The sequence below is a fragment of the Balearica regulorum genome, chromosome 16 (assembly GCF_011004875.1).
Source record: "Balearica regulorum gibbericeps isolate bBalReg1 chromosome 16, bBalReg1.pri, whole genome shotgun sequence".
NCBI classification, from domain to species: Eukaryota; Metazoa; Chordata; class Aves; order Gruiformes; family Gruidae; genus Balearica; species Balearica regulorum.
The window spans coordinates 10056684-10178579 of record NC_046199.1 but is presented as its reverse complement, the minus strand read 5'-3'; the positions used below and the strand labels follow the sequence as shown (position 1 = coordinate 10178579).

Sequence of the window (121896 nt, the reverse complement as noted above, 5' to 3'; positions counted from 1 at the left end):
CGGACAAGTGGGATTTTAGGCACCCGCTTCACCGGATGGTGACAGCTCCTTATTCTTCAAAGCCTTCAGAGATACCACAAACCTAAATTCCCCCTAAATCCCCCAATTCAGTAGGCGGGGAGAGCCAGGTTTGGGGCGGGCAGTCTGGAGCTCCGCCGGGGGGGGGGGGGGACACACGCCAACCCTCCGTGCCACGGTGCGTGAGCGGGGACAAAGCCCATCGGGGACACGCCGGGGACGTTGGCAGCAGCTCGAAGAAAGACCATAGGAACTAAAGTCACAAACAGAACTGGGTTTTATTACGAAATAACCCTGCCAGTACATAAAGAAGTTCTGTCTGCAAAATACATTTCCTGAGGAAAGTAGATCACAGTATTCGTTTTCACAGAATAACATGTAGCCTGCTATAACTTTCAATGTGACTCTTTATTATTTAAATATTAACAGTATTCCTTCACATAAACAAGTACTCAGTCATCACGTAACCGACACACAAACGACAAAATAAATATACAAGAGCACAGTTCTTTTTTTTTCCCGACTTAAATATTAAATAAATAATAAATACAGAATTTTCATTTCCTGTTATCAGTGCCTGAAACAATATGAATGAAAAAGAAAAGAAAAACTGAAAAAATCTCTCTTCCCCCCGTGCCCCTGTCCCCACAAAAAAACAAACCAAAAAATTATCAAAATGTCTCAGTTATAAAATATCTTTAAAAAAATTCCCATCGGTAAAAGAATAAATAACAAAATATATAAAAAATAACTTGGTTGCATCAAAATTACAAGTAGGAGTTGTAGATAGGGGTTTTTTTTCTTTTTTTTTTGGAATATCATTTTTTTATGATCAAAAGTTTTCATTTTTAACTTTTTTTTGCTTCTTTTATCTTTTCTATGGTGCGGTGTCCAGTTTAAAATAAGTATAAAATTAATAAATAAAAAAGTTAAATAAATAGCAAAAAGTTAACATAAGGTGTTGTAAATATAAATTACATACATCTTGCCAAAATTAAATAATTTACAGGATAATTAAACTAACTACTTTTTTTTTTTCCCTCTCTTTCTTCCAGGAAGTGCAATTTCTCTACTTTTAAATACTAACTGAATTGCAGTCACAATCAATTTGGACTCTATTTACATGTTAAGAACATTGTGTTTTTAACACCTCAAATTATTATTTTTTTTCCCCTTTCTTTTGTATTTTTGCACTTGGAATGGGTTCTAAAGTAAGTGAACTCATGGAGTCTGATCCTGCAAACACTTAAGTGTGTGAGTAAACCCACGGACGCCAGGTGCCCTATTGAACTCAACAGGGGAACCGGCAAATCAAGTCGCTCATGAGCTTCGAGGCCGGATCCAGTGGCCGCTGCAGTCACTGGGAACCTTTCCGCTGACTTGTCTGAAATCGTGGATTACACCCTAAATATCTGCAGGATTGGGCTCAAAACGACACCACAGTCTTGTCTTTAGTATGGGTCAGCAAAATCCTCCCTAGCTCTGCCCACCCCGCCGCCGGGAGGGATGCGGGATGTGGATGCTTCCCGTGCTGGGACCCCTTTGGGGGGGAAATTTGCCCCCCCTCTGCTTCCGAAGTGTTTGCAGCAGGGAGACAGCGAGCTCCGGATGGGAGCGGATGTGGGGGAGAGCAAACCCGTGGGGGACAGCCGGCTCCACGCGCGATGGAGCAGGTGCTGGGGAGCAGCGTCGCAAAGACATTCATGGAGTTGTTCTTTAAGTGCACAGTGGGCTGCGTGTACCGAGCTGCTTATAAAATGCTTCTTTGGAAGAATACCCAATACCTGAATACTCTTTTTTTCTTTTCCTTTTTTTTCTTTTTTTTTTTTTTTTTTTTTTTGCAGAATGGCGCTTGTGCTGCTATTTTGCGCAAAACGTAGAACACCAAACCAAAAAATACCCATTGCCCTGTGGATACCTGTAAGAAATCAACTACTGATTCACAGTAGGTAAGCACTTTGCTGGCCATCAATTAGCATCTCTCTTTTTGTTGGTTTTTGTTTCTTTTTTTTTTTTTTTTTTTTTGTTCATCACAATCTCAAATGTTCTCTGGCATTGATGTATGATCTCTGGACTGGCAGTACTGCGCCACTGTAAGGATGATCACAATAATGAAAAGAACCAGAACTGTCATCAGACTTCCAAAAAATCATATACACCGGACCATGACACATTAAAGAATTCTTCTGTATGAAATATCTGGTATTGGCCTATTCATAATAGCTATTCTCATATTTAAGACAGACAAAGGAATACTGTAGTTGCAAACTCCAAAAGCTTCCCTGAGAACCTTTTTTCCATTGCGCTTTCCACTGGAGATCCAGAACTGCTCTTCAGATTTCTTTCAGAAAATAAAAATAAGCTACTTTATAATACTTCAGAGTTCCCATACCCAGTGGATATCTGAACACCTCGGGGTTGGGAGGCCCAGCACAGGTTCAGATTTACAGGTAGCTTGCAGCTCCAGCACTTGTAGCAACACAGAACATAATTCATGTGTGAGTAGGTGATCTGGACATACGACCATAGACAACATGAGGGTTTAAGCCAGTCATACGCTAGTCTTGGATCAGACAAGACCCTGTTCTTGTAACGTTTTAACCGTTGGATCAACTCTGCAAGAGCATGGCAACTCATGAAAGATGCCTGCTCTTCACCAGCTACCAAGCCCCATAGCCTACTGGAGAATTTAACCTTCCATCCTGATCTACCTCATGGTCCAGGTAGAAAAATCCCACTTCTCTCAAGAAGGTCCCAAGTTAAGTAAACGAGAACATTGAGTTCAATCGGTTCCACGTCTCAGAAATGGCCTCTTGGTTACGTTTTGGTCCTTTTTTTTTCTTTTTTTTTTTTTTTTTCATTCATTAAACAAGTTTTCTAACTTGTAAACCTGAATACTTGGAGGGAAAGTTCCATCTTACAGTCCGTTTGCTTGCTCGTCTCCATCCCGCGGCACTAAACCTGGATGCCCTTGACGGCTTGCTTGATGCTCTCCAGCAGGTCCTTGTTCTCCGGGTTCTGGTAGCACTCCTGGTTGGTGTACATGTCGGTCAGCGTGTTCACATACGCATCGAAGTTCTGCTCACTAATTGGCTCCTGCAGCCAAAAAAAGCCAAATAAAAGCATTAGTGGTAGAGCAGGAAGAGGCTGAGATGTTGCTTTGCAGTTAATCATCTGTGTATGCACCAACAGCGAAAGGTCTCAACGTCGGAGCTTTTAGTGCGCGGTACTGTACGTATGGGAAACTCATCCTGCAGCCCCCGATCCTGCCAGTTCTTAACCAGGTCCTTAATTTTATGCTTTGGCCTCGTGGAACTGTTAACAGCATCAGGTTAAGAGTGTGCAGGCAGTTTGACAGGCTTGAGGCAGAATTAAGCCATGGAAATGAAAGGCTGGAGGACGAGAGGAGGCAGGGACTGCTGAAGCATCACAGAGGGAATCAAAGGCAAAGTTAGGGCAGGAGCCCGGTCACCTTGGGCTCACATCTGCCCACACCAGCACACTGCTACTGTGGTACAGCTTTTGCTTTTGAGGGGCATCGTGAAAACCTTGCAAATATCTCACTTGGAGTTAATAGGGAAAAAAGAAAGGGAGAAGGAAGAAAAAGAACAGGAATAAAATGAGCATACGAGTCTCGTGGGCATTATTTAATTGGAGTTGCCTGAAACCTTGAAAAAATATTTGCTGAACAGTTTATTTGACCTTTATGTGTCAAACACTTTACAGAAAAGCACTCAGCGAGTGGTTTTCTGCCAGTTAGGCAGCTGGGTGAATACTATCCAAAACTGCTCTGCTGGAGGATGGCTTCCCTCCAACCAGCCTGAATTTAAATACAAACCCCAATGAAAAGGATTCCCAAAAAAAAAAAAAAAAAAAAAAAGATGGCAGAAAAAATAAATCAAAAGCTCATTCCTCTGATCAGTGCGATGGTCTTTATGAGTTGTAAGAGGACAACTTCCCCAACAACACAAGCCCCCCCCTCCACACACCTGGTTTTGACAACAGTAATTACATTCCTGGGAATAGAGAGAAGGTAATTAATAGCCTTTTGTGGTTTTACTATTTTAATGCAGTCTTTTCATTTTGCAGTAACTCTATGGTAACATGCTGTGGGCTGTTAGACCTTGTTAAATTAAACAAAATACACTCTCTTTAAGAATGCTATTCTTTGGCTGCCAGCTATTCAAAACTGAATTGAAACTACCTGCATTATAATAGGAGCTGTAAGATCTTTCTGACGTTGAAATCCAATCCCTCCTGATCTCTGCTTGTGCTGTCTTAGCCTAAAAGGCGCTGGGTGCCCTTGATAAAGTTTCCTATTTTGTGATAATGCTCCCAGATGTAATGAGACAGAACAATAGATACAAAGGGAGATCAGCAGAAAATGACAACAAAAGGGAGATACAATGCAAGCTTCACAGATAAGGGAAAAGTACTGATCTTATAAAGGACACGTAGGTGTATGTAGAGAAATTCTCCCACTCTTTAATTGTACATAAGCCTTATCTTGAATTGGGTTTGGAAGACCTCCCTCAATCACGCCGGCTGGGGCGAGCGCTGCCAAAAGTTTCTTACCATGTGCGGAAGGCGGATATTTGCAAGACTTTGGATTAGAGCCTGGCTCAACCCTGAGAGCTCCAGGAACAGGGCTTCGTTTTGCTCCTCTATGATTTTGTTTTCCTCCTCAATGTTTTTCAGGTTCTTCTCCATGGTGGAGATCTGCAGAGCAAGGAGCACGGCAGGGTTACCAGCCCTCACACAACGGCATCCACCACCACCCACGCAAGGGGCTTGGCCACGTGTCCCCCGTCTTGGGCGCACATCTGAGGACACAAACCTGCGACTGCAGTTTCACCATGGCCGCTTCCATCTCCGAGTTGGACTCGTTCAGCTCACTGATCTCCTTGTTCAGCTGCTTGATCTCTTCATCGTTCTCCAGAACTGCAGGAGAGAAGTCGCGGGCAGTCAACAAATGCTCGCACGAAAAGCAAAAATGTTGGGTTTCCTGCTGAGCCCATCCTGTTGCTTAGACATCACCACTCAAAGTCCTCACCTTTGCTTTTACATCCTCTAAACAGGATGCACATCTCACGCGTGCTTTTATTTTTTTAGTAATGTTTTTAGCATCAGAGTTCAATGATACTTTATAGGTCAATATGTAAATGCAGAAGCCAACGACAGCATAGCGGTTGGAGTCCAGCACCTCCACGCACCCTGCAAGGCTGATTGCCCTGAAAACTCAGGTCATTCTCTCCAGTCCTGCATTTGGGAAGATGCCATCTGATATTTCTAGCAGAGTGCAGGTATTTATAGGTTCCAAACTATATTAGGTATTCAAGTAAAATGCCTGAACTTTGTCAAATACCACAGAAACCTCAGTAATAGTACTGGAAATGCAAAGTGCCATCGCTAACAAAATTCCAGATCCAGAAATATCTGCAGGATTAAAAGCCCTGAATAGGTGAAAATCGCTGAATGACTGCAAGGGATTTGTGAAAATGTCAGTGAATATTTCAAAAGACATCTTAATTTCAGCATTAATTCTTTTTGCCTGGAATTTCACTATGGAAACTCCTGTATCGTTTCACTTGCTCCCTCCCAGCGTGCCATTCAGCGAGCAGTGCGAGTACAGTGCCATGCCAAATACCCAAGCAACCTGAGAAATGGGTGTTCATAGCATGTGATAAGCTTGCAAATCTGAGGCCAGATTTCAGTTGTTGAAACCTCCCCAGTCTGCAAAGAAAAAGATATACAGGCTCAGTACCTTGACACACCTGGAAGGCAAAAGGAGAGAAAATCCTTACCATCGCTGGTCTTGAACTTTGTGTTGAGAATTTCATCCCCTGAGAGTTTTCCTTTCTTCCCAGCAAAAGTAGCTCTTGGACACCCTGACAAACTGAAAAGCAAGTAAAAATGGGTTTCATAAACTCTCCGTATTTATAGGTGCTTATGTTCCCAACAGCAGCACGTACCATTTGGTGGAGTTCATGCTGCGAGACAGTTCTTCTAAAAGCTTTTTATGGTACAGAGGAAATTGCTTTATGAATAATGCCACAAAACTCCCCATTTATGAAGCAAGAGCAATTTTCTCTGAACACAGATTAAAAAACACATTGATTCCTAGAAGAGAGGGCGTGACAGGTGAGGAAGGTGAGACAAGTCTGGCTGGTTTGGGCGTGAAAACCCCCTGCTTGGGGTGCCCAAGTCGTGTTCTGGCTTGCTCATGGAAGGGCGTTATATTATCAATTTTCATGATTTTGCCCAACCCACATCATCTCATCATTGCAATATTAAAACGCCTATGCATTTTCTTCCGGGCAGAAAGCTCCAACCTTGGAGCAACCTGACTGAGGTCAGCATCAAAAGCACCAGCTATTGAGCCTTGCATGAAGAGCTGAACGGTGCTCAAGCAGCATCTACAGGCAGGTAGGTTAGTCCATGGCAGTGTTGTCACACTCCCAGTGATTTCAACCCTGTGATTTACCTTCTGTGAGTGAGGAAGCTCCCATTGGCATGGCCGGAGCCATCGCAGCCTGGGGTAGGACAGGTGGGGCCTTCGTTCTTCAACGACTTCCAGGAAAATGAGGAGCCGTTGAGCGATCCTTCCTTCTGCCTGCGGGCTGCGAGAGGGCACCCTGATGCGCTCCGGTGAGAGGCGTATTTGCCGCTGATGTGTCCAAGCCCAACGCAGCCAGGAACCGGACACCTGGGCACAGGGAATTACCAATAATTACAGCACAGGAACAAAGAGGGACATAAGGAAATTAAGGATGAGCAGGAATGAGGAAGCCTGGGAAGAGAGTGTTCACATTTGGGGATCTCATCTGGACTTTACGGGGTAGATGTTTGGTTGATGGAAATGGTAGATGGGAAATTCAAAGCTACAGCTGCCCTTTCAAAAGGGCCAGAGAGAACCAAGGTAAATCCTGCAAGAGGGAAAGACTGTGGAGGTCACATCACACTCACACTCGCAGCAAAAGCAGGTCTCAGTGGTGTCCCAAACCCTGTGTTTGGTGCCTCATTGGGGTAAAGGCAGCAGGCTGGGCTGCCTGACTTTGGATCCCAACGTCACCCGCGGCTGACATGCTCACACCAAACCATCACACATTTACAGCCAGCTCTGCCCGGTGTTACTGCTGAGGAGCCCATGGTCATCAACTTTATTACCCTGCACTAGCACGATCAACGCAATCTAGGAGCACTGCCTGTGCCCATGGGGACACAACCCTTCCCCGGGAACCAGTCCCTGGCCTGGGAGCTGGTCAGGCTGCAACCTGCGTACCGAAAAGCTGCAAACCTGCTCCTGCAAGGAGGGTATCCGGGGGGGTTTCTGAGCCCGTACCCCATCAGACAGGACAAATAAACCCTGGGGCACCACTCAGCCTGCAGCCACGGCATGGCCTTGCTTGCCTCCTTCTCCTGGTTCACATCCCATGGCTACCGAGAGACCAGCCTGCGCTCCCAAGGGGATAAAAGTGGGAATTACCGTCCAGCCCGCACACGAGCCCTCCCGCCCCCACGCTTCTGCTGCCGTTTATGGCCCGTTAAAGCATACAGGAGCTGTGAGGGCCGTCACGGAGGCACTGCCACAACTCGTGCTAGTTGCCAAGAGGATGAGTGCCTCTCTCAAAGGCACCTCTTCCCTCCCTGCTCGCAAACTCCCCGCCTAATGGCGTACTCACTAAATTCAGCCGTTCGACAAAGCCCGGTGTATCTATTAAGTTTTCTGCTGTGGTTTGCATTTGTTTAAAGATGCTAGTCAATTATAAATACAGTTAAAACTTTATTACTCAAGGGAGGTTACTCTAAAAAGGGGGAGGTGGAAGTAGGTGAGAAATGGCAAAAATAACCCCCGTGTCCTCGGTTTGAAAGCAATTAGGGACATCGAGTTTCCCCGGCAAAATATCCACTGAGCTGCTCCTGAAAAATCGCAAGCTGCATTTCACCGCAGAAATTATTACCCTGATTGTTTATATTTCGTACAAAAGGGAGATGACAGCAGACGGGGGGAGCTGTACACCCAGCCTTTTCCCAAGATAATTTGAAAAATGCTGATCTTGATTTTAATCAGCTGCAAATGCAGCACAATTCACTTATAATATCCCTGCCAGCAGGATCCTCAGTAAATTCATAACATCATTGCTTTTATATGATCACGAGCAAATTACTGAATCCTCAGGAGGAAAAGGAGAGGGGGAAAAAAAAGAAGAGTGAGAGAGAAAGAGACAAACCCCAGCATTTAGTATGCAGCCATTACGGCCCAACCGTTACATATTTTACGCTGTTAATTTAACTTTCATTACACTTTCATTGTTAAAAATAAACCAGAGCCTTATTGTGCAAAACAGCTAGCTTGGACATTTTTTTAATATATTTTTTTAAATTATTATTATTTAACAGAAGCACCAGTAGTGTTTGATCAATTAGGCAGCCGTGGATGCTTCCGTTTTATGCCTGGGCTGGGATGAAGGTTGAGGTGATCTGTTCAATCATGTCTGTAGCAAATTACTTGAAGGATGAACAGCAAAACCAACAGGGACTAAATGACTTTCTCCTCAGTGACGATGTGCAAAACTCGGCCGGGTTCCAAGTGGTCCTCGGTGCAGACAGAGGATGGATTTAGATCCAAAGCTGCTTTACGCAAACCCGCGCCAGGCGCACCTTGCCGCGGGAGGCAGAACACGAGCTTTCCAAGGGCTGGGGGAAGGCGGCAACGAAGGGATCATTGTACCGTGTTGTTTCGCACATCTCGGAGGAGCTTCTGCTCCTCCTGGCTGTACTGGAGGAGCAGGGATTGCTGCCTGTGCCGTGGGACGTTGGGGGATACCTTCACGTCCTCACAGCCCACCTGGCACTGCCTGCACCCGCGCCCACGGTCCCGCTGCAGAAGGAGCAGCAGAGCCACAACGAGCCTCCAAGGCCAGCCTGGGGGTGGACAGCATCAGCTTTCTAGGAGTCAGAAAATCCCAGCTCTGGTGATGCTCCAACCCCATTTGTTGTCACTTTAGCTTCCCAGCATTTGCATCTGTAGGGTGGACTAGGAAAGACCCAACCCTTGGTGAGGATGCTGGGAGGGACCATCGTCCTGCTGGGGTTGCTCTGACAGCTGGTCCCATGTTCCTATGCAAGCACCAGCGGCACCGTAACAAAACAGCCGTAGAAAACCCCCTTTCTTCTTGCACTGGGAAGCAGTCTCTTTGCAGAGAAACCACACCGGAGGAGGTGCTTGGCACATCCCCGACCGGTCCCAGCCCCAAATGGGGCAGGCAAGGATGAGCAAAGCCATGGCTTCCCCAGCCCCGAGGGCACATCTCCCTGGGGAAAACATGGAGAGGAGCGACCTCCCAACTGAGGGCCTCCAACTGCAGTAAAAGAAGCAAACATGCAACAGTCGGCAGTTGTACGACAGCATTTGCTGCTTGTCCTTTCCTTCGCTGTATCACTGGTTAATGGCAGTACAATACCACCAGTAATTTAGTGTATTTGAGCCAAAAAAAGATTTTTTTCCCACAGATTCTCAAGTAGGTTGCTTAATTTTTAATAAACTCCACTAACTCCTGCCAATTATCACACAGCTCATTTAACTGGGAGGCTTTCCTTCCTGTAGACTGAGGAGTAAGAACAGAGCAGATGGCTCAAATATCATCTTTTTCTTAAAGGTCCTTCCCCCGGCTGGCGCATCCCAGTTTCCCACAGCCCCTGCGGGGCTCTTCCGCACCCACTGGTTCCCACTCTGGCAAAATCCAGGTCTGCGGAGGTATTCACCTCCACTCTTCTGCAAGGGCAGGACCGGCCCTAGGGCTCAAATGGGGGAAAAAAAGATGTATTTGGGGACAGTCTGCTGAGCCAAAGGGGTTTGGCTAGAAATGCCAGCACTCCTGGGCATCCAAAAACTCGTGGAGAGAGTTGGTAAGTTTTTCCATGTTTCTTTTTACCTCCCTCCATCTGCAGTTGCTGGGTTAGTGGATGGGCTCCAGAAAGGCTGGGGATGCTCTGGATTAACAAAAAATAGGATGCAGGAGTCAGTGCTGACCCCAGCCCTGCTCTAAAGGCTTTGATGTCCTGTAGCTGTGCAAGGGATTGAGATACAGAACCCAAAACCCACATCAGAACACTGAGCCTGTGATGCTCGTGCTTGCTAAAAGTCGGGACAAATGGATTTCACAGCAAATGAAAGTTCCTGAGGTGGACTAAGGGATTTAAAATCTCTGTTCCCAGTAGGAATAAACCCCCTGGAATGTTTTGAAAAATTCAGCCCGAGGCAGCAGAGAAAGGCTTTTTGAGTTGCCTTTGAATATTCAACCATGGCACAGACTCTACAAAACGCATCTTATTCAGGGTTACCAGATGCTGACCCAACTTGGTGCTGCATAGTTTCTACTTCTACTGTGTTCCTGGGAGTTAAACAAGCCCACCAGCCCCCATTGCTGCCCAAAAACCTACAACATTTCACTTGACTGTGGGTTTTTACCCTCATTTACAACACTGATGGTTTTTCTAGGAATTATATAAAGCACAGGTAGGAGAGGAACTGCTCATGCCCTACCAGCCTACCTTTCACATCCACAAAAACAAATAAAAAATACACCATTACTTCCTCCACCTCCTGATTTTTCAATCAAGTTTCAAAATTACACCACCATTTTTGGGACAAAGGATGGATAATGCTCCCATGAGTAAATCTGTGCGAGGCAAAGGGGATCGAGCGAAAGGGTCTGCTCAGGAGTTTTCTCCAGACTTACTTCATCAGCTCTGGGTCTTCTTTATCATCCTTTGTCGGGGTGATCTTGATCCCACTTTTCTTGGCACGAGGGCAGCCTGACAGACTGTGGTTAAAAAGAGAAGAAAGGCCTGTCTCACTGGCAGAATCACTGCATTTGCTATTCCCTCGCTTCAGTCATCTTTCCCTTGAATTTCACACAGTGTTTTTGATCTCTCTCGTTTTGCAGTTTCACATCACGAGGAGAAGTCAGGAGAAAAAAAAAAATAAAAAATTGAGGGAGATGGACAGTAATTAATGGTGTCTAGATAAGAAGATATCTGCTAACAGCCTGCGATGTTTAATGGAATTGTTGAAACAGAAGGCTCAGATCTCTGCTATTAATGCTCTAAAGTGATAACAGAAGTCATAAATAGGTAGCATTATTAACAGGAACATTGCATCAGCTAAAATCTGACCCTTTGTCTTTTATTCTGTTGAAGGGAGCTTCTAATCAGATGCTGGAAACATCAAAAAAAAAAAAAAGAGAAGTCAGATTAAAGAGATGAAAATAGGCTTCAGTTGTCAGTAACATTAATGTTTTATTCAGAACTTTACAACTCTGCCCACTGCAGGGGGAAAAAAAAAAAAAAAACAACAGAAAGAGGCTACAGAGAAAATAATTTAAGGGAGATCTTACCTTCTATGTGATGCATAATTTCCTGTTATGTGACCAGAGCCATCACAACCAGGAGTAGGGCACCTGCGGAGGAAAGGGATGCTCAGATTAGCCTGGGGAACCGAGCAGGGGATCGATGCTTTGCAACAGCTCATTTCAAAGAGAAACGTAGGGACCATCAACAGAGAAGCAGGTTTTTTCTTCCTGCCCCTTCTCCTTCCATAAGAACAAGGTCTGGGCCGTAACATCTGCAGCACCAAAGTCGATGCATCGCTGCACAGTGTCGGCGCTGGAGAGGAATGTCGGTGGGAAGAGATGAGGATGTTGGGAGCACGGTGGGTGGCTGTTCTCTGGCAGAGGGATGCGGGTCCCAGCCTCTGTCCCCACCCTCACAAAGGGGACAGCTCAGGAGAAGATAATGAGTCAAAAAAAGACCTCCAGGACAGTGTCCATCTTCCTGAGGAAGATGTAAGGAGGCAGCAGATACGATCCAGAAAAGAAACCAGAAAAACAGCCTACAACTCTGGACAACTTGGCCACCGAGCTTTCTCCTCCAAGGCCACCTTGGCCACCACGAAGTGGAAGCACAACAAAGATCTCGGCTCAAGTCTGGGTGACTTGGTGAGCGACTAATCTCACTGAGGGAAAACAAACACCTCACCACAGGAGGGTCCTCAGGGTCAAAAACTGTAATGGGAAGTAGCAAAGAAATAGGAGGAAAAAGGTTAGGTTAATCTCAGGTCTTCTCCTTCTGTAACACCATGGGCAGAGGATGGGGGTTCTACAGGGGAGCAGCTTCCTGTGGGGCCTTGGGCTGAGGATCACCAGGTCACCAAGCATGGTGCACCAGCAGCTTTTGGTGCTTCGGTGCAAAATCTGCCCCTCAGTCCTCAGCCGCTGCCGTTACAAAGGGGTCTTTGAAGATGCAGCCATGATCATGGGTTTGAAGGTAAGCATCCAGCGCACTGGGACATGATTGAAAGCAAAGCCTCAGAATACTTCTGTGATCACACAAACCTGCACAAAGGCTCGCAGGGGCTGCGAGCCCTACCGAGTGGCAGCAAAGATAATGGCATGAGTTAAGCACCGCATCATTAAGGGCGCAGAAGCGAGAAAGGTGAGAGGATATGAAGTACCACGAGCACAAAGATCTGCTCCAAATGCTATAGGTGACATGGCAGACATAAAAGTTGTCATGGGGACAAAGAAGAGAGGCAAGGAGTCCTTGCCGAGGATGCGTGCGCCAGCCTGCCAATTAGCCAGGGCCGTGTGAGTCAAGTGATTAGCACAGGGGGAGGAAATCCATGGTGCTGCTGTGGGACAAGCGGGAGATGCTCAGCCGCTCGCTTCTGAGCCGGAGCCAGCAAAGCTCACAGCATGGTTGCAAGCTTGCAGAGTGCCCTTTCTCATTGTGAGGAGGATTTTGCTATGTCCCTGCTTTCTCAATCCCCATTTTTAGAGCCACCGGTGCCTGGTTTGGTACCACTGGTTGGTGGTACCCCGCAGCAGAGCAGGGATTGATGTGTCAATGCTCAGTGTCTCCAGGACATCCTGGTGAACTGATGGGCCACACGTGGTGGTGCACGGGCAGCCTCCGAGGCCAAAGCCTTTGGGAAGGCTCATTCCTGACCTGGGCAGTGGTATAGCTGGGGTGCTTTGGCACCTGAGAGTGAGTGGAGCAATGATTCCCACAGATGGCTTAGTTTTGGGGCTTGGAAAATAGCCTTTTAAAAAGTCATCTTTTTTTTTTTTTTGGTCAGAAAATATCACAATTCTCCCCTTTGCACCAGCTCTGAGGGAGGGTTTAGCATTTGCAGGTCATTGAATAGTCTCCGTTGGCAAAGAAAATTGGCACCTCACCCAGGGTGGGAGAGCAGGAATACGTCCTGGTCCCAGAAGGGTGGCAGGGAGACTAAGTCAGGACCAAGGCTCAGCCTGCTCAGACCCAGGAAAACATAAATGCACATAGGTCCAGTGCAGTAAGAGAAGGGACACATCCAGCAGGACCTCGATGAGAGTGCAAATTCTCTAACTCATTCAGAAATTACAGGTTTAGGAGATGACTGTGACATTTCCCTGTTATATGCTGTTAAAACAGAAAACAAAACTATTTCTTTGTTGTTCTAGCTTCAGGGTGGGATGAAATTATGAAAACCCTAACACCAAACTCCTTTTGCCTTTCAGGACTTCTAAAGAGGGGAGAGAAGTGATTTGATTTTTATTTTTAATTACCTGGAGACAAATCATACCGACAGAGACCTTTTATTGCATGTTCCAGCCTGGAGCTATTTTTTTTTTTTTAATATCAGGGATATTAACCCCTGAAATAGAATTTATAATAGAAACACTGACATGGCCTTATCTGAAGTTGTGAAAAGCTACGACTGCGGTATCTGTAATATCTCCAAATCCTCTTCCCTTCCTCCCTCCTCTGCTCCCATCCTCACCAGGACAGACGGGAACAAAAAGCAGTACTTGGGAAATAGCATTAAAAAGCTTTGTTTTAGGCAGAAGTCTCCTGTTTTACATAGTATTTTGAAAAAAGCGCTGACATGGGACTCCCAAGGGGAGCAGGGGATGCTGTATAGCAATGCTCGGCGCGATGCTCGGTCTCAGGAGCGACCCTGTTCACTTTTTCTCCGGGCCCTTACTGGAAACGGGCACTGTTCCTGAGAGCTTTTAATATCTTTAACGCTAATTGCCTGATCTCTGGTCTATTCTTTAAGGCTGTCGGAGAAACACCAGTTCAGCAAAGCTCTCTTAAGAGGTTCTTTCAAAATGTATATCGTCTATAATGCATGATTAAGTGTACTTAGCGCTAATCATGTGAGTCCTTTCCATCCACTAGCATATTCTATTAATATCAACTAATCCAGCTACTTTTTTCACCTCTGTGATAAGGAGCAGACAGTTAAAAAACAGTTTTTCCTGGCACCAGCACCCACATCAGTAGTGGGGTGGGGAGCAATTCCGGACCCACATTGACCTCCAGGCCACCAAAATGGGATTTGGGGTTTTACTGACCACCTTCATGACCAAAGGGGGTCCCTCCCACCCAACTCTCTTTCTATGGCTCCAAGTGTCACTGATTGGACTTTTTTTTTTTTTTTTTATGATGACCCTATGCAATGTGAAGTCCTCCATGAGGTTTTGTTCTCAGTAGGGGCTCTTCAGTTATAGTTATGAATATCTCAGTATCTAAATAATCCTGAAACTAGATTCAGCAAAGCAGGGAGCTCAGAGGAGAATCAGCCTCCAAAAATAGGCTGGCTCCATGGAAGTGATGGGGGAAAAAAAAAAAAAATCACAATTAGCTTTTCCCCAAAGATATAGGTTGGGTGGGGGAGGGTTCAGATCCCCCCAGTGTCTCCATCTATTTTTAAGTACAATTTCTATTACACCTTTCTTTAGGGGAGGCAACCTAAGGGAGAATTTTGGAAACCTTGTGAAAAATAAGCTAGTGAAAATGAGGAGCTTTAGGAAGACAGCAGCAAAGCTGAAAACAGGTTTCAGATGAAGACACTTGAAGGAAAATGTGAAGACCGGGCTGCTCCCATCAGGAGCAGAAATGGCAACAAAGAAATCTGGGTGTCCGTGAGCCCTTTGCCACTGGCTCAGGATCCAGCCTCACCAAGCGTTTGCTTGCTCCCTCTTTCACTCCCTCACAAATCAAACTCCCATTGAAATTAATAGGAACCTCTGTTGCTGCATCCCGAACGACCCCTAAAATTTAGCATAAAAGTAACATCCCGGGTTCTCCAAAAGAGTTAGCTCCAATGTGTCCTGGTGGTATTTTCCCAGCTGTGTTTCTACCAGATACTAAAGCATGTGCCTGTATCGAGGCTTTGGATTATTTGGGAGCCATACAAAAACATGGAATGAAAAGGGTTATGGCACAAACTAGGGAACAACAGCTTGGGAAAAGGTGCCAGATAAAAAAGAAAATAGCATATTTCTGCAGTTCCCAAAGGAAACCTGCCAGGGGTCCGGGTTATTTCTGATTGCTGTCGTGATTCCCCCTTCCCCAAAATAAGCCTTGCTCCATGACGTTGACTCTTCCCAACGTGGCAGCTGGAGGCTGGACTCCACCAGAGCTCCTCGCAGGCAGATTTTGATCGGCTCTTTGAAAGGAGAAGGGAGGGGATGGGAAAGAAAAAGCAGAGCAAGAGGAGGGGGGGCAGGGAGGGGAAAGAGAGAAAAAAGGGTGGAAAAAAAAGAAAAAAAAGGTTCCAAGTTGAGCGCAAACATACTTGAGGTCAGCAGAGTGGGCAGCCATGAGGTTTCTGAGGCTCTTGTCAGCAAGAGGACAACCAGAAAGGCTGAAAGAGAAGAGATGGAATATCTGGATAAGCAAAAAAAAAAAAAAAAAAAAAAAAGGAAAAAAGGAAAAAGAAAAAGGGCTGGGTGGGGGGAGGGAGAGGGGCAACAGAAGGTGGGGAGGAAACAGAACCAAACTATCCACATGGTCAAAAAATATACTAAAAGAAAAAAAAAGTTGTCTTTAGAATCTAAACCATGAAAAAAGGTCAACCCACCTGCGGTGAGAGGCATAGTTTCCCGTTATGTGTCCGCTGCCATCACAGCCTGGGGTTGGGCAACTGCGCAACAACAACAACAACGAGTGTAAGTGCCGGAAAGGAATGGAGTCACCGGGAGCCACGGATCTGCCAAGCCAGCTGAGCCCCCCTCAGGGTCTCTCTGCACTGGGGGGGGCTTAGCCCAGCCCCAGTGCCAGATCCCTTACACCGGCTCCTTCCATCGGACCTCAGCATGTGTTTGTATGTTTGCATGCAAATAAACCAGCTGTATCCCTTTCAGCTCCCTTTCCTCCCTTTATTGTTCCCAAAAGATAGCAAGGATCCTGAAAAAAATTTGAAAAAATTGAAAAAATTTGTGTCAGATGTGAAGAAAGCATTCAGAATATTTAGTTGCTTGGTTTGCTCAGTGGCAGTGGAAGACTTAAAGCCTGTCTTGGTGCTACCAGTTTGGATGATTTTTGCAATACTGAAGCTCTGGCTGCAGGAATCAGCTTATTCCCTGAAAGTGTCAGATTTCAGCTTTCTGAATTTATTTTTTTTTAATTTTTTTAATAGCTGCAATGAAAAGCTTGAAAACACTGTTCACTCCAGAAAAGGAATAAAAGTAACCTTTGACTCATGTGCCTGGGGGCTCCTAAATTGAGGACAGGCTGAAGCTGCCACATCCCACCTGCTGCCTTCGCCGGGCTGCGTTTCCCACCCGTCCCTCTCCATGGCCTCCCCCGTGAATTGCACGTGCACAGGCGATGGGAAAAGGTGCCGTCCCTTCTCGGTGTCCAGGGAATAAAATCCAGTTTGTGCATGAGCAGTGAGGCTCTGGCACAGTCGTGCCCTGCCTGCCCGAGGCCGGGGGGTATGCAGGAGAGCAGGGATGTCCTGGGACAGTTTGGCCTGGCAGGTTGAGTCTTGGGGACGCAGCTATTCCCTGTTCATCCTTGAGTCCTCTTCACATCCACAACACCCACACAAACGCTGTGAGCTCTAGAGCCAGCACTGATGTGAAGATGTTCAAGCAGCAGTGATGTATCGCTACATGCTACCCACTTGTGTGTCAACAGGAGGGCGACGAGAAGATAGAGGTGAGGAACACCTTCACAGCGACTGCCATCGGTGCCTGGAAATGGCCCAAGAACTACACCCAGACACGGAGCATCAAACAGACACAGCAGGCAGGTCTGCTCCTGAGTTAACTACAGCTAATTCATTACAGCCCTTGGGCCACAAAGGAACAAGGATGCTAAATGGGGAGAGAGAAGGCTCCGGGCTGCCCACGACACCATTTATTTGTTCCAGGGCTGTTTCCATTTAGGAAATTTCTCTACCCTCCTAATACAATTAGAGCACAGGAGGACTTCAGGGCTCTACCTCAGAAATTGCTATTCACGTCGCTGCTGGGTTTTAAAAAAGCCTTTAGAGCTTGCACAGGGCAGCTGGTCTGTGCTTTGCTCATTTAGGGAAGATGCTGCTTCTGCTGTGCCCCCACGGACCTCCTCCCTGCCTGTCTGCTTGCGTAGCCAAATAACGAGCTGCGTTGTATAAGGTCAGCAAAACGATCCCCACCGACACTTCCCTGTTTAACATACGGGAAAATCAGATGCACAGGCCCACACAGAGCAGATCTGCCGGGACACCTGGGAGGGGAGGATTCCCCATCACAACCTCCAAACTGATCCGACCTGCCATTAGATCAGAGCCAGGACCAAACTGTGGCATTTGGGTCAGACTCTAAACATTAACCATTAGTTTGGGGGATCGGTGTGGATGCAGAGCAATACTCCACCTCATAGAATAGACCTGGGTCTATATTTTCACCCACCCAATGCCATGAATATGCAGATGTGAGTTTGGTTAAGATCTCTCTCCAATGTAAGATGCAATCTTGCTGCAACTCTAGTTCACTCTACATTAAGCAGCCAACAAGTCCTGCCTTCCCAACGAGGCACCTTGAGGTTTGACACCCCCAGATCTCAGAAGGTACTGAGATCTCTTGGTTGCTCTTGGTTCCACAGCATCACCCAGTGTCCCAAAACAAGGGGGCAGGAGATTGGGCAGGCTCCGTCACTGTGCCAGAAACATTCTTGCAGGAAAATACCAGGGAAAAGAGGCCCTGCAAAGATGTTTCCACAGTCCTGTCCATGAATCCTTAGAGCACCAAGCTCCCCAGAAAGTTCCCCTCATCACTGCAGAGTTTCTAGGCCATACAGGAATGTATTTTGTCTCGATCTGAAGTTGTATGAGAATAGAGTTTCTCTAAGTTTTTATTTGAACCGCTTAGATAAGACCAATCACAGTAAGGGAACTATGCTTCTGATTTCAAAATGTATTTGCTAATAAATGTTTTCTCCTACTAGCCTGGCTGTCCTGGGTACATATTTTGTACATTTTGAAGGAAAAGACAAGAAAGCAGGACTTACGTGAGCAGTTCTTTCTTGATATCCTTGGAGAGAAATTTAAGCTTGAAGTTGGTTAAAGTAACTTCCCCTGGGTATTTTCGTTCTTCAAAGTTTTCCTCTGACACTTCTTGCTCATCAGCTTCCGAGGAGGCAAAAGAGTGAGCGGCAGGCTCTGACTGCAAGAAAAGGTGGTTGTAGCGGTGGTCATTGCTGCTGAGCCGTGGTGGGAAAGGATCCCAGGTTCATCCCAGTTAGTGCAGCATTGCCAACACTCCTGAGCCCTTTGCAAGCACCTCGCAGTACCCAAACCAGAGATCCGATAGTCTGTAATTTCCCCTTTTTACAGGAGAAATGTGTAAAACATGTCTGTACAGGGATTTACACCTGGGTCTCCCAAGGTCTTGAAGGAATGAAGATCAGTGCAATTCCCCCATACTCATTCTCAGCAGCACCTGCCTCCCATAGGCAGAGAGGCAGTGCGTTGCTTCCTGTGCCAGGACACTCACCCCAGCCAGGAGGTAATGGCTGGGTTCCCCCTCCTGCAAGGATTAATGTTAGTGACATCTGCTAATGGCAGATATAAATCATCCCGGGGGACATCACCAGAAGCATCACTGGTGCAAATGAGCTGAAAGGATTTACAACAAAGAAAGCACTGCAGACCCAGGACAATGCAAGTGGTGGGTTCTTCCTTAGCAAGAGCACCCCAACAGATCTAAGAGCATCTGCCTCCTGCCTGACTGTCCACAGCTAATGCCTGGTAGCACTGATCGAGCTCCTAGGCTCAAAGGGCAAACTAGGGGTTCTGGGAGAAAATAGGACAACTGTGCGAGCGAACATGGCATTCAATCCCCCACGAGGTGTTATTTAAACAAGAGTCATGGCTCACCTCTTCTGGCTCCTCTTCCCGCTGACGGTTTGGTTTAGTATAGTCAATGGGCCCATCCCATTCATCCTGGCGGGAGGTCTGGCTGGACTGGGGGGAGGTCATGGTGCTGCTCGTGGCACTGGTGCTGTTTTGGCGCTGGGACACATCTGGGGACTTCATGCTGGGACTACTGCTGCAGCTGCTGCTGCTGGGAAAGGTGCTCTCCCGTTTGCGGTGCTTGTTCATACTCAAGTCCAGAGTCCCATTTTCATCCACCTCAATGTCCAAGGACTGGAAGGTTGGAAACATGCCCAACGTTAGCAGCTGCCAGCAATTCCCTATGGGGACCTTGTCCCCATTTGTCTTTTGCAGTGCGGGGGGCAGGTTATTTATGTCCCATCCTCTCCACAGTCAGTTTGAAGGAACTGAATGGAAAGGGATGCTCTTTCATAAACATTTTCAGAAACATGCCATGCAAATGCACTCCCCCGCTGCCAGCAATGTGGCATTTTGACTCAGTTCCTTGAACAAAGGCATCTAGTGCCATTTAAGATGCCCCATGGCATCTATGACATCTGCTCAAGGCTGGGGATGTAACGTGGGACTTCTGGAAAACCTGTGTTCCTCTGAAAAATATAGCTGGAGGTTAGCCTAGACGCAACTGGGGAATTTCAAATGGCGTCAGATACAGACCAGTGAGCAACTGAAACCAGCCCTGAGACTCTGCTTAGGAACGATTCTCGTCTCAGATGGGTAATTTGAAGCATGATGCATTTCCCTAACACCAAGAGCCAAGATTACCTCTTCCAAACTGCATCACCCAAAGCGGGGAGCAAAAGGATGATATGTGATGAGTCTCTGCATTCCCTCTATATTTAAAGATTAAAATGAAAGGAAGGGTAAAAAAAAGGTATTTCTCCCGTCCTAAACTTGAAGTCTTAACCCACTCCCCTGTGTGCTGGAACGGTGGGCCTGGGCACGCTTGGCTCACCTTGCTGGGGGCCTCTTGCTGCTTCGTGCTGAGATTCTCCGGCATTTCCCAGCAGCGGGTGGAGAGGTTGAGGATGGCAGTGGCAGCCATGTGCGCAGCCTCGGCGTCGTGGGAGTAGTCGAAGCCTGTGGAGGAAGATGAAGTGCTCTTCACGTAACTGCTGGAGGGGCTGTGGCTGGGGGAAGAGGCCTTTGGAAAAGGTTTGGCTGGAATAAAAAGAGAAGGAACAACACAAGGCTAATGTATAACCGGCACGGGCAGCAGTGAGAGGTTAAGTCACTATGACACAGCTAACGTATTAGCGGTTCCAGTGGCAACCTGTGGTTATTACCAAGCCACGGGCTGTTTCATTGCTGGGGACGTGCAATAGGAGAAGTGCTGGCTGCGACTTGTGTGATGGTTTCTCGGTGTGAAAACTTAATTCATTAACTGACTCTGCCATCAAGTCCCCAAAACACGAGTGCTTTTCTTCATTAAAGTTACTCCTCGGTGGAAGCAGTTAAAAGAGAAAGCTTAGAAAAGCTTCCTGGCTCTTTTTTTATTGTTCTCCTTATGTTCATAATTTATCTGCAGAGCTGACTTACAGGGAGATTTTTTGTAGCATGTTTGAAAACTTACAATTTAAAAAATTACATTAATAGCAAAACCATGGCCATGAAATACGAGCTTCCGATGATGACGCCAGTGAAATATGGATTTTCTGACAGCTGACATATGATTTAAATATCCCTGAATAACAGGATTTATTACACAGCCGCACATGGCCACGACACTACGCTGTTACTGTATGCCACAGCATGCAGCAGTACGATCCTGGAGATGCAATTTCTCTTTACACCCTATGAAACAGGAAAGAGTATTTCCCAGGGTTAACCCACAATAAAACTTGCCCTAATCTTGAACCTGATCCCACTTAGGAGACCCCTGACCCACACAGAGTCCCTCTGAAGTCAGTAGTTTCAGTGGGTGCAAACAGGGGATCATCTGGCTTTGAACGGTCACAGGATTGTATTCTGGATCAATTAGCAAAATCTTCAAATTCTTAATTCATTTCACTATGCCCTTTTTTGGGGAAAACATCCCCCCTTCAGTGGGAGTCTCACCCGGGGAAGATTCATAAGCTTTGGCCTGATGATGGCAAAGCAGCAAGACAACCTTGGTTGATGCGGCTACAGAGCAAAGCGATTTCATTATTTCCATTACAAACTCGTAATATAAGACACTATAAAATGCTAATCTTCCTGAGGACTGCTTTCTTCCTCGTTGTGTGCGTATATAATGCATATTGACATTAATGGGAGTTATGCACACACATGCAGGGGAATATAAATCCCTCTGGATGAAGATCTCTTTAAAATAAGTTCTCAGTGAAAGGAACAGATTTCCCTGCTATGATTGGCAATCATATTCATCTTGTCGCTTTGATTAACTCATTGGAGGTTTGCCCAAATGGTTATTCTTGTGTATGGCTGCTTGTTTTCAAGTCCGGTTTAATCCATGTCTTTGCGGCAGGGTGCGGGTGTTTGCCAGCCCAACCTGACAATATCCAGGATCGTGAGATGCCAATTTCAATTTCACACCGTAGGCTCAGCGATGCTTTTCCATTTCATAAGTATTTCTACCACTAATAGACTCGCAATCAGCAAATTAGTAAAATAAGTGATGAGAAAAAATAGAAAGGATTATCCTAGTGGGTCTGCTGGAATTATTTTTGTCAGTACAATTACCCTGAAAATTCTTTGCTAATATTGCAAATAACACAATCTATTCAGCAAGAGAATCACTTGTGCTGGGAAACAAATTACTTTTCCATCAGCCCTAACCCAGGATGACAGTGGCAGTTGTGCTCTCTGGCCTCCATCCAATTTCATTGTCTGATCCTTTACAGATTTAGTACTGTAATAAAGGGCGCTTCCATTGTAGTGCAACAACCGGGATGCTTTCAAGTACGAGCACTTTTTAGAGAGCAGCTGCATCAGGATTAAACAGGATTGTGGAAGTGGGATTAGCCAGACAGAAAGCCCTCTTGAGGCTGCTGACTTCTGCAAACTGGGCTCCTAAATCTTTCTTTTTTTTTTTTTTTTTCCCCCTCAAAAAGATGTCTTCAGGTACACATTTGGTGTCAAAGGGAAGGGAGAGGTTTAACATCAGTCTGTGGCTGGCTGTCTCCCCATGCAGCTTCCCTCCTGCTCCTGACAGCCCAGCCCCTGAGGGTTTATTTAGCCATTTCATTTTCACCCACGCTTTCATTGCACAGTGTTGTAACCAGTGCAAGGTCCTCAGTACAGAGCAGAGGTGGGTGGCTACGATAGGAAAGAGCTGGGAAATAGGAGGTGGGTGATCGATAGGTAGCAGACATGGAGAGCAGAGCACAGCAGAGAAGACAAATGGATGGAGTGGGTCATATATAAGATGGAAGAGAAGAAAACTGTAATCCATTTAGCTAGATGAGGAAAGACAGATCAATAGATATGAACTGTAAAGCAATGGGGACCGACTGAGGACAACTGTGTAACTTATCCCACCTAGAGACATCGCTCAGATTAATGTTCCCACCACTCAATGCATTTTTCCCAAAGCCAAAGCAACTCTCCCCCAAGCAAAGCTTTACCAGCAGCCACAGACTCCTCTCCCCACGACGTACATGCCACAGGACGCACCTCAACCTCCCTCATCCCCATTTCTCCCCCGCTTCACAGCAGTAGGAGGGGTCTAGCAACCCATCACCCCAAAGTCACGATCCCAAGAGCCTCGCAATACGCTGAGAAAGGCAGAAAATGCAAAACCCAGCCCATCCCTGCTCCCAACTTACATTTAAAGGCTTTAGGTGAGGTTTCGCTAGTCTGAATCTTTGGGGCAAGCATGCGTTTGCCAAAAACCTGAGCATCAAAACTTGCATAATCGAAGGTGACCTTGGAGTACTTCTCCAGCTCCTTGGCCAGGTTGGCCCGGGGGGTTGCTGGGACCATGTTGGGCCGGTAGCTTCCGTACTGAGGGATCTCCAGTTGCTTCACAAAGCACATAGGCCTGAGGATGAAACAACAAGCAACAGTGATTTCTCTTTTCCTTGACAAGATGCTTGTTGGGAGAGGACTGGACACGATGGGGATGCATAGCTGCATCTTGTCCCCAAGGGGTTACTGGGGAAGAGAAGGCAGCAACAGCCCTTTTGTTCTCCCTTAGCAAGTCTGCATCTGGTTTGGGTCTCTCAGATTCCTTCACACACACACACCTTTTTTTTTTTCCCCTTTTTTTTTTTTTTTACTTTTTCTCTTTTTAGGTAAAACACCGAGGTGTCAATCTCATGCAAAACCATATTCTTGCAGGCAGCATTTTTCAACATTAGTAGAAACTTTGGCATCACTCGTTTATGGGACCCATGACACAGGATGGTACACGAAGGCACGAGGACCCCAGTTTAGCTCCAGTCCCCCCTGCGGATTCATTGCAAAATCACCAGGGCCTCTCCCCTGCTTTCAGAGTCCCTCTTAAAGACTCGCTCCTGCTGGGCTGCCTATCATGAATCAATTTGTCTTGCATATAAATTGTATATAAATGGCCTATTGTTATTCTCCTTCCCGTGACCTCTTTCCACCAGCGAGTCCTCGGAGCGGGAGCTCCTTGGAGCATGGACCGTTCTCGTGATGTGCTCAGAGCGCTCTGCGCCCGGCTCGGGCTCCGCTGCAAATAAATAAGTAATCGCCCTAAATGGCCTTTCCAAAGCACCGAGTGCTGGTGCACCAGGGTGCTCAGCAGTCCTGGGGAGCAAATAAATAAATTAATCAGATCTCGATGCCTTTGTGGGAGTGCTGCTCAGGGCTTGTACTGCGGTTCTTATCCTGCTCTCGTTGCAAAATAACTAACCATATTACAATCCATCTGTAGCCTCATGAATCACATCAGCTACGGAAGCCAGCATCTATCAGGGACATCCTTAATGTGAGACAGCCCTTTCTCCCGGGAAGACAGAGATGGGCAAAATAACAAAATAAATGCGACTGGTTTGGAAATGAGTGGCAGGTTGCTCTGCTCTGAACTGTGCAGGTTAAGGAAGCAAAGCGGGTGGACTTAACACGAAACTGCCGTCGAGTGATTTATATGTAGCCTAAATCTCCTCCTCCCCCTTCCTGAGCCCACCCTACTTATAATGCTAATATAATAGCCATCATTCTCTGGCAGTTTGCATTGCAGAGCAATCGGCACAAATGCCTTCTGCTGCACTGGTAAAACCCTTTGGCCTGTAGCCTCAGCATTAATTGATGCTACAGAAGCAATTCATTGTCCTCAATGCCCTCCCTGGGATCATCAATTAAATATCTCCCCACCTTGGCGAGACCTATGATCATAATAACAGGACTCAGCAGTATCAGCCGGAGGGAGCCACGACGGCTGCTCTTGCGAGCATGGTATCGCAGGGAGGGCTGGGGCAGCGCGGTTATGTGGTGCTGGGCTTTGCGGTCCCATTTACCTGAGTATCCGGTCAGAATTGGAGCTGGTCTTCGAAGGATCACCAGACTGGGTTTGTTGCTTTTCATGCGATTTGGCTAATTTTTCAGCAGCAGCAATGGGGCACCCAGATAAACTGTGTGAGGTGGTGGGGTTGTTTTAAAGAAGGAGAAAAAAAAAAAAGAGAGAAGGAAACAAAGTGTGAGGGATGAGCAAGAACATCTTCACTCATTTCAGGGACCCAGAGCTGCACTGAGTCCATGGGAAAAGTGTTTGAATTTAATGGGGTTTTTATTATCATTATCCTAGTTTAGTTTTAGTCTTGGCAAGCAGCAAAGCAGCCAAACATCAAGTGCCGAATCTCTCCAGGATGAGCCCTGGAGCATCCCCAGGGCCTGGAGGTGGATCAAGGACGCAGCTCCCCCGGGCTGAGCACAGCAGGGGCAGGAGGGGACAGGCTGGTTTCTTTGAGTGGTTTTAGCAGTTAAATGGCATTTTTGATTTGTATTTATTTGGATCTTTTTGTTTGAAGGGAGCCTTCTGAGGGGCACTTGTGGGGAAACATTTGCACTTCTGCTGTGCACGGCTGCCAGCGCACCGGTGCCTGGGGGAGGTCGGGGGCTGTAATGGCTTTTGCTCACACACACCCCTGACGCGTGAGCCTGGCTCTGCCTCTTTGGGACAGCTTGGCTCTTACGGTGATTGCTCAGGGAAGGTAAAAACCCCCTCACAAGCAGAGCCCGCATGCTCCCAGCCAGCCCCAAGCCATCACGGGCACCTTCATCACCGAAGCAGCCAGCACCGACAGAACCCCAGCCCAGCCCCGCGTGAAATTCAGGGCTCTGACCCCACCGGGTCTCAGCCCAAATTGCTGTACCCAAAGCTCACTCTGTAACCGCCTAACATCAGTGGATCACCTCAATCGCTTGCTGCCTGCACCAAACTGAGCTTCTCAATTTCCTCTAGCAGCTACGGCTACAACAAAGCATCCACCAGCTTCTTCCACAGCTGAACGAGTAACAACACAAACTCACCTCGCGCCTGCAAACGCATCGACATTTGCAGAGCCGTCACTCTCTGCCAACTAAGCTCAAGTGCAATGAATGGTAAATCATAAATTCATGAGCGCATCCCTGTAGCAAAGCTAGTCTGGCTTTTTGGAAGGTTTCTAGCTTTTAACTGCACCATCTTCTCTGCTTGCAGCCTTCTCGTTTGTAGAAGTGCTGGAGTTTAACTGAAGCCAGAGCATGGGGTATAATTACAGGTCCCAAAGTGCAACCTGGTCCCCTCTTGATCACATCTGGGCTGAGGTCCTATAACAAGAGGACCTAAATTCCCAGCTCATCAATAATTTCAGCCTAAATATTGTGGAAATTCCTAGAAATCCTGCTAAGTGCCACACTACCAAACGCATTCATCAACCTCCAGTCAGCTTCACCGGGCACCCTCTGCTTCCCTAGTACCAAAACCTCTTCCCTGAACGCCCCCCCCCCACTTGCATCTACTCCTCCATAGTCCCACCTGCGAGCCTGGAAGCATTGCTCTGCTCTATTGCCCAGCCAGAAATCACTGCCCCGTCTTGCTTTCTCGTGTTATTCTTTGTTTTAGAGTCACCCCTACTTTGTCCATCTTAGTTGTGCTGTCTCTCAGCACAAGAGTGAAGCCAAGGCTTTTGAGGATGGTTGCCCTGCTGCCATCCTTGCCCGGGCTGTTATGGAGAAGTCAAAGCTGGTACCTCCTGTGCGTGTTGCGGTTGCTGTTGACGTGACCCTGTCCTGTGCAGCCTGGCGTGGGGCATTTCAACACGTTCTCGTGCATCGCCAAGACTTCAGAGCGAGAAGGGGAAGGGGAGAGGGGAAGGGAAGCAAAAACAACTTGATAAAAATCAGAAAAAGAAAAAAAAAAGAAGACAAAATCATCAAGTCTTGTACGCTGGTTTCTTAGAAATCAGGAAACGTGAAACGCTGTAATTAGAATTCATCTGCGTAGAGAAAAAAAGACTTACAAGGCAGCAGTGCTCAGGTCAGCACTAGATTAGCATCTCTGCACACAGTTTGGGCTTTCTCCTCGCTTGCTGATTGCAATCCAGTTTCTCCCATCCAGCCCCTCCCGCCCACCACCGTTTTGGAGCCAGGTCTCCCAATTTCAGGTAGTTTTAAGTGATTGAAGTTATATCTCTGCTTTTATCCTTAGGACTAGTCTTTGTTTGATTTTTTTTTATTTTTATTTTAATCTTCAGGATTATTGCTTCCTGCAGCGCTGACCTTAAAAGTAAAGAAAATAATTTGATTTGCAAGCTTTTCTAAAGCACGCAGCTTGTGTTAGTTATTTATTAATATTTTTTCTTGCATTCAAGCTTGTGTGAAGATAGCTGTACTTTCTCCTTGTTTCCCGTGGTTCTGTGTTTATGGCAGGTCTGCAACCTTTGAAATTACTGATAAGGAAGGGCTCCTTTTTTTTTTGGTCTATTATGCCATTATCATAAACATACAACATTGATTTTTATGTAAATGCACAGGGAAAGCTATTTAGGATGCTGGTAGAGAGGTAGAAATAAAATATCTCTCTATGTATATATAAAAATCTGTTATGATGATGATAAATATTTTCTGTGGAATAGATGAATCTCAATATAGCACCTTGTGAATTTTACAGTGATGAGAGCGTAGGAGGAGACTCAGCTATCCTGCACATCCTGAATGACTCCTCTCCTTTGCTGTACGGCAACGCCTTCGGCACATTTGGACAACAGCAGGAAAGAAGAGTCTCCCCTTCTTCCCACCATGATATCCCAAATAGAGAAAAATATCTGACATTCAGTGTAAAGATGGGAACAGCTTAACACACCTCTGGAGGTGGGCATCATTTTTAAAGCACCTCTCTGATTTTCAGAGAAGGGACCTCATTCTCCACAGGATGGTGCTAAAAATCTTTAAGAAGGGTAGGACTTCCTAGTAATCTCCTTAGCACTTTCCAGGAAGAATGATAACACTTTAGTGGATAAAAGCATTCCAGAATAAGTTGGAAAAGTACCGCCCCATGCCAGAAACTGTGTTACTTGCCAAGGATTGACATCAGGCTCGTGCTAGGGACTTGGTCATAAAATTCACATCATTTGGGACTATTTGGAGTGTCCGTTGGCCTTGAGATGGCTCTACCCATCAGGTGTGAAAATTCCCCTAGGAAATAAGGCTTCAGACTAATTTAAGCAAGCCTTGTTATCCCACCATGTACTCACTCTCGGGAGGGATCCTGTCTTTGTGCGGACAGCCAGAGAGGCTGCGGTGGTGAGGGTAGAGTCCTGTGACGTGACCGGTGCCATCGCAGCCAGGAGTCGGACATTTGATTTCTCGCTTCTCAGGTCTTGAGGGATCTAGGAATTGTGGGGAGACGGTGGTGGGAAGCAGGTTAGCGGATTTGGAGGGGAAGAGGTTGAAAGAAGAGAAAAATTGCTGAGGATCCCACCACTTTTGCAGTCAAACAGGGAGAAACCTCTGGGTTTGGAGGGATGGGGTTTTTTTCCGAAGGTGGAATTGTAACACTGGAAGTTTCAAAAATTAAAATCAGCAAAGGAATTTGAGAATCTAACCCAGCTAGGAGCATGGAGGAGCTCACAGTGACTGAGCAGGCAGCCCGGCTCAGCACCCAGGGGGCTCTGCTGCCCCTGCCAAGTCCCTCATGTTGCTGTGGCCAGACTTCTACCACTACTTTAAAACCCACTTGGATTTTAAACCAACCCTACTGACCAGGCTGAGATTTTCAAGGCCAAGACAATGTAGCCAGGCAATTCCCCTACTGAAATGTAGAGGACACCATCATTTTGTGCATTCACTGTTGACCTCTAGGATGTCCCCATCCCTCTGGGCATTGAGGATTTGTGGCTAAATTCCCTCTGCGGGCTGTGACAACCCCCAGCAGCCTAGTTTCCATGGGGTGCTGAGCCAACTAATTCAGCTGGGGATGGGAAGGAAGAAGTCTCACGAAGGCTCGTCCCCATACCTTTGCCATAGTAGCTCTTTCGGATGCTGTCCAGCGGTTTGCTCTGTTTCTCATCCACCTGGAAGTGCTTTACATGCTCTCCTGGCAGCCGGCTGGGCTCCCGCACAATTTTCACCTGCTCGGCTTTCAGTGCAATGGCTTGTTCCAGCAGCCCCAGGTTCCCCCTCGTCATCATGTCATACATCTCGGACTCGTCAGTCACCGCTGATTTCTGGGACCGGGCATCGTCATCTTTGTCGTCATCCGACCGGACCTCCACAATGACTGAGTACTCGGGCTTTGGGCTGAACTGCCCTTCACAGTGGCTTTTCTGGGTGTCCTGAGAAGTGTGAGGAGCTTCTTCGCAGATCACCTCAGGAGCCATCTCCTCCTCCTCTTCATCCTCTTCTTCTTCTTCCTCTTCCTCCTCCTCTTCTTCCTCCTCCTCCTCTTCCTCATCTTCATCCTCTTCCTCATCCTCCTCATCCTCTTCTTCTGCTTCAGCCTTTTGCAGTTTGCAGGACTCCTCACAGTTCGCATCGTCCCGGTGCTCTGGACACAACTCGCTGCTGCGTTCACTGGTGACCTCAATGACCTCCTCCGCATCCTCCGTCTGGATGATGATCTCCTTGTCACACTCCTCCTCCACTAACTCCTCTCCCGCATCCTCGTGGACCAGGTGCACAACGTTGGATGGTGGCTTGGAGACCTGCAGCTCAGCTTCAGGCAGCTGCCCTTCGATGGCAAGGGTTTCCTCCGCTATTTGGCCTAGGTTTAGGAGAGAGTTGGCAATTATTTCTTGATAGCTGCTATAGTTGGCCTTGCTGGGCCCAGACGTACTTGTTGGTGTGTTTTGTCCATAATGGGTCGATTTTGCTGGGCTTCTCTCTGAGGGTGGAAAAAGGGAGGAAAAGAAAGAAAAGGGGGGAAAGGAAAGGAGAAAAAAAAGGGGGGAAAGGAAAGGAGAAAAAAAAAGGAGGAGAAGAAAGTAATTATATAAGCTCATAAACATCTTTTTGTCTTACTTAAGCTTAATTGAAACCAGATCCTGGCTGTTACACTCCTGGAGCAGCCTAATTTATTGCATTTGGGAAGGGCAGGTAGAAAGGGGATTTCCACGTGGAAGCTTTTGCGGGGCTCAGATGCGCACAGCTCCCTGGCCCCCCACCATCAGCAGCCATCCTGGCCCCCTCGCTCCCAGTGCTCCCCAAGCCAGGGGCTCCAAGCCAGGGACCAACATGGTGCCAGGACCCGGCTGGACACCCAGCTTGCCTGTCCTCTCAGAGAGTGCCTGGACCCAGCCGGGGGGGATGGCTCCTGCCCCAGGGAAGGCAGCCGAGCCCCTGGAGGCACCGATGCGGGACCCCGGCTGCCTTCCCCGCTGCCATCTGAGCCACGCTGTGAGCTCCTCTGTGCTTTCCATGGGTCTTTCCCCAGGGAGCATCCCTGATGGAAAAGCTCTCATTTTTAAGACACCAGAGACAGTCTGTGTGTATTCGCTCTCAGCTTAACCAGAGCTTTGCCATTGTCCTTCCACCAAATGTAATAATTGAAGGACCCATCCTGTACATAATTCAGAGGACCTATAACTCCTGGTTATTAACACTCCCTGCCCTTTATTCATCTGCAGAACACAGCTCTGCAATCAATAATGATAAAGCACCTTCTGCTGGCTCTGGGCTGTGGGTCTCCTCCTGCTCCACCGCCTCCGCCTCATCCTCCTCCAGCGTCCCCTCCGACTCGTCAGAGCCGGACTCCTCCTTCACCTCGGCCTCCTCGCTGCCATCGCTGTCAACGTTGTAGCCTTCATCCAAGGCCAGCTTGAGCGGATGGGATTTTCTCTTTGACACCAGATGTTCGGCCTCCGCGTCCTGAAGTTTCCTCTTCTTTGCTAGAGGGCAGCTTTGTAAACTGCAGATGGGATCAAGCAGCAGAGAGGAGGCATTGCTGAGTGAGAAAGGCATGGCTATGGCATCTGAACCAGTTAGGCAAAGGCATGTAGGACAAATACAAAAATACTAAAAAAAAAAAAAAAAAATCATTCAGCAGCCCAGATTTTTAGCTGTTTTAACCCTTCGTGGCCAGAAGAGCTGCTCTCAGACCTTGACTTTGTGCAACTCTGTCAACTTTACCCAGAAGTCAGCACAAGGATGCTGGGCTCACTCCAGCAGTCTGGCCCATGGGCAACTGTTATCCAGGGAGCAGCAGGACCAACAGCTTCCAGCTCCACTGTTGGTGATGGCCACCAGTGCCACCATGAAACCAGGCAGGGATGCAGAACTTGCCACTGGGGCATGTCCACCAACCACTCCAATTTCACCAAAATAGAGTGATGAAAGACATTGTTAAGGCTGGCCTGGCCTTGAAAGCATCCAGCACACTCTCATTTCCCTTCCCCATCCACAGAGGCACCGAGTAGACCAAAGTCTCTGCCTGCCTACAGCTCCCATCCACCCCAGGTGCCTGAGCCGGGGACTTCTGCCTTGGTTTGGGGTCTGTGGGAAGGCTACTGGTGAAGCAGATGCCCCAGGAACCCTCATGGACTGATGGAAAGACAGAGAATTGGCTCTTTGGTAGGCAGATTTGGGGCAGGTGAGTTGGGTTGCTGCTCTGAACCTCTCTCCAGTGAACATCTGTCTTTGGATTTTTTGCTGGCGTTTCTCCATCCCCACTAGCTCCGACCCAGCCTCACCTTCTGTGTCTTGCATACTTTCCACGGATGTGTCCTGAGCCATTACAGCCTGGGGTTGGACAGCTTGAGAGGGAAACAAGCAACCATCAAGAACAGCAATAGGACTCAGAGAATTCATTTTTAATTAGAACTATATAAACTATGGTCAGTGAAACAGGTTTTGTGCACAAGGAACAAAATAGCCGCAAAAGGGAAGATAATTTCCCTCAAATGGTTCAGCTTGTCCCTTTGAATTCCAAGTGAGGAGGGCAGGAGAGCAGCCTTGCAGTTTGCTAAAAATTAATGAAATGACTCACCCCATTTAATTAGATGAACGGTTCATTATAGTTTTATGAGTATGTTTAATTAAAGATTTGCATGTGTAAGAGCAAGCTTTTAAAAAGCAGACAACTACCGCACTCTGCCTCCCCACTGCCACTCTTCAGCTTTCTTTTTCACTGGTACAGGGGGAAAACAAGAGCTTTTCACTTATTTGATGGCTTATCAGGGAACTGGAGTTCCTTACAGTAAGAAATGGGTGGCTTTTTGGAAAGAGCAGGCTGGGAGTGGATCGAGGAGGTTTTAGCCAGAGCACATTGGGTGGAGATCACCAGGACAAAAATCCTCAAAAGTACCTTGGATGCTCACTTTTGGGGGAACAGACGGGATTTAGATGACCAGATCTCCCAAACCCCTGCATTTGTTCCTGCTGCTCTGCAGAAAATGACGAGTTAAAGACTTCCAGGGAGCTCTGGGCAGTGCTCGCAGCCACTGCTGCCTTTGCCATGGGCTGCAGGAACGCAGCCCGCTTGCTGCATCCCTCGGTGAGGGGCCGCGTGCCTCCCCTGCAGGGGTAATTAGTCCCAGCTCCAGGAGCTGTAAGGGCTCCAGATAAGAAGCATTAAAGCAAACATTTTCTGGCAAAACCAGATTATGGCATTGATTAGAGGATGCCCAAGTGACTTGCCTGACGTCTGAGGAATTCTGGAGTCGTGTAGAATTAATAACCTCATTTAGCACTGTATCACCCTCGGCCGGGAAGTTGGAAATGCTAATGAAATCTCTTGATGACAGTGCAAAGGGAGAAGGCATCACCAGCCCAGAGGGGATCTGGCCAGCCTGTTATTCTTGGAGTAAAAGGCACTGGACAACATTAAATAGTACCAAGTGCCAAGTCAGTCTTTAGGGACTCAGAATTTCTGCTCTCAGCAGAGAGCTCAGCCCTTGCAGAAAGTTAAGGATAAGGAGGATCTGAGTGCACTAATGGACGCAGCAGCTCTGGGTGCACCGGCGGGTTATTAATGGCTCAACTCCCCAGAACACCCTGCACAAGTCAGATTGCTGTGTTCAAAGAATATAATTCAACCCAAAACCAGGACAGGAAAGGGCTACTGAACTGTTGGGGGAGTAGGAATCCTTCCTTCAGGGAGCCTGGCTTGCTTTAGCTTATCAAAGCTAATGCTAAGAGGACAAATGATGGCAGCATGTCCTCTAAGGGGGCACGGCTTTCTAGATGAGGCAGATGCATGGCCATGGGTATAAGCTGCACCTGCTGGCCCCTCCAAGATGAAGTCCCTCCTTCCTGCTGTCCCCTTTGCTCATGGCCCAATTTCAACCCGAGATGCTGAGCATCCTCCAACGCCATCACTTGAGGGATGGCTCCCAGCTTTTTTGGTGTGCACACACAGCCCGAGCTCCGCTGTGCCTGGGGTCTTGCCTGCCAGCCAGCCATCCCTTCCAGAGCAAAACACTTGAGGCCATACATAAAAAGATCTCGTCCCGCTAACGTATGTAATTGGAAGAGGGAGCTCCCCCCTTCGCTGCTCCCTCTGCTGATGATCTGAAAGTCTATTTAATTTTAATTGCCCTCAGTCATGACTGAGGCTGCTCTGTACTGAGCAGCCCCAGACACACTTTAAGTGACTGCACGCTGAAAGACAGAGCAGTGTTTATGTTACCAGTGACTTGCCTGAAAAAGGCCTTATTCAGTGGGAAACAAGAGCAGCTCTGATGAAGATGTTACAGGCTTTTATAAGCTTTTCTGCCTCAATTAAAGCTGATTCTCCCCCACCCCATTTTTGACGTGGTGAAATGAAGCCTGCAGTAACGAGTAAGTAGGAAAGAGCCAAGAGGTTCAGCATCGAGATTTTCCGAAGCAGGTGGCGACTTGGGATGTCCCTGGCTTCGGTGTTTTAATTTAATCGCTTTTAAAAAGCACCAGCACAGAGGTGATGCTCGGCATGCTCTGGGCCAGGCTTTCCCATTCCCACTCTCTTCTGGGGAGGTTTCACATAGTTTGGCAGGAGTCCCAAAAGGGGAAAGGGGCTTCAAGGTCTGTTAAAGCTGCTCTCTTTCCCTGCAAGAGCCACCACACCGACCTGCTCTCCCCCTCTCTGCAGCCTTCATATGCTTGACAAAAGGGCCTCTTATTGTTATGCAGACGATGCCCTGCTTCCAATTAGTCGATTAATCGTCCAGTTAATCAGGCAATTAGGTGACAGCTGCAGAGATGGCTTTGTGGAGCACTCTGTCCTGCCCCTTATATATGTCACCTGCTCCAATTACCACCTCCACTCAAGTGTTCAGCAATAAAAGTTGGAGAAGTGGTATGCCCGCTGCTCACTCCTCCTGTCTCTCCAGAGTACTAGGAGAGCGGAGGAGCAGAAATGCTCTCAAATTGGGTTGGTTAAGGTCCAATTACTCTTTGACACACACAGTTTTCTAACGGAGGCTTCTAGGAAAGGCAGCCCCTGCTATTAGCGCTTGTCCAGGTTAAAGACTCCTACCTCTTGCGTAAGCCCTTGTGCAAGGTTTAAAGGGAGCTTAGAGATGGGGGAGGCTGTTATTTATAATGAGAAGCTCTGTAGAACCGCAGAGGCTCGCTCCAGCTCTTGGCTGCTGCTGTTGGCATGCCAGCGCTGCTAAATGAGTGACAACAGGACCTCGGTGACTTGACAGGGGACATAGGGCCAAAGGAGGAGCATCTGGCACAAAAAGTGATGTGATGCGGCATTGTTTAGGGGCAACAAGAGTATGTAAAATATGTGGAAAAGAAACTCTGGTTAGTAGGATGTTGTCCTAATAATCCTGCAACACAAAAAATGGGCCTCAGGCTTTGCTGGGGTTTAGATCTGGGGTGGGACAGAGGATGGCTGGAGGGTCTTCAATCTAATGTGACCCATCCAGAGCTCGTGTTTTCATCCCTTTAACTCCTGTGGTTCCTCTCATGTGTCAAGTGGTGCCCCAAGGTCCTGAACACAACGAGGTGCCCACCAGTATAAGCCCCCCCCAGCAAGACCTCCACCCCATCAGTCCCATGGGTTCGCTCCCCTCACCCGGGTTCCCAAGCCCATAAGGAGCTGTGCGGCTTCACCCAAGCCAGTCCCAGCATGGGGCCTCCCCTCCCTCCCACCACCGAGGAGGAACAGGGTCCTTACCTCACCTCCTGGCCGATGAGCTCCGTGGGCACTGGGCAGAGGGGCGGGATGCAGCAATGGAAACAAGCACAAGGTCAACAACACAACAGGGGTGCCCAGCCTCCCCCGAGACATCCCCCCTTCTCTGGGGGATTCTCTGCTGCCTGCAGCTGGGTTTCTATTGCGCCTCCTTGGGCATCCCATTTGGGAAAGAAAGTGCAAATCTATCCTGTTGTCACTTACTGCATGACACCCAGTAGTAAATCATAATCCCGCCTTGTAAATCCTCATGCCTGTGCTTAATTTCAAGCACGTGAGTGCATGTTTGCCGCATCAGGGACTACCTCTCTCTCTAAATACATGACGACTTTAAAGTCAGTGGAGCTATACTGATATATGTCCACATGACTCAAGCACTTCTAAGTAAAGACTGAGTTTGCTCATGCCTTCTTCTCTACGTTTGCCTTTAAAATATGCCCCTCAATTACTTCTTGCACAGTTCACTACCAGTTTGCTGCAATGGCCACATTTACCTCTGTAACACTAACAGGCACATTTTTCTCCTCCCCTTGTCACACCAGGCTGATGTGTGAGCCCCTGCCTACGCTCAGACACATGGTAGGGGGTGTGCTACTTGGCTTTTAGGGTAAACAATAGATTGTAGGGGGTTTAGGGATTATTCCCCATTTGTGAATAAGAGGATGTCTCACTGCTTACAATAAAACCATACAACAACATCACATCGCTGCTGAAACCTTACATCCAGCCAGGAATCCAAATAATCAGGAGGAAAGAAAACCCACAACACAAGTGTAAATTTGCCCGGGCTAAAAACCATAACACGTTTGCTCAATTTGTTTGAGCTAATTGGGTTTCCTGGGATCCAGCTCCCAGTGGGATGACTCAAGCTTCAACAAACTGGAGGCAGTGGCGAGTCCCAGGGTGTATGCAATAAATTACCTTTTCACATCAAGAAACCCAGATTTGAGTGTGGGGAAGGCAGGGTGCAAGAAAATAGAGGAGTCAGGGCATTCTCATTAGCAACCTGAGCAAGCACCTTTATGTACATGCAACAAAACAACAAAACCCAAATATCCAAGCTCGATTCAGCATCTGGGGTTTGTTTTTTAAAGGATGCAGATGCTGAGAAGAGCAAGGAGGAAGGTGGGTCAGGACAAAGGAAGGTGGTCCAGCACAGCTGTGGGCAAAGCTGCTGTCCTTGGAACCATCACACTTTTTCAGCCAGCCCTGTTCATCCCTCGCTTCCAGCCACTTTTGCAATTCATCAAATCCACAGCCACAAAAAGGGACCAAAACGGAGAGGCCGGTCTGTAACCGTCACACGTGGCCATGGGACCACCCGAGGTGACACCCCCTGCTCAGTGTCAGAGAACCTCGCCTTGTCCCAGAGAGAAAGCACACAAAGAAAGACCTGCACATTTTTTTAAAGTCAGAAAATAAATAGCAATCAAGCTTTGCATTTGTCCTCTCATCCCTGCCTGGGGACGGCCCCGTTTGCTTCTCCAGCATGCACTACTTCTGCCAGGCACTCTCAGATGTGCAACTTCAAAGCCGCTGGCAGAGTGTGCGTGATGAAAGCCCCAGGAGCTGATCTGAAGCTCCAGCGACTGCAATCCCCCTAAAGCAAAGCATGCAAAAGGGCTTTTTTTTTTTCTTCCTCTTTTTTTTTTTTTTTTATTTTCTTTCTTCCCCTAGATATAGGGGATAAGGGTTAAATATTGTGAGGACCTGTAAAGGTTTGTGATTGGGAGTTTTCCAGGTTTATAGACAAATTTTGGTGCAGTTGGAGGGGGGGAAGTGGGCATAACTTAAAGAGTTAAGTCTGGACCTGAAAAATCAAAGCCTATTTGGAACAAGAAAAGTGCAGGGAGCTCGGGTCTATACATCCCCGCGCCGCGGGATAACCAGCTGCTCACCTCTGATAGACTTCGATCGTGTGCGTGCTCTCTTATCGTCATTTTCTAAACTCATCTGGAATGGAAAGAAAAGATAATTGTTGAAAGATAACAAGAAAATTATTGTTAAAGGAAAATCTCACATGTAGTTGTTGCTCTGTGTAAAACTTGGGTGGCAGGGAAAGCTTTCCCACGTTTCCAAGACAGGTGTTTTTTGCATCACTTTTATTGTTCAACCCACAGTGCCCAAATTTAGCAACCTTAAATTAATTTCCACATCCTGGGACACAACAAGGACTCTCTGCTGGTCAGGTACTGCAGAGGGACAAACACCCAGATGTGATGACCCGTGATGGGAAATGGTTGTGTCTGACGTATCACTTGTTAAGGGCAGAACTGATTTCTCCGGATTTACACCACAGAAGTGCTGTGAGCACCAAGGTGAGTAGCCAGCACGTTTCATTGTTCAGAAATCTCTGAATAAGCAGCCAAGCTGATCGTGCGCCCGGGAAGGGCAACTTTTCGTGTAGTGCCCTAAAGAGCAACCTCTCCTCTCTGCTTAAATTTGACACAGAGGGTTGCATCTAAATAACCCCTGCAACGTGGACATCAAACAGGAGGGTCTGTGGGGAATACGGGCATGAATAAGTAACATCGGGGACTTCAAAGTGCTCGATATTAATTAAACATCACAACATGCCACAAGGCAGCAGAAGGCTGAAGTGCGGCCACCTCTGGGGTGGCTCCGCACCCGCACGCCGGTGTTGGGGGGAGCTTTGAAATCAGACTGTGCCTGGAGGTAGGAGCAGCAAAAGCAGGGACCTCCATGGCAAGGTAAAAAGAGCTGGCCAGGATAACACAAATGGGATTTCATGAGACTTGTCATTGAAGTTGCTGAAGGGGTGAAAGAGCCGGTTTTACGTCTCACCCTCAACACGGATGCTCTCTGTGGGCAGGTGCATTTGGCAGCAAATGCCAATGGAGTACAGAGGATTGGAGCGTGAGCAGGGAGGTGGATCATAGCCTGGTTGGTTGGGGACAAGAAAATTTGGGGTTTATTACAGTATTAGGGTCTGGGACATTTCTTCCTGGGATAACAGGAAGAAGAGAGAATGGCAGGGGGTGTAGAAAGAACTATTTCCAGTGGGATTTGACATACTAAACACAAATTCTCTCTGGCGCATGCTCTTTGGAGCATCCTCTACAAGGTCCAGCTGGAGAGGGATCCATCCAGCTCCTGTGCCATCCCTAAACAAGGAGGCTCCACAGCTAACCCTCCAGCACCCCTAACGGAGGAGGGACACAAGTGGCTGCTCCCCCTGGTTGAGGAGCAGGAAGGGGGACACATGGGGGGACAATACATGAATATGTGCCACCTCATCCCACGTGCACCTGGAAACTCTTTCAAAGGCTGCTGCTTGCAGTCCCCAGAGGGGTCCTCACCCATCACCCTCGAAGAATACACTGCTGGGTTTGGGCCTCTCTTGTCCCCACTGAGGTTTGGGGGTGGTGAGGAGGCTGCTGGGCAGGAAGGGAGAGGGGATGGAGGTCCCCAGAGGATGGGGCACCGCAGCTGAAAACATCTTAAATGGGAGGGATGAAATTTCCCTGAGTGCCTCTCTCCCTCCCACTGCCACCCTCCAGAAACGCAGCATTAACACACAATGATTTATGTGATTTGTTAGATGGGGAGATTGGAGAACAGGGGGGGAAAAGAAAAATGGAAAAAATCAAAACCTAGAGCAATTTATACATCCTGTCAGCATTCAGCTCACGGCACCGCGGTGTTGTGCTCCACGTTTATTACAATCTTCCCAATAACACAGCAGACAATTACTATAATTTCTATTTTTAAAGCCCCAGTTCCCTGCAGACCAATGGCTCACATTTAAAGTGTGGAGAGGAGCAGGTGTCAAAGGGACTTCATTACATTTATGAGCCTTTCAATGTCGGCGTGCGCTGAGCGAGCTAGCTAATGCCACCGCCGCACACCGACAATACAACCAATACGTTTGATTGCTGGGAGCCTGCCTCCGACCCAAATGAATTTCAGAAATTTTTTTTGACAGTTTTCCCAGGGAATTGGCACATGTTGGGCTGGTGCCTTGGCAATATGGGTTTCCTGCAGATAAATTATTCAAAGTGGCCAAGGAGGGAAGGCTGCGGGCAGTGTAATAGGCACCGCCTGCAACATACTAGCGCTGGCCAAAAAAGAAGAAGGGTTGAGACCCCTCAGGGGCAACGAGGTGGGGGGGCGGAGCAGGGAAGAGAAAAACTTCAGTTTTCTTAAGCCTGCCCTTCAAGGACAAGCTGCTTGTCTATAAATAGGGGAGATCCAATTTCATGTCACATTTGTCTTTCAAAAAATTAGGTATCACATCTAAAGCTAACATCCAGGCTCATCACTATACCACAGGACATCACAAAGCAATTCCTCCTGTTGCCTCCAACCCCTCTTTCAAGCCAGGATCAAATGTCCTGGGAAGACAGGAGCACACTTGGTCACTACACGGACAAAGGGGACAGGACCCACCTAAGGCAGGGATGGACCCAACCTTGCTGAGGACCAAAGGATGGAAGAGCCAAATAGACTGCCTTGCCCAGCCTACTGTACAAAACAGCCTCTAAAAAAAAAAAAATTACTTCCCCATAGGGAAGACCCCGTTACCTAGTTAGAGAACTTCACACAGCTCCACTGCTGTGTATTTAAAATGTTTTGTTTACAGTACCGGAGGGATGGGGTGGGCTTCACACACCCAGACTCTGTTTTCTACCATCAGGCTCCTTTTTTCAGCTTAAATCAACAGCAGCAGCATCCTCAAAAAATTTCATTTCCCACCAAAGTGCAGAAACACCAGGAAAAAGATCCATTTCTGAGCTCTGCTCCTCCCAGGCAACTTAAATGAACTGACGTGGCCATTACTGCGCTTCTGAAGCCTCCATAGTTATCGGGCTCGGATGCATGAAGGTTACATGAAACCACTGTCCTTTATTGTTCGCCTCCTCAGTGAGAAGCCCTCTAGACAGATCGTTTTAATGCGAAATTTCAGGTCACATAGTGCATGTTTGCAGTCTTGGAAACTGACGGGGTATTTTCATTTGTTCTCTCTCTTGCTCGCGTAATAGCCAGGCTGAGAAGCTATCTGGATTTCACTCTTGTTATTTTAACTCTGAATGGAAAACAAAGCAGTCTGAAAGGAAACCTGCAAATAAATTATTGCTACTAGATGCCAGCCCCAGAGCATGTTAGCCCAGCTGGAACAAGACAGAGGTATATACCGCTCCTCCTCACCTTATTGCTGGGTTACCTCTCACATTAAACCAAAATAAGCATCTAACCCTAACCCACCACCACGGGACAACGCAGTGGAAAGGACCCTGTGCTGGGTCTCGGGGTACTCGCTTCAGGATTCAGCTCCATGCTCTGCCACTGACAGTCAGGGTAACCTTGAGAACATCACTTCACCTCTGGGTGCCCCTGTTTTATATCTTCTCTCTAAAAGCGCCGTGGTGCAGGGGCTGTTCCTTACCATGTGTTTGCCCTGCACTAAGGAGCTTCCTGACACAACCATAATACAAGCTATACTGATGATGTCCCAGTGCTGCAAATGTAAATCAATGAAGTTTGGAGAGATAAACCTGAAAGACAGTTTAACCCGAGTGCAATGTGAATTTTAACAGCCTACTTCTACAGCAATGCTCGTGCTCTGCTGCCAAGACTACAGCGATACAGTGCGGGAACAGCAGCATGGATCTAAAGTTTAGTTTTATGGAGTACCTACAAGGTTGGTATTTTGTTCTGCTTTCTTATCTTAATACACATTTCTTTTCAGATGGAAGACCAAGGTGCTAACATAAAGCCACTGGATGCCCAGGTGTGCCTGGGCTTCGACAGCTCTATGCAAATATACCATTAAGGGCCATACTGAAATTCCCCACGGTCAGCGGTAATACTTTATATGTATTCAAGAGCACCACGGAGCTCAGAGAAAATAAACACGCTGAAAAAGCCTTTAGCTGGACAAAGGGAGGTGAGGATTCAGCAGGAATATTTATTTTACTCTGAAAGCAGCAGAGCTTCCATCAGTGCTTATTTGTGGATATAGCAAAATGCTATTTGCAAGAAGCTGTGTCGGAGCTTTAGGGGGACAGACAGAGCTGCTATTTTTAGTTAAAAACCCCTAAAATCTAAATTTGCCTAGCAGCAGGTAAAGCAGGAGGAGGAACATGCAAGAAAAAATTACATTTTTCCTGTAGATATTTGAAAAGTGGTTTTCTACTTGGTCCTTCCCCTCCTCCAGGTCCAAAGAAGCCCTTCTTCAGCTCCTCAAGGGAACACATAGTACCAAGTGCCCTAACGAGGTAGGACCCCACCATACCCCACTCTGCCCTGGCCATGCACATTCAGAGGGTGGTCCAGCTCCCACAAGCCCATTTCAGGGCTGGGTTCAAAACCAGGATGAGAGAAGGGAAGGGAGAAGGATGCTGTGTGGGAAACCTCAACCATCACCAGCCTTGTCCCAGCAAATTCCTTCAAGGTCTCACCAGGAAAGATTAATTTGCTGGTTAATTTGCACTGTTTGCTGCTTCTTTCTTACAAAATGATTGTCTTATCAGTGTGAGCCACTGAAGGGAGCAAACACCAAGGTCCAGCTGGATGTGAACTATGGGGCAAATCACAGCCGGGCAGCAAAACTGCCTCTCAGCACCCACCAAGAAGTGAGGATGGGCTTGAACAGACTGTCCTGATTTCACCTCCCTCTGCCTTTTTTTTTTTTTTTTTTTTTTTGAGGGATTTTCTTCCCACCCCATGAAGAATCCTCCCTTGGCTGCTGCAGGCTGAACACTGGTGGACAGACCTGGATCTGCGTCTCCAAATCTCTCCCCCTCCCTGCTGTCTGCAAAAAAGTACTATGACATCATCAGTCACTGCAGGAAATGAAGGCAGCTTCATCCTGCTGGACCTTCTCTAGCTGTTAATTTAAAAAAAAAAAAAAAGTGATGAAGAAATACCTCTTGATCAAAAGTCTCCCTCTACTTTTATAAAAAGGCTCAATAGTAGCTCCCAGCTGCTATTTTATAACCACACTCTGAGGTTGGAGTTTTTTGCCTTTTTTTTCCCCCTTCTTCCTTTAGGGTCTTCCTTCCTGTCTGATTTAAATCCTCCTGACATTCCACCTATTGTGAGTCCTGTCCTCGGCTGAATAAACTACCGTCTGCCTTTTGCTCTCTGGCTGCTTCAAGGAAAGAACACCCTGTGTGATGTTCTCGGGCTTGGAGTCAGGGGGAGGATTTTTCCTTGACGTCTTCAGATGCAAAACCACAGCTTGTACCCACCTCAAATTAAAAATTACAGCTGTGTCACAAACATCCTCCTGAAGCCGTGCTGTCAGTTTTCATTTGCAGAAAGGGTCCAACCCCCATCCAAAAAAAAAAAAAAACCCTCAACGCTGCGAATGAAATGCTGTCTGAGCGCTAATGCTCTGTAGCGATAGCAGAGGCATCCTCTGCACAAGTGAAGTGGACCAGAAAAGACGCTCCCAAGCATCATGTTTGACACAGCCACAGCTGTACCGTGTGCCTCCGCAGCGCTGACATTCAAGCATTAGGCTGGGGTGATTTCATATGCAGTAGTTTAAGTAGACTTATACTTTCCTCTTGACTGTTTAAAAGTGCTACAATGCGCAATCCAAATGCCATTTCCCACGCAGAGACCTAAGCGGCTCCGTACGTGCCAACGGCTCTCACGCCAGAAGAGGAGGGGTAGGAGAGGAAAAAAAAAAAAAAAATTGCAATTCAACCTCATTGTTTACAAGCTCAGTAGTAAGCTGCCTTTTTCATAAGGTTATCCTCGCGTGGCACAATGCACGGCGATTGCTGAAGGGAGCTACGTGCACATCTCCAAAGAGAACTGCAGCAGCCGGCGCTCGTGGCCAGGGATGGGCTCTGGTGGCCCCATCAATGCCAGCCCTACCTGTCCTAACAGCAGCCAGCCTTCAGCAACAGCCTGCCCGCTATTCAGTGGTACCCACAGCTAGCTCACCACGGCACAGGAGAATAGAGAAGATTTGGGAAAGAAAGATTCGTGACCCCATCAGCCACCACGGTCCAGAACGAGCGCAAGCAGGAGCGTCCGTGCAGACGGTCTCAGCTGGCTCCGTGCAGAGAGCACCGCTCCCCAGCGCTCTTCAGAGATCTCATTTCAGACCTGTCATGGGAAATTTTATCCTGCGCCTGGACTTCTTTAGAGGCAAAAATAAATAAGTAAACATGCCCCACATCCCATTGTCCTTCACCGCTGTGCATCCTGTGGATTACAAGCCGTAACGGGTATGAAAAGCTACATTTAAATACAATATGTATTTATGAGCACACATGCAAGTGCAAGCGTGCGCACACAGCGCGGATCCAAAGGTTAGAGAGGGATTGAGACCTCTCTCCCTGCTGGGGGGTAAGAGGGCTGCACACACACACAATATCCAGACCTAAACTATCCTAAGTTCTATGCAGATTTTAGGAAAATATAGCAGAAAATGAATACACTACTGCACCGATATGCAAAGAAATATTTTTTAAATTTGCCTAAATGGATTTAAAGTAACACATGGGGGAATCTGCTCATAGAAAGCCAGTGATAGCCTTATCAAAGCCAGCCTCCCCCACCCCCTTCCTATTCAAGTTTAATTTGATGTTTTTAAGGACAGACCAGAATTCATCTAGTGCTCACTCGCACACCTCAGGCTGACAGGCTCAGTCTTGGAGCCAGAGATGTGTAGGATCAGGCTCCCTGAGTACCCTTGACATCCCACAGCATGAGTCTTCATGGACCTGACATTGCAGGACCAGCACTACCACCTCCAGGCACCTGCTTCAAAAGCTGCAAATCCCCAAATTCTGCTCCCACCTTCTCCTCTTGCCCCCCGACCAGTCACTCAAAACACAGATAAGCAGAGCTGGGGGTTTCAAGCAGCAGTTAATATTAGCAATGTGCTTGGCAGAGGCAGAGTGCTAGATGAGCACCAGGTACTAGGAATATTACCTTTTATAATCATCGCTTTATTAACATACAACAATCTTATTAAATCTAATCTAAGTGCTTATTTGGCAGGTTCAATAGAAAAGCCTTAATTGAGCTCATTTTAAATATAGCAACAACTGCTTACTCTGCTTTCTAAGAAGGTGCAAGCTTTCCTGGCGACACCTGCTTGCAGCTGACAGCTTGTTAGTGAAGAAGGATGTTTTTAAGGGTGGATTTTTGCTGCTTTGGGGTTTTCCCAGGGCTTGCTTCATTTGGGAATACAGGAAGGGCTGGTAATGTCAGTCACCCAAGGAGGGCTTCCTCCACTGCCCAGGTGGGTCCATCCACCCGTCTGAGATGATGCCTCGTTACCAAGAGGCCAAAATGGGACAGGAAGTGCCATTTGCGTAATGAGCAGCCCAGTTCTATGCTTAATTAAAGCTTCCTAATCTGCTGGCAGTGAATCTGCCAGGAGGTTTGACAGCCTTGGCTGGACCTCTTTCATCAGCCACAGCTGCAGCAGTAAATGAGCGGCTCTGTTGAGCCCCCAGGAGCTGCCCGGGGTCCCGGTGGGGATGAATGCCTCGCTTGTCTCCTCCAAAGGCACCACAGCTTCACCTGGCGTACGAGGGGCTTCTTCCGACCAGCCGGCGCCTTGGAGAAAGGGCCTATTTTAACAGGCCTGGGACTGACCTAAATATCCAGATCTGAGCCGTCCTTGAAGGATGGGACCAGAGAGGAAGGGAAGGATTTAAATATCTGGACCTGAAGCCAAATCTTGACAGCTGGAAGTCCTCTCTGCCCAGATTCACCATGCAGGAGGTTCAGCTGTAACAAGGAGACAGAGACTTCCAAATCCTGCCCACCACTTTGGGTACCGGAAAGGCTCCATCGCCCCAGGACCACCTGGTCCATAAGTGCTGGAGCAGCACGTGGCCCTCGTCCTGTGGCCACCGCATGGGGTGGGAAGTCACTGTACTGAAAAAGCCCATGTTTGTGGAGGAACGAGGACTTTCTGCTCACCTTGATGCGTGTGCCGTGCAGGCTGGCGGCTCCCTTGCAGCTGCTGATCTTCTCTCCGCAGGTCCACCTCTGATTCAGCAGCTCACCCCGAAACTCATTTTCTGGGGAGGGGAAGAAGAATATGGGGTCAGGACACAGAGTAAGCCTGGCACCCCATCAGCAGCATCAACCAGAGATGAAAACGCAGTATTTATTCCCTGCCTTTCTTTAATGGCCATACAAATCCCCCGAGGGTCTCGATGCCCTGAGCAGGACCCCATGGTGCCACTCCAATGCCAAGAGCTCCAGGCTTGAGGAATGTGCAGCCGGGGTAAATGAAGGCTCAGAGACCTAATGGGTTCCCATGCATCAGCCAAGCGCCCCGAGTGTATCCCAAACACTGTGCAACACTCCTTAGTTCGGTCCTCAGTCGGAAAGCGCGGTATTAACAGTGTTACTGTTAATAGCAGTAATGAACATTACCAGTGGGCTGGGCAAGGCAGCCACCAGCACCGACCCGGGAGCCTTGCAGTGCCCGTGGCAGCTGGCAAAGGGCTTCTCTGCCCTTCGCACTTGGTCCACCCTTACACCTTTTTCTCTTTCCAAAGATAAAATTAATTTTTAATCTTTCACAAAACCTCACACATCTAAAGCAGTGGATGGGACCCATTAGCTGGACATCACTGAGAGCCGAGTGGGGTCCCCACACAGGTTTCCATGACAACTTTCGGTGACACCAGCGTTTTGGGAGTGGGTCATTACAGCAATATGCAGTGAAGGTGCAAAACAAGGGTCTCAAAGCTCCCAGACACAGAGTTGCTTTGGGAGCGAGGGAGAGCTGGCAGAGAGGAGCTTCTACCCAAGGGGAAAGATTATGGGAAATACATGCCTTACAAGTGGATTCTTGGCACTTTCCCTTTATCTAATACAACTCCAACATCTTCAAGGAGCCAGCATTGGCCCTGCCACACACGGATGGATCTGCAGCAGCTGGACCGGCGCACAGGAGCTGCTGTGGCACAGCAGCTGTGTGGTACGGCTTCCCCTCCCACGCAGTTATTGCTCACGATGATGAGATCTAGAGCGTTTTGCCCCCAGACTCTGGCCTCTGGGCCCCCAGCGTCACAGCTCACCTTGGCAAACCGTTGTGGCTTTGGGCACCGCTGCCACGAGCCTTCCCCTCACATCTTTAATTGTTGCTCCCTCTGGCATTGAGTACTGAATTATTTACTGCCTGTTCTCCAAGTATTGCTCCATTCATCTTCTACCACTGATGCAAAGGAAAAAGGAGAGCATCCCCCAGAAGGAGGCACGTAAGGAGCCACACACGCACCGGCACGCTCATTCATCTCAGGCTGCTGGTAGCCTGGGGAAGAGCCCAGGGCGGAGGCTTTGTTTCCTCTGCTGGAACAGGCTTCCATACTTCCTTCACTTAATGTTTCTGTTATTGGGGTGATCTCAAAGACAGGGAAAGCAGGGAGAAGGCTCACATATGCTAAAGGAAACCTGTGGAAGGTGGGTGTTTCCAGCAATGGATAATTGCTGAGTGTGTAGGACACCAGCTGAGCAACTTTGGATCTGCTCTACCACAAAGCACCTTTTAGAACATGCAGCAAATAGCTAGGGAATTTATTTCTCCCCCGCCTGTGTCTGTTCTCTATCTACAAGACATTAAGGAACAACCAGTATATCCCACAGTGCTCTTGCAAAAATGAGTACATTGAAGGACTAGGATAATTTGATCCTATGGTGACGTACAATCCAAGTTAGTGGCTAAGACAGATGATCGTGAAAGTCACCTTCACGTGTTTGTTCTAAACCAGAGCTGAAAGCCAGGACGGCAGCTGGGGGGACTTTTCCAGGTTTCATCTGTGTTGGAGATTCCACTCCAAACCCTGTCTGAAGCACTGTGTTCCAGCCTGGACCCACAGGAAAGGCAGAGCTTGGAAATAAAAATCCAAGAGCTGCTGAAACATTATTCTGCTTTGGAGAAGGTCTAAGGAAAGGGAGCAGAGAGGCACAGATGGCCAGGCAGATGATGAAAACCAAGCAAAATGTGGGGAAAAAAGCTAGAAAGGGACAGAGGAAAGGAGAACAGAGGGGGGAAAAAACATCAGATAAGAAGAAATAACGATGTTTCTATGGCACATTCATAGGACAGTATGGCCTGCCTGTTTATATGAAGCATTTCACTGATTCTCCTTCTCCCAAGCGGTGTATTTTAAAACAGGACCATCCCCTCTGGGAGGCAGCAGGGGCAGGAGTAGAGAGTGGGTTAAACTGCAGAAACAACTGGCTGCAAAATAACCCTAAAGAGAGCTTAGAAGTTTTTTAAAAGATTGAGAGGTCATGAGATTCAACCCCAAGGATGCAAAAGAGAGCAAAACACACACCCCCCCTATCCTCTTTGGGCCTGTTTTGCTCACATGTGCTTAAGTTGCAGGGTAAGGGTGAGCTCCGGAAGCTGCCATGCTAAAATATCTGACCCAAGATGCCAGCCTGTCCTTGCCATGGTCCCTGTCCCAAACTACCCGCGCCTTCATCCCTGTGACCATGAGGAGGGTAAGGGGCTGTGTGTTGGGGTGCGGAGCCCCGGCCAGGCTGAAGGCGCATTGGCCACACCAGCTCAGTGTCCTCCTGCCCGCTCCCATCCCTCTGCCCAGCCCGGTTCAGATGGCCAAGGCAGCTCCGTCAACACACGAATCAGATTTCCTCTACTCTGTGCTGCTTAAATGCATCTCGTCTCTGGAGAGGATCACCTTGCACTGCTGGCTGTGCCCTTTCCACCTCACCTCCAGACCCTGGGTTCAGCAGAAATGCAGCTCACTGGTTATGTGAAGGACACTTTTTTTAACCCCTACTTGGGCCACCCAAGAGGAGATGCAGGATATTGCCTTAAATGCAAGGTTTGCCCATGAGAAGCAGATCCCAGAGGGAACAGCACATTCTGGGGTCTCCTCCTGACACCAAGCTGGGATAGCCAAAGCTCACAGCTGGGAGCACTTGCATCCACTCCCCCTTGAAAAATAACCTAGATGCTCAGCTGGTCTGATAGGGGTGTGAACATCTGGCTGTGATCTAAGAAATCACCAGTTTTCCCTCACGCCCTTCGTCTTCCGTACCCACCACCCAGTCAGGACTGGATCACGCACTGGGGTCCCTCATTAGACAGGCTGCTTTTCCCCAGCAGCATTTATGACAGTCCACAACCAAAACATCAGTGTGTCCTCTTCCAAATTAGATTCTTTCCCAAACCTTGAATCTATTTGTCCCCTTCTCTCCTTCAAAAAGAACTGCTGAGGAAGATCAGCTGTGAACCAAAGCATTGCAAGTTGTGCAAAATCCTGGCATGAAAGATCCAGTTCTGTGAAACCTTTGGGTCACCCTCATCAACTCCAAGCAAGGTGATCTGGAAACTTGGGAGGGAGACCACACACAACTCAGAGTGTTACTCAGACTTGAGTGTGTTTTACTTTCCATTTCCAAAGAGAGAAGAAAGCATTGATTTGCTGCAAAAAAAATTAAACCCTCCAAAGAATGGCAGAAAGTTCCCTCAAAAATAAACCCAATAAACCTCATAGGAAGCTTTGGCGTGCAGAAGGTGAATTGAAAACAAGAAAAGATGCTGCAGGAGGGGGCTGCCTGGGTGGCAGCCAGGTTCCACACATGTCCTTACGTTTGCAGACTGCCCGCCGGCTGCGAGAGCAGCACCATCCTGTCTCCAAATCTATGCAGAGGTTACATCTGCTATAGCAAAGTGATGGGGTGAGAGATGGGGTCCTTAAGGAAAAGATGGGGGTGAAGGCTTCTTTTCCTCCTCATAAGATGCATCACTGCATATTTAAACTGAAAACTAGAAGAAAAACATATCAATCTTCATTTGCTCCCCCAAGTGCAAGAATAGAAAAAGGAAGAGTAAGATTTTTCTTCATCTTTGTTCAGGCACATTTGTCATAGGAAAGGTGAACCCTGTGTTAACAAGGCAGCAACATGCTGAGAACAGGCTGGGTCCTTCAGTGCCCCACTAGACAACACGGGCTCACTTCTCAGAGCAAATACAGCAGCAATGCCAGGGACTGGAAGGTGCCCTTTGGACACCATCTTTCATATGAATTTAAAAAAAAAAAATCTCAAATCCAAATTTTACATCTTCTCTAAGCTGCAAAAGCCACCCATGGACCCCTGCACACCCTCCGCACAGCTTGCTGGCTAACACCCGTGCATTCTGCAGCACATCACCCGCACACGCTGCTCTCCCCAGCCACTGGCCGTGGCCTGGAGAACACAGAGAGCTGAGTTTTCAGTCCTGCACAGCCCCAAACTCATGGTGCAGCAAGGGCTTCTCTTCCAGCAGGCAACATGAGTCTTATCATGGATTTAAGGTTTCAGTTAGGGATCCTAGTTGCACCGCTGCACCCCCTTGCACAGCCCCCAGGACTCAGCACAGCCCAACCCACCCTGAAGCACGACTAACTGCCCCACGCTCCTGCCCAGCCCTCCCCTGCCGGGAAGGGGCTTCCCCGAGCGAGCCCATTCCCTGCCCCAGTGCCTGCCAGGTCAGCCTTCACGCACACGCAGGAGTGCGGCAGCTACGCATCAGGGTGCTTTTTTCAAGGGAGATGAATTAAAACCTCCGTAGGGATCAAAATACACTGAATACAGAAATACCGTCTATTCAACACAATTATTGCTGTTTACTGCGGCACGGCTATGTTCAGTGCTTCAAATTTATCTTCCCAAACATGCATTTAATTCAAGATCTAATACTGGATGTTAATTGTATATTGCACAGTAAACGACTGATCATTAAAACATATTAATTGAGGTTTAACAGCTGTGTAATAGATATTACATCTCATACTTATCAGCAAATATGATTTAATAATGAGTTAGGACAGGATGTATGGATGGGAGGCGCAGCAGGGCCAACTAGATTGCGAGTTGTTCTTTGTCATTCATTTGCTGACCTAAAGATACTTTTCCTTAGCATGCTTGGAAAGAAGTTTGACAATCACCAAGCAGATGTTGAGCTCTAATGCTCTCACCTAGGTAGCTTACGCAGTCAAGCCCCAAAGAGTTTATAATCCCTATAAAAGGAGAAACATGGGAGCCATGAGCAGTTTCCTCCTATAAAGCCGGGGCTGAGCTGCAGGGACCTGGCCCCATGACTATGTTTGCACCGACAACAAAGCGTGGAACTGGTGAACAGGGAGCAAACACCAGGAGATGGTCATCATCCCCCAGCACCTGGGGGGTCCCTTCCCCTGTGTGCAAGTCACAGCCACCCTGTACTTTCTAATAGGAACTCTTATTTAAAGCAAGTTGACAAACATCGTTGCCCTTGACAAGGGATACATATCCGGCTGGTCTCCAGGGCAGTTCACCCACACGCTCGGTCTCCTGCAGCTCCCATCTCCTGGCTCCATCATCGCACTGACCCAGCACGTCCCGCTCCCGCAGCTCGCTGCTCCTTGTCCCCACGCCACTCCCAGCCGTGCCCCCTCTCGCCAAAGCACAGAGCCGGGATGGTGTCTTGCTGCACTGCGCGGCTGTTCGGAGACCCAACAACTCATCGTACCAATGAGATGAATTTTTGATCCCACAGCCCTGACAAACACCCAACACTGGCTTAACGCACTGTGCTACCAAACCACACACTGCAAAATAAAAATCTGTGACCCACACTCTGATCTTTTATTTTCCCTTTACCCGAAGGAAGGGAAGGGGTTTTATTTCAGTAAGATCAAGCCTTTCTAGTGCTTTCACTGCCAAACAGATGCCTGCAGCATGGCGTGCATTGCTAACCCGCTAAGTGACCAGCTCAGCACCAGCACAGCTCAGAGGTGTTTGCTGCCAGCAGCCAAGTACAGCCCTGCTCAGCTCCATGGGTCCTGGGGGCACAGAAGAGAGGAGTGGAGCACCAGGGCTTCCATCCGGCTATGCAAAGGGGAAGAGGACACGTCATCACTAGCACGATGTCACTATTTCTCCATCTCCGTCTGCAGGAATGTGCCACCCTCCTTCCAGCAATCCCTGCTGTAGTGCCCAGGGGCCAGTCAGCAGCCCAGGGAACACTACCCCAGCCCCCACCCCCCCACCCCGCAGCTCCCTCCTCCAGCACTGCACAAAGCACAAGTGACTCACATCCTCCTTCCCGGCCCCACGCCACCTCAGCCATGCCAACTCATGCTTTGCCCTGTCATACCTGACAGCTTTGGATGTCTGAACTTTTTTTTCCAGAGTCTTTGATGGGAAAAGGGAATTATCCCTTTCCTATGGCCCTGGGACAGGACAAGAAGCATCCAGCTTAGATGCAAGATTCATATTTCCAAAACACAAGGACACGTAGCAATAGGAAGGGAAGCAGCAGCAAAACCCACTCCTTGGAGAGGGAGCAAAGCCCTCAGCAGCAGGGTTCAGCAGCGGGTTAAAGATGCACCAGGACCAAGGTATGGACATCACCTTGCTGTGGGACCCGGCATCCCCAGGCCCCTGCAACAGCGGCGCTGCCATCCTTTACCCGGAGCCCCCTCTCCATCCCTGCCCAGCAGCTCTGCACACTGAGCCACAAAGTGCTCTAGGGAAGGACCAACATTTTGCCCCATTTCTCTGTATCACCCAGCACTACAGGAGCTGAAGCCCTCAGTGCACCTACAATGCAAAGAAGCAAATGAGGCTACAGTCTCTCCTCATTAAGAGCAATATTCATGCTCCAGTACTGGTTCATGGCCAGTTAATAAGACTTTTTATTAGAGTCTTTTTTTCTTTTCCTACAAAGTGGAAGAGGCACACTACACAGTGCTGCAGAAGATATAAAAGAATGTTATTTTCACCTTCCATCCTTGTATCACTTGTGTAGTCTTGAAGACAGGAATAAGTGCTGTGTACTCACAGTATCACTGCTGTCTGTGCATTGTTCTTAAGTATATTGATCAAAAGTATTGAAGAGTGAACATCATTCAACATCCCATCTTCCCCCAGCTCCTAGGGGGAGCTGTCAAAATGCAAAGCAGCTCTGAGCATGGTGAGAAAGGCCACCAACAAGAGGGAAAACAAAGCAATGAGGTTCTCCACTGGAGAATCTCTTTGGGGTTTCCAAGGCCCAGGGCAACAGCAGGGCCTGGAAAAGCTCTCAGCTGAGATGAGGGCAAGACCTGAGCCACGGGCATCTCTGCCTCCTCCCTGCGCCCTGCCAGCTGCTAAGCATTGCCCAAAGTGTGCCTTTTCCTACTACAATATCAGGAACTTCATACAAGCCTGCTGATTAATTCCTCTCCAAACATGAACAACAACAGAAAAAAAAAAAAAAAAAAGAAGCAAGCCCTGGCCTATCACAAGTGCCAGCATCCCCTCCTCTACCAAGCTCATCCACAGCACGGACCGCTCCTGCCACCAGCTTCATCTCCAGCATCCATCCTTTTGTGCACGCAGAGGGAGCCTCGCTCAGCAATGCTCATCTGCTTGTGCCTGGTGCGTGTGCAAACAGGCATGTAACGTGTCAGGCACGCAGGAGAGCATCTCCGAGAAACAGGATGTTGCTTCTTTCTTCTTGCACATTTTCCTCGTTATTTTGTTCTAATTTGGCTTTCCTGGTACCTTCTCTATTCAATAAAAGCCAAATGCAAACCGTGTCCCTTAATCTCCGAAACAGCAGCTCACTGCTGAGAAAATAATATAGATGTAACTTCCAGCATCACACACTTTCTTTTCCATTTATATGCAAATGCCGACCTTTCACCCAAGCTGTCTCAAAGAAGTATTTCCTTAAAAATGCAAATAGCACGTTGCAGGCAGTTACTCCGGCTGAGTCTTTCTTATATTATTATTATTATTTCTTTTAACCTTACCAGTACTGCAGAACACAACTGCTAAACTGCACCCCGGTAATAATTACTTTTCATACCAAATCGAAAGCCTCCATGGAGCCGATGTGTCGAAACACCAGCAGGAGAATTCAGTGCAGATGAATTTTTAGAGAAGGTTTTGGATAAGTGCATCTTGGGCCGGGGGAAGGAAGCAGCTCCAAGACACGTTGCTGCCAAATGGAACGACCTGATGGCTCAGGGTGAGGTTATAAAAGCATCTTCTGTCTTGTAAAGCTTTTCCCATGGTGCTGCTGATAGAGGAACCCTCAGGAAGGGGAAAACAACCTGTGTAAGCTGAGGAGGTTTGTGTGGGGTGAGCATAGCGGGCACAAGGCACAAGTCCACTGGCAGTGCTGGTGTTGGACACTGATGTCCTTTCCCACCTCAGGTGGTCTGGGAGGACCTTTAGGGCTGCGTGTGCATGTCTGCACAGCATATCTGTGCTGTACAAAGGGATCCCAGGGCAGCATTAGGGCTTCTGGGGCTGAAGATGGATAGTAAGAAGGGCAGCTGAAGTGGGGAAGCAGCCACGATAAGATGACGGATGCAGAGGAACAAATAAGATTAGAGGATTTCAGCTCCAACACCCCCTTAGTTCACCTCTCCGCTGTGGCAGTGGTCCCAGCACCAGCAACTGCATGGCAGACCACCCTTGGCTTGTGTCTCCTCACCGATGGGGATGAGGACAGGGCTGTCCCCCCCGCACCAGGAGCGGAAGCCCACCCCAGCAGGTTGAGGGGTGAAAGGAAGCATCAGCGAGTGCTTCAACCAGAGCCCCCCCCTTTCTCACAGCAGCTCTATCCCTGCACAAGGAGGTACTCCCAGCACAGGTGGATGTCAAACAGATCGAGTTGGATACATCGGCCCACCTTGACACCCTGTGTCCAAGCCACTCCATCATCAGTTTAGAAATCAAGAGAGAAGAGGAAGAGCAAGCCTGAGTGTTGTGCGTGCAGAGAGGGATACAAGGCTGCGTGCTGGGAGGGAGCCAAATGTATGAAGCAGAGGTAATAAATGAGATTCTTTCCATACAGAAATAGCAAGTGAGAAAAGCCAGCTACAGCCAGCCTTCCTGGGACAGGGCAACACAACATTCAGCTCAGCACCCATTTCTGAGCAGCAAATTTACTCTTTCCCTACTGGGAAAATCTATAAGAAACTGGTTGTACTGGTTTTGGCTGGGATAGAGTTAAATTTCTTCATAGTAGCTAGTATGAGGCTGTGGTTTGGATTTGTGCTGAAAACAGCATTGGTAATTCAGGGATGTTTCTGTTACTGCTGAGCAGTGCTGACACAGAGCCAAGGCCTCTTCTGCTCCTCACCCCACCGGCGAGCGGCTGGGGGTGCACAAGGAGTTGGGAGGGGACACAGCTGGGACAGCTGACCCCAACTGACCAAAGGGATATTCCATACCTTATGACGTCATGCTCAGCATAAAGCTGGGGGAAGGGGGGGGAAGTGGTGTGTTCGGAGTGATGGCGTTTGTCTTCCCAAGTCACCATTACGCGTGATGGAGCCCTGCTTTCCTGGGGATGGCTGAACACCTGCCTGCCACGGGAAGTGGGGAATGAATTCCTTGGTTTGCTTTGCCTGCACACATGGCTTTTGCTTTATTTATTAAGCTGTCTTTATCTCAACCCACAAGTTTTCTCACTTTTACTCTTCCAGTTCTCTCCTCCATCCCACCAGAGAGGAGTGAGTAAGCAGCTGTGGGGTGCTCAGCTGCTGGCTGGAGTCAAACCCAGATGAGATACAAACTGATCTTTCCTCTATCATTTTAGTCATCTATAGATTCAGCTGTCAATGACTCTTTAATTCCTTCTGGATTCCAAACCCACAGAGATGCCCTGGTATTGACTGTCACAGCCCAAGTGAATTTGAATCTGCTCTGGGACCTTACACTTAGCCTCGTGAGTTCTGGGAAAAAAGCTGCAAAAAACCACATTGCAGCTGCCCCAAGCTGGGCACACTGAGGTGTCTGAGGGACACAAACCCTCTTACCCCCAGCACAGGACTCTGGTCCACCAGCAGCATTTGCTCAAGTGGGTGGTTTTGCAGACAGGGATTTCTACCACGTGTGACACCAGGTCAGGCAGAGGAGGGAGAAACTGCCTGGAAGAGCTGGGGAAGAGGCTGGCAGCGCCTCTGACGCAAAGTTAGATGACTAAGTGGGCTACTTCCCAGCTGCCAGCTTGTCTTTATGATATTAAGCTTTTCCTCTCCGCTGCCATATAAGAAGTGAAAAGCTGACACGTAAGCGTGTGTCATACGGAGTCAGATAGACAGAAGCAATAAGGCATAAAAGGAGGTGAGATCATCGTACAGCAACAGCTCCCCTGGGGTAAGAGGCAGCGCTGCACAGCACCCGCTGGCTCTCAGCCCCACACCAGCATCCCCTCTCATGGCACAGGCTCAGCACACTCAAACCGAAGCCCATTTCCACGCCAAACCTCCCGGACAAGGGGCACGCACAGAGTGCCACACTGCCCGCCACGAAAAGAGGCAATTAAGCTGACCCTTCAAAAGGCTTTATTAAAAAGGAGCCTCCGCTGCAGCGTGTGGGTCTGCCAGCCATAATGTCGTGGCCCCCCAGGATCATCGCTGCTGAATGGGGTGGCTGCTGTGTGCCACTTGCTTGAAAAGAAGGAGAATCGTCAAATACGTTAAGTTTATAGCCCTGCTGGCACCGCTCTTAGCGCTCCTGCAGACCCCGTGTAATTGAAATTAAATAGAGGCGAGTGATACCTTTCTGTCTTTCCTACAGCAGCCTGCGCTTGCTTGTGAATACAAAGTGGGGACAACGAGGAGGAGCGATGGGGGAGCAGCTGGGTGCCCATGGGCAATGCTCTCAGAGCAGTTTTCATCCCCCCTTCCAGCCGCTCACATGGGCTGAGCCCGCTGCACTGCATCGCTTTTGTCCTGATGCTCATGCTCCAGCCCAGCCGGGAGCAGGGAAACCCCAAGACCCCAGCAGTGCACCCGCTCCCCAGAACCCCACTGCCAAGGATTAGCTCGTATCCCATAACTGGGAAGTTTATGTCTTCTCTAAACCCTACTTTTCCCAATCCTCCCCTTTCCGACAGGGTGGCCTTCCTCTCCTCAGCAACGCTCCTTGCTTGGCGGGTGAGCGCAGCGGGGAAGCGGCCAACCTGCCAGAGCTGCTCTGCCAGCACCACGGCAGCGACCTGCCTCCCCGGCAGCCAGGAAAGCCGCTTGGGGACAGGAGGGAGCTGAAAGTTTCTAGAGGATGCAGGAGAGGAGCTGACAACTCTGTGCTCTTCTGAGACACTGCAGGCAAAGTTAACTGTTTAGACTGTCATTTTTTTTAAAGCAACAACATGGCTCCCAGGCACTTTTTTTTTTAAATAAAAAAAAAAAATGGAGCAGCTCTCTCCAGAAGGCTATTAATCCTCTCCTGTCACTTGTGTTCTTGGAGAGAGCGTTTCTCTGGGCAAAAGCAGCTAGCTGTTCGCTGACTAATTACATCAAAATATTGAGGGCAACAAACAAACCTTTAACTGCACTTGCCAGAAGCTCGCTAGATGCAAAGCTTCGAAATTATGAAGGAGAAACGTATGCATCAGTGGGAGAAGCTGGGACTCCAGACTCGCTCATGGCCACATCAGCTTTCAGAGGCTTGAACTTTCTTTCCTCTCCACAGAGCTGCTCGAGTTGGGCTAACTTTGCCCAAGACAGCTTTACCCAGAACATCCCTCACCCAAGGCTTTTGACTTCTTACAAGTAAAGGGGTTTTTTTTTGCCTTTACCAGGGAAGGAGATTAATTTGTTTTCTCTCATTCTTATGTAGGTGCTTAGGTTTTGGGTATGGAGCAAGAACTGGACACGTGTCCCCAGGAAGGCTCTTGCTTAGGCTTCAAGCTCCGTTACAAGACGGTTTCCAAAAGTACTTGACTGAAATCAGGGAACTCCTCTCAAAGCCCACTGGCACCTTCACTTATCCCAGCAGCGCACAGGAGCAGCATCCCCTTGGGACACAGCTTCACAGACCAGACCCTTCCCTGCCCCAAAACTTTCACGGGCTATTCAGCCAATAGGCTTTGGGCTTTGACTTCATCTCTGTCCCATCACCCCGCTTTGCCTGTAGAGCCAGAATGGGAAAAGCCAGTGCTGAAAGCCCAGTTCTGCATTTAGGTACTAAACCTGATGTTCTTCCAAGGGGGGTTGGACATCCAAGCACCAAAATAGATGACTCAAATGCAAGCTTTGACCCCAGACCCATGGCTGCCAGACAGACATCCCCTTCCACCCCCCAGTACTGGCTCTCCCCTCTGGAGAGCACCAGGGGCAGGGAAAGGCGGCAGACTCTGGCTCTGAAACACGGGTTAACCAAAGGCAGCTGCTGGGGAGGTTTCTCTCCACTACGTGGGTGTTTCTACACACAGGTAATTGGGTACTCATCACAAAACTTAACAAGGCACGCTCAAGGAGCCCGGCGACAAGCACAAGGCAGAATTATTCAACATCAAATTGTTAGTTTTGAGGGATTGTTTAAAAAAAGAAATTTAAAAGTGCTCAGAGTGTCACCTACAGATTTTGCCAGCAATACCTTGGTTTTTAAATACCGTGTGCATGAAAGCTCCTCCAGAGCCATCTCTTGTACCTTGTAATAATATTCACCGGGGGATCCTCCTAATGTGGGGTTTGAATCCTTTGCTGTTGAATACACTTGACTCCTTGGCTCACAGAGAGGGTTCAGGTAAACACGCCCGCGATCTGCTGCTCAGAGAGACGATTGCGATCCTCGGCATCGACCAGAAAGGTTTGATCACACCCGTGAGGAGCAAGAGGCTTCCCCAAAATGGGCACAGACCTGGCTTGCAGATGCTGTCCAAAGGAGAGCCACGTGCTTGCCAAACGATTTCAAGCAGATGAACGAAGAAACCCGAGTCCCTGCTGCAGTTTATATTTAATTAGAGGAAAGGCAGCTTACGCAGCAGTTTTGGAAACATATTGTCTTACAGTATATTGGATATTTGTGTCTTAACAGCTCAACATCGATTTCTTTTATGTAAAGGAAGAGGGGGGAAGAGAACTGCGTGCCCTAAGTTGTGTTAGCTCCAAAGAGACGCCTGTACCGCTTGGACTAATGTTTAGAGTAATCAAAGGCGTGAACTCATGTATTATGTATGGGAACGAGAGTTTTCAGTCTTCTGCAAAAAGGAATCTCCAGCGTTTGGTATTTTGTTAGCAGGCTGGCACCATATGGCTCTCCCCTGCTGATATTCTTTCACACCAGAACTTTATGTTCAGATGCTTTAGTTAATATTTTACCCAGCAAGCATAAACAAGATGCAAAGATTGCAGTCGACAGCAACCTTCTCTTAAACCATATACCCACGTTAACAGTGAAGGCTTCTTTCAGCAAGTAGTTTACCAAACACATGCCTGGCTTTTTTTTTTTTTTTTTTTCTTCCCTTAAGGGTCCAAGCTGGGCCATTTACTTTAACTGCCTCAGCATCAAACAAAACACAAGCAGCAAACCCAAGAAGGATGTTTTCACTCCCTTCCTACTGCATTTTCCAGCTGGTCCAGGGCAGCACTGGATGCACGCAGGTGCTGCACACATACAAGTTGTATTTGTGTACAATTTAAGGCTGCATCTCTGCTTGTTTTTCGTTTCAGACTAGATCTTATCTCAGGAAGGTAGAGTAGCCTCTTCTCCACTACTGAAGCAGGGATGGAGCACCAGGCAAAGCTCACAGCCCACAGGGAAGCCTCGCTCAAGCACTAACAGCCTAAACTGGCCAAGCAAGGCCAACAACATGGTAAAGCCTATCAAGTCGGCTGCTTCAAGACTTGTGTTTCCCCCCATCCTGCCTCAAGTTAGACACAGAATCACTTTGAAAAACTTAATCTTAGAGATTTGGCTCTAAATATTACATTTAGATTTCCTCTACCCCCCAACCCTCCAATATTCTTATTATTCTTTAATATTCTTAAAACAAATAGGACCTAACAGATGTCTTTCAGCCTGCACTCTTATTAATGAGAATATTGTAAGAATGGAAATCAGGTCACAAATGTTTAATACTTTGTTTAAAAAGTCTTCAGCTTCTTTAAAGAGTTCCACTAATCCCAACATGACAGATGTACAAGGCAGTTTTGCTTGGGGCAGATTAAAATTCTCGCTCTGATTTGCTCTTTCATTTGGTCTGATTAAAATAACATTGCAATTTTTTTTTTTTTAACATGCTGACTTCAAACTAAAAAGGAAAGAATAAAAAGTGACCAGTAAAGGCCAGCATGATCACAATAAAAGCAAATTTATTGTTGTTAAGATAAAAAAGCAAGACAAAAGGAACTGAGGGACAGCCCGCCCATGCCCAGGTTAGCATTAGAGCTCAGTGTTAAAGATAAAAGGGGGACCTTTCCAAACTATGTTTTTCCATTTGAAAGTGTTTATTAATCTATTCTCTCTGAAGCAAAAAGTTCAATGAAAGACAAAGATCAAAAGTATTTTAATTCAGGTGATTTTTTTTTCGTTTTTTCTTTTTTTTTTTTTTGACCAAACCAAAATGAAAAGCAGAGTATTAGAGTGTGCCACTTCATTATTCTGCTGTGAGACTGGCACTTGCTGCGAACAGGCTGCCTGGCAAGACAAAGTGATCTCGGCCACCCTTTCCCTCAACTAAACTCTGCCTGGAAATTCCCTATTTCCTTTCCCAACCTCCTTTCACACCAGACCACCCATCCCTGGACAAGCTTTCACAGCTAACTTAATTTCCCCACTGCTAGAAAACACACCGGCATCCGAGTCACGTATGGACGCGTGCATGGCAACTGGTACACCAGGACGCTCCGATCGGATCAGCAGAGGAGTGGGGAGGCAGGATGGGGCCCCGGCCGTGCTCACAGCCCGTCTCCTCTTCCCATGCTCATCTGTAAACAAGCCGGAGCTACGCGTGCCTTTGCCCTCTTGGGTCTGCCCGAAAGTGGCCACAGCTCCCAGTGCCAGGTCCCTCCAGGGCACTGCTGGACCAGTTTCATACAGGCATTGGACAGAGGCATTGCTTTACAAAGCAGCCAGTGGTGGTTCAAAAATACAGTTCCTCAAAGGGTAAACTCCTACTTAAAGGGACCAAGATTTCACACTGAGATCCCAGGCTGTTAGTCTGGACCTTTCTGGCCCAGAAACCTTCTCTTCCTCCCCATCCCTACCTGCAAAACCACAGCAAAGCCTCACAGAAGTATTCTAGGGATGCATAAGCTCTACAATATAAAAACACTGGTTTTATTTTGTGTATTTAGCCATTTTTCATTAAAGCTCCAGCTTGTGCCTTCTATAAAAGAGTCCACAGAAAATCCGCAAAGTGTTTCAAGTTTTCAAGGAGTTGCTCCTTTCAGGTGATTTTTAATGTTTACATTCTTTAAATATAAGTGCTCAGCACATGTTCATGCCTTCAAGGTGCCCTCGCCTCAGTGCCCACCTCCAACTATTCCAGAGCAGAAATCTCACATAAATTCATTTTACTCTAGGACCAAGCTGGTTCAGGGCATTTCTCCCACCCCAGAAACTTTTCACCTAATGTGCTCATCACCTTGCTTCTCTGTTCACACCATACTTTCCTCTCCAAGGACTAGGTGGTGGATCAAGTTTCTACTTTGCAAAGCTAACCAGACTCAGAAGATATAGAGGATATTTTAAGATGAGAGGTTTCGCACAAACCAGCCTTCAGGGTATCAGAGACACTAGGGGACTCTGTATCGCACAGCCAGGGAGATCAGCGCTGGTATGTAGGTGGTGGAGTTATTCCTTGCAGAAATGAGCAAAACCCAGGAGAAAGGTGAGAAAAGCAAGAAAGGTGGAAAGACAAGTGGGAAGAGTGAAGTTTCCTGACAACAACTTCTGCTGTGTCAAAACTCTAGAAATATCTGGAAAGTGAGAAGATGGGCAGGAGTTAGTCCCAGTCTGCTAGTCCCTTTCATACAGCCACTATAGAGCTATCTCCCTAAAAGACAAATACACTTGGCCTGGGTCACCTTAGCTCCCTCCTGGGTGTCAGCATCCTCGTCTGCACAGCCTTTGCACAACAAATAACTCAAAGAGGGGATTGCTTAGGGAAGGAAGAGTAACACATGGTGATGTATTCCCAGCTCTAAGTTTACAATGTGGATCATCGTTCACCTTCACCTCCTGAGTACAAGAAAGGGGAACAGCTATAAAGTGATGACAGGAGGTGTCCTTTGTCATTAAGGAAAGAGCTCTAGCAACTAAGCTGAACAGTTCACCGCTGTAAAACTAAGTCCTTCCGATTTACAAACTGACACACACACACAAAGCAAAGGGGAGACCAGGTCTTCCCCCCCACTTTGCCATTAAACTCTCACGTCTGACTTCCCAGCGGTAACGCGATGCTTCTCCCATCTCCCTCCCCTTCCCACGGCTGATTTCATGTCTTCTGGGAAGCCCAGCCCAGCCGTGGCTATTTCCCCCGCACACTCCAGCCTTTACTGTAAACCTGCCGCTTCCCCTCATCACTCTGCTCTCGGGGGGCAAAAAGTCCCGTCCCCCCCCCCCAGACCTTCTGCTGGGGCAGATGCCAGCACCCCTTGCAAAATAAGCACCCCCAGGTTGCAAAAGGAGGGCTCTATCCCTCACCGGACAAGGTGCTAGGGACAGGTTTGCATTGCAGCGACTGATTTTGGGGGCTCAGGGTATTAACTCACATGCCCTCCTCAAGCCTTGAGGCAGAACTACGGTGGGATTTGCGGGAAGGAGAAGAGTTTATATTCCTGAGCACCAAAAATTATGTAAATCAGCCTGTTTAGGGTGTATTGCTGACTTAGGGTGCACTGCTCGCCCCAAAGCCCAAGATGAGCAGCGTTCCCCATCAAGAAGACAAGTTTGGAGTCAGCACCCCAAAGCCGAGGCTTCCGGGGGGGGTGGGGGTGGGGGGAGTTTAGCACTGTCTGCTAAAATGGCAGCTGCTCTGACGCCGACCTACGTCTTGCAAAGTCAGCCCTGCCCTCATCATCTGACTGCCAGGAACCGGGGCCGCTCCGCTGCCGGCTCCCCGGGGGCTCTGCGGGACGCGGGGGGCGCAAAGCCGGAGCTTCGCCTGCCCCTGCCCACCCCTGCCCCTGCCCCTGCCCACCCCTGCCCGCAGTTGCGGCTTCGGGCTGTTGGGGAAAGTCCCGGCCCGGCTGGGTTAGTCGCCGGCCTAAAGACTTCGCCCAGCCCCCGGGTGGAAGGCACCTGGGGCTCGCTGTGTCCCCCCTCTTCCCTCCCACCCCAACCCGGGGCCATTAACGGACGCAGCCTGGCTCTACAGAACAAAAGGCGGGGGAAGGGGGGGGTGGGGGGGGTGTCGCTGCCCCGACCCCCGGGCTCCTCTCCCCCTGCTCCGTGCCCCCCCCTCCCCCCCTTTGCCCGGGGGCAAAGGGACCGGGCACCGAGTAGCAGCATGGACGGACGGGGTGGGGGGGGAGAAAGGGGGAGGTCTGGGCTCTTCAGGAGAGGAGGGGGTTCTCCCCCGCTTCCAGCCCAGGGCTTGCCCAAAGGGGAGGGGACAGCCCCGTCCCAAAGCCCCTAACGCCACCCTTGGCAGTGACCTTAAGCACCGTCCCGCAGCGGGACGCCCCTCGAGCGGGGGCTGCGCCGGGCCGTGCCCCGGGGATCCCCCTTGCAGGTGGTCCCAGGAGGGGGGGGGGGGGGGCATTTCTGACTTTCCTAGGGTACGAGGTGCCCCCCGCTGACCCCTCTCGTCCCGAAGGCTGCCGCGGGCCGACGGCGACCGGGGGCGGGCGGGGGGAAGTCACGGACCTTTGCTCGGGGCTGCGCAATTGACCAGCGGCTCCGGCCGCCCAGACCCCTCCTCGACGGGACCCCCGGGAAGTTGCCACCTCCGGGAGACGGTGCCCCCGCTGTAACGGTACCCCGGGACAGACCCCGACCCGCCGCTCCGGGGTGCACGGACCCCAACTCCGCCGGAACAACAAGGGGCAGCTCCCGTTTGCTTTCTGAGACGGGATAAACCCAACTTTCTGGACTTTTCCTACTCTTCTCGCCTTTGGGATCCCACAATCCCTAAACCACTTGTATTAAAAAAAAAAAAAAAGGGGAAAAAAAAAGCAAGCAAAAAATAAGTTTTCCGTGGTCTTCCCGAGACAACAGGAGAAAGAGGGAAAGAAAGGGAAGAGGGCAGGCAGCTTTGAGAGAGAACGAGCTGGAGGGGACGAGTCGTGCCCGGGTTTCTCGGGCCGCAGCAGCAGGCGATGGTTTGCGCTTTGCAACATGCGCCTGCTCCAATCTGCGCCGCTCGGGAACAATAAACAGGATCATACAAAGAAGTGGAAAGGCGGCATCTTTGCTTCTGGTTTCTATGACAGCATCAGAGACAAACCAACTATAAACTCTAATTCCTGGATTCCTTCCCCCCCCCCCCCCCCCAAACCCCCTTTTGTCTGCCATTAATTAAAGTGGCCATATGGAAAAGGCTGATAATAACAGCAGATGAGCCAACGAGAGAGAGGGAAAGGGAAAGAAAGAAAAGAAAAAAAAAAAATAACTAAAAGTAGCGGCAGGGCGACGGCGAGGATTTAGCCTGGGCTTTTTGCACTTGTTTTCAGCGGCTGCTCGGAGCGAAGGGGCTCAACAATAGCGGGAGGAGAGCGGAGCGGCCGGCGCCGTGTGCGGCTGCCCCCCGCGCTGCTGCCGGCCAGGTCGGGGGGAGCAGGGGGCAGCCCGCCCCCTCCCCTGCCCCCGCGGCCCGGCTCCGGGGGAGCTCGCACACCCCAGGCCTCCCGCTCCGAGGATGCCGGTCCCCACGACCTGCCCCCTTTGTGTGGGGGAGCCTCGGGGGGGGGGGGGGGGGGGGGGGGTGCTGAGCCCCCCTTTGGGGCCGCCTCCCCGGGGAGGGTCGGTCCTACCCGCCGGCAAACTGCGCCCCAAACTCAGCCTAACTCGCCGGGGTCGATCGCAGCGCAAGCATATCCTAAGGCACCAGCCCCCTTCCCTTCGCCGTCCCCCCAAATTACCCACAAAACAACAACAACAAAAACTTTGCTAAAATTGATAAAGAGATTAGCCAAGCAAAGCCTCTTCCGAGCTAGCTAAAAATAAGAACCCGCAGATTTCTGCCGTGGCCAATATATAGAGAAGAATCCACAAACATGGCACACTTCCCTTGTTCCTCGCTGCTATAAATAGAGAACTCTGAAGTAGTCAATATTGGGGAAGAGGGGAAGAAAACAGAAAAAAAAAAAGAGAAAGAAAAAAAAAAAGAAAAAAGTCTGCCAGCGGCAAGAGCGAGCACCCGGCAGGCGACTTGAGCCGGCAAACGCCAGCCCTCCGCACACGCGTCCATCGGCGAGCAAAGCGCGGCCCCCCCCGCCGGGACGCGGAGCTCCTTAAAGACCGAGGAGTACGAAACTGCGGACTTAGGCTGGAGTTTTTGTAGTAAGGGGGCTGGGGGGATGTGGGGAGGTAACAGCCCGGAGAGGGACGCGCGGAGCCCCGGTCCCCGCACCGCCATCAGCACCTCCGAGAGCTCCGCGGCCGCGGAGGCCGCCGGCGGCGCAAACTCCTCCCGGCGACCGGGAGCGTCTTCTGCTAACACCGCGCACGCTTCCCTCCGGATAAACATCCACCGATCTCGCGGTCCACAAACCCGGCAAGCATCCTCTTCCAGAAATATTCAGAAAGTTTCCCAGCTGAATGCGATGTTGTGCTTTTTTTTTTTTTTTAAATAAATCTCCTCCTTTCTTGTCTTATTCAACCTCTTTTCAGTCAGAAGCATAACATGTCCACTAGCATCTCGCAGCCAGCGAGAGAACGAGCAAGCAAGATGGACCTAGGAGCATGATGATCATCATAAAAATCCCCTCGGTTCTCCAGTGCAATTTTCAAAACAACAACCCAGCCTTCGTGCTCTAAAGGCGAAACGCCTGCGTCTGTTTACATCAACTGTGTGCTCCAAAAGCCTTTCCCTTCTGTCTCAATCCAAGGCAGGAAAAAAAAAAAAAAAAGGAGAGAGAAAAAAAAAAAGAAAAGAAAAAAGCCAGCATTATCTGCCTTTGTCAGCGAAAGAACATAATATTGACTTACCTTTCCCCACAGCTATTGTCTGCCCCTTTGCAAAATGACATCACGGAAACCAATCATGAAATTTGCATGGGGGAGGTTGTGGGGGGAGAGTTCTTGGAGGGCAGCCCACTTCCCTACACCAGTAACACGCGTGTAAGACGGGTTGTTGGTTTCAATTAAATATCTGATACTCCTTAGTGTGTGAACTCTTAAGCCTGCTAAAGGCAATGTCTCATTTACTTAATGACCGCTCTCATTAATGGAAATGGCACAGAGGGGGCTTGCTGCGCCTTCCCTTTGTAAATACACTACCCATGAACCCTTGGGGTTGCAATATATCTGTTTACTCTCTGAGGTGAAATAAATTTACAGTATAGCATCAAAAAGAGAGAGAGAGAGATGGAGCTGCTGACTTGAGCGTATGGAGAGTTGGGGCTCTCCCAGCCCCACCAGCCCCTCTCGCCTCACCCCCCCCCCCTTCCCGAGACCCAGCAGAAGGTGAGTGATTTTACCCGAGCTGATTCATAATTAATATGCACGAGGTTCGGGGCTCCTTTGACAGCAGCAACACAAAAGGACGGCGAGCGCGACAAGCGCCGTGCCGTGTCCCCCCCCGCGCATCCCAACGCGTGGTACGGCCCAATAATTCCTAATAGCAGCAAGCAGCGAGTGACAGATGCCCTGGGTTAGCACAGCTCCAGCGAAAGTACTTTACAATATTTATTGGTGGTTAGGAAGATGACCTATCACCATAAAGAACAGACTGGGAAATTTATCGCCTCTATGAACCTGGAAGTATTGCATATTAGCTGATATACATATTCAAAAGTGAGTGGTTAAAAGGTGTATAAATATTTTTTTTTTCCTCTCCTTAAAAAAAAAATAAAAATGACACAACACATTCCCAGTAGACATCGCCTCACCCCGGGAAGGACGTATCGCAACTCAGGCAGTTATGTCTTGGGCTTCATGATAGGAAGGAGAATGACATAAGGATAAGTCCTAAAAGAAAACAGTGACTAAAAGAGTTTGGGGATTGTTTCCAAGTGAGAAAAGTGCGTGTTCTTCCATTTCCTCCCAGAAAGAGCCGCACTTTCCAGGAGCTAGCATCATCTTTCCTTGCAAATGCTTCTGTTAGGTGGAGATCTGGCCACCCCGGGAGGAGAAAGCCCTCACTGAGCTGGAGGGAGGGAGGCTCTGGGGAGAGACCCCGGCTCCGTGCGGCAGGAAGGGCATTAGCACGTCCCCCTCTGCCAGACGGGAGCATTAGCACTTGGATTGCAACTTTTCAGAAATAGCAGGGGGAAAACACAGGCATGCTGCAGCCACACGGGCTCTGTGTGTGTGTGGGGGGGGGGTGGGGTGGGGGGGGGTGTCACCTCTCTACCCAGTGCTTTTTCCCGCACCCTCATGCCATCCCCAACATCACTGAGACGATTAAGACTTTACTGTCATTTTAATGAAGACTTCCGAAAACATGCAGGAGCTCACAAATGAACGGAAACCCCAGGAGCCTTTAGAGAGCTGAGAGAGCAGAGGCAGAGCCTGGCAGGGGAAGTTGAATCCTGCTGGGGATGCGCTCTCCTGCGGGAAACTCCAGCTCCAGAGCTGTGGGAGCCCAAACTGCCCCTCTCCAGCTCGCCATCACCCTGCTGCAGGCAGGAAAGGGAAAAACCTCTCAGGCTGCCCAAGGTTTCAGCCCATGCACATTATTAGCTCTGCTGGACACCTGCCTGTCAGCGTGGGTTTGAGTGAGTGCTGGATGCAACCCTGTATCACCCTCAGACTGTTACAGGGCACATAGCAGAGGAAAGTGATTTGATTTCCCATCTTGGACATTTTATTGATGAGACAGCGACAGAAATACTAATTTTGAACTGTTGAGGCTGCTTTGGAGAGTCTTACGATGCCCATTTCCATAGCTTACAAGCCATGTGCTCCTAAACCATTAACATAAAGGAGGTATTCAGCAGAGAGTACTCCTGAAAAGCTATTTTCTATCTCCTTTGGACACACCACAGAGACAGGGATATTTTACATCCTAAACCTTTGGCATTCAGAAATTCTATTAAACTCTTATCTGCAGGCAGCAGGCCTGGTGCTACACTGCATCTCCATTGTTCTGCACCCGCGATAGAATCAAAGGGAGGGACAGGAGGACTCAGCTCCTCTCTGCTCACAATGCTGCCTGGTCCTCTCCACTGCTATTTCATTTAGAGATGTAATGCTAAAACTTGAGAAACAAAAGCACAATAGATAGGCTGGAAGGCAGGAGGGAAGTGTGTTTACTTGTGTGTGTTTCCACATAAATTTGTGTACACACACACTGTGTGTATACAACAAATACGCACATATGCAAACATACCTGTGCCTCAGTGTTAGCACAGATTAATTTTATTACTGCTGTTGTTGCATTTATTAACACGTGACACACCTAGGAGCCCTAAGGCAGCTGGCAGTTTTGACACCGTTCTACCAAGCTCTGGGTTGCGAGAGTGTCTTTGGTTTTTTCTTTGTTCCCAAACTCCCCAGACTTCCCCTTCCTCTCCTCTCAAAACGCTACAAACAAGCGGTGCCTTACCCAGACTTTCTAGTTCTCACCAACTTCAGCAACCGCCAGGAATTCTCACCTCGCAGCCCCCAAATCCCTCCCCCTCCTGAAGATCTCCGGGTCAGGCCGGCCACCAGCCCGCCCCCCCCCCCCCCCCCCCCCCCACGCTGGAGGAGCCCACAGGGGAGAGCAAAGCCACGCGTGGGCTCCAGCCCGGCGGCGAGTCAGCACCACGGCGGTGGACAGCTCCGGCCGCCCCGCCCCGCCCTTCCCCGCTTTTAGAGCATTTTCCACCTTTTAAGCGTTTTTCGGCTTCCCCCACCCCAAGCTCTACAGAGTCACTTTACAGCTGTTTTTCAGGGAGGAGATCATTGTTGTGTGTTCCCAGGTCTGAAAGAGCTGCCGTACGGCAGGGAGGTATAAAATAAACGTTCATGTATTTTCGCTTTTGGAGCGTTTTTGGTTTTTTTGTTTTTTTTTTTTTTTTTGAGACGGGTGCTCCGAGGGTCCCTGCCTGCCGCCTGCAGAAATGAATGCCGAAAGGATTTTTTTAAAGTAGATTCCCTTCACGCCACGCCCGCCCTCCCCCCCCCCGTGTAATTTGTTTGGTTTGTTTTTTTAAATCTTACTCTGCTCATGTTTTCAGACCAAGCATTTCAAGTTTGAAATTATTTAAAATAAAACTGCGTTTGCTTGTGTAAATACAGACATAAAAACGCTGTGATGCATTTCGTTGGCTTCTTTGAGTCTGTTTTAAAGTAAATTAGATCTCAAACTTTATGCATTTCTAATTGGCACCAACTTCTCCGGTTACCAGCTGGGGGTAAAAGATTTTTTTTTTTCCTTGTTTCTTTCTGAAAGCTTCTATGCAGATGGGCTGGCTGCCTTAATGCCTCAGACTACAATTAGTGCTGTTGTATGCCGAATAGAAATGGCCAGCATTAATATTGTATATGGAACAGCTGAAGGGTTGCGAAGAAACCTGCCCACTACAGGCCCCTGGCAGATGGAACAACATGCACAGGCACAAAAAACTTTTAATAACTCTGTGCTCGCTCGCCGGCGCGCCCCTTCTCTCTGATTTGGGCGGTTCCTTCCCGAAGAGGCAATGTCTTTGTCTAACCCAAATGTAGAGCCCTTTTCTCTCTCTTAAGAGCAACAATTGGAGCAATCACCATCCTTTGCAAAAGGCACCTCGCATTATCCCAAAAATTTCTCCTTTGTGCCTCGGTTAATCCAAACACTGAAACACACCCAGCTGAACAGGCACGAACCAACTTTTTATTTAATAACATCCCCTCGCCCTCTTACTATCCAGCAGTATGCAAGAGAGAAAAAAAAACCCGCAAAAACAAACCAAACACACCACGCACACACCCCCCCGCAGAACTGCGGCCAGAAGCGGCAGAAAACAGGATTTTCTTCTCACCCCCCGCCCTTCCCTCCTCGTCCTTTGTAATTAGATGAAACCCGCGGCAGAGGGGACAAAGCCCCGCCGATGCCTCGGAGCAGCAGCACCGGGGGCCGCGCACTAACCCCCCCCGCACCTGTAGCCCTTCGCAGCTGAGCCCGGAGCAAAGCAGGGCGGGGAAGAGACAGGGCCCTCGCTTGCTAAACGCGAGCACAGAAAACTTGCGCTCTGAGATACACTCGGGAACCTCTTTCCACCGTGCCATTGAGGGGAAAAACAACATAAAACAAGGGCAGTTTTCCGGGATTCCCGCCCCCCTTTGCCAAGGCGTGGCTTAGGCGGAATTAAGCTGCTCGAGTGCTTTAGAGAAAGGCGTGGGGGGTAACACACTCAAGAAACACCCCCCCCCTACACTCACACACACACCCCCCATCCGCCGGCGAACGGCTACGAACCGAGGAAAGTCCCGCAGAGCTTCATCCTTGCCGGGTAGCGGTGGCTGCCTTCGCCCGGGGCGGTGGGGAAGAGCGGGGCGGCGGGAGGGAGCGGAGCCGCCGCGGGGTTACTCCATCATCCCTGGGAAAAGTTGCCGTCCGGAGCAAAAACTTATGCGCGGCGGCGGCCAATGGGACCTCGCCGCAAAATCACTGCAGCGCACTCGGCGGCCAATCCGCGGGGGCCCCGCACAATGGCTCTGGTGTCATCCCCCCGCCCCGGCCCTCCTGGATGGGAAAGGGGGGAGAAGCTGGGGAAGGGGACCCGTCCCCCTTCGGGGTCGGGGTCTCAGCGCCTCACTTCTGTCTTTAATTAGGAGAGAGCTGAAGTGACAACATCCGCATCCCAGTGGAGAGCGCGGGGGCGGGGGGGTAGACATTCCCTCCCTCCAGATGAAGCATCCCTAGGGAGCCCCCATCCAGCTCCACTATGTCTGGGACACCCCAAAAGACACTGTATCTGCTTGTAGAGTGACAGTCCCCCCCCAGCTCACCCCGGGGCTGGGCAGGAGGATGTGCCCACAGCGGGCAGTCCGTGGGCTGGCAGGGCTCTGGGCAGGCAGTGGACAGGTCACTGGTGCTCTTGCATGCCTGAGTCTGTTTACAAATGCATGACTCTAATGATGGCCACACACTGCTCGTTGGATGCCTTGGTCAAGTCCAGGGTGCATTTGGGAAGGACAAGGGGGAACTGCTTCTGGGAGAGATCCGAAATGGAAGAGGATGTCCCTCTGCCTCAAAGGACAGATGGCAACATTGGACTGAACTGATCCCAGCTGGAGAAAACTGGCTACAGGCCAGTGAGGAACACTCTCACTGGCCTCCCAGATGGAAAAGCAGGGAAATAGTTACCAGGAAATAATAATAATAATAATAATAATAATAATAATAATAATAATAATAGAAAACTAATGAGGATTGTGATTAATATGTACGATAGCACTGAACTGTGTTACCCTGTTGGCTTGGAGGGCAAAGTGCCTTGTCTAGGTTGTGTTACCCACCACACTCTGCTTGTTACCCTAGATAAAAACCAAGGCCAGCTCTTTCTGTGGGTCAGCCCTGGCCTGCAGAGAGGCAAAAGTGCCATTTCTGAAAGTGGAAGAGAGGAGGGATTGTGTGGCAAAAAGCCTGATTGTCAACGTGAAAACTCAGCACCCTGACCCGGGTGGGTAAATAAGCGCATTTGCAGAGAGGGCAAGCCCACCCAAGCCTCAGCTTGGGCAATTTGGAAAAGGGAAAGGGGAAAAGCCTGCGCTTGGAGGGACAGGTGGCACCATTGATAAGGAGCCTGGGACAAAGCTGATATTAACTGAAGGAGAGTTGAATGCAATTTATCTCAGCAGGGCGTGCCTGTATATTTGGGTAATTTCTTATTTTATAAACATAAGGGGGGATGCAGTTGGAAAAAAGGTTGACAAAGAATGTAAAACAAGAGGGTAATTCATTCTTTGGTGGAAGATCCTGGGCTGAACTCTTTGTTGAATACATCTAACTCCTTAATCCAGATTTCTTTGAAGGCAGAGAGCTGGAAGAGGGAGCGGGGAGGAACAGCTTTGCTGGGTTGGGGCAGGGGGTGTGTGAATACCAAACTGCGCCTTTTCTTCTACACATCCATTACAGTCTTCTGCTGGTCTCAGGGAGGTCTAAGAAAATAATAATAGCAATAATCATTATCATCATCATTGGATTGAATTGGAAGTCAGGAGTTTGAGTCAAATTAAAAGTGTAACTGTTGAATAGGTGGGCTTTTTTTTTTTTTTTTTTTTTTTGAGATCCTTACTCTTTAGAAGAACTTGGATAAGCCATGCTTAGCTCAGCTGGATCACTCATCCGGGCTGGATACAGCTCAGGAAAGGAGCTGGAACTGGGCCCCCTGTACAGCTACATCCGACTGCACAGATCTCCCAGCAGAAGGGGGTGTGAGACAGCCTGTTTGGGGACTGGCACCTCTTCCATCTTTGAATTAGCAGCTCCGTCTTTGCAGAATATTCTGTGCTTTATTGTCCCTTCAATCCCCACCTTGGAAGATGAGAGGTGACATTGCGGAGAGCTCTGCGCTTGGAAAATGACTTTCAGAATTACGTTCTGGCAATTTGAAACTTTCACTCTCTCATCTTCAGCCTCTTGGGGCTTTAATGGGAGACAGCAAAGTGCCTCTTCCTCCTCCCCTCTTTTCTTTTCCTCCCCTGTTCTCCTGCAGCTGCAGCGGCCAGGATTCAGCAAGGTCACTCTACTCCATTGCTTCCTGCATGCAGGAGATCTCAAATTAAGGGGTGTTGGGAGCAGCCTGTTGAGATGAAACAGCCTTCACTCAGCTCCAGCAAGGAAGGAAATTAAACCCATTCACAGTGACTCCAGACTGGCCCACCTTCCCTGTGCATTATCTGGGGGAAAAGGTAAAGACATGGGGGAGTGAAAAGCAGAGTAAAATTAGTCCATCCTTGAGCTGGAAGCTGCTCTCTTTTGTCTAGCAGAGGGAGCCCCAAAATGTTATTAGCAGGCCTTGTGGCTGCAGCTGCCTTGTCAACTCCTTCTTGGTGTTTTCATCAGGATCTCGCCCTGGTTCTTGTTTTCCCCCAGATTCTGCTGCTGCCTCCCCTTTTCCCACCTTCACTGGCGAGGCAGAGCTGGCCCTGGCTCCCTTCATCCTGTGGTCTCAGACCACAGTGCAAAGACAGGGGAGCTTATCCCTTTGGGCTCTGGGCTTGCCAGTGGTGTCATCCTCTTCCCAGGTGCCTTAGTCCTGTGCAGGCGTTAAGGGGAGCAGATTCAACCCCAGAGCTGAAGAGAACAAATGAGAATGCAGAAAAATCACAGAAACTCCACTGATATCTGGATGGTTCCCTGCCGTGGGTCCTGGGAAGTCAGGCGGCTAGCATAGAAAAAGACCAAAGGAAATACTCTCCTTTTGTAGGCTGTGATTTCTGCTGATGCACTGCCAGACCAGGGAGAGTTTGTTCCATGTGTGCAGTTTTATATCTGAAAAGAAAAAATAAAAATAAAAAAAATCCACCAGGATGTTTCACTGTGCACCCCACCACCCTATCACCAACAGCCCGTGTTATACTTTCCTCCCCTTAAACAGCTCCCCTGCTACAGCCCTCGCTTTTTCACAAAGAAGGGGATAGTTCCAATTATCTGTTGACCGTTTGCTTCTGTCTTAAATCTCTTCTCCAGCACCTCTCTCATTGCTGCGCGAGGGAAAGCTGGAGAAGCAGTATGCAGATATTGTCAAGCTCAACTTGATAGGTACTGTCAAAACTGCCAGAGTGTGGTGACAATAAACATTTTAGCTGGCTAACAATTTGCTGCAAAAAGGGTTGACCCTGAAATCAAGTTCTGCTGTAATGAACACTTTGTCTCCAAATATTTGCATTTTTGCTGACAAGGTTCACTCTCCAGGAGATTTCCTCCGCCCGTGAGCAATCTGCCTTCAGACGAGATGGAGGATGGATGCAGTTTCTGAGCCAGTTTGTTATCTGGTGTGCGGGAGGGACATGCACGTGCCCAAAATCAGCAGAGCCACTGTGGATGGGGAATGCCCGACCAAGGGAGCTGCTCTGCTGCAGGGTATCGATCCCCCTCACTGAGAGGAAGCCCTTTTCTGTAAGGCTCTGCGTGGCACTGCAATGCTGACAACCCAAAACTGAAAGCGATGATCAGCCTCGTTTAACAGATGTGGAAACTGAGGCACGTGGTGATTCAGGACTGTATTTGGACTGTCTTTGCTGAGCCAGAGAGGGAGCAGCCAAAAAGTGACAGTGCAGACTTCCCGTTATCCAGGGCTGCCCCAAACCAGCAGCAGGAGCAGGCTGAAGCCGTGCTCACACTCTCAGCAGCTCAGTTTGGTGCTGCAGCTGCTCCTCTCCTCAGAGCCCATCGAAAGCTGGAGCTGCCCACCCTCAGTAGCTGCTGCACTGAATCTTCTTCCACCCTCTTCAGAGTGGCAAGTGATTTGACCAAGGTTACATAGAGAGTCGCTGGCAGAGCTAAGAGCAAAGTATCATCTTCCTTAGCCCAGAGTCCAAAAACCCAGCTGGCTCCACTGTATCGGAGAAGATGCTCAAAGTTCCCTTGCTGCAAAGGCAGAGATACAATGCTCATATGTTTGAGGATTAAGTTTCTCAGCACAACTGTATTTACAGGGATGATCACCGCCTTAGTGGGCATATTTTTACCTGCTCCCATTAATGATGGGTAAATGAGCTCTGCCTGATTCTCCAGGGATAGGGTTTTCAGCCTGGACTGGGAGGATTTACTTGCACAGTGCATTTCTGTGGAACAAGTGACCTCCACGGCTTACCCACACTGGCCTACCAAAGTCAAGCACCTCCTGCACTCCGCACAGGGAAAAGCTGCACAGTTCAATCCCACAACTTCCAAGATGCTGCCTGTGGGAATGTCCATCAGCAGCCAGCAAGTGGGTCGGTGCACACCCGCACAGCCTCGGGTCTTACACGTGCAATTTGTCCCAACATCGGGCATGGGGCAGAGCAGCAGCATGGGCAGGATGCTGCTTTCCAGCTTAGGGCTTCAGCATCCCAGCTCCATTCCTACAATTACTCCTTGATACCGGAAAAAGAATCCCCAAGTGGAGAGTTTTTCACAAGGACCTAGAGGTGGGACATCTAGATTTAGTTTCTACTCCTGCCACTGATTTTTTGACAGTGGCCATGGGAAAGTGTCTTTATCCATTTTCCCTCTGACACTTGGCTTCTCTATTTCGAGTAAAAGGTGCTCAGAGCACACCCTACCTCTTACTACGTCTATTTGCAGTGCTTGCCTGACTGGGGCTGTGATTTGCTTGAGATCCCTAAATTCCTAGACAAAGACACAATAAATTGAAATAAAACTTCTCACTGCTAGAGGAAACTGGGAGGACAAAAGACAGAAAAAATCCTTACAGGTTTGCAAAAAGGACATAAAGGGAAGAAAAGCACAGCTTATTTCATTTTTACCTCTCTTTTCCCTCCCTGCTATAATGAAAGGCAATTTTCACGAGTAGGGTGTTGTCATTTTGCTGAAGAAAAATTCAGAGTTTTGGCCAGAGAGTGGGTTTTTTTGTTTGGAGGTTTGGGGCTTTTCGGTTGTTTTTTGTGTTTGGGATTTTATTTGGGGTTTTTTTACCCTATTCATGACAGAGAGCTGTTGCGTTTCTGGCAGCAGCAGTAGCATTGTGCCTTGGAAGGCACCTGAGCTCTCACCTCGATGCTCTCCAGCTCTGCCGTCCCGTGCCGTGCCTCCTTGCTGGGCTCGCCACAGCAATTGCCTCCCAAGGCAGGTCACAGCAGCCAGGGCAGCACTGGGGTGATGAACATCTCGGAGAAGCATCCTTGGCTGGCTGGTCACCATGCAATTTGGCATGAGAGGGCAGAGTTAAACACAGAATTTTTAATTTAAAATGCTGGGTGAAATGCAATGCACTAAATGAGTATGAATTCTTTTTGACAGACCCCATAAACTGGGCACTAACATGGCAGTTAATATCAGTGAGATTACTCAATGAGTGCTGCCTGGCCAGCCCACGCGAGCCGTGCGAGGAAACGTGAGCGATCCCCCATCAGATGCAAAGCCTGCTGCAGTTGCCCCATACAAATACCCACAGAGGAACACGCAGGTGGACCCACATCCCTGCAATCTTCTCCCTATGGCCTCTGTGTAGGTCTCTATCAGGATTTTTTCTCATGCTTCTTGTTACAAGGGAGTTTCTCAGCACTGGCAAACATCATTATTGTCCTCTCAGCCCTCCTGAGCTTCTCCATCTCCTGGTGGATAGCCCCTGTTGCTCCTATTTTTCATCTCCGTTACAAACTCTGGGAGTCACTGGGAAGAAAACACCCTGATTAAAGGCTACAAGCTAAGTTCTCCGAGTCACTGTTGACTCCAAAGAGACTATTTTCTCCTTTTCCTTCTTCTTCCCCTCACTCCCTCCTCTCTGGCACAGGACAATTACCACAGCTCCAAGACACACACCACGAGCCCCTCGCCAGCTGAGCCATTTCACCCTGTCCTCGTTGCGAGCCGTGCTGGGAAGCCCATAAAGCACAAGGGAGGGATAATTATTAGTCCCAGCACTGCGATGATAATTAATACTCTGCTAAAAGGAGCGCTTGTCAGGTCAGGGAGCAGAAGGAGGGATAGAAAAGCAAATAGGCAAAAAAAAACCCAACAAACTGAGCAAAGGTTTGCTGTGGGGAAGGGGCTGGGGGCAAGGGGCAGGGGGAGCTGTGGGGTGCAGATGTCCAGGGCAATGGGGATGGGGTCTGTGCTCAGGCTGCTGGAGAAGAAAGTGGGTGTTTCAGGCCCATCAGTGGGCTGTCGCGGAGCTTTACTGTGCATCGTATCGCAGGACCCCCTCCCATTCTCCCCTCATCACTAACGGGCTGAGAGCCAGGAAAACCCTGCAGCCAGCAACGCACTAAGCCAATCTGGACCAGAGCATATTTCCCCCCCCCCCTAGGGAGGTGAGAGGGGTCGGGCAAAGATGCCTCCAGGTTTTGCCAGCTCAGTTGCACACAGAGACTGAGCAATGCCTCCAGCCTCGGGGCTCCCTGGCAGCCCCCGGTGCAGAGCTGCAGCTCTCCGTGTCACCTTCTCCCAGTCCTCTCGACCAGCAAGGGAAAAGCACTTTGCTCGATGGGGCCTTGGGTCGATTGGTGTGGGCCAGCCAGGTTTCTGCCTCGAGCAGGGGTAATGTAGGAAAGGCCGTTTGTATTTTTCTCTGTTTTGATAACTGCATCTCCTCCTTGGCAATTTGGGCCCCCTCAGATGCAGGTGTTTGCCCAGGAGTGTGCATCTCGCTGCCTGCGTGTCACAGGGACTGGAGGTGATTTCTGCTCTTCTATTACTTTTAACATAAAAATCTCTTCCTTGAGAAACAAGCGCTATTTTACTTCCCTTCTAAAAAATGTCTGTTATTTAGCAATTTTGATTTCCCAGCCAAACTAGCTCAGTCTCCGAGACAGCATCCCGCAGACCTCACATCAGAAAAGCAGGGCGTTCAAACAAGTAAGAGCATCTGCTCACCCCCCTTGTGCACACAGAGAGGTCCTTGTCCCCCAAGTTACAGCTCTCCCCTCTTCATGAGCTTTCTGACTTCACCATTTAGGGGACACCAGGGTCCAGCTTTTAATTGAGGTTGTAGAAGGAAATGTAGAAGAAATATAAATAATTCTGTGGTAGCAACGGAGATCTTGAAACCTAAACTTCATAAATCTAAACTCGATAAATCTGAGCAAGGTGAAGCAGAGAGAAGAAGATGTTAGCCAGGGAAATGTGGGCTTGGGGCTTTCCCTCAGTAAATGCTTCTGGACAGCCTTGGGCAAACAGGTTCATTCTCCTCTCCCTTCTCTCACCACCTGATTGATCAACAAAATGCCATCATATATGCTGCATATCAACCCGCTTGCAATAACTGAGTTAAACCAAAAAAAGGCAACCCAGAACCCATGGTAAAGGGTGAGAAACAGAGAAGCGCTGGCAAGGGAGAACAATATGTTTTCAGACAAGATTTAAAAAGAAATGTTATGTTAATACTAGTTTGGCGTCATACTGTCATAACACCATCAAAATGACATGCTGTCACCACTAATATGACTGTTTAGGGAATATGCAACATGAACAAAAAAGCAATTCACTTAGAAACAAACTGGGATGAGTCTATATTGTAAGAAAACAGAAATATGCTGCAATCCAAGGGAAGACCAGACAAATGCTCCGCAGTTTCTGATGACAGTGGTGCAGACGGGGACCAGAAGCTCTGAACAGAACTTGTTCCTTGTTTTCCATGGCCTCTTAGCCTTCGCTAGGATAATCCGCTCATAAGAGAGGAACAGTTTAAGGACAGCTGTTCTGGCATTAATTAAAAAGCCCTACAGTCCTTTTCTAATAAAACCACTTTTCTTCTAAGATCTTCTTCCTCGATTTGTTTTAATACCTGTCCCTAATTAAGTCCGGTGAGAGGAATTCACTACTTCAAATGATTTAAAGACGGATGTTCTCAAGGCACCTGCATCTGAAGAAACTTATTTTTGAAGTCCATGAATTAAATTAAGAGGGGACATTTTCAAGCTGATCGCTCCCTTTTGATTAGCACAGACGAGCTGCTCTACTGGCGCTGCGTTAAAAATCGTCGCGCTTGCTTTTCCGGCTAATTTGGAGAGAGTTCAGCTGTTAGGGTGCTAAACAGTCACATTAAAGACTGCAGACCTGTGAGTGCATTTAGGCTGAGTCCTTTAAAAAGGAGATTCAGCATCACAACACCTGAAGATACCCCTCACCATGGATAGCTATGGAAACACGATGCCCAACAGTGCTGACAGCGGCTTGTTGACCAACAAAATTCTGGCACGAGCCCTGCGTATCAGCCATGGCAACCGGGCTGACAGCATGGCAATGGCAGCTGCTACGCATGGAAAAGCGCTCTTAAAAATATCACGGCTGAAACCCATTAAAGGAAATAAAAATAGAAAATATGCAAGAAAATGAGGCTGCATGTGAAATAGATACCAGGAAAGATGTTAGGTACATTTATAACTATAGCCTGCCCCAAATTTTCCTGGACTTTTAACCCAATGCTTATTCACTACAAGCAATCCAAATGTTGGGGGGGGGGGGGGTGTTTGTCAGAAAATGTCCAATTTTCCAGCTTTTTTTTTTAACTCTTGCTAATGTGATCAAAATTGAGAGCTGACTGGTATTGGACTAAAGCCAAATCATCGGCATCTGCTGATTTCCTGGACTTGCCCAGACCTTGTTCACAGCCCAGGTTTTCCTCCATGCCACCCCTTTAGCCCCAGCCAGCTCCATCAGCTGCGGAATTAGACGATGGGGTGCAAAGGGAGATGCTAGTTGCTTCACTCCTTCCAGTACAGTGTAAATCTGATCAGAAAATGACTTGGAGCCTTTCTGAGGGGCATCTTTAATGGTAATTTCATACCTCTTGTCAGAGTCTGCAGAAAAGGTGATCAATCAATGAGGGGTGATGCACCGGGACAGAGCATAAGCTCTTCGAAAGCCACCCCATCTCCAGCTGAGCCTCGGGTAAGCTAAATACATTCCCGGTGTCAGTCCAGTGAAGCACACAATTATGCAGGAAAGATTTTGGTCTGCGCTGTCTAGTTACGTTAGGCTACCGCACCAGGAGCTGAAGAGATTGCGACAAAGAATTTGCTTATGGAAGAATGAAAAACTGCTCTGTTCAATCTTTTCCTTCCCACCTGCTGGGCTTTATCTCTTAAAACCTGAAAAATAAAGCAGAAAGATTTGCTCCGAGAGCTTTGACCCATGGGTTGGTTTTCTCACGTCGCTAACAGCTGAGCATTTCAAAAAAACAAGCCCAGCCTTTGCCATCCGGGATGAATTACCCATGTTACAGCAGATCTGCACGGTGGTAGGCTGGTTTCTGCTGGAGCTGGGCATTTGCCATGCTTTCCTAGAACAGCTCTCTGCCACCATCCTTGCAACATCAATTCTGAACAACAGAGATGGAATGAAATGTACGTTTGAAAGCAAGTGATGACGCAGAGAGCAATATTTAGCTTTCCTCTCCCAGAGGTCTCACCTGTGTTGGCACTGGTTTAAAGATGTTAGAATGGGATTAAGACACTAAATCAGATATTTTATTAGTTACAGGAGCCCATTTTCCTTGCTAAATAATTGAATGTATGTGCTTAAGGCAAGAGTCTAGGCTGGCTGGTGAAAGATGATCCGTGAAACTCCAGGCTGAGTTTTCACAGAGGATCAGATGGAGTTTGCGGCATCAGTCTGTCTGTGAAGACATCTGGTTATCTTTTCATCTGGAGTGGATGCTGCATGTTACTGTGAATATAAGTTCCTGGGACATTTCTGACAAGGATTTACATGAGTAGATACAAAGATCTGAAATTTCTTTAGAGGAAATAATTTTTCTTCTAAATAAGAAAACGGGAGCTGAACTTGTATCTTCATAAGGGGTGTTTGTTTGTTTGTTGGCCAAAACTTTGTCTAGGATGAGAATTCAAAGGCCTGGTTAGGTTCAGGTCTTCATGTGGCGTTAGCCAGTCCAGGAAAAGAAAAAGCTGAGAAACTTGCAGCGAAACCGTTCTTATGAATTTTTCAGCTATTCTGCAGATTTAATAAATTAAAATAGTTCTGCAAATACTTTGAAGCTTATTCATCTCCGATAACACTTGGTACCTTATCATTTCTAACTGAGCTACAGAGAAAAACACATTATTATGGATTTTGTGGTAGATCCTCCAATTTATCAACCTAAAAAGATTTTCAAGCAATAGAGGCTTTCAATATAAGGTAATATGTCATACGCTATTTATCACCCAGGGTTTGCTGAGTCCGCATTCCTAATCAATGACTTGACAACTTGAGTTAGTGAACACTTAAAGATTATATCTGTGAGAAGTAAGGGATGTGACCAAAGCAGTTTCAGCCTCCCGGAGGGGGCACTGAGCACCTTGGTCACCCAAGATGTCTTGTGCGTGTGTGGTTGCATTGCCCAGGGATGGGCACCAACAGTAACCACAATTTCCTCATCTGAGCAAGCACTGCTCTTGCAAAAATCCACAGAAGCAGACACTGAAACAGCCCAGGACTCAGTCGATGGTGGAAAATCTCCAGTTTCCAAGATGTATAATTCCATTTTGCCTCCTTCATCTCTCCCCGGGGCCAGGGCAGAGATGTCTGTCCTTGCAGGCATTTGTCACGTCCCCGCCTCGGCGATGCTGCGCTGGCTTTCTGGACCTCTGCCACGCTCTATCCCAGAGGTGGCTGCCTCCGCTGTAGGTGAATGATGACGGCGTATACAGGGTGTTATGGGCACTGGGAGGCTTAACATCACTAAATAAATGTAATGAATATATATGATTTCATTTCACCATTCCCAGATGCATTTCTACACTTTCATTCGATCTCACTGACATACTGCAGCCTCACTCCGTATAATCCACACGAACTCCATGTGCCATGGAGTGGAGCTGGAAAACTTGGCAGGTGGGAGCTTCAGGTGAAAGAGGCCCCGGCACTGTGTATGCATGAACGGGGAGCTGGCAAAGTCATACATCACTGCACACCTGCCCTGAAAGCTAAGGGGGCTGTGGCTCCCCATCCCATCCACAGCCTCGACACCTCTGTGCACGGACACATCATGCTGTGTGGTGTATGCGTGCTGCAGACCTGGAAACATGAGAACAGGGCAAATGTTTCCAGACACGTTTACAGACTCTCAGGAGGGACAGGGATGCTCAGCGGACGGGCGCTGCCTCCACTCAGCGGAGGAAACCCATCTTTCAGCCCGTGACGGATTTACTCCTTTGACCCAGTGAGCAGAGGTCAGATGTCTGACAGAAAACAAATGAGAAATGGCCTCTTTCAGAAATTCCTGCAGTAACTTCTTTCCTGTCCCGCCACAACATCTCTCCCACCGTGCAGAGCTGTGGTGGAGGGGGTGGGCAGAGAAACACCCTTCCCAGCCTGGCTGCCAACCGGGATGTCTCCCTGGGGCTCCCTGGGGCTTGCTCTTGGCCATCTCCTCCCAGCTTCAGCCTGAAGTGCTCCTCAAACTTTACACACTGGTAGGGAAATGACTTGTAAAACCACCTGCTGGCATCCTCCATTCCGCCCGCTTTGGCTCACACTGCTCCTTACAGCTCCCGCAGCCACCGTGCCTGCAAGCAGTGAGTTGCATCCAGAGCAAAACAAGTGCACTAAAAATTACTTTGTCCAGAAACAGAGGCATGGTGCAACTTCTCGCGCTCTTGTTTATGTCCCTCTGTCAAAGCCCATGTCCCCTCCTGTCCCATTTGGGGATGCGCTTGAAGCTGCTCAGCGAGCTGTCATGGGTCTCCATCCCAAACCCTGGCTTGGGAGCCCCTAAACACGAGCAGCACGTGCACGAGTGCAAATCGTCTGAGCCCACAGGGCAGGGACTGAACCCTCTTCCCCCCAACCCCTCCCATTTGCTTTCCAAAATGTCCCCAGTTACGAGGGGTGAACACATTTAGGGACACAGCAATTTATTGTATCTATTTATGACGAGGACAGTGCACCGTCAGTCAGAAAGCAGGGAAAGAAATGAATTAGTTGGGTTAGTTTTCTTCACTGCTTAATTGTTCCAGAGAGGCTGAGTTCTGGGGAGGGTGATGAATCATTGTTTATGAAATATTTCTTCCAAGAAGATGATTTGAAAAATACATTTATAATTTATTGCAACCTCTTGCTTTCTCAAGGAACGGCTGCCAAAGGAGGAAAGTTCCTCCCTCCCCCGTTCGCCTTCCCTCAGTTCATTATCACTATAATCTTATCTCCTATACCCTCTCCTCACCCTTTGAATATTACATCCCTTCCCGCTTGTGTGCGGAGGTGTAGCCGCGTGCAGGGAAGGGGGGGAGCCGGCAGGGAGGGCGAGACTGGGAAAAATCGTCACATATTTCAGGCTGGCTCTATTTAAATGAGTTTGGGATTGTGCTTCTCTGGAGCAGATGGCCCTGGAGATAATGATGCCTGAGCAGCGGAGGCTGGAGCCCCTCTCTCCTGTTGCCATGGCAGGCCACGGGGCTGAAATGGATTCTGCTTATTAAATTTGCGAGCTGTTGTGTACTCAGGATGAATGGTGTTCAGTCATAAAGAGGCCCAACCTCCTAATGTCGCTGGATAGTTTTATCTTAGAAAGCCAGGCACTCTAACTCCACCAGACGAGGGTCTCATTAACCTATTAACAGCAGCCGTGGAGGAGTTCAACCCACAGGGGCTTTGAACGAGGAGAGCGGGGTGTTTCCAGGAACGTGCCGAACGCCGGCGGTCCCCGTGGCTAAAACCCCGGCTGAGGGCGGTCGATCAGCTATCTGCTCAAAAAGGGGAGAGTTTTGCTCGGCATGCAGGGACCTGTGTGATTCCCACATGTGTTTGTATGGGACCTAACGCAACGGAGCACATCGGAGCCTCCAACACCGCCCTTAGCGCCGGTATGAATATTAACAAGAGTTTGGGATTCACCGGGCACTGAGGCTCGCATGGGGAAACAGCCTGGTGTCTAATTTGCAATATAATCTCTGCTTTTTAAATCAAGATGAAATAGAAGTATGTATGATACTGCCTTGCAGCCATAGCAAGAACTTGGTAGGACAGAGATCACAGTTCATAACAAAAATTGTGGGAGGACAAAATGGGAAGATTTGAGATATAGAGGACAAATGTATTTTAAAAAAGAGAAAGAAACAAAAAATCAAAGATAAGATTGGTGCATCTTTCTTTCTTGACTTTCCTGCAGGACCAGTATCGGCTGATACTCACATAGCGACAACACTCCTCTGAGAGACAGAAGACATTGCAGATCAAACAGAGTAGGCTAAAAGGCTTTACCTGAAAACCAGCTTGCTTGCTTGCTTGCTTGCTTGTTTTCTTCAGAAAATTGTGAGGTTTGATTCAAATAAATATTTGTATGTCTGTTCCCAACATGACAGAGAAATCTGGCTTTTTCCAGACCACTGGAAATGGGTGTTTCCTCCTGCTAGCCCTTCCACCCAGGTTTGCTTCAAAAGACGTGGTGAGACTTAAAACAAAGAACTAAAACTTTTTTACTGGTATAAAAGCAAGTTTCCTGACAATTCGAGGTATAGCATGGTTGGGATTTTGTTTTCCGCTGTACTTCTTTGTAGAGCCGCCTTTCAGAAACATGCTGATGATTTGGAAGAATGGAAATTTGATATGCAGTGAGACAACACATGTTACATTATAATGCAGTTAACTTTGATTAACCAGAGGTTGGTAAAATAGCACTGCACTATATTTAGTTTCACATCACTTTTTTTTTACATGTTATTATGCAAATTTTTGCATGAACCTTATTTCAAATGCAACCAAACTCTATTTTCTTCCCTGCTTGGGGGGGGAATCTGCATTCCTGCATGGCCAACAAAAGCCCACCTGCCTGAGCTGTGCTGGGTGCTTCCCTGCTCTGGCAGCATCTACCTGTCCAGCCAAGCTTGTGATATGAAACAATCACACCAAGACTGTCAACACTGGACTTTTTTTCCCCAGGACTGACATGAAGGTGAGGACTGTTTACTTTGGTGCAAGTCTTCCCACTCCAAGAGGAGAGGTCAGAGATCAAACACCTGCAAATACCTCCATGCCCTGGTGATGAGCTTGGTATGGTCTGTACCTGTAAAGTTGGTGGGAGATTGTCTAAGGGAAATATTTTCCTCTCATCGTTGGAAAATATGATTTGTTGGAAAGGGAAGCATTCATGGACCGGAAATTGGGGTTGCAGGTCCTCCTTCTTCCACAAGAGGTGAGCAGGGAGCCTGACTTCTTTGAGTCTTAGGGCATCTTGGCAGGCAACTGCAGAGTCACGCAGAAGGGGCTGGAAATTTTCTAAAAACTCCTCCTTGGCTTCCAAACGCCTCATCACAACTACATAAAAGACAGTCATTGCACAGGGTTGGTGCAAATAATCACCTGCACTGTGGAAACATCATCCTGGCCTCTGTAAATGAAGCACAAAAGTAAAATCCAGTCAAATTTCTTGGCATTCAGTTCTCCCACCTTCTTGATCTTGAGGTTAATATTCTTAATGAAATAGTGGCAAAAGGGGTGTTCACAAGAATTTTATTCACTTGGCAAAGCCAACTGAATATTTGGATTTAACATTCCTATTCATTTCAGTGAGTGCTGAGTATCTGCATCCTGCAGTTGGCTTTGAAAATCTTGGTCTTGTGCAGGGACTCTGGACATCTCCCCTGTCAGCTCCTGGCCGCAGAGTAACTTCTGCAGTATGAGCATCTTTAAGCCGAGATGATACAAAATCTAACCCTCGCTCACTATCAGCTATTTAGAAGGCTCTGCAGACCAGAGGAGCAGAAACACACGCCCAGATTTTCCACAGAACTTGCAAAATGCAGCCCCAGCAATACTGAGTAGATGTAATTTTAAAAGGCTAGTTGGAAGTGCTGGTAAAGTGTTTATGCATCTACTTGTTTCCAGCTGTGTCCCCCAGCAGCTCTCCTGACCTGGGCTGGCCACCGGAGCCCAAGCTGGGCTGGAGGCCAGCTTCATGGATGGGTTGGGTGTTAGCACACGTAAGCCTGCTCTGGCACCCATGTGGATGTAATCTGCGAGACTTATCCAGGGTCACCTTGGGAGGCTGTGTGAGAGCAGAGGGCTGGAGCCAGGTCTCCTGTACGCCCGGTTGGTGCTCCCACCTCGACCCGCTGCCCTCTTTGTTCTGAAATCCCGGTCAATAGGGAGGGTGGAGGAGAGGACAGGCAAAATGCTCCTGGGGCAGCTGCCTAGAGCACGGACCATAGAAAAGGGATTAGCTCCGTCTTCAAAATGCAAATCCCCTTGACACACGCCAAGCTCGCAGGCACTCCTGGAGCCCTTTGCCCAGTCCTGACTTATAGCTTTTACACAGGCGCAAGCTTGCCAACTTAATGTCGGAGGTATGAACACTGGTGAATTAAAACAGCCTACAAATGAAAAGCCAATTAGCAGATATTAGAAGGACGCTGAGATGAAGAGGCCACAGTGATGAAGAAAGGCTCCTGGCCCTCACCTTGGTTTGTAGTACAACCTCCTCCCTGACCTCTGCAGCTCCTTTGCCGTGTCCTAATCGCCTTGCGCAGAGCCTGCTGGGGAGAAGCTGACACTAGAAAGAAGAAGAAGGACTTTTGCAAACTTCTCTGTGTCAAAATCCAGTCTCCAAAGTACACAGAACCACAAGAAGAAAAGAGGACCATAGCAGGCTCCATGCTCTCCAGAGCAGCCCTATGCAAGGTGGCTATGTGCAACAGGAAGGTTCTCCATTGCCATTAGGGAAAATTTTCAAGGATTTACGGACAAATGTGACTGAGAGGCTTTCACGTGTGCTGGACATGCAGGAGCTGTCAAACAGAGTACCTGCAAAGCTTGCTTGAATAGTGGGTAAAGCTACGTAGCACATTACAACTGCTACAGCATTAGCATCTCTCTTACAGCCCAGGTCTTCACATTCCTACCCAGCAATCAGCAGTTACACACATTTCCCTAAGCTGGACACTCATTAAATGGGGAGATTTGGATTGCTAAACCATCGTTGTCTCTCAAGACCTGACTACCCATCGAATAGACTAAGCTGCTGTAAACAGATGCTTTTGGCCCAAGCTAGCAGGAGTTGGGATGGTCAGTAAAGATCTCCACCAAAGCTGCTGCAGTCTGAGCAGTTCACATGAAGCCATGTGAGAGTAGAAGATCTCTTTCCCTGATCCCCAGAATGGGCTGAAATTCAAATGGTCCAAAAGGGCAATCATGGCTTGTGGAAAGGAAAAGTCTTGGTGACTTCACATCAACATTATTTATTCTGTTTCTCTCTCCACCATCCCTTGACGAAGCATTGCTCAGGAGAAGGCTACCACAGGGTGGGTTCAGGAGTCCTTGTGCTCATGGGCTGGCAACAGTGCAGGGAACCGGAGGAGCAAGCAGAAGATGCTGAGATTGGTGATCAAAGACCACTGTGTATTTCCTGAGACAGTCAGTTTTATGCCTTAGGATTTATGAAGCAAACGGGGAAATGCCACTCTAGAAACATTGGCAAAGGCAAGTTTAAAACACAGGATAAAGATTGGTCTTTTCCCTCCCTTTGTTACTAAACAACCAATTTGGAACCAGAGATTTTTTCGCTTGTGAATGCCTCTTGTGTCTTCCCAAAGTGGGACATACCCACAAGCAATTTTATAAATTGAAGACAAACACTTCAGTCACGAAGCAAGCTTAACTTCACAGGGAAAACAAGAACGGCATTAACCCGGCGTTCTTGAAGTAACATTTTAGTTTTTCTGTTAAAAAATAAATTACTGACTATGGAAGGAAAAAAGGAATCATTTTGCTGTGATAATTGCAAAGCACACAAAAAAGGTAATTTTTTGCCTGACTTACTTACATTTAAAGAATGTCTCAGCTTTTACCAAACAGCCTTGGTTACCAACAGAAAGAAAGCACTGAAATATGCAAATATTTAAAAACTAGCAAGCAAATCCCTGGAGAAGAAGGAACAAAAAAGAAGCGGGGGAAGGGGTGCCAGCAGATACAGAGACATTGCAGGCTGGGAGCTGCTTTTCTGAAGCCTTTTGGAAGTTTTCGTCAGGGACAGCCCACGAAAGCAATGGCATGAAGACATCTTCCGAGGTCCAGCTCTCAAGCCATCCTCTGCCCACTTGAACCACAAAAGCAAATCGCTGCCGTGCAGGCTGTGATGTCTGCAGCAGCCTCAGCCTGCCCTCGCACGCACTCCGAGCAGGATATTGAAATGCTCTTTAGGCTTCAGTAGTGACACTACAAAGAAGGGACAGCTTGCACCTCAGCTCTTTCCCAGCCTGGATGAAAACCTGATAGATATTCCAGCTCTTATTTACACCTGGCTGACATTGAAGGTTATGTTGCAAATCATGAGACCTGGAGATTTCATCTTCGTAACCAAATCAAACCCTACATTCCAAACCTTTCATCCTAGTAACTTTGCTTGCCCTTGGTGATAGGGTCTATGTCAAGTGACTACCGGTCACCCTCAGCCCAAGGAAGGACCATCTGTGAGGTGGCCTTGCTCAGGGAATGCAGTTGGGTTTTGGTTTTTTTTCCTCTTTCCTTGTTCTTTGCTTGAATATTGCTAACAGTCTCAGTAAACATGTGCTACCAGTTACACCAAGAGTGTTTCGATTTCTAAAACACTTTATAGGCACTTACGGTTTTATTCTGTTCAGTAGTGACTCCCATTGTAAATGGACATAAAATGGGACGTGTTGGGGCTTACAGTGCATGAACCCAGGCAGGCTACAAGTTCAAAAGAGTTGGAAGGAAATATTCCTTTGTGAATCATTTGTAGAGCTGAGAAGGAATCTCCTTGCATGAGAAAAAAAAAAAAAAAAGATGCAAATTCAGAAGACAACTAGAGAAATTCATGAAAGAACTTATCCCTCAAAACTAACTTTGTGGCTAATGCAGGAATTTCTAGAGCCCCAAATTACTACGGTTAGGTACAGGATTTTGGAGGAAGTGTCCCGCTCTTCTTCCCACTGCTGTTCCGACCTGTACAGCCAGTTCCTATAGGGAGCCGGTTCCTATGGGTGTGCAAATCCCAGGTGCATCCCTCCCTCCCCGTCCCACAGCCGGTGCCCGGGTGTCCCCTTAGTGTCGGTGACACCGGGGAGCCCTGGCAGAGATAGGTGGGTGGCAGAGCTGGGTGCGCGTGTGCGTGCATGCGTGTGAACCCGAGTAGCTGGGTGCATTTTCTTCCCTGCACGCTGACACGGCTTCGCTTTTGTTTCCTGAGTAAATAGAAAAGCCACGGTGGCAGGAAGGAGAAAGGCAAGGCAGGGCTCGGCAAGCAGCTCCTGTTTACAATGACAAAGGGCTCTGCCACACTTCGGGGAGGAAATTTTCCTTCCAGACTTCAGGCCTCATTAAGTGAGTGGGCAAAGCTAATAGGCTTTGTGTGCGAACGGCCCCAGCCTTGCAAGGTCCAGCTGTCACTGGGGCGAATGTCAAAAATAACAGCGGGCTCAGCCATTCTCCACCCCGCTTGGGCTTTAAAATTTATCTTTAAAAGGGGGAGGAGCAGGCAGTGAAAAGTAGCAAGCAATTAATGGGAAACAAAAGCAAATGGACCCGCCGGGGCTGATTGCAGGAGGGGGGAAAGTCCCCCAGAGCTGGGCTGGAGGGTTGGTGGGGAAGAAATAGAAAAAGCTGAAGAGCTCCATCGTCAAGCAGAAACTCATTGCGATGATAAATGCGCGGGCAGGGCTGGGAGGATGCTCAGGAATTGAGGGTCCCAGCGGTCCCTCTCCGGGCTGGGCTGATGCAGCCGTCTCCCTGCCACGCGTCTTCGCTCCCCGAAATCTCCCTCACAGATGGTGACTCCGAAACAGCGAGCACATGTCTTCCCTCAGATAATCCGGAGGTCAGGCTCTTCCGAAGTTTAGTCTCTCGCTGCCAGCAGAAAGCTGACAAAATTATGCAGAAATAAATATGCTTCTATGTTTAACTTTTCTCTTTCACCCCATCCAATCTCAGCCTGCCCTGAAATAATATTTGCATGCGTTTGGTTTATCCCCCTGTCAGCTCCGTCTGGAGGGAGATGCACAAATGGCTCGTTTGAGGGTATTTGTGATTCATGTGATACATCAATGGAAAAAAGGATTAAAAATCTCCAGAACTTTTAATAGCTTATTGGGTCTTGGCATCCACAGTCCCACAGAACGTGCCTGCTGTATTTTTAGCTAACCTCGAGCTGACTTTGATTTCAGACAGCAGCATAATGCACTCCAGAGCTTGCCACCGTTTCTTTGTTTTGAGGGATGTGCCCTCACTCCATACCTAAAGTTACCCACTTTATTAAATATTTGGGGACATCTCTTCACTTGTACTGCTGGAGACTATTTTTCCATGAATCTTTGAGTCACTTGATCTTGACATCAAAGAAAGATTGTGCCTGATCAGCCTGAATTCATGACATTTACACAGCACTTTGCTACTTCTGGCTAGAAGATGTGAGCTACAAGCAGTAGCTGTATATCAGACAATTTATGGGCCAAACTATCTATGGTTTTCAAACATAGAAGTGCTATTTTTGTGAAAATCCTCCAGATCCTCTGTTTGAAAAATGAGGTTCCTGGAATGAAGACACTTTCAGGGGTCTGCTCTTGCACAAGGGTTTAACGAGAGGGTTTAACATCATTTCTCTTTTTGCCCATTAGAAGTTGAAGCCGCAGGGACAGTTTGGCCTCCCAGCATCCCAGAAGTATAGGTTGGGGCTTTCCTATCTCTAACTCCTCCGACAGAGCTCCAGGCTGCTGGGAGGGGCTGGGACACAGTGCTGCGAGGTCAGGGCAAAGGATATCTGGCGTAGACACAGTCCCTGAGGACTGCAAGGCACCTTCTTCTGGGCCAAGCGCCTTGGAGAGGAGATGCTGCCACATGTATCAATCACAGCTGTGAATGCCAGAAGTGGGGCTGAGACATATCTATTCAAACCTGCTTAATGCAGGGCGAAAGATTGCCCTGATTCAATTCTGGCTTCAAACAGCAGTTGCACACCTTTCCCATGCCCCATTGCATTCCCTGTTTTCTCATGCATGGATACGCTGTGATAAAACATAAAGAGACCTCTGAGTAGGAAGTTTTGGGCTAGTTTGAGGCTCAAAATATGGCCAAGGAAGAGGTAAATCACGCCTGGAAACCCTTGAGGGTCCCTGAAGACAGCACAGAAATTTTGCCTGAATGAGTCACGCTGGTGAGAGCTCGAGCTCTCAAAAGATGCAACAATACACCTTGATGGGAAGGAAGCGAAGAGAGAGAGCCTACTCCAAACACATCTGCTCAGATCCAGGGTTCAGCTTGTTGCACTTGTACAGGGAAATCTGTGCAAACAAACAGTTATTGAATGGGTCAACTGAGCAGAGCGGCTGAAGGAGCTGAACAATGGGGTGGTTTATTCACTTAATGTATGCCAAGGCCATTCACCAGGCAAGCACCTCTTAAGGAGCCACGTGATAAACAGACTCAATTTGCCGTTTGCCGAGGTCATGCATTCGGGATGCCGTGGACAATATTTGATAACAGGAGCTACAAGGAAGGTGAGGAAGCTGTCTCATTTCCAGTGCCTCCATGGTGTTGGGTTTTTGTTCTCTTTAATTGCAAGTTGGTAGGAGAGGGGGTTGCTGAGCTCGTTGAGACACAATGTTTGCAGCTCTGGTGTTTTACCTCTTCGAGCCCTTTGCAAAACTTGGAAAGTCAATGTGCACTGCCATGCCTTCTTCCATCGGCAGCCTGATGTCAAGTGGGGTTTGGAGTCCAGCAGCAAAGGCAACACAGAGCCATAGGCGGCCAGGGAAGGGCGCGCAAAGAGCAGGCAATGACTTCAGTTTTTCATTCATATGCAACCTTAGCTTTCTCGATGCTGCAAAACGCTCAGACATACAGCTGTACAAACAGTGGGTTTGACAAATTCATCCTCCCCTTCTGCCCAAGGACCCTCCACAGCCGCTCACAGCTTCCTTGTGTTTATTTGCTATTCAAACAGATTTGATGGATAACTTTTCTTTAAAATAAAGCAAACAGACTGTTTATGGACCGCAGCAGTCTCCAGTTGGAGTTCCTCTGCTGACTGGGGATCACAGGCTGTAGTTTTTCCCTGCTTGCTGGTGGAGGGTTTGTTCAACCCTCCTCAGCCTGCAAAATCCGCTGGTTCTGATGAATGCCCACATTTGGCATGGGACAGGGACTCGAGGTGCGAGGGTGGTGGGGATGGGGTTTTACACCATTTGCACAGTCAGGTGGGGTTGTGCTCTGGGTGAGATGGTGCAGAGCACCCAGACCTGTTGGAAAACAAATGAGCAGGATCTAAACATTTTAAAGTGTTACCCAGGATCTTCAACAAAAGACAAAAGGAGGGCAAAAGCATGAGAACAGGCTGATGAAGAAGGGAAGTGGAGAAACAAAAGTGGCAGGAAAGGGAGAAGAAATGGACAGAAACATAGGACAGGATGGTGCTGCATCATGGGGAACATCCTGCATCCCTCTGGCTCTCTGGGCTGGAGTCTGCTCACTGATGGTCCACCCCCCCCCCCGCCTGCCACGATGAGGTGGAGATTTTGGGGGCTGCACACTGGCCAGCCTCACCTCTTTGCCCACACCGGTGACCCCCTTCCCCCTCCACGCCAGGACCCATCAGGATTTCCTATGCATCTGTATGCAAATCGCAGGCTGCCGGCACCAGGAGAGGCACTTTGTTCAGAGCGTCCCCGGCACAGCTGCTCTGCTTCCCGGGGCCAGGCAGGCTGGCAGGAACCCCTCCGGCCCGCCGCACCGCAGGGCTTGGGCACATGGAAACATTAAATAAAGCGTTGCACGATTTTAGGGAAACACCCCAAGTGCTGTCTGTCCCACAGCCATGGTCTGCCATGAGTATATGCACCACTGAAGGATCTTGGATAGAGGCAGGGGAAAAAAACCTGCTTTTATAAAGCATCGGGGTAGGTCTCTGGGGAAGCAGGAGGTAGCAAAGAACAGAGCCAAGTTTGAGAGACCAAGCTAGAGCATTTCCCATATTGACGTAGCTCCTAGTGTCCAGCTCGGTGCCTAGCTGGGAAACAATCTGCTCCCAGGCTGGAAGACAAATTCTTGCAGCTGAGACTTGGTAGCAGGGCTTTGGTTCCCTCCAGCCCAAGACACAAAGCACAGCCCCTCCTGCTCCCAAATATGATAGCTTTGGTTTTCTTGAGTATCTCACCCAAAACCCTTCTCCTTCTGCCTTCGTCTTGGATTTTTTTTTTCCTGTTAGAAACCCATCACATTCTAAAAAAAAAAAAAAAAAAAAGCCCATTGTCTCAAAAGCCTGTTTATTTTTGGCAAGAAGTGTTTACAGGGCCCCAGTGAGTTCCTACTCTCTCTGCAAACAGAGAAACCTGAAACACCCTGGGAGGTGATTTTTCAATCTACCAAGACTGGAGCACTAGAAATCTCTGCTGATGTTAAAATGAGCCATCATTCCCCAAAATAGAGGATAACATTAGAGGCACTGGCCCTGAGGAGCTGCATGGGATGGTTGCCTGATGGGGGATGGATAAACCGCAGGAGTTCCATGGCCCCACTGACCCCTCCTGCACCCAGACAGCCACCACCACCCCTCCTCACCATTGGAAATCATTGCAGGTATTTGGGGAGCAATGGGAACCCCCCCATTTAATTGCGTGGTGCTCATGGAATGTGCAAAAAAGAGCCCAAGGTGGCTTTTAGCCAGTGTCAGGCTGATGGTACGGCTCCGTGCGCAGCCAGGGTGGCCAACCTGTGTGCAAACTCCTCATGCCTCTCATGGTACCGTCTTCCAACTGAGTTGTCATTTGCAACTCAAACAGCCGGTGCCTCAGGGGATCTGTTTATTTCCTTCTTTCTGCTGGACGAGATTCTCTGGCTCAACACTTTATAAAAGCAGATTTTATTTTTCCCTTCATCCCATGTGACACAGATGCAAATGGGGAACAGTAGGATGCCAGCTTATCTTTTATTTGTGCTTTTAGGTTATAATTGCAGTCTGAATCACTGACTTTTAAGTTATGCTACGTTCTGCCTCAGCAGAGAAAGGGAGAGGAGCGGAAATAAGGAACGATCCCTTGAAGTTCAGTAACACCAAGCAGCTTTGCCTTCAGACAAAAAGGCATTTGCAAATGTTCCTCCCGTTCGTTAAAGGCACAAACAATTTCCGTGATGAAATAATAAAGAGAGTTAATTGAGATGGAAGGGGAAAAAAAAATAAAATCAAACAAGGCGGGCTGCTTTGGTTCCTATTTGACCATTGTGTTCACAATTGGGGTATTCGTTTTCTAGCTCTGATTTGGGGAGTTCAGAGTGTTTCACCTCACCTCCAAAATTCATTGTTTTGGGGGACTGTAAAGCAATGCTCTCCACCCACATCACCCCCCTCTTCCCCAGCCCTGCCTGACACTGGTGAGCTGTCTGTCTGCTGTCACCGCATCCGTCCCTGCTCCTGCCGGGACTGATGCATCCGGCCACGCCGCGACCTGCATTAACACATCCCACAGGAGCCAGGGCTGCCGGCCCCGCGCAGCCACAGACACGGGAGGCAATAAAGCGATCTCAGCCCCTCCGGCTGCTCCGGCAGTGTGCGAGACACCTGGACAGCCCGGCCGCTCGCTCCCTCCTCCTCGTCCCTCCGCAGGGATGGAAGGTGTGATGTTGCTGTAAATCCCCAAACAACACAGTCTCAGCCGTGGAAAGGGCATTTTCACTCAATACTGAGCCCTAACTTCCTTTTGAAGGATGTACATGTTTGATTAGCCAACCTCAGCACCCCCATAGCATCAGGTCAGGGTAATTAGAGACCTTGTGTTAACGAGTAAACAATGGCTCAAGAGCCTAATTGACACCTCCAAGCCCATGCATGTTGCTAATTGCCAGAGCTGGACCCACAGCCCAGGGCCCCTGAGTTAACCCATATTAAACCCTTCCGATGATTAAGACTTATCTCTTCTATTCCCAATGTTGGGAGATCTCCAGCACCAGGACAGGGGGAGAAACGCAAGGGGCTGGGTGCTGTGAACTGCAGGGTGTTGGGATGGGTGCTGTGAAATGCAAGGGATGGGCGCTATGTGCCTCTCTCACCCATTAAAAGCCCGCCCGTCCCGAGGGTCCTGAGCAGACAATACCATCGCTCGCTGCCCTGAGTGCCCCCGGCAATGACCCCGGACGACCACCCTCCTTGGAGGTGAAGGGTAAGGCAGCCGCCCCGCTCCATCAGCCCTCTCAATCTTCCCCAGACAAAGCCTGTCTCTGGGGAGCAGGTCCTGGGGAGGGGGCCAGGGCAGGGCTGTCTGGTGGGAAGCGGTGAGGCTTGGTCGTGCGGCAGATAGTTTTGGAGGAGAAGCGGGAGAGCAGAGGTGAAAGGGCAGCCTGCCCTCCCTCCCCACCTCCCTGGCTCACTCCTCTTGGCCTTTGCTTCTCCATCTTGCTGCTCCCCCCCAGCCTGGCCTCGGAGAGAGGGAAACCCCAGCGCAATTCATTGAGTGTTTCACTCCCAGATAATTTACGGACACAGCATCTGCCAGACACAGGGGACATTGTACTTAATATCAGCTTTCATGTCCTCTAGCCCCTTTCACAATGAGTTTGGGTAATATTTTTTTTTCCTAAAAGAACCCCCAAAAAAGCACTAAAAGTGCTTCTTTGTCTGATCCCAATCATAAGCCTTGTGCAGTTCATCCAGGCAAACTGCATCGAGAAACTCAGCCCAAGGACTGTGCCTCATCCCGTGGGAGCTCAGCCTTTGGCAGGGCGTGATGGAAACACCAAACCAACCTTCATTTCTTTCCTCTGCACACAGCAGGGGCTGAAACCTGTCTCATCAAGTAAAGCCTTCCTTAAATTAGGTTGATATTATGGACTTAAGAAGCTCCTGGTGACAGGATTGACACAGACAGGCTAAAACAGACACCTGAGCTGAAAACAGAGGTGGAGGCGAAAGACAGCAAGCAATAAGAGCTTTGAAATGCCCCATAGCGCACAGCTTGGGTATCCTGGCGTGAGACATCCCTGCAGTTCTGCCTTTATACAAAGCAACATCAGAGGATGGAAGTGGGAAATGGATGTTTCCTTCATGTCAAAAGAGAGACAACCCCCCAGCAAAGTCACCCCCCATTAAATTTGCCAGCCAAAAGCTGCTCCACCCCAGCTGATTTCTCATCGGTGCAGAGCCCACGTCTAATTGTGAAAATTAATTGTGAAGCGCACTAGTTATTTACATATTCTGATGCCTGGGGTAGTGCAGCATTACTTTGGGCTGTACACCCATGTCGTAGCCCTTCTCCCTGCAAGTAAAGCCATCCTTGGGCTCCACACGTCCCCAGGCAGTGTCCGGGTGCCAGGGAGCATCCGGGCCAGGCTGAGCGCAGACCAGATGCATACTTTCATATGAGACTCACTAATGGCCTTTCAGGTACAACATTATTATTTTCCTCTAATGGCGTGCTTTTCTCTCTTTCTTCCTCGCTGGCTCATAAAAGGCACATCATAACTACAGAGGGAGGGGAAAAAAAAAAAGGCAAAAGCTTTGCAAATTACAGCAATCAGAGAGCCTGAACCATTAGGAGCATCTGGGACTGCATTTTACATAACAGTGGACACTTTCTTTGAAACAATTACAGCTAATAATGAATTAGGATTGACTGGGCTGTAAACGTTTCAAACTGCAATTCAGAGACTGTCACTCCTCACCATCCCCTTCTCTCTGGAAAAAGCCCTCTTAATGCTCTGCAAGAGTAGTACGGTGAGGATCTTGCGAGGAGATGAGCTTCTCCACAGCTGCAAGTGCCGGGTCCCATGCCATGGGCTCAGCCTGAGCTCTGTTGGATTTGGGATCTTGCCTCCAAATGTGGCCTGTGGCAGATGCTTCAGAGAAGAGTTTACAGTGTAAATTGATGTATCAGGGTGCTTTGTCCTTGTCTGTTTTGACTAATCCCAGTTCAGGGGTGGATCATCAGGCTGCCCTTTTCTTCTAAGGAACTGCTTTCCAAAGGGATGAGGCCCTGAGTCACGCTGAGAAGTTGCTGTATTTTGGCCCATGGGGTGTCCTGTCTCCAGCTGCCCCAGTCCCTGTGAGCCTGGTGCTGCCCTGACGTCTCCAGCCCAGTCTGGTCCCAGGTTTTTGTTCCATACCAAGGGGTCTGTGTTGCCCTGGGGCTCGAGTCTCTCAAGTACCCACAGCTGAGACCATACGCAGTGGTGGCTCAACACCCATCACAGGCTGGGGCTTTTTCTGCCTAGTTTGGGGTAATGGAACCCTCCAGCTGTAGGGAATTTAAGAACAGCATGAGTTTAATAAAACCTAGAAATGTTATTGCTCTTCTCAGCTTGCCTCTGGCTGTGGCACTGGCTCTGCAATGCCATTGCCTGGGAACCCACCATACCCACGTGGACAGGAGCTGTCTCTGAGGTGGGAAGTCCCTGCATCCCCTCAAAACTCCCCAGGAAGAGCAAGTAGAGAGCTGGGGGGGGGTGTGTGCGTGTGTGTCACTGCGGCTCAATCCCCCACCAGGGCCAGCACAAACCTCTCCAGCTGGGCTGTGGGTCCACGTGCTTGAGCTCCTGCCACAGCTGCCTGGACAACACAGGTACCCGAACATAAGTTAAGAAAAAGACATCAATCCCTTCACTTTTGCTGGAAAAAAAACCCTTTCTTTAAAAGGCAGTGAATATAGAGGGGGAGATTGAGAGGAGGGAACATTCACAGCCCCTCCACCGGGAGTGCAGATGTGGTATAAATGGGGCGATGTCTGCCCTCTCAAAGCCCCCTTCTCTCCCAAGTTGGCAGGTCTTAAAAGGCCACTTGTTTTGCAAGTTGGCTGCTGTCTCACCCATCGTCTCCCAAGGAGGCACAGTGTCACCTCAGGTTTCTAAGATCATTCATACTGGCTGATGCTCATCCGTGTCCTCATCTCGCTCTTGTCTCCAATTCCCAGGAGGGTCACCAGACACAGACCAAAGCAGAGGGGACATGAAGGGGCAACAAGGACCCCAAATCATCCCAACCCCAGCCTTTCTCAGGGGAAAAGCAGCATATTCAGAGATGAAAAGAGGCAAACGCAACCTTAAGAAAAAGAAAGCCCATTCTCCTCTTTCAGATACAAAAAGTTCATCAGAGTGTATCTATTCCTTGTTGATATTTGAGTTTTGAAATGCTCAGGGAGATGCTCCACTGCCATCAATCCACAGAACACGGCTGCCACCTCTTGTACCCTGGGCCCACCTTTCCTTCCACCTAAACCTGCCAGATTTTCAATAACAGCACCTCTTTCCCATCTTTGGGAAACCTGAAGCCTCGCAGTAAGCACGCATGGCAAATGGCTGCCTGTTTTATAGAGATGGCTCACACCAGCCTTAAAACTCTAATTATAGAAGAATAACAAGGCTCTAAAGCTCAGAAGCACTTAGATATTATTTCAAGCCAACCAACGAGGAAGTTACAGCTGCTGTAATTAAACATGACACAGAGAAGTCAAGCATTAAACGCAGGTTCATTAAGAAAGCGCAGGGACTCGGTGATCCATAAAGGCAGGACCTTGTAGTCATGGGCCAGCCGGAGAGAAATGCAGAAAGGGGAAGACTCACCCATCTACCTCAGAAAGGCAGCAGCAAAGCTACTAATTGTGTTTGAAATGATGATAACGAGCCACTGGCAGGACTTTTTGGAGCACAGCTCAGTTGCCGGCTGCAGTGGGGTTCCTGGGGCATCGCCCTGTGCTGTCATGCCAGCCAGGCACTGCACAGGGCCAGCACCTGGCCCCACAGCACCCACCGCTTCGCTCTACACCTCTGCAAGCAAGCTTTTACACCCACAGGCAAAAAGGGGAGGAGAAGGTCAAGTCCTTCCTCTTCTTTCCTGACTTCCTCCCAGGTTCGATCCCGCCGGGGTGCCATGCTCTGTGCACTCCAGCCCAGACCCCTCAACCACTCTAAGGAGTCTGCAAACAAACATGCACTAATTTAACAGGTCTCTGGGCTGGGCATTCGTTTTGTGGCATTCAATGCAGTTTTGGAGATCCAGCAGGTCCATCTGTCTTTCCTACAAGAGAAAAAATCCCAACCCCAAGAAAACAGTCTTGCTATTTAGGTGCCACTCCAGCAGCTGGTACCTCACGCTTCCCAAGCTGCTATTGCAGTGTGTGGGGCAGGATTGGGCCCACTGGTCCTGAGCCTGGATGGTCTGTAGCATGCTGCCACAGGGCAGGGCTGTTCCCTCTGGGTTTAGGCAAGCCCAAGGCTTTTTCCACATGGGAATTGTGGTGTGAAGGGGAGGCAGCGGGGCACAGTGGGTCCTCCCCAGCTCCCCACGCAGAATCCCAGGGGTAGGACCCATGAACACAGCCACGGGTCCATAACCCACCACCACCCCACTCAGACCCCCGAAGGGATCAAAACCCCACCCGAGGGGTCTCCAGGAATAAACCCCTAGACACCACAAAAATAGACACTAACCCCCATCTAGCACAAACACCCCCAGAGCTGAAAAAAAACTCCAGCAACATGCAGAAGAGGGGATGAAGAATAGAAGAAAGGAGGGATGAACAGCACGACCCCCCCTGACCCAGAGCGTGCAGCCCCGCAGCCCCCAGCTTTGTGCGAGCCCCTTCCCCCCCGCGCCTGCCCGTACAATCAGGGCAGCTGCCTGGAACGGGGCCGGCTGCCGTGGAGGAGAGGGCAAGGGGGCAGAGAGTAATTTATTTACTCCTTACAATGTGCTGTTTGAACAGACTCCTAAAGAAAACGGAGGAGGAAGCAACACTCTGCCAGGCGGGAGGAGGAGGCGGAGGAGGGGGCTGCGAGGATGGGGGGAGACGGTCCTAAATGGATTAGAAATTTACCCTGCAACTGTGGGGCTTTAATTGATACACGGGGAGGGAGGGGGGAGCGGTAAAATTTCCCTCTAATTGTATTAAAGATACACTAATTAGGTTGATTAAAAACAGAGAGGCTGTTTCTTTCTTTCCCCAGAAGGCCTAAGGGATGGCAATGGGGAGGGGGGAGAAGTGCAAACAGATTGGAGTTTAAAAAAACAAAAAAAAAAAAAAAAAAAAAGAAAAGGGCTCAGCCCTTGCAAGAGGTACATCCACATCGACCATCCAGGGCACCAGGAAGAGCAGGAACAGCATCCCAGGTGTGTTAGGATGGCCAAAGCTTAGCCTTTCCCCCAAGAATGAAGTGCCAAGGTGGCAGAGTCACCCTTTGCAGCTCCAAAATACCCCCAAATCCCAGGCTTTGCTTAGCTGCAATGCCCTAAAATTGGGGTTTGCAGTTATTTTGCCCCTGCTTTGTGAATTTTTGATCAGCCTTATCCACACAAACACCTATATATCCTTGTGGGTATATAGATGTACACAAAAAATAGAAACCATACTTTTGCCCCAGAGAGAATAAACATAAAACAGTTGTTTGAACTACTTAATCCCATCCCAAGTGATGCTAACCATTAGAGGATGAGGACAGTGAAAGGAGACCATAGGCACGCTCATCTTGACCACCAAAACCTTCCATTGCAAGAGGTGTTCTCCTCTTCTGTTTGTGGCTTCTGATCAGGAACAAGTTTGGTACATCCCCAGCCCAACAACCTGCTGGCTTTTCCCCCAAAAAACTCTTCTTTCTTGCTCACTGATGCAAACCCTCAGCACAGCACCCGCTGAGCAGGGTCTGACAGCCCATCTGAAAGCTTCTTCACAGCATATGTTGTCTTCTTACCTGGGAATTCCTGGTTTCAGGAACCACCTGGCCTTTCCTTTTTCTGCAAGAAGGACAGAAAAGTACTTTTCAGCCTGGGGAAAAGTTTCCCCATGAAAGGTTTTATTGCTCATTTATAAGGCAGTTACTAATTGATCTTTCAAACGGCCAAGCTGTAAAATGGGAATGGCAAATAAAGAGCTGTGACTTTAAGGGAGATAAACAATATTGTGGTTTTTTTTCCCCCCTTCCTCTTCCAAATGACCATTTTCTCCTTAGCCTGAAACCACGGGATGAAGGGCAAACTCAAATTGAGGAAGGAAGCTTGATGATTTCTGATGCTTCCATTACTGCATAGTCAGGGACTGAAACTGCAATCAACAGAACCGCCTTTGCAACCCAGCAGCTTTCAAAAAAACTCAAGTGAAAGGAAGATAATTTTCTTTGTGGGACTTTATGTTCCTGAACCACCACCTCTCTTCCGCCCTTTTTTCTTAATGTTTGTTCAGAAAAGAGGAGAAATGGAAGGTCCCGAGGAGACATGTGGGTTCTGGATGGATGGAGCCATGGGCTGGCTTTGCCCAGGAGATCTGGGGCAGAGCAATGCGGGACAAAGGCATTGCAGCCCCGAGAAGGCGACAGAGTGGGGTTTTTTCCAAACCAAAAAAGAGTTTTGCTGCTTTGCCTAGATCTAGTTGCCAGTAGCCAGCATTGAAAGGAGGTCTGTGGCCAGTGCTCTGCTTGCCCAGCCAGCCTGGGAGATGCTGAAACAGGAGTTGAGAGCTGGGACTACAGCCCCCAAGCAAGCCAGACCACCAGCAGTTTTCCCAGAAAGCACCAGCATGGGGTTTTTGCATGAAGATAACCGGCTAATCTGGATTTAAAAAAAAAAAAAAAAAAAAAAGAGGATCTTTCTTCAGCAGATTAGAATTATTGTCTATATTTTATACTGCTGAGGCAGCTTCTGGGTCTTCTCGAAGTCCTGGGAAAACCTCCAGATAGACATTTGTAAGGCTACAAGATTTTTTCCAGGAAATGAATGCTCACAAGCTGAACCTGCTCAGCCTGGCGTGGTTCATCCAAATCTTTGAAACTGCCCCAAACTAAGCAGGCAAAGACAGAGCTCAAGACTTGGGCAGCCGCAGTGCATTCCTGCCTGCTGCAGCATGCGTGGGCAGGATCCAGCCTGCCTTTGTGTTTCAGCAGGAAAATTACCTTATTCTGTCATCCCCTACCTGGAACTGGTGTTTCTTGGTTTAAGCTCCTCCTCTGGCTGGACCTCTTGATGGGACTGCTGGTTTGTCTGCCAGCAGATAACAGGGAGTTGCTATGACAAGAGGGAGAATGGCATGTAAACCCAATCTCTCTCTTTTCCAGCAACACCAGCCAAGTAAGCAGTGCTATTTTGAGCCTGTATTTGCTATGCTCATCAAGATCTGAACTCCTGGAGTCAGGTGATTTGAAAGCAAACTTAAAGACTCCATATTTTCTCATGTGTTTCATTTTAATTTAGCCAGTGTTAAGTCTTTGGCAAGGGAAGGGTGCACAATTGCTGCATGCTGGGGGCTCTGGCAGCAAGCATGCAATACAGAGCCTAGCATCCTTTCATCTCCAAGTGATGGGGCACGGATCGGAGCAGGCACTCACACACTCTCCTCTTGAAAGCATCTCTTGGCTTCAGAGGCTTCCCCCTCCCCTTTGACAAACACCTCAAGCCTTTGTAGGTGACTATCACAGTCTGCCACAAGCAGCATGCCCTGCCAGCTATTCCCTCGTGACACAAAAAGCGTCACTTTAAAGGCAGCTTTTGATTGCATTTGAGTTGGCTGATATTTGAACAGCCTCTGAGCATCAGCAGTTTGCTCTGGCTGGAGGGGGACCCCACCACATGCCCAGGGTAGGCCAGGAGGGTTTGAAGCATCATGGTGGCTGCTGACAGGTGAGAAACACCCAGCACCGTGCAGGCAGCCCACCCTGTTGCATCGCAGGGCTGCCTGTCCCCCTCGAGCCTCCCCGTGTTCTCCTGGCTGAAGCACCAAGGCTATTCCCTGCAATTGTTTGGGTGCTCCGGTGTACCCAGCATTTGAACCAGGGTGCAGCAGGAACTGGGGAGTAGGAGGAAGGCAAAGGGACATCAGCATCATCACCCAGCTCCCAACCTGCTCTGGCTTCGCTCCCCACCACCAGATCAGGTTTTTTTGCATTTAGGGTATTGTTACTACCACCATTCTAAGTGAATAAAAAGTTAACAAAGCTTTTACTGCAAAATTACATGATTACACATTCCTTTTGCACCATGGAAGTGACAACTGAGGTTGTAGGACAGTGGTGACCTCAGCTGCCCAGGTTTCCCATTCTTCATAGCTTTCAAAATACCCAAGGCAGCAATTTTATTTTTTTTTTTAACTACTACTATGTTTACTGGAAAATTAAGTTTCAGAAAGACTAAAAATATTAACAAATTTATGTTGAGAAAATGGGAGGAGGAGGAGGAGAGCGCATTTAAAAAATGTCAAAACACTCAGATGCAGCATTTTTAATGAAATGTTTCACTTCAGAAATGCCAAAACATTTTGTTTTGACATTTTCAAAATGAAACTTAATGATATTTTTCTTAGAAACAGCACGGATTGCTTTGTAATAACCTAAGTTCAAGAAAAAGGAAAGAGGAGAAAAATGCAAAGGCTTGACGGCCACCAAAACACAACAAACTTTTCACCATCCTTCCAGTGACGCATTGACATGGAAAGAGTATTTCCTTCCTGCCTCCTGCCATTTTGCCAACAAATTTAAGCATTTTCTGTTTCACTTCACATTGCACTAATGAGTTTCCCTGCTTTTCTGCACTGAAAACAGACTCTTTGCCTGCCTTCCAAGATCCTCCCTTCTGGAGAGACTCTTCCCAAGCCTGGCCTTGCTACAGGAGCGAGGCTTCCTATGAAGCTGGGGAAAATCCCTGTGCCCATGGGTGTGCTCAGCCCACTGCAGCTCTCCTACCCCAGAGAGGTTTTAACACAAACAGCAATTGTTTTTGCCTTCCTGGGAGAGGAGCCTCATCCTCTATCGCTTGTGTTCTGAGCGTTCTGCAGAACGAAACCTCTCTGTGGTATCACCCATGCCAGAAATCACCCTTTTGCTTGGTCTCCTACCACATTTTGGAGACAGAGCTGTCCTCTCAGTCTGGAGAAACCAGTGCATGGACCAAATGAGTTCATGGCTCAGGATTGCACCCAAACCTCTGCAGGGCAGAGGGGTGAGAGCTGGTCCACAGCCAACTAGCAGCATCCTGAATCCAGAGCCCTCCTTCTTCTGCATACACAGTGATAAAATGGACTATGAAAGTTTATCAGCCATGAACCAAATGGCTGTTTACATGTGTTTATTATTCAGTTATTTGTGATCTGCAGCCCTTCTTGTAATGCCTCATTCATTACTGTTCTGTGCTGAGCCTCCGTAGCCTAACACCGAACAGTGTGGATTTGGGGATGCATTTCTGGAAGCAGCCCTCATGAAAAGGAAAGAAAGAAGCTGAATAACCCTCAACCCTAGGTCAGGACCACAGTGCACCAGGCACCCTCAACATATTTTCAGGTGTGGGGTGGGACTTCTCAGCCCACCACCATCACAGGTCAAGGGGAGCCCATCGCATGGTATAAAACCAGGCTGAAGCACAGATGCTCCTCTGGGTAAAAATAACCCTTGCAAAGGGAGAAACACAAACAGGAGGAGTTTCAAACTGTGAAAAGAGCAACTGAAAGCTCAAATCCCCCAAACGGAGCAAGTCAGGTACCTTTTACAGCCTTCTCTGGTCGGCTCCCAGCCCAGGGATGAGCAGCTGCAGCTGGTGGGGGGCCCAGAGCTGCGGCAGCTTTTGGCTCCTAGCAGGGGAGGATGGATGGTTTCCTTCTCCCAGGTACAGAGCTGACTCCTTGCAGGGGATGACAAGAGCTGATGCAGTTGTGAGCAAATACATACACCCAAAACGTGTCAAAAAGAAACAAACCTGTGTAAGGAAAGAAATGCAGACTTTGTCACTTCTTGTTGGAAAACACACGCCCAAAGAGACAGTGGGGACAGCTGGTGGCATCACTCCATAGGAAGTCAAAGCCAGCAAATCCTGGCAAGGGGAAAGAGGCATCAGATATCCACATAACCCTGGCCCATCCCTAAACCGTGCTGTGTTAGGCTGGCACAGGGTCCAAGCCTAGGAAAAGGCAATCAAAGCCCTGAGAAGCCTTTGACTTTTGAGGCTCAGACACACGTTTCACCATGGGATATTTCATTTTTCCTCAGTGCAGAAGAGATCAAAAAACAATTAATTGCTTGCACACCCCCTGCACATGCAGACCTGTATTTACATATGGAAATTAAATCCTTGTGTATGCAAAGCCAACCACATCCCATGGATTTGATTTATACCAGACTCCTTACCAAGACTTGCTTGGAAGCATCTCCATAGCACTAACACTCTGGGGCCAAGCTGCAGCATGTCCCCAGGTGGCTGATGGCAGAGGAACCAGGAAGTGTTTGAGGATGTCCTCAACATGGTGGTTACCCCTGCAGCAAGAGCACCTTGCATGGCTCCATGCACCTCGAAGGGTGAGGTTGGACCCAACACCACTCCATTTGCTAACAGGAGTTCTGCATCCTATTTAAAGGACAGTGCTGCCTATTAACCAATTTACTCTTTTCTAATTGAAATTATCCAGTATACCAGGTTTTGTGCTTGCAGCTGAGTGCTCCCAACTGGCCACAGTCTTAGTGAGAGGAAAAGAGATTCAGACACCCATCCTCTGCAAGGAGAGGCATTTTGTGGTGGTGTAAAACTGCAGGGAGAAAGCAACAGCCCCCAAAATGTGAACTGTCCCTTTAATTTCTGTCAAGGCTAAAGCCCACAGACTACAAAAACAACATTTTAATTTAAATTCCGATTCCACATTCATTCATGGGAGCTGGCTCTGAGCGGGGATTTCATTAAAGGCTTTAATAGATTTTATAGGACTTGTCAGATCCGGAAAGGTTATGGAGCAAATGCATTTTCTCTGCTTCCAGAATTTCAACAACGGCTCGGTAAACAAATTTACCATGAAAATGCAAAGAGTCCAGCCTTGTACAGACAAGGAGAAATGAACTTCATCTGAGTGATTTAAAGGCATGAAGATGCACTGTCTGTCCTCTTCCCAGCTCACTTCACTCCTTTTCCTTAGTATGCTGTGCAGCTTAGATGATGTTTCTTTTTTCAGTGGAAAACCAGAAAAGGAAAAACATCTTTTTCCGCTGATAAGTCTCAGATTCAGAGAGATATATAAATGTTGGCAGCTTTAGCAGCAATGCATGGATGGGGGTCTTAGGAGGGGCTGCTAACAGACCTCTTACCCAAGAACAGCTCAGCCCTCATGTGAACGATTGACTCAGAGTGGTGAGTTTTACAGCTAGAAATGGTCTTATTAGAAACCCCTGGGTATTTGAGGACTGATGTGCATCAGCTGGTGAAGGTGGTGTTGTGGGAGCGTGAACAGACAGAAGAGGTAACAACAGCTTCAGCTTTGCTCCCAACCCATCAAGGGCTTCATGACCCCCTGTTTTAGGGTCTTCTTGACCAGCCCTTTCCATTCAGCAGGGAGAACAAAGGTGATTTTTGTTGAACAGCGATATATACACAAGCTCTAACAAAACATCATTTTGCCCATCTTTTCCACCTGCTTTTTTGCTCTTGACAAATCAAGCTTGAAGGCAGGTCCTGATGTCAGGCTCAGGAAGGAGCCCACCAAGGCTAGGTGGTGGAGGTGGATGTCCCACCACAGGGCCACGGTGCTGCTCAGCTGGGGGGGTCAGTGCCGGCATGGCTAAGCTCACCACTCACGGTGATCGGGAGGTGTCAGGCATCACTGGTTAGAGCCAAACTGCAGAAATCAAAGGCTGATGCCTTGGCAACCAAGTCGTGGTGATGCTGAATAAAGTGAAGAAAAGGCCTCTTGTTTTTGGATGAGCTCTGTAAACAGAGATGAATGTCAGAGGAGATTTTGCCTGAGTATCGTTTATGGGCTCTATAGTGGCATCACAGGGAGAAATCAGCTCCGAGAAAATTATAACTGATGCAAACCTCCAACCAAAACCTTTTTTCTGTTGGAGGGTAAGACAAGTTGATGACTTTATTATTATTATTACGATGATTATTTTCCCTCCTTATGACTTTGCAATTTGAGATTGACAGGTCCTAACACAGCTGCTCTGGATCCTTTCCCAGCTCCACAAAGAGAGCCGTAGTGTGAAAAGCAGCCGGGCGGTTCAAGAGCTGCTGGCGGGGTGGGAGCGGGGATCGGCGGCTCTGCGACAGAGGCCCCATAGATGCGGGACCCAGCGCCGAGAGGTGTCGAACATCTGGGAGTCCCTTTCACTGGGGACAGGCGTTGCAGGTGGCTGGGGATGTGGCTGATAGCTACGCTGTAATTATAGGAAGCTGAGGAGAGAAGCAGATTTATATCAAGTGACTACTGAGTTAAAGCACAAGAATTCCCTATGTCATTTATGGTGCCTTAAATAGCCTAAATATTCTGTCCCCACAAGTTACTCTAGTAGCTAATAGCTCTCATTTTGAGGCAGCTTTTTCTATGATTCACCTTAATCTTGATTTTTTCTTCCTAGCTAGCGTGTACCACATTAAAATTTCCTCCTCCACTGAGTGGTACGTACTTCAAAAGACCCGTGTACCTCAGGACATCAGCTTGCTAAACTCCCATTACGTCCACCAACAGTGAAGCTTTAAAGCAATTCACTGAATAGAGCCTCAAAAAACACTTTAGGAAGTCTCGGCATGGCTGTACCTGGGCCTCGAGGTCCTGCTGACACATCTAGGACACACTGACTGTTATTTGCAAAGTGTCAAACAGCCGGGATTGTTCTGAAGACTCATCTATCCTGGCTCAGGAATGGGTAACAGACCCTGTGCAATTGGTTACAACACAGAGGAAAACACGTTACATTAGCCCAGATGAGCATGATTAGCACAGGCAGACCAGAGAGTTGGAGATCAGGCTGACAAGCACAGAAAACCTTTGGAGATCCCTGATCCAACCTCCTGCTCTGAAGAGGGCTAAGTTCAAAGTTAACTCGGGTTGTCAGAACCTTGTCCAGTCAAGTTTTGAAAATCTCCAAGGATGGAGATGCCACAACCTCTCTGCCAGCACTACTGTGGCTTAAACTCTGTCTCCTTAAACAGGACACAGCAGCCACATTTCTCTCGTCATAGTGATGCACTAGTTTGTACCAAAACTTTTGGACTGCTCTGATGTGAAGTTTGGTGGGAATGTCCCTCTCAAGACACTTACAGGTGAATCCCATGCATGCACCACACAGATAGCTCGAAGCTGGAGCACACACAAAAAACGCTCTTGACCCTGTTCAGCAAAGCTTGCAAACTGGCCTGAAATCAAGACAGGACTGTAAGCTGGTCAGAAACACCAGAGCCAACAGGTTCCTTCAGCCAGCAGCCACGAGCAGGAAGACTATCCAGAGCAGAAGTCACAAAGAAATAAGAAAATCTTTTTCCTGCTGCCATCTACAGTTTGGGTTGAGGCAGGAGGCTGGGCTGAGAACCAGGGGGAAAGGCAGGCAAGAGAAAGGCTGAACTCCAAATAACTGTTGCAGTTCTTCTGAGCAAAGGCTCCTCCGTCAGCACCCGGGAAGTTGCTGCCATCTATTGATATAAGGGACACGGCATCCCGCACAGGAATGCTCTCAGCAGCAGAAAGGATGGAAATAATTTCATTGCATATGAGGTCCGAAGAGCTGCACAGACCCAAGAGCCTGGGACATGCGGTTTGGTCCCCTCTCTAAAAAGGTTTGCTCTTAAAAGAGGCCCAAAGCTGGCCTCAAGCCTGACATGCTGCAAAGTACATCCTGCTCAGTAGTTTCTACTCTGGCTGAAGTTAGAGGACAGTGGCTGAAATACCTTCAGGCAGCCTCCTCGGTGCTTCTCTGAGCTGGGTTTTACAGCATTAACTTCTTGTTGCAGAAAGTCCTCCCCTACTCTGACGAAGACCACGAACCCCAGGGACTGTGGTCCCCATCACCACACCATACCACTCCAACACGCTCTTTTGTGCCCCCAGCAGTTTTCCCCAAAGCCCTGGTGGAGGAGAGCTCTGCAATGCCAACACATCAAAGATCCCCACGCATGTCCAGGGCTAGGTAGCCAGGAAGATACCTGTCTTTCTCCTTTCCTCCCTAAAACTCCCCCAGAGCTGCAAGCTCATTGTCCCACAGTGTTTTTGGGCCAAGCTGGTCTCCAGCTCCCCTGCCCTGGTCAGATGTGATGACATGAGGGGACAGTACCCTCTCAGTGCCACCAACTGAATTCTGAACACTGCTTTACAAATTCCAGATGGGATTTTAACCCTATTCCTCCTCCAGGAACACTGACATTTTTAGCCTCGTGCAAATCCTCTTCCAGGGCTAGCTGGTGGCAAACAGATGAATCCCTACATCTGCGCCTCCTCGGGCACCACGCAGAGCTTTCCCAGCAGGAGAGGAGAGAGGAGGATGATGACTGAGTAACTTCATGGCTTGGTCTCAAAAAATTCTGTTCTGTGCATCTTTGGCTTCCTCTGTGTGCTTAAGTTGCTTGTTCACCCTCCCCAGAGAGCTTTTAGATTTGCATCTGCGGTTCCTTCTTCCTTGTGCCCCTTGGGTGGTGAGCTGGATGGACAGAGTCCCCTGCCCAGACCCATTTCAGCAGAGGAGAAAGAGGAATTAAAACCACACTGAAAGGCCAGGGCAGAGCTGTTCCAGCCAAGCAGCAATGCCAAGAGGTCACACAGCCCTTGGGTGACCAGGGATGCAGCAGGAGCTGAGGTGACCAGGTGGCTCAGCGGGGTCCCCATCTCCCCACGGGAGCTGCCACCCAGGTAAGGACCGCAACAAAACGAGGCAACAGGATTAGCGCTGCAGGGCTGAAGGCATGGTGCTCACAGGGGTCCAAACTGCACTTCTAATCCAAGGGGAGTTTGAAAGGAACAGCAATAAATGACTCTGAAGTTAATTTTGAGCTGGTTTATTTTTGGGACACATGAGGAAAGAGAGTAGTACAGCCCCCGCCTGGGAAAGATCTGTGGGGAACTTGTTCAAACAAACCTGAGAGCGATGATGCTTTTGTATTAATACAGCGGAGAGAATGCACACTGGTGTGTTCCACGGGGGAAATGAGGTCAGGCTCCGTGAATGAATCCCTCAGCAAGCAAAGACAACTCCAAAGCGCCTCGGACTTGCTTGGGAACGCTTCCAAGGACAAAAAGGACCCTCTCAGCTCAGCCCCCTCCCTCAATGCAGGCTTTGTGGTGCTCCCACTTCCAGGACAGGCAATATTCCTTCCTGCTCCGTCTTCCTCCAGCCCCGGGGCTGCAACAGAGCCAGGTTTGTTGGACAGCACAAAGGGACCACACAGCATCTCCCCCAGATGTGTTCCCAAGAGCAGTCCTCCTCCAGCTGCCCCTGCTCGCAGCCCTGTTCCACGCTTTGCTTCAGTTACAGCATAAAACCCCGATTTCCCAGTTCCAGCCCAAATATCAGCTCAGTTTAGCCCAACAGCCAGCGTCACCCACATTTATGCCCTGCCCCAACTCCTCTGAGCCCAACTCTGGAGCATCCTTGATGCTTCACGGAGACTGTCACCCCAATGTCCCACTGCTGTCCCCACCCGGGGACAGGACAGTCCCCGTCACAGCTGAATGCAGGAGCAGAGGAGCGTGAGCACTGTCACTTCCAGCAGTGCCAGGAGGATTTTGCAGAGTGAAATCAGTTCCCTCCAAGAAACACCTAAGGAGGGAACAGTACAGTATGGCTTTGTCAAGGACTAAAAAAGAAAATAGAGGTTTTTTGCAGGGAAACTCAGTGATGCACAGGTAGGCAGAGCTCAGCATGTTGTAAGGCTTTCCCAGCATCATCCCAGCAGCAAACTAAATTATCATGTCTGACATTTCCCCCCCTCAAAAGGCCAAAATAATTCCTTTGCTCTGGATACAGATCAGTTGGCAAACAAGCTTTCAGACACAATTATTTTGCCCTCAGAGGATTCTGCAGCTGCTCCTCTTTTTCTTGAGATCAATACCTAAAGGATAATCCTGCAGATTATCCTACAGTTTGGTGGTGTTAGCTCAAGCTCTCTTGTTTGCTTTATTTCCTTTATGAATTACAACTCCTTCTGGTTAGAAGAAGAGGGGGGAGGAGGGGGGGTAGTGTTTTTGTATTCCGTATTGTCACAAATGAGACTTGATATCACAAATTGCCTATAATTGGCTGTAAATTAATTTTGTTGACTTTTTAGTCACATTGGAACATTTCTGAGAACACACCGATTTCAGGTGGTGACTCATCCCTTTCCAAAAGAGCAGAGCAAACAATAGCAACCACCTAAACAAAATCAGAGCAGCTTGCTTTCTTCCAAATCTAGCAACTATATTCTCTTAAAGCAAATCAAGTCTGTAGGAGTTTATTATCCTGCAAATGCCATAGGTGGAAGGCAGCAGAGATCAGAAACACGTTCTTCAATATGAAGGGTTATTTTTATTTGTTTTTAACCTGTCACACGGTTCTGAAACCAACCATATGCATCCAAAATAGCAGCTCATGACTATTTACTGCTGAAAAGTTTCCCAGGTGGTAAACTCAAAGAAATGGGAGAATATCTCTGTCATTCTCAGGGCAGATATAGGCTGCTGCTAAAAAAAAAGTTTTATCTCAGAATAATTCCCACAGAGTATTTGTTTGCCGCCCAATAGATCAGATTCATAAAACTCCCTGACAGATCATCAAAAGCATCCTGCATGTGGGATGAAGGAATCTTCAAAGCCTGGGGGACTTCTGTGGGTTTGATGGAATTTGAGGACTTCTGAAAATCCACCCATGACTGAGGCGGACACAGGCAGCTCCAGGTCGCCCTTCTCAATCAGCCTGCGAAGGCAGAGGGTGGCATATTCTGCACACTCACTGAAAACATTAGCCTCTCTGGCATTGGTTTAGGAAGTGCATTTATAATTTTAAGCACTTGCCTAAATTTTGCAGGAGAAGGCTAGAGATGGCTCCAAGGAAGAGCTCGCATGCTTTCCTGAATGTGCAGTTCAGTGGCATTTATGAGACAAAATTGTCTTTGGACAGTCTTAGAGATTTTAGCAGATGCCTAGTGCAAAACAACCTTGGCTAAAAGAATCAGTACATAAAGACATAAGACAAACCACACTGGAGCTACCAGCAAGCCTGATGTCCTGCTTCTATGCTTCCATCTCCTGCCCAGGGTCCTCCCATCAGCAAGAGATTTCAGAGTTTCAAGGAGGAACTCGGACCCACTGATTAAGAATCAGATCAAAATACACAATAGTGACTTGAACCTTGACATGAAACTTCATTGCACCAGCATCGCTTGCCACGCATGGTTAGCACAGCTCTGACAAAGTTCTCTCCTCGGGGGCACGGGTGAGTGACAGCCTGTCCCTTGCAGGGCTGCACCAGCCATGTTTGGTGCTACTGGTGATGGAGAACCTGTCACGTCTGTGGAGCTTAGAGCCAGCAGCACACTCGTGTAGCTAAACACTGCAAACCAACAAAGGCAGAGCCAGGCACAACCACCTAAGTATCTCCTGCTACTTGACAATTCAATTGTATTGGCGTTCAAAGCGCTGCCGGTCTGTCAGTGAGCAGACGGGCAAGGGAAGGAAGTGCCAATTAATGAATCTCAGCAGCCCTGCTAGTTCTTTCCCCTTTATTTGTCTTTTCAAGGCTCAGCAAGACAACCTGAATATTAATGCTAATTGTTGCTTGCAGGGAGGTGATGTGGGCAAAGAAGGGGGGTGAGGCTGGGGGCTGCCTCGCTCCTCCACGGCCACCCCGAGGCCGCATGGTGGCAGAGCCGGCCTGCCAAAACCTTGCTGGCCAATGGCAGCTGCTGTGGGACTGGGGTTAAATCCAGCTTCCAGCCCCCTCCAGCAGCCAGGGCCACCACAGCCGCCTGTCTGCAAAGCCCACAGCTCACACAAGGGTTCTTCCCAGCCCCTTCATTCCCCATGATGTAAGCCCCAAGGACGGGACGCCCTGTCCCCTTTTTCTTTCAATCCTCACATTCAGTGCAGGACCCCGTCCATCTCCCCCATCTTCACCCTACCTTCATTTCAGCATCTCCAGGGCAGGCTCATCCTGGGAAGCACTTACTGCTGGCTGCATCCCCGAGAAGGGCATCGTTTCACAGTAGGACCAATCTCTGGTTTTGCTTCTGCTGTTGGAGCAGGAGGACATAAAGGCAGTGAACTGCCAGACCTGCCCACGGTGCTGTGAGCTCCAGGTCAGCACGTAAGTTCCCCCCACGATGTCACAGCACCGCATCACTGTGGCCAGCAGCCCAAAACCAGCAAGTGCCCAAGACACCACGTACCCTCTAGCCCTGATCGGCAGACCTTGCCCTGCCCCTCACATCCCCTGAAATCCTGCGCAGGAACACTGTCGGTTCTAAAAAGCCATCAGGAAAGAGTCAATACAAAGTCACATTTCTTCCAAGAGGTTGCACTGAAATTGTAGCTTTTCAGCATCGAGCGTAGTCCCTGTGATCTTTGAGCCACAAAGGACTTCAGTGATGTTTTCTAAAGCATCACTTTTTTTTTTTTTTTTTTTTAATTTTCTGTAAGGTAGAAGGTAAGGAAAAGTGACCTTTTGGGTACGAAACCCGCCGGGTGCCCGATGGGTGAAGCGACCGGGTTACAGTCCCACAAGGTGGCAGAGCTCCATCGCTCATCGGCGGCCTCCGAAGCGCCGTGCGAGAGGATGCACCAAGCTCTCCGGGAAAAGGCCCGGGTCCTGGGTGCTCTGCACGGGGGTACCCCTGCGACACCCTGCTGATGGCAAGGGGCTCCTTGCTTTGCTACTTCAGCATTTCAGAAGCAGGAGAAAGTTCTCGGGGCTTTTGGCACAGGTGGAGGGGAAGGAAGAAGAAAAACTCCACATTTTTTTGTCTGCACTGAGGTTTCTAAGAAAGTTTTGTAGGGAAAGAATTAGGATGTTCTTAAAAAAAGGCATTTGAAACTGGGAAATAAAATGCAGATTCTCAAGTGGGCAACAGTCCCTGCAAGAAATTATAATAGTGCTCCAGAGCTGAGGGGAGGAATTTGCTGGGATTTCAGCCCTGAGGCTGAGCACACAGTGGCTCATCAGAGCAGAATTCCTGACTTTCAGCTTCGTTGCCTAGTGTATAAAAATGCCCTTCTCCTCTTAGCTGGGCTCATACCTTCCCCACTTTTCCCTCTGAACACTTTTCTTAAAGACAGAGAACCAGGCAGGTGGCTGGGAAGTACCTTGGCTGCAAGGGATCGCAGTGAGGAGGGCTCTTCCTGGGGTATGTATATAAGGGAGAGATCAAGGACTTAAATCCTGTCTTTTCAGCATCTAATATGCAGTTTTCAGATTCCTTCCCAAACTGTTCTGAAAAAGGCAATTTCTTCCTGTCCTCTCTGGAGCTGCCCCTCTATACAGTTCAGTTAAAGAAATAGTGATAAATTGGCCATGAATACATTTCGGCAGGAGACTAACACTAAGTTTCTATAGTTTCAGAGCAATTAAACTCCCCAAAAACTCTGAAAGGAGGAAACACCAGCAAGAAAAAGCAAACAAACAAAAAAAACCCCTAAGCAGCACTATTTTGTTATAGTTCTTGAACAGTTTAGGAAGAGCTGCAAAGTAATTGCAACTACCAGTCTTTTGGAGTCCTACACTGCCAGTGAGGTTAACCATCGCTCCGCACTGGGCAGAGACATGTTTGGTTTAGTTTGGATAAAGCAGCACATTCCTGTAAATGTGGTTTTTTTCACTGATGTCCTTGGACTTTAAAGCAGACTCATGGTTTTCTCCCATGCAATCCACTTTCATTAGGTCTTAAGTCCCTTTTACCACCAAGGAGTTGTTTCAGAGCTGACCCTGGGTTTAAATAACCATCAGGGAACAAACTTGGAGCTGGGTGTTCGAAAAATGAATCGCAGTCAGTCCAGTAAATGGACAAATGAAAGGTTTCATGCTCTGAGTGGAAATCAGAGAGATGCAATCTTTAACGAGAATGTTCTCCGAAGCGATGGGAAACTACAGCAGGAATTTTCCACCAGAGGAAATCACACTCAAAGGAATGGGCCCATTTGCTGAAGCAAAATTAAACCTTCTCTCACTCAAACACCCAAATCAACAACCTGACAAAAAACAGTTACCGTAGCAACCAGAGGGAAAAAAATGTCACAGAAAACTCAGATAATTTTTTTTTTCCCCCCAATGAATTGAGAAAACCAACTTCTAACTGCATTGAGCATCGCTGCGGGTGTCGATGGCAAGGCAGCCGCAGCAGCTCAGCCAACATGGGTTGCGGCTGGGGTTTACACTGCAATACTGCGGAGTCGGGCAAAGCTCACGATTTGTTACTACAAACTCTTCATCAGTCTGAGAACTGCTGTGAAACCCTGACTGATTTGTGAAGAGTTTTGTTTGCCTGCTTTTGAGGAGAAGGAGAAAGCCCTTGAGGAAGCTGCAGTTCAAGTGCCCCAGCAAAGGAAAACAGATTTAAAAAAAAATTATCAAGTTTATAACAGATGGATTTGGCCCATGGGGCCCGAGAGCTCCAAGACCCTGGACAGTGTGTTTCCAAAATATCATTTTTGGAAAACTTTTAACAGCTGTATTGATCAGTTCTTGAGCTATGCAGTACTTTGAAGTCAGGTATACAGCAGTCAAAAGCAAATGTACCCCAAAAGCCATGAACCTCAGCTTTCCTGGGCTACCACTGCCCCAGGGCTCCTCGGCAGCTCTCAGCCCTGTCCACCAGCCACATGTGATAGAAAGGATGAAAAAAAGTCCCAGTTTCACAGCTGTGACGCATGCTGGCCTTTGCTATTTAATTGACTCCTTCTCTATTTACTTCAATTCTTTCTAAATAATTGCATTTATGCAGAGAGGTACCATCAGTCTGGGGGTGTTTCATGGCAGAGGATGCTGTTGCTGTCATGACAAGCACAAAGGACTTCGTGGACCACGAGCATTGCAAGTCCCGTCATCACCTCAAGGGCTTTGTTCCTGCATCTCTGTGCAACATGTACCTCCTCTGCCCTGAGCATCATCCCTCACCTTGGAGCTCCAAACCCCAATGGTATGGGCTGTGATAAAGGCATGTTTGCTGCTGGTCAGTAAAAATCTCTGAAAAAACACATAAGAACAACCTTTGCAAACATCCCACCTCTCCAAAGAGATCTCAAACCCAACAGTGCCCTGACTTTTAATAAAAGCAGCCTTCACCCAGTCCAAGAGGTGGTTACTGGCTCCACAGATGCCTCTGTCATACCATTTGTGGATATTTTTATCTTACCAATAGAAAACCCAGCTTGCTTCAAGGAGCTAGAACTTGCCTGCAAGCCCCTTTCCACGCTGGCTGCTCTGCAGGGCTCATCCACGCCTCACCTGCCTTGCTACACACTCCTTTTGTGCCTTTTCCTTAACAAAGTGGCTTTTAATTCTGATGCAGTACTTCCAGTTCTCGGAAAATAGCATGGAAAGGACATTACAGTCCCCTCAGGTTTATATAAACATGTCCTGTTTACTATCCTTTGTGGTGACTGAGCTGAAATGCTAACATTTGGTAAAAGAACAGTGGAAATTGGATCCATCTTTTACCATGCTCACACGAGGCTGGGACACGGCTTGGGTAGCTGCTTTAAGAAGGTCAATAAGGTCCTTATTAAGGGAGGAATGTTTAATGGCTGAAAATGCTTGGGCAGCAGCTACTCCTTTTACAGTTAATATACTCTTCAGTGACTTGTTTTCTTCTTCCCAGTCTCTCCACTCACTCCAGTGATCCCCCTGCATGGCGCAGCAGGCAGATCGGCAAAGCCCCATCAGCACCCAAACTGCAGACACCCGGCCCCATCCTGCACCCATCCACGGGGTGCTGGTCCCAGCACGCTCCCAGAGGGCAGAGATTCCCAGACATGTGGGGTGAGAGCCAACCCAGAAAATAGTGCTTTGCTTCTCCTTTGTTTACAGCCCTTCACTGAGTCATCAAGTAAACACATTATTTTTTTTTGCCAAACTCTCATTTCCAGCCTGTGATTCCAGCTAATTTATAACACAGCACTGCCAAGCAACAATGAATTATGGAGAAAGATTATGGGAAGGTTTGACACCATTAATGTTTGGAGGAATAAATGGGAGTAGACTGTTAAATATGATTATTTTCATTCCTGTCTATCTTTCCTTAGGGTGCCTATCACTAGAGCACAAGTGCCACGTGCATTAATTAATTGAAACAACACATTTACATGATTAGGGATTAACTCCTGTGCTTTTCCTTTGGCTAATTACTGTATCTATACATCTATTTAGAAAGAAAATACCTTGGGGAAGGCAGGAGCCTTCAGAGGTTATTTCATATAAACTGGCTGTCAAATTCAGGGATTAGAAAAATGCTCACTTCTCCCATCTCTCCCATGGCACCTTATATTTGCTTGTTTTATTTCTCTTGACTCTCATGCAGCATCCACACTAAGTTTTATCAACAAAACACTACTGGGGTTTTTCTTCCCTCATTTTGCTCCCTGGTTTCTTGTTGATTGTCATCCTCAGGCTGCTCACAGACTCCATGGGCTCTGACTGTCAATATACCCAGGTGAAAAAGAATGTTTTACAGTAGGGATTGCAATCTGGTAGATTAATTAATTTTCCCCACTCAGGATGCTCCTTCAGGTCTCTGTGCTCAACTCACATGGAGCAGAGATCTGCTATTTCAGCACAACAAGCCTTGTACAACGAGCTCCGGGAGTCCTTCCCTGGCTGCACACAGCCTGGGCACGGGTTTTGGATGCAGCCACCCTGAGCATCCTCTGAATCCAGCTGCTGGTTTCCGCAGCAAATAGATGGGATCACTGGATTCCTTATGGGCTTCATGGCAACATTTGTACCTGGGTTCCTGCCAGCTTTCAGTCCACTCACTGACCTCCCACCTTGCTTACATCTCCCGTAGCCCCAAAACCTTGTTTACATCAATGTTTTTCAGTCTGCAGTCCCATGCAGCTGGAGGCATCCTGGTGGTGCATGGCCAAAGGGATGCTGCATTCCTTCTCTGAGCTCACTGCATTTCAGCAGCGGGTGAAGTTGTCCTTGTAATCTCCATCACCTGCTTTATACCTTGTAAGGGGCTCTGAGTTATTCACTGAGCTGTTTGGAAAGGCTGGTGAAGTAAGGGCTGTTAGAAAACACACAAAGCACAGAAGATTTCAAGAACTGAAAGAATTTAAGAGAATTAAGATTTTTCATTTCTGGAACAATGTACGCACCCATCACATTATATTTTAGTAAAAGCAAAAATTTAAGCACTGAAGAAAATAGTGAGTATTTTTCTATGAAATTCTGGATGAAAACTTTTCCAGCTTACTCTTAGCTGAATTGCTTCCATACATACCGCCAAGAGTTGTACCTTTACACAAAATTCAAAGAGGCAGCCTTGCATTTTGCCAGGAGTGGGAACACTCACCTCAAGACTGGTTTTTGTGTGATGAGAAGTCAAGCTCCTCTCAGATGAAGAGCTATTTTTTTTCAGGGATCGCTGCATCTGAACAGTCCCCTGGAAAGATATCAAACACTGGCCAGCATCAACAGAACCAAAGCCAACACCATCTTTTTAAAAACAACTCTAACAAGTGCTAGTAACAAGTATTATGCAAATAGCCTACATAGACCCAAATTCCTACTCCTTCCAAGAGCACTTGGATTAGCCACTCACACGATTAACTCCAGAGAAACACTAAGAAAAAACAGGGACTCTCTCACTTTTCACCACCAGGATGACTATTCCCTATTTAATTTTCTTCTTCCTTTTGTAGGAGACAGGACAAGAGAAGAAGAGGTAAACCTTCCCAACTCCAGATGTAACACAGGGCTTTGTTTGTAGTAGTCTGTAGCTACAGACCATAAAATGCTTCTTTCCCAGCGGAAAACTGCACAGAATATTGACTTTTAACACTAACCCTTCAGCGCACCTTTGAGCAACTTGGTCTAGTGGAGGTCATCCCTGCCATGGCAGGGGGTTGGAACTAGATGATCTTTAATGTCCCTGCTCAGAGGAGAAGAGGCTTTGTTTTCCCTATTCTCCCACAGAGGCTTTTGGATACCTTCCTGGGGGCTTAAAGGCAGCACTTCAAGATAGAAAAAGCAACAATAAAACCCCTCTGTCCCTTCAAAGCCTGAATTATATCCACTTAAATGAGCCCTGGCCAAAATCTCTACAAAATAATCAGCTTCACCATCACCCCAACCTCTTCCAGAAGCAGCTCTGCTCCCTCCTGAGCCTCTGCCACTTATAGGCTGGGGAGGAGGAGGGAGAGGAGAGTTAATTCATTAATTACTTGTACCTGATCCAGGCTGATTTCTTTCCCCAGCTCCCATAGTGCAGGTTTCTGTACTCATGACAGACTGAGGAAGAGCATGCTGAGTCCCATCCTCCCGCTGAGCTTTCTTGTGGCATGTCACAGCAAACCTCAGCAATTAATCTCCTCCTTCACCCCTTTATAAGGCTTTCATTTTAGAAATGCTTGCTGGGGTTCCTCTGTAGCACAAATACATGATGTATTAATATTACCCACTCCAGATTTGCATTCTGCATATCCTTGTTAGCATACTTGCATAAACACCAGTACATTTACATACTTTACTTACACTGTAAATATTGCTTTAAATCCTGTGCACCTTAACATCTGAATGTATGCAGATGTTATATCTTAGCTGTGACCTCCTTTGCTGCACAGATGCAGAGGACATGACTGGCTTTCCATATCTGCTCCCAGGATCCCACTCAAGGGTGCTTGGGGAAGCTGAGCTGCCGTGCGTTGCTGAAGCGTGTCCTTGGTTGCACAAACAGTAGGAAATTTAAACACAGATACGAGCATTAGTGCTGCTTGCTTTTGGCTAAGAAGAGATGGGAACAACTCTTGTTGTTGGAAATCCCTAGGCAAGAGCTGTAAGAACTCCTCAAGGGGCTTTCAGGAGAAACCTTGTGATGCTGCTGAACAAACACCGCAGCCCCTCGCGTGGCCAGTTCCCCCTCTGGGGCCAAGGAAATGTCATTTCATGCACCAACATCAGCCAGCCTGTTGCAGATCTCCTGAACCTGTTGGTTGTGAACCAGATTGAAAAGGCCCTTTCTGAGGACCTCCTCCCCACCTCTGCAAGCAGCAGGCAGAGAAAGCAATAATGCTGAGCCTTATTATCTCTCTGTTTGCAACCAGCCGTCAGCGGAAAATGTTGTTTCAGAGTTTCTGTGTATCTTGCAGCCTGTGAGCGAGCTTCACAACAGACACTCATCAGCAAATATTATATTTTAGTGATTCACACAGGTTCCCTTATTGAAGGCTCATGAACTCATTTTGGAAACCCAGGAAAAGTGCAAGACTCACTGCTGTGAGAAATGCTTTATTCTAACTGAAAAGAATCCAACAGCTATTGCAAAATGAAATCCTGAATGAGCTTTTTTATTCACTCCTGCACAATGACCCTTGTTTGTGATCTTTAGGCGCCTAAATGTACAGAAGGTACCTGCAAGATCAGGTTTGCAAGCAGAGACCAAACTGAAGTTCCCATGCTGCAAACTGCCTTCAAAAGCAGCAGTACTTCCACAGGCCTAGATCTGCTGTAAAGCAGGATATTTCTCTTTTTTCATCCTTTCTGTAATGTCTTGGGCTCCTTAAGTATCATAAATACAGTACTCCTGCAAAACAAAACATCACGGCTATACAAGTATGTGTTGATTTTTAGTCTTCTGCTCTCTACAGATACACAGGTACCCAAATGTATCTATTTCATTTGCACTAACTCTCACAAAGACAACTGAAATTAAAACAAGCTAAATGGTTCTTATCTTTTCTTAAATTCATTTTGAATTATAATCTCTGCTAAATAAGCTTTGATGATTGAAATTATTTAAAACAATGCTTTGGTTTAAAGGGAAAAAAAATAATGTAGTCGAACACCAAAATTATTCTTTCCTCTTGATTTTGACAGGTTTTTAGGCAAGTAACATATTAGCTTACAATGAGAAGGTTCAAGAAGCCCACTCTTTTTTTCTGTGTACAGAAAGGAAAGGGAGAAGAAAAAAACCCGCTACAGAAGCGTTTCACTTAGCACTCCATTAGCAGTCAGTCCTTCACTGCACTTTAATTAGCGGAGCTGTTGGCTCTGGTCATGCACACTGCTAAAAGTCTTTCCCTGCAAGTCCAAAGCTGTTCATATATTTACACTGACACCACTAATGAAGCTGGAGCAGAAGCAGACGTGTTGGTCCTTGGGATGCATGGAGTGGGCTTCTACACCAACTAATAGGCAATAAATATTTCCCTGTCAAAAATCTGTGGTGTGACTCATAGGACTAAAATTAGACGGGTGCTGCATCTGGCTGGAGGGCAGAGGCAGTTAAAAAAAGCTACGTTAACTGGTGTGACTCACGGCAAGAAATAGGCCACTTGGAATATATTTTGGTGAAGGTGGGTATAGTTGGGAGGTGGGCGAGTCCCAGCTGAAGTCAGAAGATGATCTTTACGGTCCCTTCTGACCCAGACCATTCTGTAATTCTATGATAAGTAAGGAAGAAGCTCTGCTGAAGATCCATCGGCCAAGAAGGTCCAGGCTCCTCTCTAAGGTCTATGCTGCTCCTGCGAGGCTGTTAAGTGCAGTGATGGTCTTCAGCAAGTGCAGGGAACAGGCAGAAATTTGGTGTCATGGATGAACACCAGAGCCTACTTCCTCCTGTGATGACCTTCTAGGATTTTAATTTAGCAGAGAAAGGTATTAAAAAAAGCAGCAGCTGGAACACGCTGCCAGAAAATTCACATTGTAAATTCACACCCACTCCTAGCAAGGAGGGAGACAAAGCACCGCAGCAAACTGCCAGCAAAAGGACAAATCCTCCATCGGCTGTTTGCTAAGGCTGGGGGTCCCCCAGGAGAGCAGCTGAAAGGCTGCATAAAAAAATATACCTTCAACACAGTGACCCCAAGATGTCCAGCAATTTATCTAAGGCTGCAGAGGACCACAGGCAGCATCTCCTCATTTTCCTCCTTCCCAGGGACATGCTTCATCCAACAGAGTCCCAGTTAGTCTCAGCTTATCTCAGGTGTTATTTGCCTGGTGGAGATCTCAGATTTTATATTCTTCCAACAGGCTGGTAGAGTATGGAAGGAAACAAATGTTTAAAACTTTTTTTCTTTCTTTTTTCCTTTACATAAAAGATTTAGCAGTAGTATTTACAGACCAGCAATTTTGGGTTGATAAAGAGACACTCGAAGACTGCTCAAGTACCCCAGTCTATTGTTAATAGTAAAGCACTGCATTTGTTCAGTTGTGTCTGGATGCCCAAGTGATGTTAACATGTTCCTGGCATCTTCTGAACAAAGGAGGAATTGAACTGGAAAACTCAAGCAAATACTTCTTGCTTCTGAGAACTGGAAGCAAGCATGCTGCCCTTCCCACAGCAGGCAGGGCTTGCTTTCCAATCCTGACCCAATTTTTGGCTCTTCAGCATCGCCCAGCCCTGTATCACTGTGGAAATGTCTGGATTTACTATGGAAAAGAGAAGTAAACAAGTAAATGTTCATATGATACCCCAGCTCCACTACCTGACCGTAGCTGATTAGATACTGGGGAGAGTTGGTACGTCTGCGGGAGGAAGTGGGATCGTGCTAAGCAAAATAACCCTGACATTTCTAACAAAACCCACAAATTATCCAAAAAGAGCTGTCTCAACAAGATTCTGTATAATAAAAAAAATTAGTTTCCTTAAAAAAAAATAATAAGAGCACAGGTGGAAACTGTTGATCCCGTATTTACTACCATAAGATTTATTGCATGCTGCTATCCCGCCAGCTGCAGAGCTGGCTCGCTGCCTTCCCTCCTCATTGCAATGCGACACGCGCCGTGGCACGTCAGACAAAATCCAGTTTTCCAAGTAGCAAGAAGAAAGGTGTTACTACAGTGCCATCACTTCCCCCCCCTTTACAGAAGCAGGATAGGAAGCAGGGAATCTGCTGACTGTTGGTTTCACCTATCTAAAATTGTTGGTGTTTTAAAAGGAATTTTTCTTGGTTTGAAGGAGGGGGAAGTGTTTGGGGTTTCTTTTTTTTTTTCCCCCCCAAAATTGAGAAAATTCTGCTCAAAAAATAGATTATATCTAAAATGACATTTTTCAAAAAGAACAAAGACTTGAAGGTGGGTTGTAACTTAGTAATGATTGCTGAGATTTTCCTTTTCACTCTCTTTGGAGTGTGAATAGATTTTTTTTTATTTACTTTTTGAAGTAACAAAAGTCTTTCCATACAAAGAGCATTGTTTCCTGCCTATGTCCTTTGTACGCATCAATTAAAAAAAATCACCTTCTTTGGAAGGCACATTTTAATTCCATCAGGAAGGATGAGTTAGTGTGGCTGGTATACAGGACAGTCACTTACCTGCTGGCTAAATTACAGATTTTAAAAGAAAACATCAAAGGAAAGTTTAAAAAAAACCAACAGTTTGACGCAAACTGCCTTTAACGAATGCTTTCACTGAAAACAAGCTGCAAATGAACTTGGACAAACTCATTTCTTGGCAGACAAGTGTCTCAGGAGATGATCCTGAAGGCAACAGCAGATCAAAAGTATCTTTTGGGGTTTTTTTTCCCTCTTCTTCAGGACCAGGAATATTTTGTACCTCAGGAACATTTAAACCACTTGCTCACCCTGCTGAGGATTAATTCCCTGTGATTCATCCTGGTTCAGCAACCTTGTCCAAAATTATCCTGGGACCGTCAGTGTGCAATCAGAGGTTTGATTGTTTTGCAAGAATCAAAATTTCCCATTCAAATTTAATTTTTAAGAATAATTCTTTCTCCAAAGCTGCCAAATTTGCAAACACCCTCCACTCCTTTCTACCCATGACTGCCTTCATCTCCTGCAATCCCACATGAGCACAGCATTCCTGCAGGAGCATCCCTCTCCTGCCTGGGAAAACGTTGAGCTGCAAAGATGAAGGTGAATAAGCAACAGGAGGAAACGATAGATGATGGGGAGTGGGACAGGAGCAAGCAGGCTGTCGTCCCCCTGCAGCCATCTCCTGACACTG

General features: G+C 48.2%; 1 protein-coding gene across 3 annotated transcripts; it reads right to left on the bottom strand.

The window, feature by feature from the left end:
* Positions 1-295: 295 nt before the first annotated feature.
* MYT1 (myelin transcription factor 1) lies at positions 296-69060 on the bottom strand. Of its 3 annotated transcripts, none has more exons than XM_075768609.1 (23): positions 68962-69060; positions 44655-44755; positions 36635-36689; positions 34719-34749; positions 31303-31365; positions 30274-30521; positions 28632-29498; positions 27871-28005; positions 26368-26458; positions 24655-24768; positions 22999-23213; positions 20187-20392; positions 19217-19486; positions 18349-18503; positions 15932-15994; positions 15647-15715; positions 11418-11480; positions 10761-10844; positions 6503-6724; positions 5823-5914; positions 4856-4959; positions 4594-4737; positions 296-3114 (listed from the first exon to the last, which is right to left on the bottom strand). In XM_075768609.1, the coding sequence occupies exons 1-23, from the start codon at positions 68984-68986 to the stop codon at positions 2974-2976; spliced, it is 3558 nt and encodes a 1185-aa protein (XP_075624724.1). In that variant the 5' UTR covers positions 68987-69060; the 3' UTR covers positions 296-2973. The 3 variants fall into 3 exon arrangements, with proteins under 3 accessions (XP_075624724.1, XP_075624726.1, XP_075624725.1); XM_075768611.1 differs by lacking the exon at positions 68962-69060 and adding an exon at positions 64566-64698; XM_075768610.1 differs by lacking the exon at positions 68962-69060 and adding an exon at positions 64000-64528.
* Between the last annotated feature and the right edge of the window lie 52836 nt (positions 69061-121896).

Excerpts from the sequence above, each read along its gene's own strand:
- MYT1 (XM_075768609.1), bottom strand. The coding sequence starts at position 68,986 with ATGAAGCTCTGCGGGACTTTCCTCG. Across the intron at positions 28,006-28,631 it reads AAAGAGCTACTATGGCAAAG|ATCCCTCAAGACCTGAGAAG; the intron begins GTATGGGGACGA and ends CACAATTCCTAG. Across the intron at positions 6,725-10,760 it reads GAAGACCCAGAGCTGATGAA|GTGTCCGGTTCCTGGCTGCG; the intron begins GTAAGTCTGGAG and ends CCCTGTGCCCAG.